Raw genomic sequence first — 144,179 nt, forward strand, 5'->3', positions numbered from 1 at the left:
TTAAGTTTTTTTTTTTGAGTGTGCAACCATTTCAAATATATAAAAAAGAGTTAGGTTTCACTAAAAAATGAGTCATTACAACGTAAAAGAACCAACTTGACTAAATTATATGTTTAACTATTAGCTAAATTACAAAGAATATAATACAAAGAGATATAAGCAAAGCCAATACAACCTGCTTTAATATTAAAAAAAAAGACCGTAAAATCTCCAAAATTTGGCCACCGATTTTGAGAAGAATGATAAATTCCAAGTAATCTGAGAAATATGTCAAGTGATTAATACTCGGCGATTTTGAAAAATGAAGCATTCAAAATAGAGAAAGAGGTTCCGTCATTAAACAAAAGAGACTGAGATATATGAGGAAGATTTTTGAAATAACATAGCATTTGATGGGTTTTAACAACCTGACATGAACCACAAAGGTAACAATTAGCTGATCAAGCAGCATCCAAATACATTCGGTAAGCCTCAAAACAAGGAGAAGAGACCAAAATCACTTGCCACAACGGGTTTTGTATGAGATCTTCCAGCTTTGAGTTCTAAATCTATTATCTTATACTAATAAAAGTTGAAGCTAAATGCTTCTCAGAGTGTCCACATAGGATTTAAAAGGATAATTTTATTGGTCTACATCAATATTCATAATCAAAAAAGTTTACAAATAATATTATTGCTAAACAAGAAATTTAAAAAAGTTTACAAATTCTAATGTTACTGCTAAATAAGGAAATTAACAAAGTTTACAAATTCTAATACTATTTCTGAATAAAGAAATTTTTGTATAAGTTTTGATTGGTCATTGGTGTTGTATAGTTTCATCATTCTGAAAAAAATGAACTGGTCTTTTGTGGTAGAAATTGAATGAAGAGGCATTAAACGGTCAAAGAACAGTTGGTTCTACCAAAAGTTGTAGCAGTAATGAAGGAAATATGTCTTTTAGGTCTATACCTTCCCGTTTAATGTTAGTTTTTTATTATTGCACTCGGCTACTGAGTAAAGAGGCTAAGTTTTATCCAATCATTGTATTTTGGGAAAACTAGTACCTTACTGGTAGCAATGAAGTCTGAAGAGAAACTTATCATTACTGATTTTGCTTCTCTTTATCTACATAGTCAAAATGCATCTTGTCGGGATAATCCGGAGTATCTGAAGGCCGAGCCTAGTCAAGAATCCAAAAGCAGACTGAGGAAGTGTCTGAACAACACTTTCCAAACAAGTTTCGGAGAAGTGGAAAAGGCAATGCCTTTAAGCATCAAAAGAGCAAGAAGGTTGACTGGAGTGTTCTGATGAAGCCGTTAAAAACTCAAACCCAAACCGGTTAATTAAGCTTATCTGTGATCTCTGTTAACATTTAGCGCACATGTGTTCTTATGTGCTGATCATCCTCTTACACTGTATGTATTACCATCACACACTCTGATTTGCTATTGGTTTGATCAATTATAGTAAAGTTATAAATTCTTTTTGTATACTTTCTTTAAAAAAAATTTGGATTCTTGTTTGTCATTTGTTCTTGCAAGAAAGAAAAGATGCATTCCATATATATGAGAGCAAAATACAACAGTTTCTACAAAGCATTGTCAAACAAAAAAAAAATTACAACAGTTAATTTTTAAGAACCTCTAATGAAGTTCAACCATTGGAGGAGAAAAAAATTAAGGGGTTCTAAACTTTTAATTAATCAAAATTTATGAATAAAAAATTGGTAAAAACCCCTTCAATTAATCAAAATTTATGAATAAAAAATTGGTAAGAACCCTGAGATGGTCTAAGGGCTGATATGTTCATGAAAATTATTAACAGTTTTGTATTGTTCATCTATGAATTATTGTTTTTTGGTTACCAAAGCAGTAAAATTTACGGATATTGTTGTGGTTGAACCCTGAACTTGATAAATTGTGAACTTGGATAATGATTGAATCGTGTACGAAACACTTTCCTTAAAGAGTATTTCGACCTTTATCAAAGCTTTGGGTTACACGAAATCCCTTGTAGGATAAGGCAATCAAAGTTTCTCTCTTGTTCTAGGCTAAGATACAAGAGATACACAAAGAGTTTTTCTGTGCTTTGTTATTATGTTGTTTTATGGTGGTAGTTTGCAAAAACATTTTTTATTTCATCTCTCCAAAGATTTCTCTACCTTTTATAGAGTTTCCAGGGGTACAAGGAATAGTTGCAATGGTTTAAAATAACCATAATCCCAACAGTTGTAATGGTTCAAAATAACCATAATCCCAACAGTTGCAATGGTTCAAAATAACCATAAAACTCAAAAGTTGTAATGTTTGGAGAATAGCCATATTCTCAAGAGTTGCAATGTTTGGAGAATAACCATATTCTCAAAAGTTGCAATTGTTGGAGGATAACCATATTCTCAAGAGTTACAATGTTTGGAGAATAACCATATTCTCAAGAGTTGTAATGGTTCACTAAAATATTTGTAACACTTAAATCTCCAACATTCCTCCCCCATTTAAGTGTAATCATAGATTCACTAAATAAACAACACGTATACCAAACTCATGCATAAATGAAAATGTCGTGACGATTGAATTTTCATTTTAGTGATATTACACATTCCAAATGCCCGAAAATCAGGATGTCCTATGGATTGAATCCTTTCAACTCATTTTGAGCACATGAAGATAATACACACACAAATTTCCACACTACTCTAAGTGTTTATACTTGACATTATTATTAACCATGTGTCCCTATCCATTCATGAGCGTATACAAAGCCAAGTCCTAGCTTCTTGAAGCGGCAACACTTCACACTCATATAAGTAGATACTTTTAATCTTGCACCTGCAAAAGCAATTTTTCAAAAGATCTATTAAGAAGAAATCTTTATCCTAACCCTTTCTTGCAGGTCCAAGCACTTACTTTGGGATGATATAAACTAGTGCTTTAATCTTTAAATGTAGGCTTTCCACATTGAATTCAGCCTCTAACGTTGTATTAGAGGGGAATTGGGTATCCCATCATTAAAGATTTCAAATGGACTTTAATCCCATCCTTTTAGCCGACTTGATTACCAAGTCCCTAGGTAATTCTTTTGTCAACTGATCCGCTAGATTTTGTTGAGACCGAACAAATCCAATGGTAATTATTCCATGAGTGACCAGCTCACGTACCGCGCTATGTCTAACGCCTAGGTGTCACGACTTACCATTATACACTTGGCTATAAGCCTTAGCCAAAGTAGTCTGACTATCACAATGGATAGAAATAGGTGATACCGGTTTTGGCCACAACGGAATCTCGTAGACTAGGTTTCTTAGCCATTTCGTCTCTCTACCAGCGGTTGTTAATGCTACGAATTCTGATTCCATAGTCAAACTTGTAATACAAGTTTGCTTCTTAGAGGCCCATGAGATGGCACCTCCCCCAAGCAAGAACACCCAACCACTTGTAGAAGAATGATCTTCTATGTTGGTGATCCAACTTGCATCTGAATACCCTTCTAGGACCGAAGGAAATCCGACATATGTCAAACCATAGTTTATGGTTCCTTTCAAATACTTAAGCACTTTTCTTAAAGCTTTCCAATGATGAGTACTAGGGTTACTAGTATATCTACTCAATCTTCCTACCGCATAAGCTATATCCGGTCTAGTGCTTGTCATGGCATACATTAAGCAGCCAATTACTTGTGAGTATTCGAGTTGTGATATCGCTTGTCCCGTGTTGGGCATAAGCTTAACACTCACATCCATGGGAGTGTTTATTGGAAAAAAATTCTCACAATTGAACCTCTTAAGCACTTTCTCAATGTAATGAGATTGTGTTAAAGATAGTCCTTTGTTTTCACGCTTGATTCTAATTCCAAGAATCACGTCCGCCTCCCCCATGTCTTTCATGGCAAAACTTGATGACAAAAATGCTTTGGTAAGCTCTACTTGTCTAAGGTCGGTGCCAAAGATCAACATGTCATCAACATATAAGCAAATGATTACTCCATTATTGGACTCATCAAATTTGCTATATAAACACTTGTCTGACTGATTTAACTTGAATCCATTCGACAAGACAACCTCATCAAATCTTTGATGCCACTGTTTAGGTGCTTGCTTTAGCCCATACAATGACTTTTTCAACTTACACACTTTATCCTCATTACCAGGCATGATAAACCCTTCAGGGTGTTTCATATATACATCTTCTTCTAATACACCATTTAAGAATGCTGTCTTGACATCCATTTATTGAATTACAAGATTATTAATAGCTGCCAAAGCAATCAATAATCTTATAGAAGAGATCCTAACAACAGGGGCATATGTATCAAAATAATCAATACTTTCCCTTTGTTTAAAGCCTTGGATAACCAATCGAGCTTTAAACTTATCAATTGTTCCATCGATTTTCATCTTCTTTTTGAAGATCCACTTGCAGCCCAAAGGCTTGCAACTGAGTGGGAGATCTGTTAAGACCCATGTGTTGTTTCCCATGATAGAGTCCATCTCATCATTTACCGCTTCTTTCCAAAATGCAACATCTTGAGACTTCATAGCCTCATCAAAAGTCCTAGGGTCCTCATCAAAAAAATAACAGTATGAGTATTGGAAACCAGTCTCATCTTTAGACCCTTCAACTAAATAAAGTTGAAAATCTGGACCAAATGATTTTTTGATTCTTCCTCGTTTGCTCTTACGGAGCACATGTGACTTGTTAACTGACACAACAGAACTTGAACTAGGAACTAAATCCTTTGGTCTAGGTATAGATGAAAAACGAGTCTCATCAAATATTGCATCTCTTGATTCAATTACCGTGTGAACCGGTATAGAATCATTATGTTCTATGACATAAAACCTATAAGCCTTGGAATGCTCCGCATATCCAATAAAAATGCAATCAATACCTCTTTCCCCTAAAGTTTTAATTTTGGGTTGGGGTAATCTAATGACCGCCCTACAACCCCAAACTCGGAGGTAGTTCAAGTTTGGTTTCTTTTTGTACCAAAGTTCATATGGAGTAACTTTATTCCTTTTATTAGGACTCCTATTTAATAAATAGCACGCCGTTAACATGGCTTCACCCCAAAATCCGTTACTTAATCCTGAGTAAGATAACATGGAATTAACCATTTCCTTTAGGATTCTATTTTCCTCTCAGATACACCATTTTGTTGTAGTGTATATGGAGCCGTAGTCTCATGTATAATGCCTACGGACTGGAAATACACAGGATCATAATATTCTCCACCTCTATCAGTGCGTAATATCTTAATCAAGTCATTTTGTTGCAATTCAACCTCAGTTTTATAAACCTTAAATTTATCTAGGGCCTCATCTTTAAAATGCAATATATATACATAACAAAACCGAGTATGATCATCAATGAATGTGATGAAATACTTCTTGTTTCCTAAAGATGGTGTAGCATGCAAATCACATAGATCACTATGTATAAGTCCAAGCACCACATAATTTCTTTCTATACTCTTAAATGGTTGTATAACTATCTTTGTCAACATGCAAGTACTACACTTCTCTATATTCATGTCAACAGTAGGAATCAAACCTTCTTTAGACATTTCAATCATACGTTATAATGTACATGACCTAATCTTGCATGCCATAGAGAAGTATCTACTTTGCTAGAATATGCCATATAAATAGAATTGATAACTTTATTAATATTAAGCATAAACATGCCATTACAGAAATATCCAAATTCAACAAATACACCACACTTCGATAAGATATACTTATCAGATTCATACACTTGTTTGTATCCACATTTATTTAGAACACTACCAGAGAATAAGTTTTTCCTAATTCCGGGTACATGAAGTACATCTTTAAGATCAAGAGTTTTCCCATAACTAAATTCTAACACCACTTTTCCACGGCCTAGGATAAGAGCGGTTGACTCGTTGCCCATATGAAGTATGGACCCATCTTGAACCGGTTCATATGACTTGAACCAGCCACGATCCTTGCAAACATGTGTTGTTGCACCCGAGTCAATCCACCATGACACTTCATCATCCTGCACATAAAATGCCTCAGAAATCTTTGATACATAATTCACTTTTGAATATGAATCAATAACAGAAATCTGACCTTGATGAGAAAATGGGCTTTGGTCCTTAGACACTTGGCCCAAATGGTTTTGTCCCATTTTATTCTTATCATTCGCTGTCCGACAGTCACGTTTGAAATGATACGGCTTGTTACAAATCCAACAAACGCTCTTAAGCCTTTTGTTAAAGCCACTGTTAGTGTTGTTGTTAAAGGAGCGTTTCTTCCCCTTATTTTTCTTAGAACTCCCACTTTCTTCCATCATATTAATGGAAGAATAACCAACCTCTTTATTAGGTTTTCCTCCCTCTTGCACTCTTAGAGATTCCTCTATACGCAAGTGGCTACCAAATTGTACAAGAGACAACTCTTCCTTTTTGTGTTTCAACATGTGTTTGAAATCTTTCTATGAAGGTGGTAACTTGTCGATAATACTCGACACCGAGATGGATCCATCCATCTTCATGTTGTGTTGGGTGAATTACCCTAGGATACAGAGTAGTTCATTATACTACTCCATAACAGGCCTAAAATCAAACATCTTGTAATTACTAAAATTACTTACGAGGAACTTCTTACTAGAAGCATCATCGGCCATGTACTTTGATTCTAATGAATCCCACAACTCTTTTGCGGACTCGACATTCTAATAGACATCAAAGAGTGAATCCGACATACCGTTGAGAATATGGCCACGGCATATGTAATCGTCGTTTTCCCATTTAAGTTGCTTCCTTGTATCCTCCAAAGACTTGTTCTCTGCATCTTTTGGTACAGTAGGCATTGGCATGCTCAGAACATATGCTACATTAAGCGTCGTGAGGAGAAAGTGCATCTTCTGAAATCTATTCCTTCAAATTTTTCTAACTTTCCAAACTTAGACGTCATCTCTCGCACAGATACACCAGCCATAGTTCACAAGTAAATACTCTTTAAGAATGTTGTGGTTGAACCCTGAACTTGATAAATTGTGAACTTGGATAATGATTGAATCATGTACGAAGCACTTTCCTTAAAGAGTATTTCGACCTTTATCAAAGCTTTGAGTTACACGAAATCCCTTGTAGGATAAGGCAATCAAAGCTTTCCTCTTGTTCTAGGCTAAGATACAAGAGATACACAAAAAGTTTTTATGTGCTTTGTTATTATGTTGTTTTATGATTGTAGTTTGCAAAAACATTTTTTATTTCATCTCTCCAAAGATTTTTCTACCTTTTATAGAGTTTCCAGGGGTACAAAGAATAGTTGCAATGGTTCAAAATAACCATAATCCCAACAGTTGCAATGGTTTAAAATAACCATAGTCCCAACAGTTGCAATGGTTCAAAATAACCAATAAAACTCAAGAGTAATGTTTGGAGAATAACCATATTCTTAAAAGTTGCAATGTTTGAAGAATAACCATATTCTCAAAAGTTGCAATGTTTGGAGAATAAATATATTCTCAAGAGTTACAATATTTGGAGAATAACCATATTCTCCAGAGTTATAATAATTCACTAAAATATTTGTAACACTTAAATCTCCAACAGATATCTCAATTATACGAATAATATCGCTTCGTTTACCTTGGGTGCAATCTGTAACTAAGCGCATAGCTATTTCATATAGCAAAATCCACTGTATTACCGTCATACTGCAAGACTAGGCTCGAAGAGCGGTTCTGTAACCTTAAGAACAATACGAATTTCATTTTTTATTTATTTATTTATTTTGTTTTGTAACCTATGAGTTTTTTTTTTTTTTCGGCGAAATAAAACTTATACTACTGACTATTGTAAGCAAATACATAATCGTTTTTGAGAAGAACAGACAACCATAAAGGCGGATTAGTACTACTTGAATAAAAAGATGAGCCAACAGGAAGAGCTTTGGTCAAGTGGTGAGCAGGTATATTGTGTTGACGCGGCACTGAATTATATCGTAAGCAGTTGAATTTGGATCCCCAGAGCTTGATCTCCATGCAGAGATTATGAATAGCATAGTCTTGACCTTGGTCCTTAAGAATATCGATTAAGTTTTGGCAATCCCCTTCAAAAATAACATCACGATATCCCCGCATGTATGTATTCTGCATAGCCGTCAATAAGGCCTTTCCTTCCGCTTCTAAAGCTGAGTTTGAAAGTCCAAGATGGATTGCTCCCCAATAAGAATGTTTGCCATAAGCGTCTCTAACTATCCAACCTCCTGAAGATATTTTTGAAGAAGGATCAAAAGCAGCATCAAAGTTGCACTTGTGGAAGCCGGTACAAGGGATACACCATCCTTGTGAATGTGAACGATTTTCTGAGGTGTCCGAAAGAGTAGGTGTAGAATCCTCTGTATTAGCAAGAAGCCATTCATTAACATCTGCCAAAGCAATAAAGACGTCTCTTGAGGGGTTTGGAATTTGTTTTCTGAAGAGGAGGTTGTTTCTTGATTTCCAGAGGCGCCACATCAGCCAGAAAGGTAAAAGTTTTTGTTGTTTTGTTAGCCCATTAGCCGATTGAAGATCTAGCAGAATTTTGAAATTGTCTTCCATGTTTGATGAAGGTTGAAAGAGACACGGAATCGGTAGACCACTCAGTCTCCACGTCATATGAGAGAAGGGGCATTCAAATAATAAATGGTTGATAGTTTCATCTGACAAACCACAGCGATGACAGGTTGGATCCACTTGAATACCCCGAGTAATGAGACGTGTTGAAGTACCCAATGCCTTAGAAAGTATCCTCCATAGGAAGTGTTTCAATTTGGGAACTAGTTTCAACTTCCAGATTCTGTTCTTTAAGAGAGGATCACCATGGGGTGGCAAGATGAGATTATTATCAGGATCCTCAAGTTTACGAGCCAAATAATACCCAGTTTTGACAGAATACTCTCCATCCTTCGTGTAGTGCCAAATAATCTTATCCCTTGCTTGTACTTGAGAGAGGAAAATGTTCTTGATCTGAACTTGATCTTGTAATGGCACGATTTGCAGACGATGATCATCCCATCTTTTATGACCATAAGTCATAGAAATAAGGTCCGATACCAGCATTTGATTATTTTGTAAACCGGTTGCAGGCTGAGGGGGATCGGATGGGATCCAGTTATCCTGAAACACTTTGATGTCTGTACCATTACCAACGTTGTATCGTATTCCTTTCTTGAGAAGCTCAAGCCCCACCAATATTGAAGACCACCCATAAGATTGGTATCGTTGAGGTTTAGCATCCAGCAGAGATCCATGGTTATAGTATTTTGCCTTAAACAATCTGGCGAAGAGTGTATCTGGGTACTTAAGTAGTCTCCAGGCCTGTTTTTCAAGAAGTGCATCATTAAACTTCTCTAGATCTTTGAAACCCAATCCTCCATCCTTCTTAGACTTCTGTAGTTTCTTCCAGGCAATCCATGAGATCCCACATTTATCTTGTTCTTTCTCCCACCAAAATTTAGAAATGAGACTTGAGATTTCTTTCACAACTCCTGATGGTACTTTAAAACATGACATAGAATACACTGGCATAGAGACTGCAACAGATTTAATCAGAACCTCTTTTCCAGCAGGGGATAGAAGCTTCGAACTCCAAGAAGACGTTCTTTTCTTAACTGCATCTGTAATGTACTTAAACATTTCAGATTTCTTTCTCCCAAACTGTTCTGGCAAACCTAGATATTTACCCCCTCCGCCTTGGTTTTGTATGTCTAAAATGTTTTTCAGACGTTGCTGTAAGTCTCCAGGGATTCTACTTCCAAAAGTTATCATGGATTTAGAGGTGTTAATCATTTGCCCTGAACTTCTTTCATAAACCGAGAAGATATCTCTGAGAGCCTTTGTATTCCGATTGTTTGCTTGACAGAAAAAGATAGAATCATCTGCAAACAATAAATGTGTGATCGGAGGAACCCCATTTCCAATCTTTATACCTCTGATATTACCCTGGCGAACACCTTGCTTGATGAGATGACTGAGTATATCTGCACAAAGTATAAAGAGATAAGGGGACAATGGATCCCCTTGTCTTAAGCCTCTTTCAGGGTGAATCATTCCTTTTGGATTGCCATTAATCAAAATAGAGTAACTGACGGTTCTGACTGTAGCCATAATCCATTGAACCCAGGTATTGCAAAATCCAAACGCCTGCAAAGTTCTTTCCAAGAAATTCCATTCAACACGATCATAAGCCTTGCTTATATCAGTCTTCACAGCCATATATGTCTTAGACACACGTTTCCTGGCCTTAAGAGAATGCATCAATTCATTTGCAACAAGAACATTATCAGAAACCATCCTGCCTGGGATAAACGCTGCTTGTTCCTCAGACACAATCCGATGCAGAAGCGTTTTTAGCCGTAACACCAAGAGTTTAGAGATTATTTTGTATAGAACATTGCAGAGTCCTATTGGCCGATAATCAGAGAGAGTATTGGGCTTTGTAATCTTGGGGATCATACATATATTAGTATGATTAACTCCAGGCCTCATAGAGCTTGTAGCAAAGAAACGACGTACCTCCATTATAACATCTGTGCCTACAATATCCCAACACTCTTGATAGAATCTGGCTGTAAAACCATCTGGACCAGGGCATTTATCCGATCCAATTGAACAAATGGCATCGAAAATCTCTTTATCAGTGAACTCCCGAGTGAGATGATCATTCATATCCGTAGTTACAGAAGCTTGGAAGTCATTAAACAAGACTTCATGAACTGGATTCTTGGAGGAGGTATAAATACTCTGGAAAAATTTCTCAGCATGTATTCCAATGTCCTTATCACCTCTATAGATACCCCCTGTAGCATCTTGAATTGAATGCAATCTGTTCCTTGCATATCTGGATTTAGTGCAAGCATGGAAGTATTTGGTGTTACTATCCCCAACTGATAACCAAGTATTACGGCTTTTGGCTTTCCAATACAATTCTTCTTCTCGGTAAGCAGCTGCAAGTTGCCTTTGCAGAGAAGGAATCAGAGAACGCCTATATCCCAAACTTTGTAAAGCAAAATCAAGATCTAGTTGCAAGGATTCAATCTTTTTTGCTGAATTTATTGATGAATTTCGACGACAAAGTGACAAAGATTTTCTGCACTCTCTGATCTGGTCTGTAATAGAACAGTTGGGAGACAGGTTGAGCGAATTCCAGCCATCAGCCACATAGTGCTTGAAATCTTTGTTTTGAATCAAGCGCTTGTCAAAATGAAAACGCTTAGGAGCTGATGAAGTTACAATTGCAATGCGAGTGAGGAGCGGTCTATGATCAGAACCCTAAAGGCCTAAAAACTCAGTCTCAGATGCAGGGAAACTAGCCAGCCACTCTGAGTTCACAGCAACTCTATCTAAGCATTCTTTGACTGTGTGTGTATGACGTTGTCCAACCCATGAGAACCGATCACCCGTATGTCTAAGATCCACCAAGTCACATGTGGTATACATGTTGCGGAGGTTCTGAAAAGTCCATTCTTCACGAGCAGGACCACCAATCTTTTCCTCGTTGGAAAGGATGTCATTAAAATCCCCCATTAACATCCAAGGCCCGTCTCGTGTTACCCCAATTCGTTCAATGCATTCCCAAAGCTCATGACGGTGTTTTTGAATAGGATGACCATAGATACACGATAAGTAGAAATCCATTCCATTAAAACTGACCAGAAGATCAACAAGCCTTACATCTTCATAAATACGACTAACTGACACATCTTGCTTCCATATGATAGCTAATCCTCCACTTCTACCAAGGGGAGGGACACAAAACACATTCTGATAACCTAATGACACGGCGACATCACGAACAACATCGGTAACATTCATAGTTTCAATAAGAAAAAACAAATCAGGACTGAACTTGCGACACAATTCTTTCAAACGAGGCTCCGACAGTGAGCCACACAACCCCTGTATGTTCCAGGAGCATATCTTCATATTGGGAACAATGAGGGTACCGGGCCCCCGCGCCTCTGTCTATTTCATCTGATCCTGGGTTTGAGCTTTGAGAAGGCTCACCACAGTCTCGTTTCTTGATCGGGCACACGTCCACCAGATCAAGAGCAGTCGGAGAAGAATGATCATCTCCTATCGTTAGACGCTTCCTCTTGTTAACGCCTACATCATCACCAAACATCTCCTGATATTCATCTTCTCTGACTTTCCCCCTTGCCATCGAAGTGCTCTCAGACGCATATCCTCCAGAGTTGCCGCTTCAGTGATATTGGAGATAAGAGGATCCACCACATCAGTAGAAAGAGGTGTTGTTGAGGGAATTGTGTTAAGTACTGTGGTGTTAGGAGGTGATGGGTTTGTAGAATTGTCCATCGCAAGACCTTGATCTGGATCATTCCCTCCATTATCATCACCATCACCATCGGAATCTGAGAAATCGCCATCTTCCAGGCGAAGAGGACAATCCTTTTTGTCGTGAGAGAGCAAACCACAACGTTTGCAGAAATTGCGGAGTCTCTCAAATTTGAAACGGAGGATGGTATTGATTCCATTCTCAAATTGAAAAATCCTCTGAAATCGCAGGGGAATATCAGAGTTCCACAGCACCCGAACACGAACAAAGTCAACACGCGTCGAATTTTCATCAAAATCGACACCAATAACTTGACCATACAAGTCGCCAATGAAGGTTATCGTCTGACGGGACAAGAACTGGATTGGTATACCACGGATCTGCATCCAGAATGGTAACATTTTACGAGAGGTCTCGGTTAAGTTTGGCATCCAACGATGAACTGTCACCATCCAATCGGCAAAGGACCATGGAGTACGTTGTAGCACCAGATTCATCATGTCTTCAGATCGGAAGAGAAATTGGAGTTGATTGTGTCCAATAATCCGACCAGAAGTTGCATCTTCAAGTCCCCAAACCCGAGGGAGTGCGGAAATCATTGCTCTTAGATTTTGCTTTTTGGGATTGAGAGGCACGACCACGAGAGAGAACTGGTTCGTTGTGGAGGCTTGATTGAGCAGCGTCGTAGGGAAGAGCACTGGTTCGTCATCAATTCCGAGATTAATATTCTGCATTCTCTGTCTAAGATTATCACCCATTGGAAATTTGGAGTGAATCTGAGAAGAAAACTGTAAAAGAACAGAGAATATATAAGATTTGCGCCATGGCGGTTTTCGAGATTCAAAACTCCGAACTCCCTGTTTGGATGAGAAACCGCAAGAGAACGTGGCTTGCAGATCGAAAAATCTGGAAGACGTGCACCACGGAGTGAAACCGGCACATGGATAACCCATTATCGTGGAGATCGTGGCCGGAAAAAGCCCCACAGAGGGGGAAATATGACCGTTATTGGAAATCGCTTTACGAGTCGCTTTTTTTCGCTTCATTTTTTCGTTATGTCAATTTCCCTTTGTCGCCACTTGTAACCTATGAGTTATGGACCTTAAAAAGTTAACAGTTAAAACCATAGTGTCATGGATCAGAGACCGTAACAAAGTAAACTAGTCTCATTCCAATTTGTGGTGGGACTTCAACCCAAAACATGATCATGATCACGTTTCCTTGCAAGGACAACCTAAGATCAACCGATAGAGCTACTCTTGTTCTTATATTTGATTAAAAGTATTACAAGAAATAACTTGCATTTGATCAAACTTAATTTTGTAAAAGAAAATAAGAGACAAATAAATAAATAAATAAAAGTGTCAGTTTGTATGAGGTGGACGCAGAAGTGGTAAAAAAAGAAGAAAATAACTAAAACTCACTTCACATTCATTCCAAGCAAATGGATTGAAGGTGTATTGGTTTATGGTCGGTTTGCGCCCATGATTTGGGAGCATACCAAACTGGTTTGATTAAACCAGTAGTTATGAGAAATTGGTTCTTATAACTTCCCTATATGCAGAGAGAATTTTGTGTCTGTTTACAACAGTTTGTGACTGTTGGTAAACAACGAAATTACAGAGGAGAGAGAAAACGTTTTAGAGAGAGAAAGCTTCCGCATAAAAATCTTACATTGGTAGCAGAGCATTAGGATTCGGTTCTGGAATGAACACGTTCATAGTAATCATGAATTAAAACGGTTATGTGTCAATCATACTTGTTCATGATGAATTGGAGAAAATGGTTAATGCTTAAATGATTGAAAATGGTGAATTCGTGAATAAATAATGAAATGGATTGAAACTTTGCATATATATTCTTCATATAGGCTTGAATGATTCTGGAAAATATCACTTTGAGAACCGCAATAGTTTACATGAATTTCGAAAATTAGTGAGAAAAACCAAAACTATTGTTTCGTCCATATCTCTCTATCTATAATTCGGAATTACGTGATTTTAGTTTCCGTGCATAGATATTGAAATTATCTTTCGACTGATATATAGAACGCATGATTTGGTTACGTATTTAGGGAGATATAAGGGTTGAAAGTTTCGAAATTATTTTTTGCTGTTTAACAATCTCTTTGAAGAAGATGATGAACAATACCCGCAAAAAAAAAAATTTGACAATTTTTTTTTATTTTTTTCTATTTTTTTTTTTGGATCAATTTTTTTTATACATATTTTATTTGTTAATTTCTGTATAAAATACTTTGATCAAGTGGGAGTTCTGATTAGTTTAGAACTTAAAATTTTGTATGGAACAAATTAATTTAGTATAACAAAGTTTTGATATGGGTGATGATTGGGAACATAGTGAACTCTCGATCTCATATCAAAATTGAGTTATTTTCTATTAGTTTGTGTTCATGGCAAAATTATATGTTATATGTTAAGAGTATGCAAAGAAATAATGTCTCTAAGATGTTCAAAGGTATGTCGTCTGCTTGTAAGAACATCATTGCTGAGCTCAACCGAGGAGACAAATTGGATGGTGACAATTACGATATTTGGTATCGGAAAGTCCAGTATGTCCTCGAGGAGCAAGAGGTTAAGGAGACTCTTTTCCATCACATGGAAGAGCCTGAGCAGGGTACTACGGCTCAACATGAGAAAGATCAGCAGACATATGTTGTCTGGAAAAGAAAGAATAGCATCGCTCGTATCACATTGTTGAGTTGTATGCAAGATGATCTCATGTGTGAGTTTGAAGAGTACGAAACTGCAAAAGGCATGTGGGAGGCCTTGAAAGATAAGTTTGGTGCCACATCGGCAACCAAACTTAGGAGACTTAATCAAAGGTTTAATGATTATAAGAAGCGCCCAAATCAATCGATGAGGCAGCATCTTAGAGTCATGTCAAACATGATTAGAGAGCTCAAAAATGCTGGTCAGATTATGTCTAATGAACAGTAAGTCCAAGCGGTTCTCCGCTCGTTGCCTGAAAGTTGGGACCATATGAAGGTTTAGATGACGCACAATGAAAATGTGAAAACATTTGAAGATATATCACGTCATCTTGAGTTAGAGGATGAACGCTTAGAGGCTTCTAAATCCTTTAGCGAGGCCAAATTTACGAATTCAAACTCAGGTTTGAAACGCAAGAAATGTAACATGGGACACAAGGCACCCTACCAGTCTGAACTTAAGAGACAAAAGAAAGATGCCAAGCGTGGCAAGCGTGGAGGCAAGAAGGATAAGACCAAAATGAAGTGCTACAACTGTAGCTCATTGGGTCACTTTGCTCGTGAATGCACTGAGGCAAAGAAGGTATTATCCTTAAACTCTACTTGCAAATATGCTTATGTTTCTAGTTGTGTAATGCTTACAGAATCTCATCCTTCGTGGATTGTAGACTCAGGAGCAACAGACCACGTAGCTAGAAGTCGAGAAGCATTTGTAGAGTACCGACGGGTGCCTAAAGGTACAAGATGGTTGTATGTGGGAAACAACTCCAAAGTTGCTGTTCAGGGTATCGGCACTTGCCAGCTACACATGCGTGGCGGAAAAACTCTCATATTACATGATGTCTTGTATGCTCCTGAAATCCGTCGGGACTTAGTCTCTGGCTCTACTTAAGTTAGGATTTGGTTTGAACTTCCATGACATGTGTTTGCACATTTCTCTAGGGTCTGTGTTCTTTGGTTCTGGTTACGCTTGTGATGGTTTTATTGTACTTGATTGTACTACAAATGTTACTACTAGAAGTAATGTTGATAATTGTTTTTCATATGTCACAAGTTCTGAAAATGTTGAAATGAATGTGTGGCATTCTAGACTTGGTCACATTGGAGTCAATCGAATGAATAGATTGGCTAGAGAAGGTCTTCTAGGTTCACTAGCCTGAATTGATCTTGACACATGTGAACCATGTTTGGCTGGAAAAGCAATAAGAAAACCATTTGGAAAAGCGACTAGAGCTGAATTTCCATTGCAATTAGTTCATTCAGACATATGTGGTCCGATGAATGTGAGGGCGAGGCATGGAGCTTCATATTTCATCACTTTTATAGATGATTTCACTCGATTCGGGTATGTGTTCCTAATTTCACATAAGTCAGAAGCACTAGAGTGCTTTAGACGATATATCATTTTGGTCGAGAATCAGTTGGAAAGGACGATCAAGTGTTTAAGAACGGATCGAGGTCGTGAATATCTATCTGAACAGTTCAAAAGACTGTGTGATGAAAAGGGTATTGTCAGACAATTGACTACCCCTTATACACCACAACAAAATGGTGTAGCGGAAAGAAGAAACCGAACTCTTCTTGAAATGGTTAGGTCTATGATGGCGCAGGCTAACCTTCCAATTTCATATTGGGGGGATGCATTACTGACTGCTGCCTATATACTTAACCTTGTGCCCTCCAAATCTGTTACTACTACTCCTTATGAATTATGGACGGGAAGAAAACCCGACCTAATGCATCTGAGACCTTGGGGGTCTGCAGCATTTGTTCGCGATATTTTTCATCCTCATGGAAAATTGGGTCCTAGAGGAAAGAAGTGTATCTTCATAAGATACTCTGAGCATTCTAAAGGTTATGTCCTTATCGGCGAACAATCAGATGGAAGTGTAACAGAAATCGAATCACGAGATGTGACGTTCTTGGAAAATGATTTTCCTAGAAGGGGAGAGGTTGATAAAGGGCTTCATCTCGAAGAGATAGTAGAGACAACTAGTGTTCCTTCTACTAACCAATTCATGGAAGTTGATGAAAGTTCACATGAACTATCACAACTTAGTAGGAGAGAGACATTGGTTGGTGATTCCTCTATGGAGGAAGCACAAGAGTCTGAGCTACGTAGAAGTAACCGTGGAAAAGTTCCTAGACGTCGTTTTGAGATTGAAGGGGAAGCTTTTATGGTTGCTCTACATGATAATCAAGAGCCTAGATCAGTTCAAGAGGCTCTCTCTTGCCCAAACTCAGTTGAATGGAATAGTGCAATAGGAGAAGAATTAGAATCTATGAAAGTTAACCATATCTGGGACTTGGTTGATCTTCCGCCTGAACGTCGAGCAATCGGAAACAAATGGGTTTTCAAGATCAAACGTAAGGCGGATGGATCCATAGATAGGTACAAGGCTCGCTTAGTAGCGAAAGGATATAACCAACAGGAGGGTATAGATTATGAGGAAACGTTTTCACCTGTGGTGAGGTTTGCCTCAATTTGCCTTATTCTAGCTATAGTTGCCGGACTAGACTTAGAATTGCATCAGATGGACGTTAAGACTGCGTTTCTTAACGGGGAACTAGAAGAAATATTTACATGCAACAACCTGCTGGGTTTGTTGTAAAAGGCCAGGAGCACAAAGTTTGTAAGCTCAGACGTTCAATATATGGCCTAAAACAATCTTCTAGGCAATGGTATCTTCGTTTTCATCAAGCTATAACATCTTATGAGTTTACGATGATTAGTGAAGACCATTGTGTCTACGTCAAGAGTACTGGACAATCCTTTGTAATTCTATCTCTTTATGTTGACGACATCTTATTAGCTGGAAATGATATGGAGTTTCTAATAACCGTTAAGCAATGGTTATCATCTCATTTCGAGATGAAGGATATGGGAGAACCTGATTACATACTTGGTGTTAAGATACACCGAGACCGTTCAAGGAAATTACTGGCTCTTTCACAAGAGTTTTACATTCTAACAATCCTTGAAAGGTTTAAGATGCTTGACTGTAATCCCATTGAAACCCCAATCGCAAAAGGTGAAGGCCTAAGCCGTAATATGTTCCCTAAGACCGATGATGAGAAAAGAGAGATGGAAGGAGTCCCATACTCTAGTGCTATAGGCAGTTTGATGTATGCCATGATGTGCACCCGGCCGGATATTTGTTATTCGGTTGGTTTGGTAAGTCGTTACCAATCAAATCCCGGGAAGAAACACTGGATGGCAGTGAAGAGGATCCTCAGATACTTGAAGGGGAAAATGGACTATTCCTTGTGTTATCAAGGAAGTGATTTTACGCTTGACGGGTTATACAGATGCCGATTGGGCTGGCGATCTGGATGAGCGTAGGTCAACTTCAGGATATGCTTTCTTACTCAGTGATGGTGCTATTACTTGGAGTAGCAAAAAGCAGTCTTGTACAGCATTATCCACGATGGAAGCTGAGTTCATTGCATGTTCAGCATCAGTTCAAGAGGCTGTATGGCTAAGGAGGTTCTTAGAGAGCTTACAAGTCACAAGAGAGGCTTCGTGTCCTGTGACTATCCATTGTGATAGTCAAGCTTGTATCGCTTACATGAAGGACTCCAAGTATCATGGAAGGACAAAACACATTGAAATTAAGAATAATTTCGTTAGAGACATTGTGGCAAAGAAAGAAGTGGTCCTTAAGTACATATCTACGCATAGGATGGTCGCTGATCCATTTACTAAGCCCATTCCTAGAGATGTGTTCCTTCGAGCGTTAGGTTTGCGTAGAGTTTGATGTATGTAATAATGGAGCTTTGTTATTTGACATTGTATTTATGTTTGATATTTAATACATATCTAAGGATATTTCAAACATTTTACAATGGTCTCTTTTAGTTTGCATACTTACATATAAATTTTGAGAAGTGTCCCCAAGTTAGAGATTGGTTCACTCACATGAACAATCGCCTTAGATTTCTTTGTGAAAGGCTAAGATGAGACGTGATGAGTTTGGCGCTAGTGGGAGCTTGCTTTATATAACTTATCAATGTCGCCTTAATAAGAAGTTAAGATGAGATATTTTTTTTCAAATATCGATCATGATTGTCCCAAAATCATGAATATTTGGCATAGCTGGATAAATACATAATCAGGCGCTAGAAAGCGAGCTGGTAGTAGCTTGATCCATATAGCGGTGCTTGGTTTATTCAAAAGGACAATACTCTTAAAAGAAGAGGTAATCGCTATAGCATGTGAGTCATACCACATGTGCTAATACGACCATATAGGAAGCAAGTGATATTTTTTTTTATAATCCCTATCTCTTGCAATGTGAATTCCTATTAACTTATTTATGGTTCCAAGGTTACCCTTGAACCTTCGGCTATGTTTTGAAGGGATGAGCTAATGTTTGCTACTTTAGTATGTTTTTCGACAGTGATGAAATAATTAGCCTTATGAAACATGCTAGGAAAGCAGTTAGTTCAGATCCGATAGACATGAGAAAGGAAGGGAAAACTGTTTGTTTTTATATTGACATATGTGTTTGCTGGCCAGCCACTATATCACTCAACTGGAGTTTGTATATAGTGAACAAATGATGTAAGAAAATGTCCAACATATGCTTTAGGGATAAGATATGTTATGGCTGATATAAAAGACAAATGAGTTTGGGAAACGGCGAGACATGCTGAAATTCAAATTTTTTTTTTCTTAGGGTTGTAGCTTGTATGTATCCCTAACAGGTGCATATTTTAGCTCCCAAGTGTAGGTGTATTCGCAAGGGTCGCACGGTTCATTTGCCATATGATTTCCAATTTACGATTCTCAAGCTTAGTCTCTAATATTTCTTCAATGCTTGTTATGCTCCCTATCATGTGCGAGTGGGAGATATTGGTTTATGGTCGGTTTGTGCCCATGATTTGGCAGCATACCAAACTGGTTTGATTAAACCAGTAGTTATGAGAAATTGGTTCTTATAACTTCCCTATATGAAGAGTTGTGACTCTTCAAATTGTATATCTTCAATATGTATATATATGAGACATTGCAGAGAGAATTTTGTGTCTGTTTACAACAGTTTGTGACTGTTGGTAAACAAAGAAATTACAGAAGAGAGAGAAAACGTTTTAGAGAGAGAAAACTTGGAGAGATCAATTAGAAAGGCATTTGAACGGTGATAAGTGGTTGATTTCCATCTGTGATCTCTTCCCCGATCTCTGCATCCGTTTTCAAATCATACCGAATCATATTTATCGCTAAACCGGACTAAGCTATGTTTTCGGTTTAAACGCTTCCGCATAAAACTCTTGATTAGATATTGACAGATTTTTTCTTCTTCGTTAAGCCGTCAGTGTTGATTATAATCGTATATGTGTCAACTTGGTTCTGTGATTGTCTATGTCATCATAAACAGCAACATTCCCAGTGCTCTCCATAGTTGATCCCTAGTGCTGGTCTTTATGGAATCACAATATATTCCGTAGGAAAGATCGACAAAGACCTAGAGAAGAGAGGGAGCCTGCCACGACTAAATTAGTCTGACATTACCATCCATGTTCCATGCTGATTGCAAAAATACACTTATTAGTATCTAATGACTACAAATCTCAGGATTTGGACATAAACTCGGTTCTATATAAACCGTATGCCTTAGAAAGATGGATTGTCGACAAAAAATATAAACCACATGCATATATAGAAGTTATATGTCTCATGTCTGTGTTTCTATTTAAAACGAAAGATCGATCTTTATGAGACAATCTCTTTTTCTAAGACATTTTATTTGGTTTACTTAGTTATAACTAAGGCCACACCGCGAAAAACAAGTGATTCTATAACGTCGAATTAAGTCAATGATCAAATGAAGCAAGAACAAAAAGTCAATATTGAAGATACAATTGAAGAAGGAAACTTCAACGAAAGCAAGTGAACATCAGAGTTTTATAACAATGAACCCAAGAAATCGATTTTGTATAGTTGGTCTGCAGAAATCGATTTAACCGACATATATTGGTTCAACGTGTGAGTCATTATAGTTTTCTGTTTTTGTTTTTTGTAATACTAATTCTCAATAATTTCGATCGTTTCTCGAATATCTGCTAACTGTTAGATTGATCAGTAACAAGGCTATAGACTTTTGAGCGTCTCAAAATTGAATTGTCAGGCTCGTATACAATTGGAGACAATCTATATAAACATTCCCAGCGTTACAGTTTACAAAGCCATTTTAAACCAACAAAAAGAAAAATGTTTCAGAGTCACAGCTATACAAAGCAACATAAGCATCAAATCTTTGTGCCAGCAAAGAGAATTCTAGCTTTTAATATTAGTTTAAGAATTTTCTATTTTTAAATGTAAATAATTCAAAACATATGATTCATGGCAGAATAAAAATTGCGACGTATAGTTGCTGCCTGCCGAGACATGAATGATAGGTGAAAACAATATACTATATAGTCTATAGTATATTTATGCTACAACAGTTGAAATAAATATATAAATATATATATATATATGTAAACAAAATACCATGCATGATGGGTTGGTGGTTTTATTATAATACAGTTCATATTAAAATGAAGACAACAACACACTCTACAACATATCATCACATAGATTTAGAGCTTAACATTCTCCACAATTTTACTCACATATACATATACAATAACAAATTCTAATATTAAATAATTTATGGTGGTACAATGGTAAATGGCTCGACTTCACAATAGAGTTAGGAAGTACAGATAGGGAATTAACATTCGAGTATTTTTCATAGTTTGCAACAATATAATATTCGATATTCTATAGATTTTGAATATTAATCTACTTGTTCCTGGGAACTATTTTTTTACCGAAACTTTATTTAAAAATGTGGGTGACCAAAATAAAGAAATAAAGAAAACCGCATACAAAAGGGGTTGTAACATATGATTAAGTTGATTTGAAGTTTTGAACTATATGAGAAAGAGATAATGTGTGTCCTTCTTGTTGTACGAGAAAAAAAACAAAGATTGAAGAGTATTCCCTCTTAGGCTTTTGAGATTTAAAAACTTTGAGGAAAAGGCTACAATGATTGAAGAGTATTTGGTATTTACAGATAGTACTATTGATATAATAAATCATGAAATTATTATAACTATAATGTAGTCTTTACTAAGCAAGTTGTTATAGTTGCTAGATAATTATGCGGTAGCCCAAGAATTTTTAAGTTCCATTTTTGCCCCTACGATTTAATGATTTCTCTAACTCTGTAGTCTGTACCCTATCAAATAAATTCGAAGCCCATCAAATAGGTAATAAACGATATTCCCCACAAAATAATGGAATGCATTATATATAAATACAAACAAAAATAATAAAATCTCTTGCAGAATCATGAAAGCATGGGTTCATAATTATTATTCCATTAACGTATAGTTGAAAGACACTCTAAAAATTTCAAATTTAAATTTTTTGCATGCCTTAATAAGCTCGCAATGATTCCAACTATTCCTACTTTTCTGGTTTCATTTTGTTTCTCACTATATTTTCTCCTAACAATTAATTCAATTCGATTTTTTCTGTATTTGTTGTATATAGAAAATAAATTTAATTTGACCAAAATTTTCCAATTTATTTCTACATCATTATTCATGAGTAAGACTTTTATTTTTAGTTTCAAATAAGAAACAAAATAAATTAACAGTTTGAACATATATTAGTCCAAACGTGGTCTGCTTAAGGAAATCTGAATATTCCTATATTGTATGTAAATCATCCAAATAATTAAATCTTCGACATCAATAATTATTAATACAATAATAATTAGAAACGCGTTTCATAAAAAGAAAAAAAAACCTAACTCTGTTTTGTGTTCCAAAGTCGTAACCTTTACCTGCTCCATTATCCATGGACAACACAACACACACACACACTCTCTCTCTATCTCTCTCGTTTTATATCATCCACTTCCGTACCTGTCGCCTTCAATTTAATCGCATTTAGTCTTACGCGTTTCGCGTCCGACATTGCGTCGGTGAAACTCTTCTTTGACTCAAAAGTCTCAACTGAAAAAAAACAAAAAGCTTCCATCTTTATCGTCTAAAATCGAAAAAACTGACCTTCACTCCGACGAATCTAATCTCCGGCAGATTTTTCACCGGGAAATGCAGATTCTTGCAGAGAGGTTTTTACTCTATACTCAAGCAAACGTTTTCGTGGAAACTTTAATTCTACTTTTTAATCAGTTGTTTTTTGCGAAATGTTCGGTGAAGAAAAGCTAAGACTTTTCCTGATTTTTTGCTCTTTTCCGATCTCTTTCCCTTTTTAACGTTCTCCGTGATAGTTCGCCTCTCTTTTTGCCTTTTTTCTTTCTTTCTCTCAGTTCTTAATTCTTGTGGTGTCGGTAGCGCAATTGCTACGTTTGCGTTTGTAAACGCTACTGGAAGTTAACTTCTTTATGATTTTTGATTCGAGGGTCCAAAGTTGGTGTCATTAATGCTTCTGATTCGACGAAATTTATTTGCTCTTAATTCTCTAGATTTTTTCTTTTATTTCCCAAGATTTTTGTTTTTTTTTTCCTTCATAATCTCTTTCAAACTCCAAGTCTTTTTGTAAGAACACAAAAATTCAGCAAAGGGTCTCTTTTCGATTCCCAAGCTTTCTCCTCTAAATAACTTATTGGTTTGTCTTGTGTACTTAAAACTATTCATTGGTTCTTCTTGGACTTGCTTAAGAAAGTTTATTTGTTTAACTTTGTTAACTTAATTGTTTGATGTTTCAGGCGTTGAAAAAATGAATCGGAACCGAAGAAGAAACGTTAATCAGCCTCACGGCGTTGGGAGACAGATTCCAGGATGTTTGGGTCGGATGGTTAATCTATTCGATTTTGGAACAGTTGGTAATGGAAAGAAATTGCTCACTGATAAACCCTACTTTGATGATGGTTAGGTTTCCTCTGTCGCTTAACCTTTTGGGGTTTTAAAGTTTTAGTCTTTAAGGCATGATGTTGAAATTGATGATGATGATGATACAGGGTCTATCAAGAGGAATCAATTTGATCAAATAGAGGATAACGTTGTGAGTTTCTTATACCTGTGAAGACAATTGCTTTCTCTTGATTGTTTTTGTTTTATCTAATAAGAACTTGTTCATCTCTTATGTTGATTGTGTGAGTGCAGGCTTTGAGGAATGATTGTACCTTTGGAGTCAATGGAACACCGATGAAGAAGCTTCTTGAAGAGGAAATGTCGAAAGAAATTGAATTTAAGCTCGGTTCGACGAATTTGGTTGCAAAGCTAATGGGTCTTGATTCCTTTCCTCAGACACCACAACCTAATGGAATTGCTCAGAGGAGTAACAGCTCAAAGTCTCGGCTAAAGAGATCTTTAAGCCAGGGGGAATATAAAGATGTCTATGAGATTTGGCAGAAACCTGGGGAAGATTTAAGCAAGAAGAAGATGGACTTGGTCCGTGAAAAGTTCTTGGAGGCCAAACGTTTGGTTACAGACGATAAACTTCGACATTCCAAGGAGTTTCAAGAAGCTATGGAGTATTTGAGTTCCAACAAGGAGTTGTTCCTCGAGTTTTTGCAGGAGTCGAATAACTTCTTCTCTCACCATCTCCAAAGTTTCAAGTCCAAAGCACCACCAACCCCAGAGAAGTCAAAGCGGATCACTATATTGAAGCCTTCAAAGTTCATTGATGATGCAAAGTTAGGAAATGAAGCAGCCATTGATTCTTTGGGAGACTGTATGAAGAGTGAAAATGGTCTTCATTTGTTCAATTGGCCTGTTGAAGAAGAACATCCGACAAAGCAATCAACTCGAATAGTTGTTCTGAAACCTAGTAGCCATGTCACAAGGGCTTCATCATGTCCAACATCTCCAAGAGGTTTACCTGTGGATGAGTCAAATGATGTGGCTAGGAGGGTGAATAGACAGATGCTTAGAGAAGAAGCTTTACATTCTTCTCTCTTCTCCAACGACGATAGTTCTCTTAACCGATTTGAAGATGACTATCCAGAATCTGAAATCATGTCACCTGTTTCTCGGCATTCATGGGATTATATCAACAAGTACGAGAGCCCTTTTTCTTCTTCTTCACCCTTTAGCAGAGCCTCGGGTTCTCCAGAGTCGTCATCAGTCTGCAGAGAGGCCAAGAAACGGCTTTCTGAAAGATGGGCATTGATGGCAACTTCCAGTGAGAATCTGCAGGAGGCCAAAGTTGTAGAGAAGAAAGGCGCTAATAGTACTTTAGGTGAAATGCTTGCACTTTCAGATCTTAGAAATGAAGAAGAAGAAGAAGAAGCAAACGATGGTAATGAACAACTGGATCCTAGAGTGTCTGCATCTTGCTTAGCTGGTAATGAACAAAGCAGGTTCAAGCCTCTTAAAAGCCTTACGAGGTCAAAATCTCTCCCTGAATCATCGACAAGTGTTGGTCACAAGGCCCTTCATGGCAAAACCAAAGCTCCTGAGGAGTTGACAAAGTCAAAGAGCTTGAAATGGTCTCTGAAAGGTAAAGTCTCAAACTTTCTGTTCTCAAGAAACAAGAAAGCCAGTAAGGATGAGGAATCCCAAGTAGTAAACTCTGAAATCCTGGATTCTCGTTCTAATGGTGAATTTGATGCATCCTTCTCTGCCAGAAGCATGAATTCTCAGGAGGTATTGTAATCATATATAACACATTTGCTGATTTTAATCCATTCATATGTTGGATTGTATTTACGAACAAAGATATATTTTTTTTCCTTATGTTGTGTCTCAACAGGGAGGCTTATCAATTGCAAAGTCGACAACTTTTGGAAACTCTAGCGAGTGGCGTGATGAGCCGAGTCCAATATCGGTCTTGGAAACTTCTTTTGATGAGGATGATGGAATCTTTTTTAATTCCTCTGTTTTGAATAGATCATCTGCTTCTCTTGGTAAGCTTTTTCATCTAAAAAGCTTCACTCTTTTTCCTTATCTCGTTTCATATGGATTCCTTATTAAACCGGAACATCTTGGAAAAACAGAACCGGAGATGATGTCCATGAGATCCAACTTACTAGGCAAATCGCCTCCGATAGGCTCCATTGGTCGGAACTTTTCATTCGAAGACTCAACAGTAGCTCGGTGCTACTCATCAAAACGCTCTCCTACTTTCACAAGAGACGAGGAAGAAGACTTGCGTCTCCTCATCAACACACTCTTATCAGCAGCTGATCTTGATGAAGAGTCAGAGTCATCGTCATCGTCAATCTTGGACAGTCTTTTGTCTAAATGGTATTCCGTAGAAAGCCCATTAGACCCATCTCTGAGAGACAGCTACGCAAACTCACATCAAAGACTAGGATCAAACGTGAAGAAGCTTGTGTTTGACCTCGTGAACTCACTGCTCTTGGAGCTAACACCTAGCTATCTCGGACCACGTAGTAGTCCCATGGCTCTCTCTGGTAAGACATTGCGGGTTTATATAGTAAACCGGATGCAAGAATGTTTAACCGGTAAAGGAAGAGTGGAGGATCGGTGGTGGGATGAAGATGGAGACTTGAGCAGTTTAGCAGTGAATAAAGTGGTGAGGATTGAAGTTGCAGGGATTGGTTCACCGGAGAGTTTGGGATTTGAAAAGGATTCCATGGGAGAGGAATTAGAGTTAAAGTTGCTGGAGGAATTAGTGGAAGAGGTTTTGATGGATTTGTCTGAAGAACCTAAATTACTCATTCCAAGTATTTGTTAATCATATGAAATGTAAATTATATGGTCTTATCGTGTGTATAAATATATGGTGAATCTCACATTGTATTTTTCTTTGTCTGGTTTCTGTTTTGGGTGAATGAGAATGGGAAGTAGTGTTATATTATGTAGATATCGCCTCTATATTTATACTAACTTCTCAAGATTGTTGCAATTTCAATTTTGATTTATTGCGTTTGGGTTATAAATAGGTATTTCTCTACCACTTCCTGGACGGTTTTTGTCTTTGTTACTTGCATCACTCTACTAAAATGGACCAATGTGTGAACAAATTTGAGTTTAAAAAAATAAAAGCATGTCTTTAATAAAGCTTGTAGATTATCATTCTGATCAATCATCAAACTTAATCAATAGAAGAATGTAAATGGAAACAACAATGCTTCTTCACATAATCTATCTTTCTCCGAATTAAGAGCAACAAAGTGGATAAGAAAGAAAATAACAAATTTCCTCTTATATAAACTCAAAAACCCTCTAAAAGAGTCAGATTTTTGCCTTCTCCTTGCCAGCTCAGTACGAAGTCAAATCTTTAGTTGACTTTCCATGTATCTTATAAATCGACGGTTAAATCGTTACTTGTGTTTGGTTATTAATACTTATCTTAGGCTTGTTATTTATAAAGGTTTTGGATCGATGTGAAACTAATATTATATTTAATTTAGTTTAACGATAATTGAGTGTTGTTCCGGTAATAAGGGATAAATCGGTGTTTATAAAGAGGGAGCTCAGAGATTTTTGTTAGGTAAAACTTATAGATCGCTTGCTTTAGAAACGATATTGATTAATGGTTTCAGATCGAAGTCATGATAAAACTTGATATCTGAAATTGTCGAACTGGCTTTATCTATTCTTTCAGAACCTTTACAATGATTTTCATATCTTTACACTAATGAAAATATTCTGCTATTTATAATGGCAATAAAGATGATAGATTAAGTAACAGATCAGGATAAGGCGTACGATCATATAGAGTGTGGGTAGAGTGTGTGTAGAGTGTTGAGAAAATGAGTATTGTGTATTGCATTATAAGAGAATAAGTACAACATATATATACAAGAGTAGATACGTGAGGAAGAGAAGAACCCTAGTAATACACGAGATTCTCTAAATATAGACAAGATATTCAAGTATCCATATTTATTTCTTATACGCCCCTCAAGATGAGCGACCGTTGGAGAGCCCAATCTTGCAATTCAAATCTTCAAGTCGTGGACGCAGTGGACGCAGTAGTAACTTAGTGAGTACATCAGCCAGTTGGTCTTTAGATGAGACATGAGCTACTTTAAGAAAGCGCGATTGGACCATTTGCCGAACAAAGTGATAGTCTGATGTCGTGTCAACTGCGTGAATGAACAAGTTTTACCCTTAACAAAACAAATGAAAGCCGCAAGTGCACAGCTAATCAGTTGTAGTATTTAGGGATCGAATCCACAGGGATTTGTGTGCCTGGTATTCTTCTACGGTTTCTAACTTTATGTCTAGACTAAATTGGTTTTAAAGGTTGGTTGTTTATCACGAATTAAACTAAAACAAAAGAAAGCAAATAAATCTATCTTAAAAAGCAAGTAGAAAAATTGAATAGAAAGCAAGTAAAGCAAGTAAATATCGAACTAAGGCAATTGAAAAGCAGATCTAAATGAGCAAGTAAAAATCGATTGGTTTGTAAACTATGACTAAAAACGCTGGGCTTTTGGGAACTCTAAGGGATCATAATCGGTTTTGACACTAGGGTGGATAGATTGGGATTGACGGATATCGATATATAGGTGGTTCTAGAGCTAGAGTACGGCGGTATGACTACATCACTGTCGTGATCATAACCAACTGTTTCTCGTAACCCTGACCAGTAGGTTTCCACTCTGGCCCTGGAAGGGAGAGAACGCAAGAGCTGCACAAGACTCGTCAATACTCACGATCTCACCGCAGGTAGGTTTCCACTCCTACGGAAAAACCGCCTGATACTTAATGAAAACTTTCGCAACACTAACTATCTAGATCAGATACTAGGTGATCAACCAAGCATACATGCAATAAGAACAAGAATAAACAGAGAACAGGTCGAAATCCCAGATCTATAAACCTAGATGTCTTAATCGATTATGAGAGCCCCTTTCGGGAACCCTAAGCCCAACTTGGGATCTACTCAGACATAGCTGATGTCGACATCATCATTGGTTTTAATAAAAGTAATGAAAAACAGTAAAGAAAAGAGATGAAGAAAGCTTCTCTATTGAAGAACTCGGACTTGAACAATTTTCTACAAAAATCGCATAAAAACGGCTAAAGGAAAAGGGTTTCTGTAAAGTATGAAGGGTTCTCCCTAAAAACGACCTAAATGACAAGTATTTATAGTCTTCAATACTCCATGGTCTCTAGGGTTCCAGAATTGAGGCTGAGAATGACTTTGGGCTTCAGAAATATGGGCTTTAATTCGGAGCTTGATGGCCGCGGTCGGGAGTGACGTGACCGCGGGGATTTGGTGGTTGGCCGCGGTTAGGAGGCTTCTGACCGCGGGAAATAGGCTGTTGGCCGCGGTCGCGTGACTTGCTGGCCGTCTTCAAATGGCTCTGGGGCTAATGGAATATCTTGAGATCCAACCGTTGGAATGTCTCCAAACCAAGTGCATTTGAAATCTGATTGATTCTTCCATAAGTTGTCCAATTTTGAGGGTGATCAGACGGTGAGAAGGTCTTCGTGTCTCCATGAGAGTTCTGACGATCTGCATTTATCCAAAAGAGTCTTTTTGTTCCATATGTGCCTCTTTATCCCAGATTACGTGAAAAGTCTTTTAAAATCCGGAAACATAGAAATCCTTTGAAAACCTTTGAAAATGGAGTAAAAACACCTGAAAAGATATTAAAGTGATCCATAAAAATGGTCAAAATCCGGTGTTATCAACTCCCCTAGACTTAGTCTTTTGTTTGTCCTCAAACAAAACAAATGTTAAATCTCGGCGAGAGGTTTGAAAACACAGGAACTAAAAAAAATCTCAGAGACCAAACTTCTAGACCAATATCAATCAGTATGCATCAATCGGGAATAGCATAGAAAATTCTCACTAGCAATACAGGCATAACTAGTCCGTTAATCCGTCATGCAGAAATCTATGCACTAATATCTAACTTCCAGTCAACTAGCTCTTAACATTCATTAAAAATCTCGGAGGTTCTCATCAAAGAAAGTCTAGGCAAGGCAATCTAGGCTAGGTGTCAAAAAGGATTATTCTAGGGGTAAGGCTTAAAGTGTTTACGGGTTACCTGAAGATCTGGAGGATGCAGGATTTTATGCAAAACCGCAAGAGAGAGTGAAGCTGTAGGTATCCACAGTTTTCAGTCACTTTCTTCTTGCCATAGATTCCTGGTCTTCTTCCTCAGGTTCTCTCCTAACTCCCCCAGACTTAGATTTTTGTAAATCTTTCAAAACCATAGCTCCTTAAACGAATAGTGGTTGCTTGTTGCTCCACAAATTTCGTCAATCTAAGACTCATTAGGCTTTTTATTTTCCTCTCTCTTTTCATTCGTTTTTTTTTTGAAGAGAGGGAACACCTTTAGATATAGAGTCTTAGAGAGCACGAAATTACCAGTTAATATCTGTCTTGTAAAGCTTTATGAGGTTTCTGATACTCTTTGTGAGTGACTGAAAACTGCGTCGCTCCTCTTCTCTCCGACGTTTTTGCACATATCTGCTGATATAAACTAAAGAGAGAATGCATGAGGATTGAAAACAAGGGTTTTGGGTTTAATGTATGGTACCAGATAAAGATAAACTAGTCATCTAGGACGACAAAGAGTGGTAAAAGTGAGGGTAAAAGACGTCCTAGATGTGTATGTCGATGCCTGCCTAAAATCAATGATGAGAAAATTAGATGTCAATATTAAGGTCAAATAAAATGAGCTAGTATATCCTGTCAGAAAGAATCTCCATGAATAGAAGTCCTCTGGTGGGAGTTCGTAGTGCAAGTACTCTAGCTACCGCCTAGTCTAGTGCTAACCACAAATGAGCTATCATGCATAGTGTAGAAGTGTGCAGGTCTAAATCATAATAGTTTTGCGTCAAACATTCCTGAAAAATACTTAATGTCGAATAGGTTACATATTAAAATTTAAAAAGTGCTTGAAATTTAAAAGCAAAAGCAAGAAAATGATTAGTACGGATAAACATCCTCCCCCAGACTTAAATCACATTGTCCCCAGTGTAAAAAAGTTGGTGAGAAGATGGTGAATAAAAACAAAATAAACTAAGATAAAAGAAAAGAAAATGATGATAGAACCGTGATGGTAGTGAAGTGCTGATCAATCACTCATCCTCCGATGTGTCGTCTGCGAACTGGTGCTGCTCCTGTAGGAAGTTGACAACGCGCTCAAAGCGTTGTCCCTGTCTCTCAACTCTGCGCTCCAGATCATAATGTGTGTGCGATGATGTAGATGATGAGGTGTGGCCGGTCGAAACAGATGGCTGAAAGTGAGCACGGGCCGCAGCTGCATCGCGTTTTGCCTTGGCCACTATGTATTGGCCAATGGTGAATGGTAGACGAGGTACAGATGGCAGAAAATTATCGGGTTCCGGAGTCCATCGCGGACGTCCTCCGTTACACAATCTCGGGACTGATGGTGAAGGCAAGCTGACTCGGTGCTCCTCAGTGCCAGTGCAATACTTGTAACCAAACCTGTCTGGATCGAAAGCGGCACGAGAGATAGTGTGATCGCGAGAGAGATAAAGTAGGTCATACCAGACATCGGGAAGTGGATCATCAGATGAGAAATCGAATCCTACAGCCTGTAGTATCGCTGTAATAGCACTCCCGTAAGCTGGAGTAGCGTCCTCGCAACCATGTAAATCATGCTTCACCTTGACCATGTTCTGTGCTATGATCCAGGCAAAGCAAGCAAGTCGTGGGTCGTCCATAAACGGAATCTGAAGTGTAATGAGCTCAGTCTTCAAAACACATCCCATGTTGGCTCTAGATAAAATCGTGTGTGCTAAGAGTTTGTGCACAACCCTCACTGCTGGATGAGTAAGAAGGGCTGACTTGGATCTCCCGCTATCATAGACTCCATGACCCATCTCTCTCCACAAGTTAAAATCCGGTTCATCTTCAAGGTAAATGCCATCAGTGTATGGAAGCTTAAGGGCTTCACAAAGCTCAGAAATGGTGAGAGAGTAAGGCTGTCCACGGATAAAGAATGACAGGATGCCATCTGATGCTCTGGGGTTCCTCCTCTTCGTGTGGTGGAGTGTAATAGTTGCTAAGAACTCGCGGACTAGCTCAGGATAAGTCGGAAGGTTCAGCTCCATGTAGGGTCTCAGCTTAAGTGCATCGATGTACCAGATCACATCCTCTCTGATTCCAAGCATCTCAAGTGTATGATAATCAATGCAAGGCGTGGGTTTGATGTTCAGCTTCTTGAAACGTCTTGCATAGTCCACTCTCGGGTTTGTCTCCCTGCCAATGTATCAAATCTGTGGTGGCTCGGGAGCTGCTCGTGTTTCTCTTGAGTGCTTGAGCAATCTCATCACATAGTTTCTTCTTCTCGGTCTGGCTTGGTTCAGCATGTACTCTCCTAGAGTAGCATCATCGGGAATGTCCTCAGAGCTGTCACCAGTGCGACGGCTTCTTCGAGATCTGCTTTGTTCCATTTTTCTGAAAAACGAAATGATTCTTGGAAAAAGAGTGAATATGGATGCTGATTTTAACACATTAAGATCAGTTATACTAACATTAGCATAAAGAGATTAATTAAAACCATGAGCAAGCATAATTGACATTAAATCAAAGAAATCAAGTAGTTCATGACTAGATTCGGATTTTTGATGTTCTTAACATAGAAATCTTCTAAAAATCGGTTTTTATGAGCAATTTCCATGTAAAATCTAAAGATTACCCAATACTCATCACTAATCACACAAGACTTAATCAGATTCATCAATTTTGCTGTTCCAAATTCGATTTTTGTAAAGCATGTAGAATCCAAATTTCAAAAATCTCAATTCCTCTTAAGCTATGTGTTAAAAACGATTTTTAGATAACCTAAAAAGATAATCTATTGTTCTTAATCTATTTCCACCATTAATAAACAGAGATTTGGGTTTTTTAAGAAAACCCTAAGTTCTAAAATCAATTAAAAATGGCGAGTTTGAGGTTCATACCTAGCGGAAAAGAGAGATTTGATGGCAGAATTGAAATCAGCTTTGAAAAAGAGTGAGGTTTGAGCCAAGAACCTCTTAAAAAGCTTAAGAATTGAAAAAGTGTTCTATCTCCTAAATCTCCAAGTCTTTTGGAAGAGAAGAGAAAAAGGAGTTTTGATCCAAAAAGTGTGTTTCTTTTCTTTAAAAGACGTTTTTGTGGCAAAAACGGAAAATTCCGGGAAAGTTTTAAGTTTACGGGAACTTACCTTTCTTGTCTTGCACATAAAGAAAGTTTAAAACTTACGGAGAATCTTTACCGGTTTTACCGAGAATACTCCGGGAATCACCGGGAATCACCGGGAAACACCAGGTAACACCAGGTAACACCGGGAAACGCTAGGTAACACCGGAAAACTTCGAAAAGCGGCGGAAATCCGCGTCGTCACCTCAACGACCAACGGCCGCGGTCAGAAGACGCGCGACCGCGGTGATTGAAGGCTCGGCCGCGGTCACGTTCACGGTGCCGAGGTCGATGCTTCCTTGGCCGCGGGTCGGTTGGTCGCGACCGTGGCTCTTTCTCCTGCGGCCTTTGTTCATCTTTCTGGTCTTTGCTGGGCCGAGCAGCTAAAAACCTACCCTTTTCTTCTTGGTTTTTCTAATTTTCTGATTTTTTTTTGTGTTTTTGTTTTATAAAATACCTGAAACTAAAAAGAAAAAAAACATAAATTGTAAAAAGGAAAAGGAAACTAAAAGAAAAAGTACCTAAATGGGTTGCCTCCCATTAAGCGCTTTTGTTTTAAGTCGTTTAGCTCGACATAGGCATGAAGAATCAGGCTGAATTGAATGGCACTCCACTTGATGTGCCCTTATCATATCCGGTCGCTGGAGGTTTGAATTTTTCTCCCTGATGAGCCGTCTTCTTTCCTTTACTCATCTTTCGGACTTTAACATTGTTTAAAACCCTTTTTGTGTTTTCGATCAGCTCCTGGATTTGGTCCTCACTAGTTTCTGTTGCATCCGGTGGAATGATGATCTTGATTTTTGCCAAAGCTTTCGGCTTCTCCTTTTCTTTCTCTTTTGGCCGGTTCTGGTGGTTTCTTGGAGGAACCTCATCCTCCTATCCATCTTGTCGAGCATGATCACCTCCTCTGTGATCATTCTCTTCATTTTCTCCATGTTCGGACCCGTCTTGGTCCATATTTAAAGCTCGGTTAATATGATCTCCAGGCTGGTCTTTGTTGGCCATTCCTTGTGTTCGTCTAAGTCTTCAAAATTCTCTTTCGTGTCTGTCTATCTCGTCTAGAATTGGAATGTTTTCTACAGGTCTGCACCTGGTATTCATGCAATTCAGAGAAAAACAAAAGAAGGGAAAGATAATTCAGCAAAACTTTAAGAAAGAACTAGAGATCAGGTGTCTAGAACAGAAGTTAAAACAAGAAAAATAACAAAAGGCAGCGAAACAAATCCCCGGCAACGGCGATAAAAACTTGATGTCGTGTCAACTGCGTGAGGGAACAAATTTTACCCTTAACAAAACAAATGAAAGCCGCAAGTGCACAGCTAATCAGTTGTAGTATTTAGGGATCGAATCCAAAGGGATATGTGTGCCTGGTATTCTTCTACGGTTTCTAACTTTATGTCTAGACTAAATTGGTTTTAAAGGTTGGCTGTTTATCACGAATTAAACTAAAACAAAAGAAAGCAAATAAATCTATCCTAAAAAGCAAGTAGAAAAATCGAATAGAAAGCAAGTAAAGCAAGTAAATATCGAACAAAGGCAATTAAAAACCAGATCTAAATGAGCAAGTAAAAATCGATTGGTTTGTAAACTATGGCTAAAAACGCTGAGCTTTTGGGAACTCTAAGGGATCATAATCGGTTTTAACACTAGGGTGGATAGATTGGGATTGACGGATATCGATATATAGGTGGTTCTAGAGCTAGAGTACGGCGGTATGACTACGTCACTGTCGTGATCATAACCAACTATTTCTCGCAACCCTGACCAGTAGGTCTCCACTCTGGCCCTGGAAGGGAGAGAACGCAAGAGCTGCACAAGACTCGTCAATACTCACGATCTCGCCGCAGGTAAGTTTCCACTCCTACGGAAAAATCGCCTATTTCATTCTAGGGCTGATACTTAATGAAAACTTTTGAAACACTAACTATCTAGATCAGATACTAGGTGATCAATCAAGCATACATGCAATAAGAACAAGAATAAACAGAGAACAGGTCGAAATCCCAGATCTATAAACCTAGATGTCTTAATAGATTATGAGAGCCCCTTTCGGGAACCCTAAGCCCAACTCGGGATCTACTCAGACATGGCTGAGGTCGACATCATCATTGGTTTTAATAAAAGTAATGAAAACAGTAAAGAAAATATATGAAGAAAGCTTCTCTATTGAAGAACTCGCACTTGAACAATCTTCTACAAAAATCGCATAAAAACGGCTAAAGGAAAATTGTTTCTGTAAAGTATGAAGGTTTCTCCCTAAAAACGACCTAAATGACTAGTATTTATAGTCTTCAATACTCCATGGTCTCTAGGGTTCCGGAATTGAGGCTGAGAATGACTTTGGGCTTCAGAAATATGGGCTTTAATTCGGAGCTTGATGGCCGCGGTCGGGAGTGACGTGACCGCGGGGATTTGGTGGTTGGTCGCGGTCAGGAGGCTTCTGACCGCAGGAAATAGGCTGTTGGCCGCGGTCGCGTGACTTGCTGGCCGTCTTCGAATTGTTCGGGGGCTAATGGAATATCTTGAGATCCAACCGTTGGAATGTCTCCAAACCAAGTGTATTTGAAAGTTGGTTGATTCTTCTATAGGTTGTCCAATTTTTAGGGTGATCAGACGGTGAGAAGGTCTTCGTCTCTCCAAGAGAGTTCTGACGGTTTACATTTATCCAAAAGAGTCTTTTTGTTCCAATTTGTGCCTTTTTATCCCAGATTACCTGAAAAGTCTTTTAAAATCTGGAAACATAGAAATCCTTTGAAAAACTTATAAAATGGAGTAAAAACACCGGTAAAAGATATTAAAGTGATCCATAAAAATGGTCAAAATCCGGTGTTATCATAGTCGAGAGCCACATGCTTCATTCGTGAATGAAAAACTGGATTTACAGAGAGATAAGTGGCACCAACATTGTCACAATAAATGACAGGTTGAGATGATGGTGATATGCCTATTTCACCCATTAGATGAACAACCCAGCGAATCTCAGCTGATGTATCTGCGACGGAGTGATACTCACCTTCTGTGGAAGACCAAGCAACTGTCTGCTGTTTCTTGGATGACCCGACAATGGGGTGAGAGCCAAGGTAAACGATGTTTGCACCAGTGGAGGAGTAATCATCCCGGTTTCCAGTCCAGTCAGCATCGGAAAAGATATGAAGTGTCAAGGAGTTATTGCGGCGAAGAAAGATACCTTGATCACGAGTGCCAGAGAGATACTTTAGGACACGTTTGGCGGCCTGCAGGTGAAGATCTGTAGGGCGATGCATAAATTGGGATAATTTATTTACTGCAAAGGCCACGTCCGGTTGTGTGAAATGAAGGTATTGGAGACTGCCCACCAGCGTGCGATACTCACGTCCATCAGCAAGAGGAGAACCAGAGGTGAGCTGCAAGGTGTGATTTGATGCCATTGGTGTAGACACGGGATTTGCTTCTAACATGTTCATGCGAGCCAGGAGATCTGTAATATATTTTTGCTGGGTTAAGAGAAGACCTTGATCTGTGCGATGTGCATCAATTCCAAGGAAATAGCTGAGAGCACCCATGTCTTTTAGCGAAAAACGATTACCTAGAAGCTGTATAAATGTCTCAACAGAGGTCGGTTCATTTCCCGTACTTATGATGTCATCAATGTATATCAACACAAGCAGCAAAATCCTAGGGTAAATTAATGTGAATAGAGAGGCATCAGATTGGGAATTGGTGAAACCTGATCCTTCAAGGAAATTGCAGAGTTCCATGTACCAGGTCCGTGGTGCCTGCTTGAATCCGTAAAGGGCCTTGTGAAGCTTGCAAACATGGTGTGGTTTGGCAGGATCGACGAAGCCGGGAGGTTGCGCAACATAAACATCTTCGTCCGACTTTCCCTGTAAAAAGGCAATGTTGATGTCAAGCTGACGGAGAACCGAGCCACGATCAACTGCTTGGCCAAGGACTAAACAGACTGTTGCTGCTGTAATAACTGGACTAAATGTTTTTTCATAGTCGATTCCTGGTCGTTGGTGGAATCCCTTTGCCACAAAACGAACTTTGTATTTATCAATTTTGCCGTTTGGAAATCGTTTGATGCGGAATACCCACTTCGAGCCAACCAGATTGTAGGATGGATCTGGTGGAACTAAATCCCAGATGTGATTCTTTGTTTGGGCACCGTATTCAGCATCCATGGCGTTGTGCCACCATTCATCCTTCAAGGCTTGTGCCACGGGAAGCAGCCGTAAGCATTGCAAATTTTTGATTTGGTTTGACAATATTATTTTTTGCTCTAGTGACCATCTGGTGTGTGTTTCGTCGAGAGGAAGAAGAAGCTGTATCAGAATTGGGTTCAGATATAGGCCCAGTTACAGCATCCAGATTTTCAATTATTGGTGAGGACACATTTGGACCAGGCCTAATATTTGTCTCCTTGTTGGTCCCAGTTGTACTTTGTTCTGATGGATCCCTTGGCCCAACAATGGAGTTGACAATTTCAGAAACAGCTTCGACAGATGAAGACGATGATGGTGAACCAGCAATAACCGGCGGCGGCGAGGTTTCCACGACCGGTGGTGAAGGATCCGAACCTAGGGGCGCTGCAGTTGCTGACGACGGTGAATTCAAATGGCCAGTTACCTGCAATAATGGTGGAATCCCTAGATTTATAGTGAAAGAAGGTGTTTGTGACGATGAAAAAGGGATTTTGCTAAGGGAAAAAATGGTTTTGTGAAATTGGACATGTCTGGAGATAAAGATTCGTTTGGTGGATAGGTCTAAGCAGAGGTAGGAACTTTGAGTTTGAGAATACTAAAGAAATATGCATGGGGTAGATTGAGGCTCAAGTTTATGTTTGGTGTATGGGCGAAGCCATGGATAGCAGAGGCAGCCGAATACACGAAGTTTGGTGTAGTTCGGTGGTGTTCCAAAAAGACATTCAAAGAGAGATGAATTAGAAAGAGTTGGGGTGAGAAGGCGATTTATTAGATATGTCACAGCCATAAGAGCATAGCTCCAATAGAGGAGAGGGATTAAGGCGTGCGACAAGAGAGCTAACCCAGTTTCAACGAGATGACGATGACGTCTCTCAGAGAATCCATTGTGCTTAGGTGTGTGAGGAGGAGAGGTAATGTGGGTAATCCCAATATCGGATAGAAAATTGGACATGGCAATATATACACCGCTGTTATCCGAATAAAGAGTGATGATGCGAGTGTTTAGTTCGTTTTCGACAAGCTTTTTGAATTTTGTGAAAATGGAAAGGGCATCAGATTCTTTTTGAAGAGGGTAAAGCCATATATAGTGGCTGAAATGATTGACGAAAATTATATAGTATTGAAATCCGTCTATGGAATGGACCGGGGAAGTCTATACATCAGAGTATATGAGTTCAAGAGGTTTTGTAGAGGTGAGGGTTGAGGAGGAGAAGGGAATTTTGTGGCTTTTGTTGATGGAACAAGCATTGCATAAAAAGGACGAATCTTTATTAGAAATTAGAAGTGAAAAATGAGAACCAACATATTGTAAAGTAGATGAAGAGGGATGCCCGAGACGGAAATGCCAAATAGGTAGCGGGCTTCTCATTGAAGCAGAAAGAGCAAAGTGTTGTGATTTGTCTGTTACTGGCCATTCTTATCCACCATTAGTCATCTTTCCGGTGGTCAATTGGGCCCCTGATTTGAGATCCTTCACCTGAAACCAATCGGGAAAAAATTTCACCAAAACAAAATTGTCAAAACAAAGTTTACGCACCGAAATCAGATTTCAAGCAATGTCAGGTACGCGTAAAACGTTGTTAAGTGACAATAAACGAGAGGAAGATGGAAAAGAGAGGGAACCAGTGTGTTTTATCGAGAGACCATCTCCGTTTCCAACCAATACTTCCTCAGATCCAGTATAAGGAGAATGAAGAGTAAGGTTCGCCAGATCAAATGTGATGTGGTGGGTTGCACTACTGTCTAGGAGCCATGATGGTGGATCAGGTGGTGTGAGAGAAGCATTGTATGCTCGTGGGGACAAGTTTTGACCACCTCTGGGACGCGGTGATGGTGTCGGTAACAACGCTGGTGAGGACTGTTGGACAAGGCGAAACATGGGACAGTACTTGGCGCTGTGTCCTTGTGTTCAACAAGCCTGACATTTGCCCAAGTAAGGGCGGCGGTTGGAGCTGCCTGGAGGCCGAGCGACTGTGTTCTACTGTTCTGGAGATGACGGAGGATGCCAGTTGCGACTGCGGTTCTGAATGTGATGAGCAGTCACTGGAAAAGAGGAGGTTTGCTGTGGCATGCTTGCAAGAGCAACTTCACGGTTTAGCAGCTTCTCATGTAGCTCGGAAAACAAGATCGGTGTATCACGGCTGTGAACTGACTCGATAACAGACTTGTACTCATCACCAAGACCATCGAGGATGATTTCAGTGAGGTCTTCGCTATCCTTTGGGCTACCAAGGAGTGCAAGTGCATCAGCCTTGGTTTTGATTAGTTACATGTAGCGATCAATGTCTTTTTCTCCTTTGACACAGAGTTTGAGTTGTTGTTTAAGCTGTTTGATATGACCTCGTGTTGGCTTGCCGTAGGTGGATCCGAGGGTATTCCAGGCTTCGACAGTGGATTTGGATGTGGCGATTAGTGGCTGCAAGGGAGTTTCAATTGTGCTGATGAGGACGCTGTAGAGGAGACTGTCTTGTCTCTGCCAGGATCTGAACGCCAGGTTCGTTTCATTTTTGCCATTGACGGTAACCGTTGATGATGGTGGTGTGGCATCATTGTCAATGAATTTGGTGAGATCATATCCCTTTAGAAGGGATTTGATCTGAACGCTCCAAGTGATGTAGTTGGTGGAGGAGAGTTTGGTGATATTCACCATGTTGATTGCAGTGATTGGATTTTGAGGGTCACTGGAATCAAGAAAGAAGAAGGAGCAGAGATGGTTTTTAGCGAGAGAGAAAAAAAAGGAAGAAGAAGGAGAGACGAGCAGGGGAGAGGAAGATCTGTTGTTTTAACAAGATCGCTCTGATACCATGTAGCTGTAGAGTGTTGAGGAAATGTGTATTGTGTATTGCATTATAATAGAATGAGTACAACACATATATATATACAAGAGTAGATACGTGAAGAAGAGGAAAACCCTAGTAATACACGGGATTCTCTAGATATACACAAGATATTCAAGTATCCATATTTATCTCCTATAGATCGGTCACGAGTATTGATGAGATCATGCCACCAAAACAGTCGAAGAACAGACCGACCGTTCTTTGGCTGTCTTGGGGGCATGATCTCATCAGTATTCGTGGAACGGTATGGTAAGATTGATTGGTTTCAATTGATTTAATGGACTTAGACAGCTTAATGGGTTATGTGGGCCTGATTGGCTGGATAGGCTTTATCTGATCTAATGAGCAGATTTGAACTTAAGAAGTGCTTTAGAAGGGGATGCGCAACTCACCTCCAACGGATGCGAAATGAGACTTGTTAGTGAACAAGAGTGCTTCAATACCTAGATAGTCTTTCTGAAAAACGATTTTTACACAGAATGTCTTGTGATGGGCATCCATGACTTAAACCAAACTTTATGAAGAACAATTTCCATGACAAGAAAGAAAGGTATTTGATAATATCTTTTATGCTGTTTCTCTTCTCCATTTCATCAAGTAAATGTTATAGGGCATATCATCATATGATCCTTACCTCTAAACAAAATGGGCAAATTTTGTACAAATCAATTTGTTTAGCACATGTAAACGGTGGATTATAATGACATGATTTCAGATCCACCTGAGGAACCATGTCCAGGATGTTCTTGTTGGAACTTCTTTTAAAGGTACTAGTATTTTCGGCATAAATTTGTATATCAATCACGTGACTATGTGGCCTTTATAACAATAAAACCATTAACACTCAAAACAAAAAGCAAATATGTGAATCTTGAAAATAGAGAGCATGTTTTCTTTCACAAAGAGTAGAGCAACCAAGATACTTGAAACCACTTTTGAAAGAGGTGTTGAAGTCTTGGTGGTGCTCCAATAAGATTAGATAAACCAAATTAATTTTTATATTGTGCTTAATCGGAACTAGCGCATAATAGGGAGAATCAATTTACCCACATAACTTTGATAGAATTTTGTTTGGCATTTAGTAGATAATTTGGTTTTAAAATAAGGAAATTTGACCACTATGTCCTAAGTTCAAATCTTTTTTTTCACCATATTTGATATTTTATTTTTGTTTAGTCATTTTTTGTGATATGTTATAGCATAATTCTAACGCTTTCTATTTTATTTTTCTTTTTAAAAATATTAAATTTCAATTTTTTATTTTGTATTAATTTTCTGTGTCTTTCACCTAAAAAAATCTAAGTTACACTTCTAAAAAATAAATATTTATAAATTATATCTATTTTTTCACGTATTTTCTCCTTAAAAAAATTATATAGTAACAAATCCACCTAAATTTTCAACCTCGTCCTATATATTCAAAAGATAAAATTCAAAAACTTATTTTTCCACCGAATAAAAGTTTAAAACTTATTTATCCATCAAATAAAAAATTAAAACCAAATTGCACACATACCGCAAATAATTTTGGTTTATTGTATACCAATCCAGCCTAACCAAATAAGCCCAAAATAAAACCAGCTTTAACCAAAAGTACAAATATCCTAAATTCTGTTCAATTTCATATGCCAATTTGATTAGTTTTATCGAGATTGCTAATCGGTGGAGGAGGGAGAAAGAGCTGGTGGTGGTGGACGTTGGTAATGGGGTAAACGGGTTAGATCGTCAAAGGACGATGACGATGAATTGGGCAGGATCGGGTGAATTCGAAACTCACCATGAAGGCTCCCTTCTGCTCTTGCTTTCCACATGGCGTGGTCGTCTTCTCTTGCCAATTGCCATGGTGGCTGATGAGGACGATAAAAAAACCTTACAAGGAGTCAAAAGATCTTTCACCAATGCTCACGCTCTTATATAATGAACTTCGCAAACACTACTGTCACATTCCTCTGTAATTTCGTGGGGATAGGGTTATCAATTTAAAAGTTGTTTGACGGAGGAAGTGATTCAAAAGTCTACAGTCTGTTCTGACTGAAGAAGAGCATAAGAAACGGGTCGGGTTTACGGTCTGATTTTAGTTTAATCGAGTTTTAATTTGGTCTGGGATTAATTTAACTGGTTTTGTATCTGGTTAAGCTTATAAACCACTAAAATCAACGTTTCAAATTTTGTAATTAGAGAGATAAATGTTTAGAACTTTCCTATCTAACTAATAGTAGATTTAAGACGAGGTCGAAATTTTAAATGAATCTGTTATTATATAATATTTTTAAGGTGAAAATACTCTATTTTTCTGATTTCTTTTTTTTAAAATTGAAAACAACTTTCATTTATGAGGTTTACAAAAAACAAAAAACATCATTGACCATTTTATTTGTTACAAATAACTATTACCAATAAATCATTTATCATATAAAAAAACTAATATTGATCCTCCTCTAAAAATATTTCTACCTCCATCAGTAATTGTGCTTATCCATAATCTTTAATTTAATTTGTTCTGGATGATACATTTTTCTCAATAGAGGATACTAATTAAAAAATTTTGGATTTTTAATCATATAACTATCTTTTATACAATAAGAAAAAAAATTATCAAACGAGAAAAAATGGACGATTTATTTATAGTTGTGATTGGTTTTGAATTTTTTTTATGTAAAGGTTCTTTTAGCCATTTAGGTTTCACTCTTGCTGAAATAACCATCACTTCACACAAAATGATGTCAGTAAAGATCCAAAGTGTAACCTAACATCGATTCATTTAACTCATGGTTGATTTTAGAATTTGATTCTCTCTTCTGATTCACTAGTGTGTCGAAGAACTTGTAAGAAATGAAAAATAAGACTATTTACCAAACTAAAATTCACATGAATGAACCCATACCTGAAATAATTCGAGCTAGAGAGATGAGCCTAAAAGCAATTCGAGAGATATAATTTTTATGAATAAAGCTATCATAGAGTGACTCATTCGGAGTTTTATGAGTTCAAGAGTTGGCGAATTAGCAACTGTCTACGTCTCGACCTGATCTTCTTGGAATACACTATGATTGAATGTTTACAATATACATAAACAAGAAAGCCCCTCTCTCTTTTTTTTTCTCTATCCAAATGAATTTTCTTCAAAGTCATGATTTCTCACTTACTATAAAGAATCAACACTCAGTTTTTTGTATTTCTTATCTCAAACACCATTACAGGTTATACACTAAGGACAGACTTCGCTTATGGGGGATCCCTTTATCTCCTTGCTGTCTTCTTTGTGATATGGACGACGAAACTCGACAGCATCTCTTTTTTTATTGCTCTTTCAGCAGGGAAATTTGGTCAGCCTTCTATTCTGCTGCTAATCTCACTCGTCGGAGCAACTTCGACCAATGTGTTCTCTGGCTTTTTGCCCCTTCCGCAGACCCGAACTTATGCACCATTATGAGGCTAGCATTCCAAGCAGTGCTATATGGTATGTGGCTGGAACGGAATGCTAGACTCCATTCTGGTGTCTCCTCTACTGCCTCTTTCGTTATTGCCGGGATTAAGAAGACTATTCGTTGCCGTCTTGATCCCTTGGCTCGTGCTCAGCCGTCAACTCCAACCTCCACTTCGATCCTTGCCACGTCGTTCAAGATCCTGCGCCAAACTTCAAGATCTTTTGGTAATGAAAATTTTTTTTATTGCTAATTTTGAGTTTTGACTATTGTTTCACTTTGTAATATCTTTTTGTTTACAGGAAGCAAACAATGAAGACTATTCATTTATTACTGTGATGAAGAAAGTGCATCAAAAGCCTGATGGGACTTATGTTGATCAGCGAGCAAAAATGGTTGAAGAAGTTTATGAGAAGTATATACAAGAGCGACTTGAACACTGCGACTTGAAGAGAATGTGACTGCTGAAAGTCTTGGCCAAACTGAAAAAAAATGAAATTTATGTCAAGGTAATATTTTTAAAGTTATACTATTTTGGAACTTTTTTTGAAAATGTGTTTGTGTTCAGCGTAATTGAAGCAGATGTAATCACAAATTCTTTTGGCTTGATTAGTGTGGTTGTCTTTAGTTAGGCATGTATTTGGTTTTATTTGGCTTGATTAAGGAATGCTTAAAAAAAAAGAGATTAATGAATCTTGTGGTTTTAGGTCGTTGGTTTGATAAGTTCTTTAGTTAGGCGTGTATTTGGCTGTCTTTAGTTAGGCGTGTATTTGGTTTTTTTGCTTGATTAAGGAATGCTTAAAAAAAAAGAGATTAATGACTTTGATGTGGTTTAGGTCGTTGGTTCGATAATTCTTTAGTTTCCATGTTGTGAGTATATCTAGTGCTTGTATCAGATGACTAAAGTAGTTTTTCATCATTTTTTTTTGTTTTCTATTCTAGGCTGCTGCATATGATCATGGGTCTTCTAAACAAAACCACATCTTTGGACTTGGAGCACTAAGTGGAGGTTTACCATCTATTGAAGCTTCTCCAAATCAACCATAGACTTTTGAAGAAACAGGGATGATAACTCAGATGCAGGAATTAGAAGACAGAGCCATGAAGAAAACCAGAAAATTCAGAAAAGGCTTGAAGCTATGGAAAAAATTCTTCAGTCTCTTGCAAATCAGAATGCATAGATCAAACTTTACCACTTCCACTACCAAGCAAATTCACTCCACTTCTACTACCAAGCAAGTCACGCAATGTTTAATCTTTTTAGTATTGTTTAGTCTGTTTTTTATCAAGTTCTTTCTACTTATCTTTAGGATTGTTTTTTTTTCATATTCTATTAGGACTATTTCCTTTAAGTTTCGTTTGTGTAACTTTGTTTATTAGGACTACTTTTTCCTTTAAGTTGGTTTGTGTAAGTTTGTTTCGGATGGTGGATGGTTAATTAATATTATCAGTTGCTTATTATATATTTTTTTAATATTGTATTGTATATTATTTATTATATAAAAAATATAGCAATAATTAAATTAAAAATATTTTATAATTTTGTGATAATAAACAAAAAACGTTATAATACAAGTACAATTTGTGACAATTATGTGTTTATTTTTTTTTTCACAATCTGTGGCGTAGTTGTGATAATATTAGTCACTAAATTATGATATTTTTGTGACTTTAATTTAGTCACTAATTGTAACGGTGTTTAAAAACTATTTTGGTCACAATTTATGATGATTTTGTGATTTAAATATAGTAATAATTTATTACAAATATGTGATAATTTTTTGTTACAATTTGTTACGTAATTGTAACAGTATTTTTCGACATGAATTGTGTTGTTTTTGTAACTGTTAAAATTATCACAAAATGTTACAAATTGTTACCATTCTTATTCGTTACAATTAGTTTCGTTTTTGTAATTGTTTCAAGATCATCACAAAATGTTACGAATTGTTACTATTCTTATTCGTCATAAACTGTTGTTACGTTTTTGTAATGGATATGAAATTGTGACGATTTTATTGTGATGTTTTGTAAATTGTAATATTTTCATCACAATAAAAAGTTGGTGACGAAATATATATCTATTGTTACATAAAAAATTATAACAATAATCATTTTTTTTGTAGTGTGAGATGTTAGCTTAGCTATATCTTCATTTTTATATCCGGGCCACTTGATCTCTGGCCTGTTGATTTGTGCTGTAACCCTGCGGGGAATCATCTGTCTTCGGTTTTTATTAATGAAAAGGAAGTTCAAGTAAAAAAAAAAAATTTATCGATCCCTACATTGAGTCTCTACTCTCTAGAGTACACAAACCCTAGATCTCGACCTCTCTAACAACCCCTACCTTTGTTAAGACTCAAGAAAACAAACATAAAATAAAACTCTAATGTAACGTGTTTTATAAGTTCTTTCATTTCCAAGCTCTTTTGGTCAAGTGAAAAATTGAGTTTATGTGACCTGTGCCGGCCTTGAAGGGAAGTGGACCAAGCATAGATTGCTGCCTTAAATATTTCAAAAATCTCAACAGCTGAATTAGTTGGTGTCCAATATATGTAGCTCCTAGAGGGTGGGACGTTCAAACATAAACTCTTTCAGTTTCATCCATTTTTCTATGGGATATGTATCTAGACAATCAATAATGTGTCTTTGCTCTATTTTATCAGGCTTTATCCAAGCCTCCTCTACTTGAATTTACGGCCTTAATTGCTTACGCGAAGAATGCAAATTACCTATGGATCTATAATATGTATAATTGTCCTATGCTCAGGTAATAGACTTTCTTATAGACTCCTCACATCACTAGCTTGACAACTATTAATGTCTCTTAGATTTGGCAAGATCCAAAAGGATCCAAGGTAGTGATGTCAAACATAGCATGCTATAAAATAACTAAAAATTTAAATCATTATTGAGAAATTCATAGTTGAGAAGCTAGTTTCTCAAATATTAAAAAATAGGTTATATATATTTGATTATTTTTTTAACCTTAAGATCAATTTGTTTATTAGACATTTTTTATTCATTTAACACTATGTGTCATCGATCGGAATATATATAAGCAGTATCCTATTTTGTTTAAAGACAAAATTGATGATGACAAGGATATCTACCAACACCCTCGTACATGGACACCTTCTCTTGTCTTTTATATCCTCTCATTACCTCAAATGAAGGGAACATGTTATTTGTGTATCCTTTACAAAAATAACAACAAAAATAAGTTAGATAACTTGGTACTGATTTTGGGGTCGCTACTTAATTATTGATGCTTATTTATTACTTAGGCAGATGTCACTTTTGTTATTATATCAAAACAAACTAACCAAGAGTGAAAAATTAACTCTCCAATATATTTTCACTTTTATCTATCAAATTTTCAAATAATTCTCTTTTATATCAACCAAAGATTCAAATAGTTCTCACCTCTACCTAATTTATCATATTTTTGTATTGTAATCACATGATTTATTTCGTATATATATAACTAATGTTTTCCTAAATATGTTAATGTTTAAACCCCAAAATCCGAACTTACAATTTTTGTTACAGTAGAAAGTTTTAAGTCATAGATAAATCCCTCTGTTATCTTCTTCATAGTAAAATATACTACAGATATTTTAACAGAATACATATGCTTAGTTTTATCATTTGAGACTCTGTTTTTTTGAAACTTTATAATTTGTGAATTTGTTGTTAAAAACATAAAAAATAAAAAAAATCTATGAGTTGATGTTGATTTCACATTTTGGCATGTACTTAAATTGTGATACTAATAAGTACCTCTTTTTGTTAAAAATAATAAGCACTTTTTGGTCAATTAAAAAATGTGATATACACCTATGAGTTGAAAGTTGAAACTTGAATGTGAACCCGCGTGTCGAAAAGGCTAAAGAGCTTTAGTTGGGTTTAGTAACCTTCGGCTGCAAACATTCTCATGGTTTGTCCACATTAATAAGTAATTATTTTGTGAGTATGACATATCTTCTTATAAAAATATTTATCTAATCTTTTCTTCAAGACCAAGACAGTGTTTATATTCTTCAAAGATATCAAAAAGTAAGAACTTCCCGTTACTAAACGCACGAGAAATTTTGTTGGGTGTGTCCCATGTAACAAGTAGAGGACGACTTACAAAACTAAAGTTCGATAGAAAGATGAAGTGATTCTACTATTTTTTTTTATATATCCTTACATATATTTATGTTGTTCAATGTATAAAGTCTTATCTATATATTACCTACATAAATCAAAATTTTGACGAATTAAAATGCAATATTAAGTTAATTTAGTTGCTTATCTATATGATATCTAAAAAAGTTTAATAGTGGAAGCTTCCTTGTATAGTAGTTTGAGCAACGATTAATTAATGTTTCTACATTATAAAGTGTAGGATTGTAATCTAACAAAACGTAAGATAATATAGTTTAATAAAAACATTTTGTTAAAAATCTGTTTTTCATGGTCCAGCATTGTGTATGTAGAGACATTTTTGTAGTTTATGTGTTAAAGTAGAACTATTAATCGTAGATTTAATGAATCGTTCGCTATTCTTCCAATTGCTAAGATGATTGATTAGTTCATTGTGAATATAGAATCATAATTTGCAATATTTTATAAATTAAGTAATACATTTTTCTAACGATGTAACGACAAAAGAAAAGTTTAAAATGTTCTTCCTCTCTATTACAAGGTTCATTAGATGAAACTCATTGAACCACCAACATCAAATTTGTATTTTTGTTTTCTTCTTTTTTTGGGTCCAAAACTCGTGTACGACATGATTAAAGCTCTAATGAATAACCTTAGGTTAATACAATACAATTCATAAAATATTGATAGAAGCCTACACTATGAAAAGTTTAAGTGTGCGATCAATTTAGAAATAGTCTCAAATGTTGGTCGTATAAATGAAAAAAAAAATGGAAAATAAAGAAGAGACAAAAAGCTGAAAGGAGAAGAAGGTGGTGAAGAGTGAAGTCTGAAGAGTGTTCTGACTTGTCACGGACACAACACAACCTTACAAACATTAGATTTGCGGTTTCATATGATGACGTGCCCAGTCACGCCTCCACGTGCACATTATTGGTTATTCCACTCCCCCACTATATATTATTAATTTTATGTAATTTTTTTTTGCTTCTTATCTCGAGTTTCAGATCCATGTAGGCTCCAAATCTGAACGTCGAAAAGCAAAAAAAAATAGGCTCGAGAGTATTTTCCTCTATGTTATACCACAATGTAGTAAGGCCTTACTCGGTTCGACCGATTAAATTGTGATCCGGTAACAAAAATGGTTCGAATACAATGATAAAATTTTCTAGATATATAACGGTAAAACTCGAAAATTTCGCTAATAACCGGTGATTTAGTTTTAGTGGTTGGCCCCTAATAGATTTAAATACATTGGTTCATACCAAGATTAGAGCTCGTGATCACATCATCATTCTTCCCATATGCAATAGTATTATGAACATGAATTTATATTGAAATGGTAATCCTAATCAGTAAAATTAATTATTGGGTCATAATTTTTCATGTTATATATATATATATATATATTGATCAAAACTATGAGAAGGTTTTAGCATATGCAGTTTAAGGTGTTGGAGAAATATGAATTTTGTCATGAATTTATATATTTTTTACTTTTAAATATCAAAATACCATTTAGTCTATCATATTTAAAAGGAATAAAACTTAAAAAGATATGGTTGGAAGAACAAAATAATTTAGAGGGATTTAGACTGTAGTCTACAACTAATTTATTAGCATGTCATTTAACTAGTTACTAACTAATTACTAATCCATTGATTTTTTGTTTTCCATTTTTAAGCCGAACTCGGAGTTAATTAAGAACCGCCGGAAAGTAGTACTGTAGTAGTCTGTAGGAACTGAAACTAAAGAACTTTAAACTCATCCAATAAGATAATTCCACGTTTTAATCTCACACAACAATCTAATCCAACCGTACGATTATTGCAGCTAAAATTTACCTCAAATATCTCGTGTCCGCTTTTAAATACCACGAAAGCTTCACTTAACTTCCCCATTCTCTTAAACTCTCTCTCTCCCTCTCTCTCTCTCTAAACATGGATAAAAGTAAAATGTATGGAGAAAAATGGAGGTTTAATCCGGCGTTTAAACCGCCTGAAACGCCGTTAGATTCCATGGAGTTTTTGTCACGCACGTGGAGCGCTTCCGCAACTGAAGTTTCCAGAGCCGTCGTCGCGTCTCCGACTTCTCAACCGCCCCAAATGCGTTTCTCCGATAACCAAAGCGTTTCTGACGTCACGTTGGTACCGCAGCAAGATGATGACGAAAACTGCGTCGTTTCTGGGAACGCATTCTCTTTCGCTTCCTCTGAGACCTCTTTAATGGTCATGGAACGTATCATGGCTCAGTCTGTAAGTATTCACTTCCAAAATGTCGCCATTATGAAGAAATAAATCAATTTGTTTCCTTTATTAATTACTTAATTGTTTGCTGTGAAAATCTAGAATTCTTGGTAACAAATACTACTATTCTATGTTATTTATTAAGATGGTATCAGAAATTTCATACATTTTCAAGCTTTTGTCTTTTAAAAAATAAGATTTTCTTTACTAAAAATAAGATTTTTTTTTTTTGGTGGCAGCCGGAGATTTCATCGCCACGGACCTCAGGGAGACTTTCACATAGCTCTTTCACCGACAGTCCTCCGATCTCTCCCTCCGACATTGACGACTTTAAGGTTAGTTAAATTCTTGAACCAGTTCTTGAAAAACTAAACCGGAATCCAAAATCTAATGGAAAGAGGATTTTCTTTGTCAAGAAAAATTATTCCTTAATCAGTGGGTCTGTTCTCGAACTTCTGAATCAATGATTTGTTAAATGTTGGACTAGTGTATGAAAAATAAGATAAAATGGGTTAAATCTGTGAGATGGGTCGAAAAACTGGGTCTATGCTGAAAATTAGTAAAACACGTTGACAAAACAAAAAGGCTAAAGTGTTAAGGAGAAGCAGTAGAGTAAGAAAAACAGAGGAACACAATGCTCAGGCTTTCTCTTCCTCCAAAGCATTTTCTCTGTCAAATCTCTAGAAGTTGAGCAGTACTAGTTTATCTGTCTTATCCTTTTTTAAAAAAAAAATTTTTATGTTACTAATATTGATAGAAAAAGTTGTTCAATTTTGTATTTATTTAGGAAAAATATAGGTAGTTGTAGTTTAGCATTTATGGTTTTGGACCCAAATATGGGGTGGCCTATATTCACAATGGTCGACTTTCCTCGACATCATATTTTTTTAACTTATGAAATACCAAATTACAAGCAGGAAAATGTTATTGAAAAAACGCGTTTGATTTATTTAATTAGGATAAAATAGTTGTTTAGCATTTACGATTTAGGACCAAATATAGGCTGGCTTATGTTCATACGGTCTTTTTTCGACAGCCTTTCATTATAGAAAATAATTTATATAAATTCTTGAAAATAGACAACAAAAAATATTAATCTACTCGTTTCAGCTTTCAACAATGAGATTCGGCAAAAAAAGAAATATTTTTTCATTTTCTTAAGAGCCCCTTTTTTAATTAAGAAAATCGTGTAATCCTTTGATCATAATCGTTTAGGACCATTAGGACCATTTTTGTTTAACGTGTACTAATTTTTAATATATTGGTCCAGCAATTCTACCGTGTAAGCCCATCATTTAATGGGCACATACGTGGTCCATCCACCGGCTCTGGCGTCGCCGGAGGATCCAAACCTGTTGGCCGGTGGCTGAAAGACCGGAGGGAAAAGAAAAGAGAGGAGACACGTGCACAAAATGCACAGCTCCACGCTGCTGTATCTGTAGCTGGCGTGGCCGCCGCAGTGGCTGCGATCGCTGTAGCCACCGCCTCTCAGTCGAGTTCAGGAAACGACGAGCAAGTGGCCAAAACTGACTCGGCGGTGGCTTCGGCCGCGACTTTGGTGGCGGCTCAGTGTGTTGAAGCCGCAGAGATTATGGGAGCCGATCGCGAGCACTTGGCCTCCGTTGTTAGTTCTGCGGTCAACGTTCGTTCCGCCGGAGACATCATGACGTTGACCGCCGCCGCAGCCACAGGTATTGTTCTAGTGTCATATGATCATATCATTTTTGTTGCACCGGAAGAAAAATATTAATCATACAAATTTTAAGGAAAGTGTATTAGTTTTCTTTTTATTTTTGTTAATGAAAATGTATTAGTTTTCTTTTTGATTAATCGGATGATTTTGAGCTGGATTCTAGACTAATCATTATTTTTGCTATTTGGAATATCATAATGGCTAGTTATGATCAAAATTGCACTAGAAATAGTCGAATATGAAACCAAGTTCTATAGCATCATGAGTTTGTGAAATGTATTAATTCTTGGTTAACCCTTTTTTTCTTGTTAATGTGCGTAGCGTTGAGAGGAGCTGCGACGTTGAAGGCGAGGGCATTGAAGGAGGTATGGAACATTGCGGCGGTGATTCCGGTGGAGAAGGGGATACCAAAAGGCGGTGGTTACCGAGGCGATTTAGCTCCGGAAGATAATTTCCTTGGAATTTGTAGTAGAGAGTTGCTAGCTAAAGGTTGCGAATTGCTTAAACGTACTCGCAAAGGTTTGTTAATATCTTTAAAATCCTTACAATTTAGTTCATGTTTAAGGAGTTCTTAAATACACCATGTTGTTATATCAATTTTTTTAATTTCGATTCTCATTTTTTATTTTCAGGCGATCTTCATTGGAAAGTTGTTTCTGTATACATAAATAGAACAAAACAGGTAAAAAATTGATATGGAATTATGAATTTTATTCACAGCCAATTAATGTTTTTATTTTAAAATTAAAATTAGAAATTTTTATTGTTTTTTATTTGTGCGTTTTATCTTCACTGCGCAGGTAATGTTGAAGATGAAAAGCAAACATGTTGCTGGGACCATTACAAAGAAGAAAAAGAGTAAGTGAAATAGTGATGCTTTGCTTATCTCTTACTCTTTCTTTAATTTTTTTTACGAACCCGACAGATCAAAAGGTCATAAAGGTACTAACTATGGCATAGTTTAAGAGACTATCGGATCGTAAAGTTAAAGAAAGATCCAAACTTTCATGAAAAGATTAATTAATCAGCTTAGAGTCATGAAAACAAAGTAATGGTAGTCTAGTGATAACTTTATTAGACATTGTCTTTTGGAGAATAATCTTAAATTTTGTCTGCAACTAAAAACATATTGTTTTCTAAGAATGTGTGATGTATTGATCTACTATAGATGTGGTGGTGGAACTGGTCAAGGGAGTACCGGCGTGGCCTGGCCGGGAATTGCTGGAGGGCGGAGAGAATTTAAGGTATTTTGGGCTAAAGACTGTTGAGAAAAGGGTGATTGAATTCGAATGCAAAAGCCAAAGGGAATATGATCTTTGGACACAAGGTGTTTCGATGCTTCTTTCTATTGCTTCTGATAGGAGACACAAATGTTGAATTAAGGTATAATCTTAGACTCTTGGGGGTAAAATCGAAATGAATTCAAAACTGGTGGGGCAAATTTGTATTCTCTTTTTCTGGGGGTGGTTTTTTCTGTTCTAGCATAGAACAGAGAATGGGGGTATAAAGTGTCTAATTTAAAACAAGTAAGATCTTGGTAGTAGAAGAATATGTAAATTACATAATATGTTCGTTTTGTAAGTTATGGTAAGGTCTAGATTGATGTTTTTGTTTCTTTTGTGGTGATTATAGTATAGAAAGAAAACTGCGTGGACATCTTTCAAGTTTCGATTGTTTAATTGCGAATGTGAACGGTTTAATTTCATGAGTCAAAAGAGGTCACTTAAGTAAAGAGTTTTACATTATAACTTCATAAGATACATTCAACAAAGAACAACTAATCTATAAAGAAAATAGGAAAAACCAACCCCTAAGGAAATTAGTTCCTACATTTTAACCTCAAACTCTTGAATTTCGATGGAAACACCATCGTGAGATCCATCTTTGATCTTAACCAACTCAGAATTATCTCCTTCCAAATAAGCCATCAAAAATGCCACAACAATTCCACCAACAAATCTCCTCATTGGTCTTCTCCCTTCACCATTCTTACACAAACAATAAGAACTCTTCCCTCTAATCCCCTTTGTATCATCATCAAGCATGTCCAAATGCCCGTAATCCTGTGCGACAAAATGCCAAGCCGGACCTTGACATTCCCGGAAGAAATCTCGATGGTTAACTCCAGGAGGCGCGCACGGAGGGAACAACGGGTTTCGCGCAGTTTCACCAAGCCCCGAACCAATCACTAGAATAGGCATTTTGTCTAGGTCAAATGAGTTTGGTTCATAGGTTAAAACGGGAGGAGGGGTTTGTTTCCCTTTCCCCATTCCATCCACTGGATCTATACCGATCAGTGTCGAGATCTTTAGATCCGAGGAGTATCCAAATTTCTTTAGAGCAGCTGCAAAAGCGGTTTTTCCTCCGCGGCTATGGCCAGAGAGTGCGAATTTGGTTAGGTTTGGTGTTACTTGTGGTGGAAGAAAGTGGTTAAGTCCGACGGATAACCAATCCATTGTCTCCGCCGTTGATTTGATCTCTTCCATCGTGTCCGGTCCAGCGATGCTATATAACTATTAAATTATCACAAAACCAAGAAATTGATTACAAATTTATATGATTCTTAGATAATTTGAGAGTTTAATGATTAGAGACAAAAAGAACAAAAAAACAGAATAACACATCAAGTGGACCCATCCATTTGCATCTTTTGTTCTTACTTTTCTTCTTGTCTAAGAACCAAATAATTTATTCAAATAAAAAAGTTCCAGAAACAAAAACATCAGTGAAACGTGGCAGCATGCATACCATAACCATTCAGGTGAGTTATAGATAACATTCACACAATGTAAATTGTAATCAATACTGAAAAGTAATCTTAATGGCTAGTTTGTTCGTTAATCAATGTAATTAGTTTAAAAATTAAATTGAACCTGAGGAGCGATGAGGATGAAGCCATGAGAAGAGACATGCAACATAAGCTGAGAATAAAAGGTGTTGTAGAGAAGGTAACCATGGAGGAGCATCACCACCGGATATTCTCCTTCCTCCACCGGCGTCGCTATCAACAGACCCTTCGGCGGAGCCGGAGAAGAAGAAGACGGCGTCGTTCTGAAGCAGTGAGATGATGAGTCCACGGTTAAGAGATCTGTTTTGTATTTGCCATCCTCAAATGCGTTTCTTGATGAAGAAGAGTACATTTTTTTTTCTTCTCTTTCTTTGTTATTTTTTACCCTTTTTTGTGGGTTCATGAAAGTGAGATGAGTTGGAGATATTATTATAAGCAGTGATCAGGCAGGAAAATAAAGTTTATGTGGGATTTGTTTCCACTTTTGAAGTGACTAAGAAGTCTGAAATCTAATTAGAAAAAAAGTAATAGGAGATTTCTCATTTATTAAAAAAAAAACAGAAATTTGGAGATTTTATTATTTTTGTTTGTTTAGAAAGTACTGTGTTTTTATATTAAACTCAATAGCTGTCAGGAAAAATATATGAAACTTAATAAGAAATGGTACACAAATATATGAAAAAATAATATAACATATTTTCATTTAAAATAAAGTAGAAAAAAAGAAATTTGCAATTGTTAAATTTAGAGAATAATTGTCACACATACACACACACAAAATAAAAACAAGAAAAGAAAGACGATATGTCGGTAAGCCTAAGGACTGAATTTTACAATTTACTGGACTTATTATGTTTATAATCTTTTTATATAGATTCAAGATCAAATGTCCCCAAACACAAAGATCACACATCACAAAAACCACCTGGTCCACCAAAAATAAAAGTTTGCCGCATTGAGCCAAAGTTATCAAGATAAATTACATCGTAACATTTACCAGCGTCCGCGTCCTCGGCGACTTTATTAGAATCAATCTCAACATTTTTATAATCCTGTGTTACATATTGCACATGATGCATGTAACAATTATACTTTAGATCCACTTCTTCCTCTTGTGGTTTATTCCCGTTCCCCATCGGCGGACTAACTATATCGAACGGTTGCAAATTTTCGGACTCTGCATTCGTGAATCCACCGTACCGAACCTCTTCTGCTCCATCATCCATAAACGGTAAAAGTTCTCCTGGCCAATACCCTATGTAGATTCTCCCGGACGTTAGAATCCAATTTCCTGTTTTTGGATCCTAATCATTTGTGCCAATCCCAAAAAAAATAAAAACACAAAATGTAAGTTTTTTTACTATTGATAACTTAGACTACGAGTCTACTAAGATGGGAGAGACGTCACAAGTTTTATAGGAGTGTTCTGGTTCGAGATTATCGGTTTAGGAATAATACTAACCAAATTGCAACTAAATCTTTGGTTGCATATAATCTTGATTTCGGTTTACATTATCAAATTTAACCTACATTTTCGTTAACAAAAATTTTTGACCTATATTTCAATAATTTAAACAAAATTATAAGTTTTTCGACTAAAAAAACAAGAAATTATAAGTTCGAACCCTTTTTTGTACAACTTTCTTTTGTGCTTCAAAATTCTGATTAGTTTTGGATCAATTCAGTTTATCCATTTCAAGTAACGAATATCCCTACTTTCGTTGAACACTGGCTCACAATGAACCAATGTCAAAGTGAGGATTTAGTTAAACCCAAAAAACATAATTGTTATACCTGATTGACTGAAAAAAAGGCGTTATATTGTTTGCCTCCCACCTCAGAGATGTTGGTAAAAGGGGTACCAAGAAAGAGTGTTGAGTCGATTTGAACGAAACCCGAACATAACATATTGTAGCATCCTTCGTCATCGTTATCTGGCTGGAAAATTAAAAGAATTTAAAATCATATAGATGCTAAAACGAATCAAAGAAATACCCTAATATTTGTAATTAAATTGTAATAATACTCACACTCCAATATGTAGTAAGTCTTGTACGATAATCGCCATATAATTGCGGAATTACCTAAAGTCGAGATTAACATTTTAATAATTACTATCCACCCTTTAATTACCAATAATAAATGTATATATATCAGAATCTTGAATCATTGATCTAATATATAGCATGATTTTGAAGGAAAAGAAAAAGAATTGAAATTCTAACCCCCCAACCAAGTTGGATGGTGTTGCGTATGCCATCATATTCGCTGTTGATCCAAATCAAAGCCATGCTTAATTGGTCCTTAGTCACTTTAGGCTGGTAAACACTAATCCATGCTGATGCTCCACGCCATGAGTTGCCTTCTGTTTTATGAATTAACGCAGCCTATATATATACGACATAGTATAATAAGTATACGCATCAAAATCGTTTGGATCATCTATTACAGATATAATTTTTTTTTAGTTACTCACATGTTGACCAATAGTTCCATAGCCATTAAGGTGGAAACGTTTCTTGGAGTAATTGGAGTTTCTTGGTTTATGGATTGGTACTTGTCCTTCGGGACATCCTTCTTCTGGCATATCAAATTCTGCAACCGCTTTATCGTTTGATAAGTTTTTTGATGAGTCCATCGATAACATGGCTAAGACTTCATCGCTTGGTCTCATCTATGTGGTCGCATGCAAAAAACAGGATATATGAAAATATTTAAGGATCATGAAAAAAAATTCGAGGTGCGAATTCGACACAAAGATGTAAGTATAGACATATACTTGGATATGATGATTTATAAGTCGAGGATGTTGTAGTGAAGGTTGTTTGTAGATATCAACGCATTCAAATTCTGGTTCTTGAGTCTGCGATATGTGACAATTTTTTAAAATTATATTTGTTTTATTTTATTAAGTTTACATGAAATTACCTAAAAAATTGTGACATACTTGAATAGATTGAGACCTTCCATGGAGGCAAAGTAGTGAAAGTAACCATAACCAAAGAGAAGCCATTAGCTTACTTTTCTTCTTCTCTATTAAGCAATTGTTGATACGTTTTTTCTGCAATAGAGCTTACTAACAGATATGTATTCATATATACTATTCAGTAAATTTCTTTATATTTAGAGAAATGTATTCCCTAGATTAGCAAAATATAATTAATAACTTTTGCTAAAAATTGAACGTCATAATCCTTTTTGCATGGGATAATACTTATTATAGTCGTTTTTGTAATATAAAAAATCTACTAGAGATTATTAAAATATAATTTTATAAAAAATCATTCAAAAAGAAAAAAATATATGTTCAGAGAAAGAAATATCTACATTGATTCTATATGTTATTAGTAAAATTAAATACTTTTTTATATAGGTATGTGAAGAGCATATCAACCGGCATTTAGTCATCCATTGCTAAAATTCACAAGCTTCAGGATTATGTTTTGTTTTCTTTTTGGAGAATAGTTATAAAATATAAAATTGCAAATGTTATTGAGATATCTTATAGAAAATCTGCAAAGACAATACATAACATCAATTTACATGGTAGAACTAAAATTTTGACTAGTGAGTATTGACTGTATGTTTAACTTATATAGCATTAGTGTAAAACTAACTTTTAAAGAATTTAGAGATATTATATTTTTGATTACAACCCTATCAAATGTTATAACTATCAAAAATTTGGAATATAAGTTCATAAAATTTTGAAAAAGGAAAACATATAAGTTCATAAAATATAAGCAAAAGTGCAAAACATAGGCAAAATATAAGCAAAATAAAGCAAAATAAAGCAAAATATAAGGAAAATATTAATTACTTAATATTTAAATCTTCGTTAATCAAATTAATTTGATTTAGTTACCATATAAAGCCTAAAAATGCATATGTATATATATATATATATATATATATATATACAGACTTAACTTTCTGGATTTTGATCAATGTTTAATTATATTGACTTTGAAAAAAAAATTGACTGTAAAAATGTTCAATATACCCCAAGATTTTGTGAACTCGTTTTGTTACTCAAATTGTATATTTAAATACTCATGTTTTTGAAAAGTGTAAGTCTAAATATTGATTAATCCATAAGGAACTATGACAGAGTCTGATAGTGTTATATAATGTTATCCATTGCATAAAGAAAGCAAATACTATTTTCGCTATGTATGAAGTTTATTGCAGTAATTATATCTCTTATTTTATGTCGATAGAAAGATAATTAAGATATATACATAACAAATTACAACATAATTTATATAATAATTTGTCTTCTACGGTCCATCAAACAAATCTACAGTAATAAAAATAACTGTTTGAGGCTTCTGCGAATGTCCAACTCAGTTTTCTAATTTTATATACGCCACATCAGCTAATCTCTATTATGTGATATTAATGCTATATTAAGGAAAACATTAGAACCAACTACCAATAAGCAAGTTTTATTCTATACCAATCTAAATCTTCCGTTCCAATGCTCTCGATGATAGATTGATCTTCCCTCTTCGAAAATATGTTCATGTGTTTCCATTACCGTTTCCTGATCATGTAGATCACTCGGAGTGACCTGAAGCTGATACTGTTATACAGAGGCTGGTGTGATCTAGCCGTCACTGCCGTCTTTCGTCACCTGCCAAGAATCAGAAGTCTCCTACAATGATCAGGGCAGAATCAAAGGAGGAGTCTAGAGATCGCATCCATCGAGACGAGAACCAAAGACAGAGGTAGGTAATCGGTTCGTAGATTCGATTCTTAATTTGTGATTTCTGTTTTAATGCAAAGGGCGTTGATAATATCATTGCTTTACGCCTTAAGCCATTTACCGGTAAGTATGACTGTTTTTATACCCTGTACAGCTGTACTGATATCTGCTTCTATAAGTTTGTGGAATAGATGTGTATTCTTCTCAATTTCTTATACCAAAAGAAAAAAGTTGAAACTGTTTATTAGTCAAAACATGGCGTAAGTTCAATGTCAATGTAGTTGGTGCCTTTGCTATTAAACTGTAGAGCAAATGGACAGTGAAAAACCATACAATTGGATCGGTTGGTGTATTGGTTGAGTCTTCTGATATGCAAATGCTTAGGCAGATCAATACAAATATATGTTCTATATTCATTTGTATTGTTTGGTTGTAGAATTCATTTCATCATTTGCATATGGGTGTAAACATACATGGGAAAAGACACTAAGAGAACAAGGATGTGTTGTTTCTAGCAAATGGATCAGGAGAATATGAGTCCAGGCTCTATCCTCACTCTCCCTTTGTCAGTATATTATAGTGGTTTTGTGTTATGAAGAAGAAGATGATTTCTTTTTAAAAGGAAAACAATTTCTTGGAATCTGCAACCCCGCCCCGTTCAGAAAGGAACAATGCTCTTAATCATGTATGTGTTAAACATAACAATCCTTAAAATAATATCATTCTTAAAATTGCAGGCCCTTGAAACAAGGGTTTCTTCAATTGCCTTCAACACAAACGTCTCTGCTTTGATATTTATAAGTTAAGCCTAGCTAGGATGATTTTTTGCGTACAAGATGGTGTGTGCACTACTAAAACTGATCATCAACGTTTTTCGAATTTCCATCACCCAAATAGATCTTCGAGGTGATCCTTCACCTTTGAAACTTTTGATTCACTAATTTTTGAACTTTTGATTAAACACTAATTTAGATTTAGGTTCCATCTATTTTTTTATGATAATGTCATGAATGGAGTGATAACCAAAAGTAACATGATACATGTGAGTCTGGTTATTTTTGAAAAGTTTGCACTACAGAGTTTATAAAATATCTTTTTATTGATAAGAATGAGAATACATGTGTGTATATATATACATAAAAATATAACAATGTATAATATAAAAAGATATAGAAATATTAGATAATGGAATATTAAGTTAGTAACATATTTTTTTGTTTGCTATAACATATCTCCTATATTGGTTTCCAAGATTTTAAAGATTCTCTTTCTTGTTAAAATCATTTTCAGTGTTCTGAAATATAGAACCCTTAATAAAACTGTAGATCATTCTAGTTGAAGTCAGATGGCAAAATATATGAACCTTAGAAAATATAATTTCCATTAAAACTAATTATTGTGGCGGGAAAACAATTGTTTTATGCATGATTTGATAAAAATTGGAACATTTGGAACCAGAATTAATAGAAAGTAAAAATCTAGTGGAAACAAGCCTAAAACGAATCAGCATACACCGTACACGTGGCTATCATCGACGGATAAAAGAAGCTCTTATATATCTGACCTTAAATCAATTATCCCTGATGTGTCTCTGAAATCGAAGCTTTCGCATTTGGCACGAGGATCAGTAATGGCTCTCGAGGTTAGCTAATTCTTCTTCACTGTATTGATTTGTTTTTAGTTTTTGATTATTAGGTTCTAAAGTCCGATTTCGATACTCGATTTCCTCGTTATAATCTGCGTTTTCTCGCTTTTTTTCTTCTTCTTCTACGGTGTTTAATGGTTATGGATTCGTGTGAATTGTGATACTAGTTTCTCTTTCGGATTTCGTGAAGATGATTCTTCTCGAATTTGATTCGTTAGATTCGATTTATTACAGAACAGAGAATCGTGATTATTTTTATCGGTCGAATTATAATCGAGTTTCCGAGAAAATCTCTGTCAGATTTGATTTCGACAGAGCAGAGAATCGTGATGATTTCGCCAAGATTTTCTGAGATAAGTGTTGATTTCAGGCATGGTTTATGGATGATAGCAATGAAGATCAGAGACTTCCTCATCATCGTAACCCGAAAGAGCTCCTCAATGTGAATTACTTGGCAGGTTTTTCAAATCTCTCGCTTGAATTTACTCTTTCTTTGCAACAATTTCTTCGACATTCACTTTCATATCGCCTCAATGTGGAACGTTCCATGAAAAAAAAGATTCTGTAAATAGTTATGTTTTCGTACTTAAACTGCAATCTGGCTTGTATATTTGTATATGATGTTTGTAGTTTATGTATGGTTTGGAGAATTTTGTTTTTGCTTTGTCTGTTCTTGTATTGAGTTGTAATTCTACAAGATGCACTTATGAGATCTATTACAAAGCTAAAGTAAACTGAACTTTTTATTAGTCTTAAACTAAGGAAATGATCACATATACACAAGAGGAGATCTAAGAGAATTCCCTCTAACTATAGTTGTGCTGTGTTTTGCAGAGCTGGGAGTGTTATACTGGAAGTTGAACCCTGAGAACTACGAGGATGATTTGGAACTGAGGAAGATTAGAGAAGCAAGGGGTTACGATTACATGGTACGCAGATTATGTCTCTCTGATCCCCTTTTTTTAACTCATGCTCACCATAAAAGTCCATTGATGTTTCAGTTAATCTCATGAGAAAAACGAATAGATAATCTTGCATAACCATGGGGTAGCACTGAAACAATGTAAGACCAGCTTATGAAGATAGAAAGCTTATGAGTAAATTAGTTATAAAGCTTCAGGCTGGCATCTAAATCCAATCCTATAGTGACTCAATATACCATTCGAGATTTATGTATATGTTAACATCACATATTGCCTTTTCTTCTATAGCTAGGCTAAGGGAAAGATTTTGTACGGTGTTTGTCTTTGAAACCAATGAGATAGATGCATATTGATTCTCATAAACTGATAAGCACAACTTTTATTTACCTGTAATCAATCTTTGTTTTAGGATTTGCTGGATCTGTGTCCAGAGAAAGTGACTAACTATGAGGAGAAGCTGAAGAATTTTTTCACAGAACACATCCACAAGGACGAAGAGATTCGTTACTGCCTAGCGGGAAGTGGCTACTTTGATGTTAGGGACAAGGATGACCGTTGGATTCGAATCTGGATGAAACCGGGAGATCTCATTGTCCTTCCTGCCGGTATCTACCACCGGTTCACACTCGACACAAGCAACTACATCAAGGTATCTAAAACGCAGATGAAAAATATATTACATCTTTTTTGTAAAAAGATTGGATTGTTGGATTGTGATGGATGGTGTGGTTTTGGTTTTGCAGCTAATGAGGCTGTTCGTGGGAGAACCGGTTTGGACACCATATAACCGGCCGCAGGAAGAACATCCGGTTAGGAAGGAGTATATAAAGAGCTTAGCACAGAAGTTTGGAGAAAGCATCGAAGCTCATTAAGAAGTTTTATGTAAATGCTTTTGTGGTGTATTTGTATGTAATGTTTATTCCTTACCAATAAAAACAGAGGCTGGGGCTCCTTCCGAATAGTTTGTGCTTGTAAGTTGTACTGCGAGATATGCTTTTTTTATTACCTAAAATAGAAAGTATATAGATAAAGTTTTAACTTTTGAATATAGTATCAAGTGTCAACATTTTAAAACAAAATTTCTGCAAGAAAAACAACAATTATATATGAACAAAACACAGCAGTCAAGCTACTCATTTATCTATATCGGTTTTTCGGTTTAGGAGTTCAAAATCAGGATTAATCGGTCAAATCAGCCAAATCAGTCGGTTTATGGTTTAATTTTTTCTTGGTTCTTTTGATACAACGTCAAATGACAAAAAAATTATGAAAACAAAAAATAATAAGGAATGCTTCATTATTCAAGTTATAAAATATGGTTTAATATTCCTTGTTTCCTTTTCTCTTTGAGATGTTGCTCCTTTAGTTCTCATCTAGCATGGATGTGAATATATAACAAGCTCGAATCGCTTACCAGTTTTCAGTTTTCGATATTAGAGGTTATGTAAGTAAATAATTTTTTAACGTCTAGCCTCCGATTAGCTGGTTTAGACGTTGTACACATACCAAACGCCTAATTACCGCTTAACAACTTTTTTGAATTGTTTTGTTATAAAAAAAAACTACTTGTGAATTTTGTTTTTTCTAGTTATTTGAAAGATAGTCCTTTAATTCCGGTTTGTTTCCAATTCAGGGTTAAACCAAAAAAACTTAATTACTAGAACGAGCTGATTTTTTTTTTTTTTTTGTATATGATTTTTAAGGAACATATGACATAAGCCTAATGGCAAACTCGGTTCATATCATAGAAAAATGAAGGCATGGCTTTGAATATCATATCTGTAAAGGCAAAAATTCAGACAAAAAATTGGGTTTTCTATATTAACAGGTAAAATACATGGCTTTCCAAAGGGTTCCACCAAAAATCCCATCATTCTGACTTTCAAATAAACAAACAAAACCTAATTATGCATTCACCACAACGTGTCAAGTGAGCTTCAATGCGAAAGCGAAGTCTATAAAAGTTTGAAGCATAGTCACTACATTTGTAAGAATATATCATTAATTAGTGGGTTCAGTAGAAAAAACTTTATTTTTGTAATTACAACTCATCGAGCTTGTTGTAATGACGATTCAAATATTTAGATCTTTGATTAGATTTTCATGATAACTCATCTGGAGAGATGACAAAAGTAGCATCCTCCAATAAATATATGCCACTAAAATCTCTCATTTCCATTTCTGGCAAATCCTCTTTGTCCACATCAAAGTAAACTAATCAACAGACTTATCCAAAACACTAAAAAAGCAAAACATTTTCTCTCTTTTTTACTAAAAAAAACCATAAAAACCCCAAAACAGAAGACAGCATAAAAGCATCGTCAAGCCTTAGCTACGATTCCTTCCATAAACTGTTTCTCTTCTCGCCTTCACTTCTTCAACATTTATAAACCGTAAAAATTTCTGTTTTGGGAAAGTTTTGAGAAAACCCTATATCTTCAATCCCTCCTTTTCTCCACTACTCAAATCTTTGTATGTAAAAAAAAACAACCTCAAGTTCTTCCTTCTCTAATCACACTGTCCTTGATTTTCTTTTGTTCAAAAAATGGGTTATAACCTTCCGACTCCATTAGAGGGTCTCAAAGAAACAGGACCAACACCTTTCTTAACGAAAACCTACAACATAGTGGAGGATTCAAGCACAAACAATATAGTTTCATGGAGCAGAGACAACAACAGTTTCATTGTCTGGGAACCAGATACTTTTGCCCTAATTTGCCTCCCCATATACTTTAAGCACAACAATTTCTCCAGCTTTGTTAGACAACTCAATACCTATGTGTGTAACTTTTCTTCATAATTTCTTCAATTATAGATGGATCAATTAATCATTGTATCTTAGGAAAAAGCTCGGATTTTGAGATCTTTGATTTTTCATTATAAATTTATATCTTTTGCTGATTTGTAGGGGTTTAAGAAGATTGATACAGAGAGATGGGAGTTTGCAAATGAGTACTTTCTGAGGGGACAGAGACATCTCCTCAAGAACATCAAGAGAAGAAATACATCATCTCAAACGCAAACGCAGTCGCTAGAAAACAATAGATTCAGACTAGAACGAGAGATCCAGGGGATGAGAAGAGACAAAGCCACTCTAGTAACAGAATTAGTGAGATTGAGACAAAAACAAGAAAGCGTCAAGACATATCTTCGTTTGATGGAGGAGAAACTGAAAATCACAGAGAGGAAGCAAGAAATGATGATGGAATTCTTGCTGAAGAAGATTCAGAAACCGAGTTTCTTGCAGAGCTTAAGGAAACGTAAGCAGCAAGAAATTGAAAATCGAGAGCAAAGGCAAGAGATGATCTCAAGCTATGATGGGGTTGAGGATCATGAAACGTTTGTTAAAGCTGAGCCTGAAGAGTATTGTGATCAACTTGGAGGTGTGTTTGGTTATGGCGATGAGCTTCACATAGCTTCAATGGAGGATCAAAGACAAGATGGGGTTGAAATGGAAATGGACAATGAAATGATTTGGAACGGTGTCATGTTGAGTGAGGAGATCTGTGTTTTAGAGGAACATTTGATATAGTTTTTTATTTTATTTAAATCAAGTACTTTGGGAGTTTTTATTTTAGTATACAATACAAACCATATGTTACACGCCCAAATCAATACTTCCTGAGTTTGTAACTGACACACACACACACTACTAGATTTGAAATCGGATTATGACACGGTACAACAGTATTATAAATGGTTCCACTGCAACAACAACAAAAAACATGGAAGCAAAAAACAAAATCGAATTCCATCCATTAACAAGGGATAATTAAGTTAATAACTAATTTTCAATAATCAATGATCATAATTAAGCAAGTAACACTTTGGATGTTGACATGTTGTTAGGACAAAAATGCTTTTATCAATATTCACGACAAACTATCATAGAATAGAGAGCGTTTTATACAAAATAGACCCAAACAAAATAGATGTTCTAATACAACTTTAAGAAGACGTTTTAATAACAAAGGAAAAATAGTTCAATTAGATTATACGTTGCAAAAAAAAAATAAACATTCTATACACAAAAATATTTTCTAATACTAAAACAAGAAATAAAGCATATAAAATAAGAGGAGAATGAAAAAAATAAAGCAAAGAAGAAAGAGAAAGATGAGAAAGAGAATATGATAAATGATTGTGATTGGTTAAAGGTAAACATTATCATATTATATAAGATATATAGAATAGTCTAACCATGCTTTTAATATGGTTATATAGTTAATTATAATTTGTTTGGTATTTATTAGATGCAATTTCTCCATTAACAAGCCAAAAGCTTCTCAGCTCACAATGTTAGGATAAACCATGAACCAATACTTTCTAAGTTTGTGAGATTATTTTAGTAATACTCATAAAGTAGAAATACAACTGTTTTGTTTTGTTGGTTTAGTTCTTAGATCGAATAAGGACAGCTTTTTTTTTGACCATCTACTATTATATCTAGTATGGGAAAATGTAATTATATACAGAGTTCTTAGATCGATTAAGGTTATCAACAAAGTCAAATAATTTGGGCCTGAAGTAAAAGCCCAACAAACTAGGGCCTGGATATTTATTAACATACAGATTCGGCCTTCACTCACTCGGTTTCAACATTTTATTTTCTTCCAAGTCCTATGGGAATATGTAAGGCTATCTCTATTCGACTATGCTGAAAAGAAAGAAAAAACTATCTATTCGAGTATATAATTACATTTTCCCATATGATGACTCCAGCAAAAATTTATGATGCAATAAATACGTAAAGTATATTTTAATTTAAAATCGGTTATACGTTTCGATCGAAAGCGTGACATATCCACCGTCAGATTGACTTTTTCTTAAGGACTGTTGCCTTTTCTGTTCTCCCATGTGGTTTTCCTCGATTTAATTTATTTTTTATAATTAAGAATATCGAGTGCACGTACTCGCCACGTCATTTTCATGACTTTATTATTAAAATCTTATCCTCTTTCTTGCCACGAGATTCTCCACAGATAAAGTATTTTTCTATACTGTAGTACGTTACTAATTAAATGATTCCGCTATGTTAGGAAAGTTTCACTAATTACGTGAGAACTCTGTAAATAATAAGTGGCATTATCTGTATCAACCTATAATAATTGTACAGAAAATGGAAAGAAATAATACGCTGGATAATCTTATCATTTGGCTATTTAATATAGTATCTATGTAATTAAGTCATATATACTGTTTACAACGGCTAATTAAAATTTTTATCCAAAAACAGATAATTACATTCCAGGATCATTAGTACCATTGCCATAAGCAGTTATCCAAACAATTAAGAAATCAGATAATTTTAGGTTCCTTTCACAAAATCTACTAATTTTGATAAAACGGAAACCAAATATCCAAACCAGTATCCTCTCGATTCATGACACGTGTCTATAAAGTCAAGGGTAAAATCGTAAACACAAACCACCTACAAGACTCCTTTATAGCCTTCCCGGTCTTTCTCTCTTTCTTCCTTTTTCTAATCAGTCTCTGCAATTTTTCTCTCGTCTTCTCCATTTTTTCTTTTTCTCAAATCCAAAAAAAAATCGAAATCTCTCGCTGAGAAAACAAAATGCTCGCTGTGTTCGAGAAGACGGTGGCGAATAGCCCTGAGGCATTACAGAGTCCACACTCTTCTGTGCCTGCTTACGCTTTGAAAGAAGGTTATCTAGCGAATCAATTCGTCTCCAAAAACCCAAACTCCGTCACGCTTAACCTCGGATCATCTGGATTGCTCGCTTACTCTCTTGATAACCATGATCCTCTTGTTCCAAGGTTCGATTACAAGTTTTCATCATCTCTGATCTCTGTGATTTTGATCTGTGTAGTGGTTAATGCTGTGTTTTTTCTTAGATTTCTGTTTCCTGGAATCGAATCGATTAGATTCGCGATAGTGATAAACTCATTTTCGCTTAAGATTTACTTGGATTGACTTTGCGATCTAGGATTTATCGTTAAGCTTGATGATGATGATTGTAGAATCTGGAACTGGAGATGAGATATAAACACTAGATTTAAGTAACCGTGGCTCTTGCTTTGTTTTTAGTTATCTTTTGGTAATGTTAATTTTTTAGGTTTTCTTCTTCCGATTTGACAGGTTATTTGCGGTGGTGGATGATATCTTCTGCATCTTCCAAGGACACATTGATAACCTTCCGTTTCTGAGACAACAGTATGGGCTGAGCAAGATCACAAACGAGGCCATCATGGTGATTGAAGCTTACAGGACTTTGCGTGATCGAGGCCCTTACCCTGTAGACAAAGTCGTCAGAGATTTCCATGGAAAGTTTTCCTTCATCCTCTTTGATGGCACCAAGAGCACCGTCTTCGCTGCTTCTGTAAGATATTTAAGCATATGCACATTTCTTGATCTTGATCTTCTTTGATCAAGCATCTGCACGTTTCTTCTTGATCTTCTAATTTATTCGTCTCGAATGTTAATTGGGATTTGTTTGTTTTGTTCGATGCGCAGGACGCTGATGGGAGTGTGCCGTTCTTCTGGGGAACCGATGCTGAAGGTCACCTTGTTCTTGCTGATGACACAGAGATGGTGAAGAAAGGTTGCTCCAAATCTTACAGTCCTTTCCCTAAAGGTAACCAAACTTTACTCCCAAATGTATAAGATTATATAAGTAGAATCATCCATTAGAACATGGGTACAAAAGCTTTTGATTATCAGATCAATCCATTAACAAAAAGAGCTAGACTTTGAACGCAAGAGTGAATTTTTCCAAGGCGTTTGGTTGTTTTGTGTGATTGGGACTCAGCCAAATACTTTTTTTTATGCTTCCACGAAATGAGTAGAGCTTAGAGCAATTTGCTAAAAACTTCTTAAGAGAAGAAGTAAGCTCTTAGATTGGTTTTGCGGCTAAATGGGTTATTATATATGTGGTTTGGTGTTGTGAAGGTTGCTTCTTTACATCATCGGGAGGATTGAGGAGCTACGAGCACCCGAAGAACGAGCTGAAGCCAGTGCCGAGGGTGGATAGTTCAGGAGATGTGTGTGGTGCGACTTTCAAGGTTGATGCTGAGACTAAGAGAGAGCCTACCAAAATGCCTAGAGTCGATAGCTCCCAAAACTGGGCCGGTCATATCTAACCGGAAATGAATTACAAGAAATCACTCACAAGTCACAAGCTCACACCCACTCCTCTTTGTCCCTTTCTCTTTTTTCATTTACATGTTTGAGTTACATTGAGATTAATAATTTTCACACCACAATGTTCTCTCTCACTCTTTCTCGTTCTCTGTTGCGTTTTATGTACATGTTTAAGGTCGGGATTTGGGAAGGATGTTGAGTTTTGTGAAAACTTTAAAAACGAGACGAAAGACTTTTGTTTCGTTAAATATATTGAGAATTTATGAATTAGTACTTACTTACCAATGTTCTTTTCTCTGTTTTCGTTTCTCGAATTCCATTGAATAAAAAAGACTTTTTTTTCATCAATTGTTTTTTAATGTTTTTGAGCATTCTAATTTAAGATTATATTTGTATTTCAATTACATCTAAAATCTAAAACAATTTTCTTAAACACAATACCATTATAAACTTTATTTAATCTCCCAGTCTTCCACTTTTAACATTTTTTTTTGGTCAAACCACTTGAATATCTATGAACATTTGCAGTGGGAGTTTCTTAGAGAATCTCTCACCATTAAATAAGATAAAAATTATTAAAAGAGAAGAGAGAAAATGAGATGAGTCTCTCATATGAAAGATTTTGAGAAATTCATGAGACTTTTGAATCTATGTGTCACTTTATTATTGGTTCAAAATTTTTTAAGAAAATAAATTTTAATCATAAAATCATATTCGATTAAAATATTAATTATTTTTTTGATGAAAGACCCAAAATGAGTCTCCTACATGGTCTAAACTTTTTCTACACCACTTGAATAGGAAGTTCAAGCTTGATGAAACCTGATTACGTACACACTACAATTAAGCGATGTAAAAGATTAATCTAACCATTGAAAGCCCAATAAAAAATAGTCCAATAAGACATTTTCAAGTGTCCAACCATGATTTAAATCACAGTAGAAAGGAAGAATTGAACCCTAATCCCTAACTAATAGCATAAATTCTCAATCAATAAATCACCATGAATTAGTTTCATAGTATCAACTTTTACTAAGGGGGTGTTATTCAAACATGAATTTAAAATGAAATTTCTAGGTTTTATAATCTTTTAGATTTAGAATTTGATATCAGTTTTATAGATTCATTTGTTTAGATTCTAAAATCTCTGTAATATACATTGGATTTTGATTCTGATAATTTACTCATAAAACTCTATTGGAATTGATTTGAAATGACATAATATACAAAGATTTTAAAAGTCATTTAGTTTTGAACAACACTAGATTTCTGTGAAAGATTTGAAATCTTCATTGAATAACACTAAACTTTAAAATCTCTTAAACATGATTTACAATGAAGAGATCCAATAACATTGGATTTTAAAACATCATTTAGAATCATTAGTTGAGTAACAATAGATTATGATTGAATTTAAATTCTATTAAAAAATCTGATTGAATAACACCCCTAAGCTTTTCTCCACTTGAATCTTTTTGATCTACTCTTGTTACATGACTTATATTTTATCATAGTAGTTGTAACATCCCTATCCCAGGCTCCTAAGAGAGCGGGGAACCGGGTATGTTAGATCGGCCATCGAACTGCGTCCGGTAGAATGTTCGATTTGGTGCACACAGGATTGCCAGGAAAACGCCCAGGTAACAATCAACAACACAGATTTAGGCTGATCTCTCTACTAAACCTGAAAGACAAGGGAAGAGGAGGGGTGAGTAATTGGGATTACTCAGTGAGGGTGGACCTTAAGGAGGCCCACAACATCATCAAACTAGCATAAATTGGTTTTAAGAGATCTAATCCTAAAGCAAGCCCAAGCAACACATATATAGATATATTTACTTATATATAGACAATTCATTCCTAGCAATCAATCACACAGCATTCAAGGGTAACTCTACAAACAACTACACAAGCAACGGGTCCCTGGACGCAGCAGTAGTGGGCTGCCACATGGGCCCCCCATGCCTCACCCGGAAAGGCAACCAGAATAATCCCATCCAATGGCTGGCCTATTACCATACCCATTAGTCAGATTCACTCTGCCAGTCACACAGACTGATCCACAGCAATCACCGAGACAGGCTATGACACTAACGGTCACTCAGACGGCTGCTCATAGCGGTCTCACCAGAAAGTTGTACCCAGCGGTCCCTTTGGACGGCTCAATAAACAGTGGATCGCTAATCCACTCCAGCGATGGCTCTAGCCGTGCCTCACACGACAGCGATAGCCAACAAACAACACTGACTCCTGCCTCCAGGAGCCAGGGGTCCTATCAGAGATCTATATGCACAATCATCCATTTCAAAGAATCATCCGTTTCTTAAAGGTCCTTCCATTATTAAGATGCACTTTCGGTGATACCAATTGTAACAAAAAGGAACATTAATCAGGTTAACATCACACAATCAATATTTTAAAGTCCAATAAGTTTAGATCCAAGTTCAGGTTAATTATCTCATTCCACCAGCAACCAGCAATCATCAACAAACAGGCAACACAGATCCAGGTCCTAAACAATTCTAACAGCCCTAACAAGCAGATCTAAGCCTGATCTAAGAAAAGACCACTTAAAAGTCAACCATGCATATGTAAGAGAGGATGAAGCCACAGAGCCCTCACCTTGGCTTAGAAGGCTGAGAGACTGGAGGAGGAGGCAAAGGAGAAGGAGATCTAAGAGGAGATCCATCAGAATCAGCTCCCATCTCACCCAAAGGAGAAGGAGGCGGCGCAGACATCACGGCTGGGCAAGGAAGCTTCGGCGGCGAGAGAGGCTTGGAGGATGGCGGCGGCCGCGGCAAGGAGAGAGAGAGACACGGCCAAGAGAGAGAAAGAAGAAGAAGAAAACGCAGAGAGAGAGAGGAAGGGAGCAACTCGGCGCAGGGAGGAGAGAAAGAGAGAAGAAAAAGGTGGTTAGGGTTGATTAGGAGCTTAATGAGGGTTTAGGGATTTAATTAGGTATTTATATAGAGGTAAAATAAGTGGGTTGGGTTTAATGGGCTTTTAGAGAGAAATTAGGAAAAACCCAAATAAAAAGAAAATAAAAAGAAAAAGAAATAGAGATGGTTTATTTAAATAAAACCGAAATTAGGAACTGGTAACATCCGATATTTGGTTAACCAAAAATCGGGCTGCTACAGTAATTCTGACCACTAAAAACTAACGTTTTGTTCGTACTGTACATGTTTTTTTAGTTCACCAATCAAAGTTGTCTAAAAAAAGCCAATCAAAGTTGGAGATCGATATAATATATATATATATATATGCATCAGCTATATATATTTATGTGTTCGCGTGTGTGTCTCATTGAAAAAGACAGATAATGCATATATATATATATATATATATAACTTTTGTGATGTTATATTTGTCATAGCTAGATGTTACATAAAGAATAATGCTGGTGTTTGTTGGCAAGTTAGGTAAGAGAGCATCAGAGCAAAGTGCCCGACAAATTGTTTTACATAAATTAAAATCCATATTTTAACATATCAATGATTCGTACATATTTTTGTTGGTGCAAAGATTGTATATAGCAATTCGGTAGAGATATGTATGTATAACTGGACTTTTTTTATTTTGTACGCGTATTGAAAGATAGTTTTTCGATTATAGGCTAAATCTCAGATTCTGCAAAAGAAATTAAACAGAAACCAGATTTATCTTCAAACCAAGGTATAAAACAAATATCGAGAAATTGGATTTGTATTGGTGAATTGAAAAGAGATATGTTTTAAAGATTACAGAATGAGCTCGAAGAGTATAGTAAAATTTAAGTGAAAAAGATGGATCCCTTCGCCAAATATTGCGTTCTCCTGTTGGTAAAAAAAAAAAAATATTGCGTTCTCCTGTAAATGTAGCTCTCATCGAGCTACATTGGTGTAGTGTTGGACGGACGTAAACCTTTTTTTATTCTTGACGACAATCTCCTGTGTCATATTTATAGGAACAATCAACAATTGTGTGCATGTGTTTATGATCTAGAGGTGGCAATAAAATGTTATAAATTTTATTAATGTATAACCAGCAAATATATTTCATATTGTATAACCATTGCAATGAATCTCCTAATAATTAAGTCTAGATTCGTCTGAATCAATCGGACTTTTTATTTATTTTTAAATGGAAGTTAATTCCACACACACAAGCACCCATGTAAACTAAGCGGTCGTATTTCAGTGGTTTGGGAATTCCAGTAGTATGGGTATATATCCTACTGCCCTGGGTTCGAATCCTCTTGGCCATCCTTCTACGATTAAATCAGCAAATTGCTGACGTGTACCCCGATTGTTAGGTCGCTAGTGATTAGTCTTGAACCTAGAAAACATTTGAATACACTAGTTTATCAAAAAAAAAAGCACCATATATATTAGAAAAATGTCATTTTATACAGTCGAATAGCTAGCATAGTTCAATTGGGGGTTTAAGTTCGGTTTAAAGTTTATTTTTTGGCTTTTAAAATTTTTGATTTCAGTATTAGTATCCAAAGTCAAACCTATTCGAAAATGGATGGCTTTTGATTGGTATTGTTTTGATTTTGAGTTTTGATCAAATAAATACTACTTAACTTTCAAAGAATTTAGGTTTTAACTCATTTTTTTGTTCCCTTTTGATGAAGATCTGGTTTTAAATAAATTTAGTAATCCGTTCATAATTTTTGAAATTTTAATGATATCAATTCAATAACCAAGTGGTGATCTCTCAATGGTTTGAGAAAATGTTGAGTATGTGCTTGTCCCCAGTTTTGGATTCAACTCTATTTGGCCACCAAATATACTTGAAAATATTTTGGTGCAGACGTCTGGGCCTAGAAAGCTTAGGATGACATCTATAATGGTTAATCAGGTTCTCCAAAGAATAATAATTACCTAGGGTAACATGAAACTAAATACAATGAACTGAGACAACTTCAAAATGATATAATGACTTAATGAGTTTAGTTTCTTAACTTTTTCCTTGATCACTTAAAGTGAAATTATAATCGCTCCTAAATTATGTCATATAATATGCACTAATCATAACCCCTATAAAGGTACCTAAACAATGTGCTAAAAACAAAGGCATCAATTAGTAGATTGAATAATGGCATAGATAAATAGTTAATATATTTGAATATGCAATTGTCTTTCACTTAGTTGTCCATATACGATGCCTCACAAGTCACAAGTCACAAGTCACAATCTTTATTGTAAACCCATATAATATTAGATTCTATCAAATATCAATTTGATGCAACCAATCTCATTATTTATTCATTAAATATTAAGGAATAAATTCAGTAGTTCTGATTTGCTTATCTTTGTTGCGCAATCTCAGTGACCTGTTTTGCCGATGAACTGTAATAGAATGATTTTCATCTCAGCGTCCGGCCATGACTTTCTTAGCGGATCCACAACTTTTTTTTTTTTTTTTTTTTTTGAACATTACTTTCATTATAATGTTAACATTACGTAGACGAGGAGAAGGCTAAAAAAATCACGACTTGAATACAAAAAAAAAAAAAACACTGAAAACAATTTTAGCAATGTATTTTTTCTTTTTATACTATCCTTTAAATTCTCTCAAATTGTATGCAAAAAAACTGAAAACGCAAAAACCATTTTACTAATCTATATATGTTTTACTTGATGTTAAATACAAAACGGATAATCAACCAATACGATTATGACTTATTGCCAAAACAGTTTTGTTGAATTATTTTTTGTATGGACAATTAAAAAAAATTATAGTTTATTGCTCGGGGCAAGGACCGTGTCCATCAAATGTTGGAAATGATAGAGCTTACGTGGTCTTGATTACTGAATTTCTTGATTATATTCTTTTAATTTGATGTATATTAACTAAAAAGAAAACAAAAAGTTCACTAAATAAGACAAGAAATGATCAAATCCTAAACGAATTAGTTCTTTATCAACTATATAGTTTACTTTAAATTTATATTATTAGTTTAGTTGTAGACGAAGTTATTGTAATTATCTGAAGTTGGCTCATCGATCTATATATACATCATAACCAGGGGCGGAGGCAGTAAGGACATGTTTATCGCTGGAAACCATTTGGGTTTCTTTAAGCATATTATATTAATTAATTTAAGATAAGAAACTCAATAAAAAATTCATGAATTTCGAAAGTATATTGGAAGAAACCCTATTAGATGTGTATTTGATCGGGGAAGAATTTGACGGGAAAGAGATAGACGAGAAAAGTGAAAGGTGAAGGACGAAGCTTCAAACAAAGTTTGGAAGACAAGAGCAGAAGTGTTTGATCAGAAGAATTTGACGAAATAATGGTGTGGTGAAGATCAGAGAAGAAGCGCTTTAACAGAGAAAATAAATATCAAAGAAGAAGAAGATCAGAGAAGAAGAAGATCGGAGAAGATGAAGATCGGAGAAGACGGAGAAGAAGAAGATCAGAGAAGGAGAAGAAGAATCGACAGAGATCGATGAGAAAAAGAAATTTTTTGACGGAGAAAACAAAGTATCGATGAAGTCCATTTTTTTCTCCAAATTTCAACAGTCTATCATAACGTGACACGTCCACAAGTAGAATCGATCCTTAAAAATCTAAAACAAGGATCGTTTCTCTTCATTAACCCGATTTTTGATTTATTTTTGGACTAAAATGCAACTAGAAACCCAATTAGATACCTACAATAAACATGGCCTAAGGTGAGAGAGGTCAGGTAACTCCAGTCATTTTTTAAATTTAGTTATATCTTTTATAGAAAAAATTTAGATACATAAGATAAAAAAAAACAAATACATGAAATAATATAGCTCAAACACTAGAGAGTTAGATTTCAGCTATAATTTTATTCATTTGGCAAAAATAAAGTAAGAAATATAGCCATCTAATATTAGTTATGTTTCTACAAAACACATTAATGATATATATTGAAATTTTAGTGTGTTAAATTTTATTGTATATTTTTTTTAAATTCGATAAATAAAATTTCTAACTCAGTCACTGATCATAACAATAATAAAAAAGTATATATATATATATATATATATATATATGTGAAAACTGATATCTCTAATTTAATATTTTCCCCCACAATCCCATGTATCTAACTCTAACTGACCTACATGCATACTCTCATATGATTCTTTTAGTTAACAATATATAATAATAACTGACCTACATGCCTATTTAAATCAGCTTCTTCATCATCGACCTCTTCTCATATCGCTCGACCTGTGCGAGAGGTGCACGGTGCACCAGCATCTGATGAAGCTGCCAGCATGATCTAAACTTCTCTCTCTCGCTCTAGATTTGATCAGGGAAGATCAGATCATGTGGTAGTTTCACCAGGTGATTATGGTCGCATCAATTAATTTAAACCCTAACCTTAATCCCATTAATTTGGCCATTTCTATATTTATAAAACTTAGATTTTACTAATTGGATTTTAATTGATCAAATCTCCAATCGAAAGTGTCGCCATATCAAGAAAGTGGATCTTGAATCAAGAAAAAGCCTCTCAAGATTTACAAGGTCCTCTTGTAAGTCACAAATTACTTGTTTTATGAGTTTATGTATATTTGTGTGTGTATAAGATTACTATTTGCCATCAGGAATTCAGGATCCAATTAGAGAACATTTTGTTTCATTAATGCTCATTTTTTTATTTTAAGGTTCAGATTGAATATAAGATCCGACCTTTAGTTTTACGCAGATGACTAATGGAGAAGTATCAAATGATTTTATAAAATTATTTTGGTTACCTAAAAACAAAAGTTGATGAATTATATTCACTTTAATATATATATATATATATATGAGATGTGGGTTGTTGAAGATTTATATTGATATTTGATCTTGTGGCTATAACATACGAGTTCGGATATATCTATAGATAGGAATTCACAATTGAAAATGATTGTGGTGTCGAGCATATTTACATATCAATCAGTTCAAAATTTTTGAGAGAAAAAAAGAAGTTAAAAATCAACCTACAATAGTTCGGACCTCGATATCTAAAGTATCGTGGACATTCAATTCTTCATAGTTCTTTTTAATATTTTGTTATGGAATTGGGATTGTATTTAGATTTACTGACTATTTTTGATGTATTGTAGATGTATCAATTTTTGTATACTACAGTATATAAAAGCTATTAATGAATCTGACATTAAACAAGACGAGCGTACTTTTGTGTGTACGTATATTTATACATGTAAGTATGTATAATTTGGTTATTTCGTTTTTTTTCTTAGACATCCGTTAGGGTTTTTTCTTCTAAAACCAACATATTTTAAAGCCGACATAAGTGTAATTGTATGTCTATTTTGTGGGTCTCGATGCTGCAAATTAAGCTTTTTTATTTTGTGGGTTTCAAGATAGTTATTGCAGATCCAAACCCCAAACCCCGACATAACTGTCTCTGCTTTTGTCTAATTCACATTTTCAGAATTTGAAACGATCCAATTTCTTTTGATTTTTTTTTTCCTCTCGATGTGACTCAAAACCCTACTTTGTGTTGGATAGGATTGAACCTCAGATTTTAAACTTGATTGACACAATTATCTCTTTTCTGTTGTATTTAGATTTGTTTCAACTTCGGTCTTAACTTTTTTTTTTTTTTTTTTTTTTTTTTTTTCCCTTCGGTCTTAACTTATAATAAAAAAAAATATAATTGCGACTTACTAGAGTGAATATTTGTATCAATCGGTCAACTTCCAACTTCCAGCACTCAACTCGGTCTATATAGTATATATACCATTCAACTATATATTCTTCATAAATTATTAAAATGTTCGAATTTTTTTCATTGCCAATTTTTTTGTTTTGATTTCCAACACAGTAAACAAAGCATTTTTTAAACTAACACGTCTCTATCTAACCAAGTTCGAACTTTATCGTTGGAAGAATGTCTGAAACCTTTAATCAAAAATACTTTATGTCAGTCGTTCATTAATGTTTTGTTTTAAATTTGGGAATGAAGTTGTAACAAAATTTTAAAAATAGATTTCCCATCAAAATTTATCTGTTTCTTAACCTAGTTTTTGCATCTTATGCAATTTCCCCCTCCCCGTTTTTCCGACTATTCTAAATGCAAATTTCTATCGAAATGAATGAAATGGTATGTTATGTAAGTGCTTTTTATGATCCAACTGATAATTTGATAAGTAATTTTCAATTTTAAAATTTCAATAAATTAATTTAAAATGTGGAAAAAGAGGTAAAGTGGAAACACAAATGATGATGCGTTTACAAAAATGATTTGCTCTTAACTAGTATAATACAAATATATTTATGTACGTTTCTTTGAAAACCTACGGACATCGTAGAACTACTATTGAACTTTTACCTTTAAACTATGTAAACTTAATGGAATCATAAACATGTCCAGTTTCAATAATTATTTGGAGATTACCAGGGTGTCTTTGGAGACAACATTTATCTCATAATAATAATTGTGATGACCTTCTTCGGAGCCTCATAGATCTACAAGCACCTCCCAATCTAAATGATTCACAAAAAGTTTTACCATTTTGGATATTATGGAGAATTTGGAAGTCTAGATGCAACCTAATCTTTCAGAAAATCCAAGTATGTCCTAAAAAGTTGTTAAAGATGCAGAAATAGATGTAGAACAATGGTTATCTGCTTCAACTTCCATACTACACCGACCATTTTCATCCACATAAACGAGTGCTTCAATAGTTTGGCAACCGCAGGAAACAAATATGCACAAATGCAACTTTGATGCAAGTTTCAACCAGATTAATAATCACTCTATGGCGGGATGGATTGTCAGAGATCACAATGGGATCCCTTCTTTCTGGGGTTCTTCATCTTTAGGAACATCAAGAACACCATTAGAAGCAGAATCGAAGACACTTTTGACAGCAATGCAACATACTTGGAGTTTAGGAATACAAAGATCATACTTTGAACGGGATTGCAAAGTTCTTATCGATATTCTAAATGGAAAGTTGGAAAACTATCACATTGAAAATATATTTTCCTACAACTTCCATTGGAAAGATATATAAATTTCTCAATACTGTTTCATTTATACTCAAAGAGCTCAGTGTCGGACAAATCAATTTAAATACTCTAATCTATAATTTAAAGTATATTTTTTTAATATTTTTTTTTAAATAAAAATAATACAAAAACAAGAAAAATAAATTAAAATTTATAAAATATTTCAACTCCATAAATAGTTTATAAAAAATACAAAAAACACAATAAAATTAATATTTATTGTTGACTGAAATATGATTTTTTTTTGCATTTTTGCCTACAAAATCGTTTATTAAAATCTCATAGTCGAGTTTTTCAACTATAGCTGTCTCAATAGATAACAAAGCTAGCTCATTTAACCGCTTTTGGTAGATCGCAAATAATTTTTTATCATTTTTAACTTCGAAAAACTTCTTTCAGGTAGCAACCGATACCAGAACTGTCAACAATATGCGATATGAAACTTCTATGTTTTGATAACAACCCTCCATTTGTTTCAAAAAATCAAGCACTTTATATTAAGCTTCCCAACTTCATTTGGTATTAATTCTCGGAGAATTTTCAATTCCATAAACAGATCATCACCAACTATGTCTGCATACCATTCGTTAAAAAAAACCTTCAAGTCTGCAAATTCTATTTTCTTTCTAAAATATAATTTGTTGCCCTTAACCAATATTTTTTAGAGAAAGTCCATAAACATTACAAAAAAACTTATAAATATTATTATCTTATAATAAAAAATCTTTTAAATTTTGTTTATTTATATATACTCTTTAGAAAAAAATTAATCAAAATATACCTCTGTAAATTGGATGTCCTAATCTATCGCCTACCTCGCCTATGCTATGGGCCGGCCCTGCAAGAGCTTCAAACTCTCCAGCAGATCTTCTTGCAAAACATGGACCTCCAAATACTAGTTTCTATTCCTCTAAATTGTACCCATCATTGTGGTTAGCTAATGCTCTTTTCAATGATTGTAGCCCCTATTTCTAATATATATAAAGTGATTTGTCGTAAAAAAATGGAATCATAAACATGAATTTTTTTTTATTTTGGGACAAAAATCAAAACCATGAAGTTTGCACATCATTAAGGTAAAAGTTCAATTGTTAATGATATATAAAACCAATTTTGAAAAGAAGTTGAAAAAAGGGAAACATTAATTAACAGAATAAGAAAAGAGCTACATATTTACAAATACAATTTACTAAATTTTACCGCATGCATCCACACAGGAACTATTTATAATTTATCAAATTTTGTAATATAATTTATGTTTTTGTTATTATTTAGATATAATTTTCTAGTAAGTATATATATATTTATATATTCTATTTATATAATTTGTTTCTATTGATTTTTTTTTAGCATATATATGACTGCGATTAGAAAAATATTATTCTAATTTGTCCGTTTATATTAATCTGAAAGTACAACTATTATAAAAACGGGCTTCTTGCACATATGACCTCAAAATTGAAGTCAAATGCAAATCTAACCTCTTTTTTCTCCCTCTTCAATATTCGCCAATTTCTCACCACTTTCTCCCTAAAGCCATATATAATAACATAAATGCCATTATATTTATAATTATCGATTTTTTTAGGTAATTCGAAAAAGACATAACCATCCTAAGATATTTCAAGTATTCACGAAAATGCCATCATCTTCAATTTCGCCAACTACCATTACCAACCAAAATGGAAGCTCTTAATGCTTACCCATCTGCACTTGAAGGTCTAAATGCTTATTTGGCCGCTCAAACTTCATTCTATCTTCAAATTTCTATCTGGTTTCATCTAAAAATCTCTTTCTTGGTCGACATTGATATGTTTGAATTCGCAAATCATATATTTTGTGAGATTCTTGGATAACCGAGTTCTGGGCTGGTTTCCTTTCCGTGCATCTCAAAAATTCTGAACTTCTGTCAAAGTTAATCGAGTTCAAATTGGAAGGAGGTAAACATCTAAATCTTTTCTTTAACATTGGGCTATGTTTCGCGAATGTAGACTTCTTTTACAGTCTGCTAGTCAACGTAAAAGGTTAGATTTGCAATTGACCTTTTGGTATTTTTTTGAAAGTAGACTTCTTTGTAAGTCTGCGAAATTTCATTTGAATACAAAAAAACAACGTTTAGACTTCTATTTCAGGCTGCCGAAAAGCGAGAATAGTTTTGCATTTGACCGGAAAATATTATACTCTGACCTTTTCTGCAGACTTCGTGGAGACGTCTGAAAAAGATAAGTTTGACCTGAAAGGTTATTTTTGCATTTAACCAAGATGTTGACCACCTTTGACTGTTCGAGCAGACTTCTAAAGAAGTCAGCTACGAATTAAATTTATAGCAGACTTATTTAGAAGTATGCTATTAATTTAATTTAGAATTGGTCAAATGCAAAAATAACCTCTCAGCAAAGAAGTCTGCTACGAAAGTCAAATTTTGGTCAATTGCAGAAATAACCTGCAGCAGACTTCGTTGGTAATGTAGACTTCTTCAGCAGACTTCGCATTAACAGAAGACTTCTTGCATCTTACAACAGACTTCTTTTGAAGTCTGCTGTAAAAGTCAAACGTTTGGTCAATTGCAGAAATAACCTTTTTCTTATGCAGACTTTATATAGAAGTCTACTACGAAAGTCAAACATTTGGTCAATTGCAAAAGTAACCCTGCCTTTTTGACAGACTTCTTCGTGAAAAAAACCGGGTGGACTTTTGCTGGAAGTCTGCTTTTTTTCGTTTTTAAAAAGCAATTTTTTTAAAACTTTTGTTTGATGAATTTTTTTTTTTAATTTTTATTCTTGTTTAGAAGGTATATTTTCTTTACCTGTATTAATTTTGTATGCTTATGTGTGTTATACATTGATAGTTATAATTTTGTAGATTTGAACGGTAATTGGCACATATTAGCAGACTTCATAAGAAGTCTGCCACTGAAGTCTGCCTTGACGAAGGAGAATAAGACAACAGACAACACTTGAAGTCTGCCTAATTATTTTAAGAAAATTCGTTTTCGAATTAATGGTATATGGTAAAATAAATATATTGTTTGGACATGTTGATCTGCCTTTTTTGGTTCCATATACGTGAGTTTCACGTTGATTGTTTAGACTTTTAGCCGATTATAATTAGAAAGAAGTCTGCTCTATGTTACTTGGAAAACACGGTTTATCTTATGTGGTTTACCTTTTTTGCAGATGGCGGCTCAGTTGCCTGTTGTATTTGGAGAATGGGTTATGGGTGCTCAGTCGTGGCATTTTGAGGTGGATAATCGCAAAGGAGGGAGGTTGTTCTTCTTGAATGATGGTTGTACACATGGAGAACTCGTAGCTATGGCTCTAGATGATTACATGCTGGATGGAAATACGGACAGCGTGTCTATCACTTATGCATTGCCAGATTCAATGTTAGCACACATGGCTCCGGATACCCCTCCTATGCATATTACTAATGATAGACAAGTACAGAGCTTGATTGGGTTGAGTAAGACGCATGTTATACGTCTTTGTGTATCTAGTCGCAAGGACAATGATGGACGTACTGGTGGTGTTGATGCTGCTGATGGGTGTTCTGTTGAAGGTGGGAATCAAACTATTGAGGAAGGTGAAGATGATAATGTCGATGAGTATGATGATGATGAGATAAACGAGGACATCAAAAACGATTCAGTAAAGGAGGAAGACGGTGCTGACTCTGAGGGTCAGGACTCTGAGGATCAGGACTACAACCAATATGGGAAAGTGAAGGATGAGGATTCAAATTCTGATTCAGAGGGTGAGCGGATTGAAGAACCGGTGAAGGCTCCTCAAAGAGGATATGAAAGAAATTGGGTTGACAAAATAAAAGTAAACGGGAGTTTTGCTACAAAAGACGAGCTGATTTCTGAGATCAGGTTGACGACTGTTATGTTGAAGTTTGCATTCAGAGTTGATAAGTCATCGAGACGTCTGTTTGTTGCTAAATGTGCTGTTAAAGGATGCCAATGGAGAGTTAGAGCAGCTGTAAAGAACGAAGCAAAGACATTTTGGGTCACTAAATATGTCAAAACTCATACCTGTTCTGTTTCAGATCGGTTGGCTCACCGAAAGCATACGACTCCAAGATACATTGGAAAGTTATTTATAGAGCGTGTGGGGATAATTGATGGGATTACTGCAGAACACATCAAAGATTCAATGCATGCGATGTTTCAATTGAAAATAGACTACACAACTTCGTATAGAGCTTTGATGTATGCACAAGAATGTGTGAGGGGAACCCCTGAGGATGGATATAGCCGACTGCCTTCTTATTTGCGTCTGATCGCTGAAGCAAATCCGGGTACTATAACTGCCCTTGAACGCGACAGTCAGAATAGGTTCAAGTACCTATTCTTAGCCTTCAGAGCCTCCATTGCTGGTTTTCAATATCTCAGACGGGTCATTGTTGTCGATGGGTGTCATCTGACTGGAAAGTATGAAGGGACTCTGCTAGTGGACACAGCACAAGATGGTAACTTCCAGATATTTCCACTAGCTTTCGGAATAGTGGACTCTGAGAATGATCACGCATGGGAATATCAGAACCTCGATTAGCAAGTGCTTCTTTCACTCTGTACCCTATGAACTCCTCGATCTCGCTAATGGTCTTCTCGGTTGCAGCAAGGCGATCCTCCAATGCATACAGCTGATTCTCATATGATTGCAGAAGGGCTGTTCGGTTGTCACGGAACATGCTTTCGCTCTGCTTGTCAATTCGTATTTGAAGAATGGTCAGCTGCTCTTCAATGGCTTCATCCCACCATTTGGAGATGTGACCCGGTTTATTCTACACATATGACCAACGAAAACTTCAGTTATATTCGATGAATAACATTAAAACTATACACATATTGAGAAAAACCTCATTAAAACTATACACATTCGCCTAATATTTCAGGGCAACTATAGAACTTCCTGCCAAACGTCTCTGGAGCTGTAGACTCTTCCAATCTACATCGAAGGCCGCAATAGCATCGTTCAGGTATCCCAAAGTCTCCATCAGCTTTGACACACCCGCTGTCATAGCTTGCTTTGGAAGATGAGCTGTTGGTGTAGCTTATCGGCATTACTCTGTAGAGATCAAGCAAACAAACTTGGCAGTTAACAAACAAAAAACTAAAACAGATACGACCACATAATAACTTTGCAGCTAAAAACAAAACTACAAAAACAAACTTTCCAAACAAATATTTCTTACTCGCTAAACAACAAAATAACAAAAAAGCTACATCTTGAAATAAAGAAAAAATCGAAATATTTTTACTTACTTGCTCACGGAATCTGTGAAAAAAGTATTTTTACTTAGATCTGTTAAAAAAACAGTAAAGCAAAAAGACAAAAGAACAAAAGAACAATTTTAAAGGACAAACCAGCAAACAATAAGATACGGACTAAACAGATAATGTAATGGCGAATAACTCACAGATCTGGAGAGATAACTAAGAACGATGAAGACGCCGGCTGAGATCTGCAGCAACAATATATGTAGTGATATATAAGAAACAACATATGCATCAGAAACAGAAAAGAAGAGATGGGGAGCACCAGGAAAGGCTTACTGCGAGAGAGAGTCGCGGCGAGAGAGACCAGAGTGCAGCGCCGTTTTATAGTGATCTAGGTTTTTTTTATTTATGGTAACGACTGGTAAGTTTCTTTATATACTATGTTAAAAAAAAATTCCGGTTAGGTTAATTATTCTGGTTTGACTAGACTTCGATACGTAGTCTACTGAGCAAACTGATAAAGAAGTCTGCTGAGCAGACTGATAAAGAAGTCTGCAACTCTATTTAAAACTTTTCACTTTTCTATGTTTATCTTAGATGGTTAAAAATGATTCATTTATAATTTTTATAGATCACACTTGTTGACATTTGATTTATATAAACAAATTTCAGTTTACATTATTTTTATATAATTTTTAAATTTAAAATTAATATTTAATATTATAGTAAACTTCTTTATCAGTCTACTCAGCAGACTGATAAAGAAGTCTGCAGCCCTAGTTTAAAACTTTTCACTTTTTATGTTTATCTTAGATGGTTAAAAATGATTTATTTTTGTTAAATTATAATTTTTATAGATCATACTTGTTGACATTTGATTTATAAAAACAAATTTCAGTTAACATTATTTTTATATAATTTTTAAATTTAAAAATAATATTTAATATTATAGTAGACTTCTTTATCAGTCTGCTGAGCAGACTTCATTAGTATTTGCAAAGTTCTAAGGGTTATAATCGTAATTGAGACATCCGTTTTATTGTTTACTCATGTAGGAGATAATGGTAATTTCTCTACCCCTCTGACCTATTTTTGCAATAAGTTGAATTTGGGGTATACTTTTGCATTTGGAATCAAATTGTGGCCTATTTTTAGCAATTCTCCCTATAAAAATGTCATTATAACATGTCCATTTATATTGATTCGAAAAAATCACAATCATTAAAACATAATTATAACCTGTTTATTCATATTATTTGTATATTTATATAGTTTTTTAAGTTTGATTATTAAAAATTTTAGATTTATTTAATAAAAATTTACAATAATATATTATTTTTATCTTTGTCATTAAAAATATTACTTAAATTTTAATATTTAAATTAAATCTAAATTAATATCAGATTTATCATTTTTGTAAAAATATAATAATAATTTATTTTTATGATTTTTGATAAATAATATAACCTATATTTAAGAAAATTTATAACAAATCTAAATTTAAATTTAAATTTAAATTTTCGAATATATTTTAAAATATAAATTTAAATATATTATTTTATTAATAATATAAAATTAAATCTAAATTATATTAGATTTATCATTTTGTCAAAATATAATAATAATTTATTTTTATGATTTTTTATCAATAATATAATATATATTTTAGGAAATTTATAATAAATCTAAATTTCAATTTAAAATTTTAATTTATTTGAAAAAAATAAATTAAAATAAATGATTTTATTAATATTATAGAAAATTGATTTATTTGATAACATAAATAAGAGTTATCCAAAAATAGATTAGTGAAAAACTAAAAATAAATCGGTTTGGACACAAAAATGCTTCTGTTTTAATTGTATAGATGTGTACACAACCATACCCTATCACACGTACATATTACAGTAAAACCTCTATAAATTAATAATGTCAGGATCATGATATTTTATTAATTTATCATGATATTAATTATTAATTTATAGAAAAAATTTGCTTTCCGCTTATAATTTTTTAAAAACGTTTTTGGAATAGTGTTATATTTTAAAATTTTAACAAATCTCGTAATATAAATTATGATTACTAATCATAACTATTGCAATAAATAGTTTTTCATATCATATTGAATTGTCCTTGTAAAAAAATATATGTTCATAAGTTTAAAATTTATAAAAAAAACTACGACTACTATCCGTATTATTGATGATAAAATTGAAGATAACACTACAATACATACAAAAACTTTTCCATGTAAGAAAATAAATTATTATATCAAAAATTATCATAAATTTTGAATGTATATAGTAAAACACTAATAAGAGCTACTTATATAATAATTAGAGAGATAAGATCCAATGAGATTTCAACCTTTAAGTCAAAGCAAACACATTAATCATATTTTAGAATATTTTAGAGATAAGATCCAACTTTAAATATTTTACACTATTTTATTGCAACGTTAAGTCAAAGCAAAAACATAAAAATATAAAAATATAATTATTAATTTATGTTTTTGCTGGGATCATATATTTATTAGGAGTTTCAAAAAAAAATATTATCTTATTATCTTATCGAATTTGATAGATTTTTACATTAGCCCGACTTGAAACCAGCAAAATTTATTAATTTATAGTAATTATTAATTTATAGAGGTTCTACTGTAATTGTGTTGTTTATGTCTTTAGAAGTAAGCATGAGTTTGACAAAAAAAAAAGGTAAGCATGAAAAAGTGTATTTATGCATTTATTATTACGTGTCTAGCTTTTTATTCGTTTTTCATTCTCTAAACGGACATGCATTAACATTAAACACATCTTTTGTAACAAACTATAAATAAAAAACATTTCCTCTTTGCATCATTTGATCTCTTCAGCGAATATGACATCGAAGATGTGTTGCACTGCACAATAGTTATTATAGATAAGCTAAAATCAACGAAATGTAACATTTTTTATTTCACAAAGCAAACATAACAAACGAAGAAGAAATGATATTACCTTCATTATTCGGTATATTTGGCTGATCAACCACTAGGTATTGTAACGCGTTTAAATCGCCAGGACTATACAAACAGTAAACAAAGAACATAAGACCAATTTTGAAACAAACTTGCCAAATTTTTGAACAAAGCTATATCCTCAGTACCTTGGTTTCAGGATAAGACATGAAAGTGCCGAAAAAATCGAAGTTTTAAGATGGTATCTGCAGGATTGTGTTAAACCACAAATCAGAGAATGGTGATTTTAAACTCAATAACTAAGCAGATTTCTGTTTGCTTACTCTGACTGATGCATGTCATAAAGAAGAGAAAGTCCCTCCAAGCAATCTGCGATGCAAGGTTTTACTCCTATTCGTTCCTCTGCTCGCTTCTTGCTCAGTTCCATTTTTAGTGTTTGTGAACCGTCTCGATGTAGCTTCTCAAACGTCAAAACACATCCTCTGAATTCCTCCCTTCCCATCATCACCACCAGGCACCAACCATCAAAGTTTACATGTCAAGAACTCTTACAAATTACTAGAAGAATTCTACAAACATTGTAAAAGAATACTTACAAAATGTTTCTCATGGAAAGCAGAAGAGTCTTTAGTTGATCCATCTCTTTCTGCAAAACCGCGTCTTCAATCCCCTTTACGCATCTCAAAGCTCCAAAGCTCCCATGATTTTGAATTACCTACTCTCAAGACCAAAAAAATCATACATAGGGTTTTGAAAATCGCAGACAATAAAAAGAGTATTAATTTTAGCTACCTGTAATCTCTGGATGATAGAAGAGGCGTTACTGAAACGAGAAACCCATCGAACTTGAAGTGCCTCCCACTTTTCCATCTCCTCTTTCGCTTTTCTCAGCTTCTGCTGCCATTTCTTAATTACTGCCTCCATTCAAAACACTATAAAAATTCCTCTTCTAGTAACCTCCCGGCAGCAACCTAGAAAGAGACAAGGTATGCTTTCGGGTTTCAGACAATAAAGGTACTGAATATAACTTTCAAGTGTTCTCTATTACAATTTATTACACTAAACTTGGAGAAGATGAGACCCCGAAAGCGAAGTTTTCACATATTAAGATCAATGTTCAAAAATGCCACCCATTTCTTCGCCAGAATCTACGAGCATTGTCTTTAAGACGAGCCTCTTTGATCTTAAGAAACAGCTTATAAGCCATTTCTGTTTTTCTTGAAGACATGAGTTTATTGCTAAGCCTACTATAAACAAACCGGTTCGGGCAAAACCCTTTCCGCATCGCTTCTTCCATCACAAGCACAGCATTCTCAAGATGTCCAATGTTACAGAGCCCATCAACGATATACTCGTAGACTTCCACATCCGAAGAATATTCACACTCTTGCATTTCGTCCCACACGTTCAACAACATCCCACATTTTCCAAACCCTGATAGCCGTTTAAGCAACAGCTTATACGCGCTCTGCGATATCCTACACCCGGCTTTTCTCGCTTTCTGATATATAACCATCGCAGCGTGTGGTGGGCCGTAGCAGCAAAGCGGCTTGAGAAAAGAGGTAACAAGCCCTGTGGTGGGAACAATCCCTCTTGATAACATCTCTTCGTATATCTCAAGCGCGTCTGCAATTTTACGGCCTTTGATTAAACCAGAAACAAGCTTGGAATAGGTCTCCCAGTTTGGTTCGCATCCTTTATCAAGCATTCTCCGGTAATACCTTACGGATTCATCGAAATCTCGAGCAAATATGAAATTACAGATCATAGCGTTGTAAACATTTGCGTCGGGAACATCCATGTTATCAAAGATCTTAACAGAGTCATTAACACGACCAGCTCTTCCCAAACCTTCGATAAGGTAACTGAAAGACAAACCGTTTGGGACGAATCCACTCTCGACCATCTCCTTCAACACCTTCTCCATTTCTCCAACTTCACCGAGCTTCGACCACCCACTGATCATAATGTTGTAAGTACATACATCAAAAGGTATCTTCCCTTTCTTCGCATTAAACACCGAGCTTGCAGCAGAAACATGCGAACGCTCGCAGAGACACTGCAACAGTGCGTTGAATGACTCAGTACAACATTTCACTCCAAAATCTTCGCTTTCTTCGAACAATTGTATCGCTCTACGCACATAACGAGCTTTGGCAAAGCTATCCATGGCGATAATCAAGCACTTCAGATCAGGGTTAACCATTTCCCGTAACACATCCGTCATGAAAGAGAAGAACTTTCTTCTTCCTAGCGCTCTTAATATCACATAGTAGCTTTCAACGTCTTTAGACACGCCCGGCTCGCGAATCGCCCAATCGAAGAACGTAACCATTGCTTCGCCGCTTAAATTCCCTCGATCGACAACATTTGACACAGTTTCGATACTCAAATCGATACCGAGACTAGTTAAAGCCTTTCGTGTAGCAGTTTCTCCCTTTAGTTTCTGAAGAAACACGCCTCTGAGTTTTTCCTCCGGCGACAAAAACGAATCAACGGCTAATTGATTCCTCGAACTAACGTCGTCCTTCGCCGTCGAGGTTTTTGATGAAATCGGAAGCAGTGAAGATAATTCAGCTAGAACATAACTCTCATCCACAACAGCATGATTCGGTGATGACAAAAGATCCTTTGAGGCTGTGCAAACTTTGCGATTGCATAGAGAACCCGAAATTAGGGTTCTTATATCACCGAGATGAATGCGACGAAACGAGTCTGTAACTAGGTTCCATCTCCTATACATAATCTCTCGATTCCAAAATCTAACAGTTTGCGATTAGAGCGGATTTTTATTAATCTCTTAACTAAATCTCTGCTAAGAAGAAATTCACTGGAGAGGTAAAGAGATGTAATAAGGGATTAGAGAGAACTTACGAGGAAGATCGAAGAAACTTGCTTGAGAAGATTCAGTAGGAGAAGAAGAAGAAGAAGAAGAAGAAGAAGAGTGACTGAGAATCGGATTTTTCATCAAAGGCATCCCGGTTGAGTTAGGGTTTAATGCCTTACTGTTTCAATTAACAGTGAGATCTTCGGTTTACGATTAATGTTCGGTTCAATAGATAACCAGAAGAGATAATGTACCAAAGTGATTGTCTAGACGAATTACTTCGAACCGACCAGAACCCAACCGAACCGAATTAGAATGAACTTAACCGAACTGATAATTATGAATCGTTTTATTAAATTAATTTTTGTATACCAGACTTTACAATAAACAATGCTAACAAATTCGTACCGGTGCAATTCCAGACTTTACACTAAACAGTGCTAACAAATGAAGCGTAAAGAAGACGAAAAGAAAACCTCCACACCGTTGTAAACAGAGCAGTTACCAAAAAAAGTCGCAACCCTTCAAAAACATATAAATAGATAACAAATCAACACTCTGCTTTCTATCGCCAAATCTTCTTCGAATCCTTTGTTTTTATTTCTTTCCCAAAAATCACCAACAATGGATTCAAGAAGAAACCGAGTCAGATTATCCAGTTTACCGGATACTGTTTTGGTTCGGATCATCTCTAACTTGCCCTTCAAGTTAGCTGTGAAGACGAGTGTTCTAGCGAAACGATGGAAGAATCTACACCGTGAAACAACTAACGTCGCTTTTGTAGAATCAGACTTCGTGAAGAAACGTTCTGTCTCCTACGACGAAGAAACCAGAAACAAAGCTAGGGTTTCGTTCGTACGCTTCATGGTTAATTGGGTCTCAAAATTCTCCGGTGAAGGCGTCCAGAATTTCAAAATCATTCTCTCCAAAACGGTGGGCTTCGAAGCAGAGATCACGTCGCTGATACAATTCGCCGTCTCAAAACAAGTCAAGAACCTAGTTCTTGATTTCTCCGACCCTTATTTGTCCCCAAGAAAACAAGCAGAAGCAGCATCAGGAGCGAGCGTGTTTCACTTTCCGGAATGCGTTTACAATCTCGAGTCGTTGAAGCTAGTCGCTTGTGGGTTTGATCCTTCAAGGCTTGCGCATCCTGGGTCGTTGAAAAGTCTCTGTTTTGATTGGATCCAACTCGGAAATATCACGGCTTTGTTATCAAGGTCTCCTCTTCTCGAGTCTCTAACCATTAAAAACTGCTGGAACGTTGGTCTCGAAGCGATAACCGAATACAATAGCCGGTTAAGGGAGTTGGTATTCCAGAATTCCGGTTTCGCCACAAAGAACTCTACTCTAGACCTCCCCAATATCAAGTTCTTCAAGTACACTGGAGAAGTTCATTACTTTCAGTTCTTGAAAGTAAGCAAGATAATGGAGGAAGCAATCTTGGATTTTGGTGCAGAGACAGAACACGATGAAGCGGCCGGAACAGCTCTCTGCGGTCTACTTTACGGTCTCTCATCGGTTAAGAAGTTAACGGTTTGTCCTTTCTTGATCAAGATGATCAAAGACAGTGAAGATCCGGTTCAGTTACGAGCACCGATGGAAACAAGACATTTGGTGATCAAAACCAATCTTGTACCGGATGAGTTCATCGGGATTACACTCATGATCAATAGTTGTCCTGTTTTGGAAACTCTGACTTTCCAAATGCTTTCTCCCATACCTGAACCAACGACCAATCCTGGATTCGATCCGGAAACGTATTGGACGTATGTACTTAGCCATGAGTGCTTGAAGAAGACCTTAAAGGTTGTTGAAGTGAGGAACTTCACTGGAGGCACGTACCAGTTGCATATTCTGAGGGTTTTGATTCGGTGGGGTCTTGTATTGGAGAAGGTGGACTTGTATTTGCCGTGGAGATTGCCGGAGGTTTACAAGAACATGGCTCGTAGTATAGTGAGGAATCTTAGGGATACATCTGAGGCATCTTCGGATCTTTTATGGATTCGTGTACTCGACCCAGCAAGACCTAGTTATTGAGTGTGTTTTAATTTCCAGTTATCTTTTCGAATTAGAAAGATTGAAGAAAATGTGGTTACGGTGTTTTGTATCCCTACATCTGCAAAACCTTTGTTTGGTTTTAATATTTAGTGGGTTTCTTTTTTTTATTAGAGCATGTATATTTGGGGTTGGAGAAAGGTTCGGCTCGACTTCATAGGCAGTTTTGATTAAAAAAAAGAAATAATATTTATATGGGAATGATCGGTTCATCAGGATAACCCTGAAGACTCCAAGTTCGTCCAGATTCATCCAAATAACAAAATATCATTGGGCGAAAGTTTTTTTTTTAATTTTCGAATTAAAAAAAAAATTTAATATCTGATGAACCTTTAAGAGAGGTTTACCAATAGACATGCTCTTAGTTACTTTATGACTGTGTCGCTTCTTTTATATATCCCTCCAAGAAAAAGAGGAAATGGAGTAACAAACATTCAAAAGAGACGAAGAACCAAAAAAACATAAAGTAACCAACAAAACTTAAAAGTTGTAACACACACACTGATAAAACTTAATTCCGCAGAAATTGACATAACCGCGATTTTGTTTACTAATAGTGCCACGTACAGGATCTTGCCATGTTTTTAATACAAATCTTGTACAAGTTATTGTCTGTGACTCTGTGAGTACAAACCAAATCCGCATATTTTGTGACTTCAGGCCAGTCTTGAGAAGCAACAAGCTAACAAAAAACAAAACCGAGTTTTAATGAAATTCGAACAAGCATGAAGCCGTTAAATGCACCGAAAAAGCTTTGCCGGAGAAGATAATCATCGAAAGAACATTGTTTTATTGATTCACAAGTGAAAGATGCAGAGACTTTATCTAATATTTTTTTTATAGACTTTTTCTACGGCACCGAGTATATTTGTAAAATTAATACAATAAGAAAAGGTGGAAGCAACATAGCTTAAACAAATTAGGGTTTTGGCCAAAGATCAAAAACAAATTAAGGTGGAGCACTCGAAATCAACTTCTTCTTCCTTTCCTATCGATCTAACCTCAGAGATACTCTTACGTCTGCCTGAGAAATCAGTGGCGAGGTTTCGTTGCGTGTTTAAGCTTTGGTCATCAATCACCACCGATCAATATTTCATCAACTCGTTCGAAACTCAAACTCGGTCCCCACCGTTGAGTCTTCTACTCTGCTTCCAAAAAGATGACAGCTTGTTTGTTTCCACGATTCCGCAACATACTCTTATTTCGAATAGGTCTTGCTCTTCTTCTCAGCCTATTGATCGTTATCATAGTAAAATTCCAGGAAACTATAGTCACTACCACTCTATGGAATCTGTCAATGGCTTGATCTGCTTTGAAGAATCAGGAGAAACAGGGCATCTGATAGTTTGGAACCCTAGCAAAAAACAGTTCTTAACCATACCCAAACCTAGAAAGATCTGGAGGGAGAGAATAGTCGTTTTAGGATACGATCCCATCGATGGTAAACACAAAGTAGTGTGCATTCCCTTTTGTAACTACTTTTCTGATGTGTGCGAAGTTTTAACACTTGGGTCTGCTCAAGAATCATGGAGAACGGTCAGAACTACCTATAATCATTCTGCTTACAGGCTTAGTTCTGTAAAATGCATCAAGAGGATTATATATTATCTAGCCTATAGTGATCGTAGACATGGTTTTGTCTTGATGAGCTTTGATGTCAGATCTGAAAAACTCGACTTGAGAGTACTAACATCCGATATTCATTATGGAACACGACTGATAAATTATGGGGGGGAGGTTAGCTTGTCTTGACAAAAACAATGTTAGAAGATTGTGGATTTTGGAGGATGTAGAGAAAGACAAGTGGTCGAGTCAAGACTTTCATGTACCTTTCCGTCACCATGATCTGAGCTTGCGTACCTATTTCAGTCTAAAAGGTATTACTCATGCTGGTGAGTTTATTTATGTACCAGACACATTTCATATATCGTTTTATATTTTGTTTTTTGATCCGGTAAGAAACAGTCGTAGAAGATTAGAATTTAATAGACTCCTAGACGACGAATCTGGTCTCGATAATGGAGATCAAGACAAACCGTATCTCCATGTTTTCCCGAATCACATTGAGAGTCAAATGTCATTGTAACAATTTGTTGCTTCTTTTTATTTTGGTTTAGAGTTTAAAATTTTTTAAGTTGGTGAGGTTTTGATAAGTGGTTTTGGAGGAAACAGTTAGGGCTTTACGGGTTTGAGGGTTTTAGGCAGTCAACCGAAATTTTGATGATTTTAGAGTTTTAGAGTGGAAGACAGATGTTGAATCAGTGTCAAAATACATCATGCTTATATCTCTGTTTTAAAAACACAGAATTTGAAAAGGCAAGAAACGTGAATAAGAAGTAAGCATTACTGCTTACGTATTTTGCTAAGTTTTATTTGCTAAGCTATTGATTTTCTCCTTCAGGCTTCAGCTGACAGATTTGTGAGGTGATTTTATCGTTTAGCTGCCTGAGAAAATAGTTGGGAATTCATAAATAACGTTCTCTCTAGGCAAACAGTGGAAGTGGACAAATATATAAGTGCAATCAATTTGTCTACGTACAACATATTTTTTTCTTCATCAAACACATGTGAAAATATAACATAACCCATCAAATGAATATCATCGCCATATGCATCTGATCTCTATATAAACTGATATGATCGTGACCAGCTCAGAGGAGGAGGAATCAGAGGTAGCTGGCAGGATCACTCGTTCCAGAGCTAGAGAGATGGCTAAGGAGGCACACACACTCATGACCGCAGAGGACATCAATTAACTGGAGGCTGGAGCTCACATCTTCAACATCTCTATCTTGAAGAATGAAGAATCCAGTAACAATGACTAGGTAACTTAGGTGATGATTCTGTACTCTTTTCCTTGGTGAGGATTTTGGAAGGCAAGGAGGTTCTTCTCCAAGGTTTTTAACGAGATAGAAATCATTGCTACGTCGAGTTACTTAGAAGTTGTTACTAATGGGTAATAACGTGCAAAGTCACAATGACTTGTGCACTAGTTGTTTTAGGCGCACCACTTAGGATTTAAAAGGGACGCTTCGCTGTTTTATTTTTAATCAAACTTCTTGTTGTTTTTATTTCAAACTTCATGTAGTTTATTTCTTAGGGCTGCGATTTCTCTCTAAGTCTATTTAAGAGAGAAAATCGCCTAAATATTATTCAGTGAAGAATTTTGATCAAACTTTTAACGTGTTCTTCTCTCTTTGATTTCTGAGAACTAAAAACTCTGAAATTCGAATCTCTTAAAAACTAATCTGTTTACAAGAGATTCTTCTATCTCTCCATTCCATCGATTCAACCATCATACTACCATCACCATTCCATCGGTTCTATCTCTTCCACCATACCATCGATTCGAGCCACCAGACCATCATCGTCATCCACTCGATCCGTTCTCCACCATCGTCCTCATCGCCGCGTTCATCACCACCACCATCATAAGTCCATAGAATCCTCTCTAGCCTTTATTCTTCAGAGTAGATCACCTTGGATCATATCACGTGGTATCAGAGCCAACTCTGAACCAAAGGCTGAGCAATCTCTAACCCTAATCGCCATACTTGATTTGATTCATTGTTTGATTTCGTTGCTTAGATCATTAGGGTTTATCGAATTCTGGTGATTGTTTGCATCGAGTTTCTTATATTTAATTGAATCATCATATCGCTATTAGTTTAATTCGTTGTCTCACTCCTGCGTTCTCGTTATATTGCATCGATCTGTTTCCTTTTGAATATTGTATCGTTATTGCTTCGTATCGTTAGCGAGTTCGTTTGCTATTGTTAGGGTTAGTCAAGTTTCGCATCGTTCGTTGTTAGTCCTGCTAGTCATCGATCATTTGCTATTGTTAGGGTTAGTCGGTTTGCTATTGTGTTTGTTTCAAGTTTGTTTGTGTCGAGTCTTATCGCATCATATCGAATTTGGTAGATCGAGTTTAGGGCTCTGATTGTCTCGTTTTCGTTAAATTTGATATTTAGTTGCTTCGTTTCGTTTAAGTTTTATTAAGAGAGTCTTCGTGTTTAGTTTTCGTCTAGGTCGATCTCGTTTTCGTTAGGATTTGTTAAGAGTTTGTGTATTTGGTACTTAGCAAAGGAGCAAGAATTACAATGGAAATAATCAGAGGAGTACCTTCACAGGTAATCAGAACTCTTCTGGTTACACTTTCAAACCTCAGTACCAGAACTCCTACACTAACATCAGTTTTTTCAAAGAGCTATGGTCCTCCTCCTCAAACTCCAGATAATGAGATAAAGTCTATACTTGAACAAATCTTGGAAGGTCAGGAGAAAATCACTGTGAATTTTAATGGGAATATTGGTGCTCTTTATCTGGACCTGAATGGAAAAATGAAAGCTTTAAACACTCATATCAAGAAACTTGACATTCAAGTTGCTCAGACTGCAGGGTCTGTATTCCTTCCTAGAAAGACTGACACTAATCCTAGGCATCATTGTAGTGTCATCTCATTGAGAAGTGGTAAAAATCTAACTCTTGCGCTGAAAAAGGGTGCTACTAAGGATGAAATCATGGAGTTAGATGAATTTGAAGAGGATTTGAAAGTGCAGAACCAGTGCCGGTCGACACCACTGCTGCAGTCAGGTAAATTCTCTGTTTTTTTAGTAACTTCTCTGTTTTTAATGCTTCCATTTAGTTCGTTTTATTTTTCTTAACAACTTCAGACTTGGTAATACTAGAGACAGTGTTGTTTAAGTCTGGGGGAGGCGGTTGCTGACATTGTGTTTGTTTTTCTTAGAGTCAGTTATGTCAGTTGTTTTTGATACAAAACTTATTAAAAATTATGATACTTTTCTTGAATATATACTGCAAAATCAGTTTAGATCCTATTAATGAAAAATCCAAAGGTTGACCAGTTAACTAAAGGCGTCCATATTTATGACAGAATATATCCATTAACCTGAGCTAATATTTGAACTCCTTTTTTTACCTCATTGATGTGACTGGTGTTCATAGAGCTTGACTACTCATTTATACTTGACAAATGAAAGAATATGTGAGATCTAAAAATGGTGTTCATAGAAGTTGATCTTAAGTTTAATTGGAGCCACAAGAATGATGTATCGGATTACGTGACCTAGAATTGATACGAGCGAAATCGCTATATGAGACGAAAGCTACCTATAGAGATTCATGAGCATAAATAAAATGGGTTTAGTGATATGATCATGTGTCTGGAGGAAGATAATGAGGTTCCGGAAGAACCTTTGGTCATTCCGGAAGGCCCAATGATGCGGTTCAAGGCCCCGAGGCTTGCGCGAGCTGTCCGGAATCTTCTCCACAAAGTCTGAAACATAGAGGTTCAAGTCCGGATCGACGAGGAACAACTTACACAGCCAATCCTAACTTCAATTCAAGCTGAGACATCTATTTTAGGTTTGACCGATGGTGTAAGTTTGTTGTACTCTTTTTCCTACCCTCGGTTTTGTCCCAATGGATTTTCCGGGTGGAGGTTTTAACGAGACAATGGGCTTATATCTCATTCTCGTAAAATCAAGTGGAATTTCAAGGGTCAACGTGGACAGGAAGCTCAAGGGTCATCTTTGACAAAGGAGTTCAAGAGACATTCAACAAAGAAGTCAAAGAGTTATTCAACTTTATTTATTTCTGTCTTTAATTATTTTTACATTTTCAAGAATGAGTCTTAGCCTACTTCCTTCTCTATATAAACTCATGTAAGATTATTTGATCAGACATCTTTCTTCTTAATAAAATCGTTTTCTTTGAGAGAAACTTTGTCTTTTGCTCTTTGCGAACTTTTTGATTTCTTGGTGGATTTTAGCCAACAAATCTTTCGGTTTATCAAGTGTTCTTCATCCACTTGACACAATCATTCCTTAGTTGTCTCATGGAAGCGTTCTAAGTCGAGATTGGGGCTCAGGAATTTTTGAGAACTAATTTCTCACGCCTTGACATCCTTCTCCACAAATTCCATCAGCCAGCATTGCCAAAGCGTTGTTTCATTGCTCGTTGTGAGTTTGGAGCCTAAGGATTTTCAAGACTGGTCTCACGCCTTAGCATCCGGCTGCGCGATCCACTTGAGTCAAAGGTTATCCGACTACTACCAATTATAGAGCGCGATTTCCTTGGGAAGATCATATCATTTAGTTAATACATGATATATATCGCAGCAAGAGATGAAAGCTATTTGTTGAGTTTAAGTGATTAGTTGATTAGGGTGACGACAGTTGGCTAGTCATCCCTGTGTTTATTCATGTTTTGGAACCTCCCTAGTTGATTACCTTTATTGATTTGTTTATCTATCATTAGATCAATTCATGAACCCCTGCGAATACCCTTAAGCTCAGTGTTTAGTTTTTATTGCTTTACACCCTTTTATTTTCGATTGCTAGTTAAATTTTGTGATACCAAAACCAAACCAAACCCCTTATTTTGTTTGTTCTAATAGTCTTAAGTCCTTGATTGATTCGCACTGAAACCTCAAAATCTCTATGGTTCGACCCCTAAGTACTACAACACACATCTGTGCACTTGCAGATATTTAGGGTTATAAATTGAAAACGTGAAGCTAGAATTAATTCTTGTATCTAGTAGCATCACATATCTTTTCATAGTTCCTTCCGGTCTTCTAAAAGTTTGATGCATACAAACAGGAGCAGAAAAATTCCTCATCCAAACCATCCATCATAACCGAACAAGTTATCAATTGACTGCTCTTAAATAGCGGAGTCAGCCTATCATTGTCTCTCCATACAACCCAAATGCGTCCCAAGCGATTGTGTTCATAGTTTGTGAGCACCCGACCAATCTTTAAATATTGAATCTACTATATGATTCATCTTGCTTTCCTTCACTCTCGTTTCTAACATACAAAAAAACTGAAAATCTCCTCCATTTATCCAATTCTTCATAATAGAATGTTTAGATGTTTTGTTTAAATCGCAAGACATTTTAGAAGAATCCTGACATACTTAATTTTTCTTGGGGGTGGGGTTCTTCTTTTGCCTGTTGCACTTGGAGTAATCTCCTTTGTGCTCTGGACGAAAGAATTTGAATCATTTTTGTTTGTCCTTCTAGATGATCGAGGCGGAAGCACCCGTGATGCCTTCTCATCTTGCTTCTCCAAAGGGCCCTCTTCCTTCTCTTTTATCTCACCATCTTCTTTTTCCTCGGTTTCAAATTTAGTCAAAAGCTCCAGCTCGACCTCATCTGATCCATCTCATTCCCATTTTTTCCTTGCAAAATTGCATAACTGATGGGAAAAATATTGGAGTGTCCTCTGCTTCCTTCCGTTCAGCTTGTCTGCCAGCCTTCACTGGAGAGACCTTTGACCAGCTAAGATCGACCTCATCATTTTGTTGCTTGTCTGTCACAATATCAGTGTCTCTCCCCACCACAACAAGAGACAGAGCTTCATCCCTCAAATATACTGCTTTCATAGCACTCTGCTTCTCCTCTGTTTTCTTATCTATTTCTCCAACTGATTTCTCTGGGGATTGCTCTTTCCCGCTTTCTGTTTTTTCCTTATCTGCTTTATCAGAAGATTCCTTCATCAGGGAAGATTGTGATGTCAGAATCTTTATTGGTTGACCTCTTTTTTGTGCACTTACATTTGCTAACTTTCCCCACTTTGCGCAAGTTGTGCATCTTGATGGCAACCATGGATATAGATAAACTCTACCTCTGTGCATCAATTCCTTTTTCCGATTTAAAGCGATAGAATTTTGCATGTTTGCCTCAACAAAGACCTTTGCTTCTTTAAACTTCGTGCAAAACACTGCCTATGGGTGAAGTCGCACTGGTTTCCCAACATCACTCGCTATAAAACTTATGCCCTCCCATGAAAACAATTTGTGAGGGACGTTTTTAAGCTTGACCCACATCGGAATCACTTTTATCTTAGGTTCCTGTTCTTTATCCTCGATTAGAGACCATTTCGAAACAACCATTGGAATTCCTGCAATGTTCCACATTCCTCTTCTCCGTACCCTCGGTCTGGTTGCTGCATTGTTTATACAAAACTTCACCGTGGTGCGGTTTACCACATACACATCCACGCGAATACTTCTATCTCCTAGAGTCCATATCTTATTAACGATCACATAGATATTTGCCACATGAGGCGCTGCTGATAGAAAACGTCCTTCCAGTAAATCATCCCATAGAGGAACCGAGTTTTGATGATTTCATCCGGAATCACCACCAGGTTTTACCTCATGAGATGAAACAGATGGCTTAACAACATTAAGCCAAGAAGATTGAGAAACCTCTCGCAGAGATGACTCTGCACTTTGCCTGCCGTCAGTCAGAAGCTGAGGCTCTAATCCCGTCTCCATCCTCAGCTGTTGACGTACAGTGTAAGATGGAAACCCTAATCACTTTTGGTGTCGCCCTCAAAATCATGTATGCTGACGTGTCCTCTAGTGAAAATATCTTTTCAACGCCTATTAATTTTCTTTTGTTTCCACTTCGTTTCGTTTTACACAAACTAATCAGTTTATGTTTTATTTATTAAATGGTAGTTTATGTTTGGTTAAACTAATTTGTCCATTTCTAATCTTATTCTTACTTGACAAAAAAAAACAAAAAAACCCAATAAACACATATAGTGGAGTCATTCTTTTTATTTATTTATCTATTTTATTTTATTGAACATTAGAAAAATTGGCTCTCAATTTAGAAGGGGTTCCAAATTAGGACGGAAAAAAGGCTAAAACCAACCCGAACTAAAAAAAAATACGGTGTCAATAACTATCAGAACTCCAAAATAATTCAAATTTTCTACTCGATACCTTGACTAGTTTTGATGTTAGTCACTGTTAAAAGATGCTGACGAAGTATGATGGAATATGACTTGGCATGACACATTGTCACTTTACTAAAACGACGTCGTTTTTATAATAGAAAAAATCTAATTTTTTTCCTCTTTCCTGGACTTGAACCCAAAACATTTCAAACAATAGTCGAACGTGAGACATCCTTGATATATATCTTACAAACATATTTATATATTACTGATATGCTTTTCTTAAGATTGTAAGACGCTCAATTCTTTCTCCATCAAACATGTTAAAACCTCGACATGGATCTAAGAGTCACGAAATCTTTCACCAACACCAGAATTGCTCTCTCCGATCTGGATCGGAAACATAGTTTCTCTGATGCAGTAATTCTCCGAACGCAAAATCGAACTCAGTTCCCTCTTATTTGCAGCCTCTGAATGCTCCGACAACGTAACTCGATGAAGAAGAAGTGTCTAATCCTAATTGAATACGCCATCGTTTTATTCAAATTAAAATATACATATCAATTATTCATAAATGTATTTGTATAAGAAAAGCAATAATGTCTCATGGATCAATTGGTCTGCATGCTTGAAGATGGTTTATAGTGTCTTGGGTTCGAGTCTAAGAAAGAAAAAAAATTTCAATTTTTTTTATTTCAAAAACGACGTCGTTTTAGTAAGGTGACAACGTGTCATGCCAAGTCATATTCCGTCATGCCTCGCCAACGTCTTTTAACAGTTGACTAACATCAAAATTAGTCAAGGTAGATTTTAACACATATATTAGAGTTTGGGTACGAAATTTGAATTATTTTGGAATTCGGGTAGTTATTGGCACCATATTTTAGTTTGGATTTTTTCCGGCTCACTAAATTTAGTTCAGATTGGTTTTGGCCATTTTCCAGGAGATTAAAGAGGCTATAAGCGGAACTAATGTAACTAAGGTAATAAGCCTGGAGTCGTACTTTTTTCTTAGACTCAAAAGTGAAAAGTGAAAGCGGAAAGTGGAGAGTCCTCTCTGTTAGTTCGAGAAAACGGTTAATACCTGTCTGAACTCTTCTAAATAGTGTGAATTCGTGCCTGAGAAGTTTAAATGTCCAATTCCATACCCAAACTCTTAATTACTTGAGATAATTGATATCCAGAACTCTTTTATTTCCGGCTGGTCCCAACATCTACCATTATCCCGCTAGTCAGCCGTTAATAGAGATGAATTCCATGTCACGTCTGCGCCCAGTTGTCACGAAGTTATGAAACGACACCGTTTTAAAAGGATTAAAAATTTGAAACAAATGAGCTTTGTCTGTTTTTTTTTAAAGACCCAATCTCAAAACAACGTCTTTTGATAACAAAACTAAAAATTAAACAAAAATAAATTGTCTTGACAGTTCCAAAGAGCTTTGTCACAATGGTGAAATAGAGAGAATAATGGGTTTTAGTGATTCTTCGAAAATCTGACTGAAATTGATGCAAATCGATTGCTTTAGCAGAAAGAGAAGGCGATTTCGAGTTTGGAGATACAATTCGATTTCTAGGTTTGTTTAAATTCAAAGATTTAGGGTTTGGATTTTGGTGTAAATGTTTGAATTAATGATGGTGGATTATTTAATTCTAATTAATATAAAATTAGTGTTTATCAGCAATAATTTTATAATCGGTTTTCAGTGATGATTCGGATTTGCATGTTTCCCCAATTTGAGCTGGGGTTGACCTGTAATTTTAACGATGAAGATGATGAAAACTGTTTTGTTTTTTTTTTTTTTTCAATATGTTCTCAAAACGACGTCCTTTTGAGATTAAGCCTTTTAAAAAAAAATCAGACAAAGCTCATTTGTTTAGAATTTTTAATCTCTTTAAAACGACATCGTTTTTAACTTCGTGACAACTGGGCAACAAACGTGGCGTGGGACTTATCTCCGTTAACGGGATTAACATAATAATGGTCAATGTTGGGATTGACAAAAATAAAAAAATTGGGATATGAATTTTCAAATAATTAAGAGTTCGGATATAGATTTGAGCACTTCAATTTTTTAGACATGAATATGCACCATTTGGAAGAGTTCGGGCAGGTATTATTTACCGTTTTCCCTGTTAGTTCAAGAAACGTTTATTAGACTTTTGACTATTTCTCAAAAAAAGATTGAAACTAATTTCTCAAACTGGAGAGTCCTCTCTCTTATACGAGGAAGCCATTATAGTCCAAGAAACGTTTATTAAAATTTTGACTATTTCTAAGAAGAAAAAAAGATTGAAACTAATTTGACCATTCCATTAGTTTTGTTTACTGTTAAATACTTAGAGCCTAGCTTATTAAATGTTAGACTGACTTTGATTTTACATGATCCATCATCAATAAGATATTCCATTTTAAGATTTCCAGTTCCTGTTTCTATACATTGCTTTTACATGTTTAAAAGTCGTATCTGCAAAGACTGTAATGACATATATTTGAATCTCATTTTAATTTTTCTTATTCGTTTATTTTCAGCGAATTTGAATATGGGCTGGCATTCAGAATGGGTTTGAAATGAGATTCATTTTCTAGCGGCCCGCTATGAGTTTCATAAAACAAAACCGTGTTCAAAATCATGATCAGACCGAACCAAGCAATCAAACCAGATATTTACGCATACCCGAAGTCGTTAATTCGATAACAGATGTAGTTTCTCTCCACTCCAACGGAGAAATCCAAATGCTCGATGAGCTCCAGTGTCGGAAATCGAATCAGAGTCCTGAGTTTCGGGAAGCTTCCACACATTTCTGATTTACTGTTGAGAACCCATAATCCTCGTAGCCTCTCTGTTCTCCTTCATCATCAGAATCACACTCTTCTTCCGTTTCGCCGTAGTTGCATCTCCGTCGTTCATCGTGGTTCTAGTTATTTTCTTTGGCTTCGCTCATCTCCTCCTCTGTCCTGCATGTCATCTCAGGCTGAATCTGGGTTTCCCCAGCACTCCGATTCTTCTAAAACGGTGACTTCTTTTCGCTGAAATTGTTACTAAAGTTGAGATTTTTTTAAAGTGGTTTAGGGCATAGAGTCCGTCTGATTCCTGTTTGTTGATGATGGATCTTCTTCATTTTATTCAGTGATCCATAGGTTGCAAGTAATGGGTTTAGTTTTTATTAGTGGAGATTATTACTTGTGATCGGTTCACGTTGATGACCTAAATATCTAAAGGAAGATTAATGGTTTAAATGAAACTGTGCTGTTTGTTCAGATTCTAGACTCTTCATTTGATCAAATGTTAAAGTTTCATACTTGTTTGAGACCATCAAAAGATAAGGCAGAGAAGCAAAGATCACATGCTAATTTCTGTAACCACAATACATCTACATATTCTTGGTTCTGGATCTAATGCGTGGAAGTTATTATGTTTTTGATCTGTTTATTTAAAATGAATACGGTTTCAGTTCATTGGTATCTGGATGCTGGTTTGACATTCTTTGAATCACCATGGCGATCGGATAGATATCTAGTAAATACCCAAAAAAACTTGATTGAACCATCGGATTATATTGGTTCTGTGGTAAAATGGACTGATAAATGTCAATATGTTGGTGCAGGTGAGGATGGTGATAAAGGGAAGAGTACAAGGAGTGTGTTACCGGAACTGGACTGTTGAGAACGCAGAGCAGCTCGGGATAAAAGGATGGGTCAGGAACCGCAGAGACGGTTCAGTGGAAGCACTCTTCTCTGGACCATCTGAAGCTGTCGATGAGATGCAGCAAAGATGTCGTCGTGGTCCTCCTGCAGCCATGGTAACTGGATTGGAGGCTTTCCCATCCAGTGAAGAACCAGGGATAAGTTTTGAATACAGATCAACCGTCTGATTGTTTCTCTTTTAGCAGAGATGAGAGAGAGGGTTCTTGAATGTTTGTCATGTATGTTAAGTTGTTAACATAATAAGAATGTGTATTTGATCATTTCCACTTATACATTTATAGCAAGTTGATATTAGTATTCATCATTATCAAGCTGTAGAACCAGTAGAAGTACAGGAGATTTCAACTTGATATCGCCATCACTGCAGCTTCAATGTTTGCATCTTCTCCCTGGTTTCAAGACATTGTAAACAGTTAAAGACTTATGAAAAAGTGTTATTGTCCCTTCTTGCCTTTTCTTTCCAGGAAAACATGTTGCCGTATTTCCCTGCCAATCGACTCCAGCAACTACGAGGTATGTCTAAATCAACCGTAGCTCCAACATTGAAAATTCAGTATGTTCCCTGTTTCAATTCCGCTCATCAAAATCGGTTTCCCTCTGGATACTTGAAGAAGTTAACAATGAGTTTTGGGATGTTACCAAAAGTCTTGTCAGCCACAACTCAATTGTGCTATCATCCACCTGCCAGAAATATTTGATTGCTAGTCCTGTTTCAAGCATAGAGTAATGTCATCGAGTAAACCTATGGAGATCAAGTATGTTGCAAAACTATACTTGATGACATTTCTAACGGGATAGTTTTGAGCCAAGACTTTCAACTTGAACCCTGTATCTTTCTCTAGATCAGCAATTTCTTTAGCAATCCTTTTCTCCTGTAATTCTCAGAGAGCATAAAAGTTAAAAGCATTAAGAAACCCAAAATGGAGCGTAAATTCAGATCAGAAATATACTGCACAAGAAAACATATCTAAATGAGATTAGCAAGAACAGTGCAAAACTACTTCGTGTGCCGCGATCAAAACCCGAAAAATGGAAGCTGATAGGAGCATGACTAGGCCATTAGTCAGGAAACCAGTATCCACTGATTCACCACTGATGCAAAGCAAAATACTTGTTTGACTAAACTTTCCATGGTAATATATCATAACAATATTGGACATATCGGTGTTGATTAATGAATATAACAAAATACAAACTCAACAATATTATTTCTTAATCACAACAAGAGCAATGACCATTAAGCTATTCGAGCTTTTTACAAAATCTGGAGCAAAATTTTAATCGACTATCCTCCAAAAGTATTTTGTATGGACATCGCTTCCTACAGCCGAAGCAAAATGGTCGAGACATATGATTGTTGCGCAGAACAGCTATCTTTATTCCACCTATGTCGAAACACGAACCGGGCTTCATGTAAAAGTCCTTCCCAATCAAACATTCAATGTGTAAGGTGTTACAACAGTACTCATCACACTTATAAAACCGCTCCTTTCGATTTATTTTTCTCTCGCAAGCTTCACACCAATACGTCATGGTACTTGTATCCTCCCCAAAAGAAAGAGTGAGCGTGTGCTTATCATGCTTATATCTCACTTTCTGAGGTAAAGTAGCACATCCAAAACACAAAGAAAATTCACATTCGATGCAATTGAATGTTTCGTTTGTGAATTCAAGTCTTGCCTCTCTGCAAACTGAACATGCTCTCTGCTCTCCTGGTTTAGATGTAAGGAATAAAGGATCCTTATGACTTTCTTGGACTAGTGGCTCAGAAACTGTGGCGCACTGCACATGCAGCTTAAAACTACATCCTTCTTTACTGCATTCATAAAAGAAACCAGCTACGCACGGCCAAGGACAAGCTGAGCAGTTATCCAACTTATCCTCGTACTTGATAACACCATCACATCCTTCTACTAGAGTGAGCAGGTGTGGATGAATCGGGTGATGTATTTTGCGAGAAAGATTCGCACAAGCTTCGTGTAGAATGAAATCACATTGCAAACAAGAGTAGAATTTACCAAAATAGATTGGCATGATGCATGCTTGACACTCAATATTGTCATCATAATCTCCGCCAGTGTTCTCATCAAGTCTCAGATGATGTTGTTGATGACTGAAATGCTGTATGATTCCATCGCTTATCTGCAAAAACGGTTCAACAACTTCTTCTTCAACGTCTTCGGGCACTCCATCAAGTTCTTCACCATCCCAGACGTTGCTCTGTGTGGCACATCTTAAGTGAGACGCATACGAACAACCGTTTTTGATGCAAGAATAACCTCCGTAATCATTGTCGATCTCTCTTCGACAAATGCCACAAGACCAATCTCCTTGGTTGCCAAAAAAAGAAGGGGTAAAAGACATACGATGGGGATGTCGAGATATCCTTAGGACACGTGGTAAGTTGATACATCTTAGATGGACCACAAAATCACAAGGGGGACACATGTAGATAGGGGAGCGTGCGTCGGACAAGGCGCAGACGTTGCAAGTTAAGAAAGCCCGCCTTGGAAACAGAGAAAGAGTATGCTCGTGCCACTTGGGATGGTCTATCGATAAGACTGGTTGTATGTCGGTACAAACTATGTTCATAGCAAAATCGCAGGCCTCGCAATAATAAAAGATCTTCTCGAGATCATCATCGCAACAGAAGCATTTCCTGGCTTGAATTATCCATGACTTCCTCCTGTGGGAGACGAGTTGAAGAGAATGTTTTGGATGGAGAGGGTGTTTGACCTCAACAAGAGTCTTTTGGCATTGTTCATGGTCCTCGCCATTGCAATCTTTGCAGAGAAAATGGGTAGCTTCTTCTTCTCCTCCTCCTCCTCTTACAAAGCAGGCTCTCTGCTGGTTCCTGCGTTGACATTCGCCCTTTCCTTTGCTTTTCCGCTCAACTTTTGACGTCACGTGGAACTTTCCTTGAACAAGCTCTACTTTTAACTGAGGGGACTAAGAAATAAGCTGATCCAGCTCCCATTCTTCCTCCTCCCGCTCCGAGTCCTCAGGGTCTAGGAGATCTAATAGTTGAGCAAGGATTGAACAGAGCTCCGAATCGGGATCCAGAGTGTATAAATGAGAACCCACATTTTTCATGAGTAAGAAAAAGCTGCGGCGGTGGCGGCGGGGAGTAGATGAGTTGAGTCGTGAGTGTTATCAACTCCCACTCGGGCTCCGAATCTGATATTGAGTTTACGACAGATATTATCTGAGCAACGAGTGACATGACCTTTGTCTGCGGCGAATCCAAATCCAAGGATTGGATGAGAGAGACTATTTGACCAAAAACGGGAGATATATCTAAAAGATCCGAGACCTCATCCGATCTAGTGAGAGACCGTAACTGAGAAAGTAATGAAAGTAATGAAATCAACTTCGACTCTGGCTCCGGATCCATACTATTGGGAAGAGGGAGACTATCTGCGAGATGATTGATATCAGCTCCGGCCTAGGATCAAGCTTGGATGTTTCATAGTAGAGTGACAGAAACTCCGAATCCACCACAGATATTTTCCGAGTAATGATTGATATGAGCTTGGACAGCTGCTCCGGCTGGGAATCCAAATCCATGGATTGGAACACAGAGATGGCTTGAGTAACGAGTGACATGAGCTGGGACTCCGGCTTCGCCTTACACTTCAAATCCATTGACCTCACCACAGAGATTACTTGAATCATGAGCGATATGATCGAAGATCCCGAATCTGCGGTGTCATCTTTCAAAGAGATTACTAGTTCAGAGATGAGTGATATGAGCTTAGGCTCCGATTCTGAATCCATACTGTTTTTGTTGTTCTGTGTTTGCTGAGAGAGGTTATTTTCCATATATATATATATATATATATATACTAGGTATCTGTCTGCGGCGCGCAGACATAATAAACACATAAATTTTATTATAATTTGAATTTAGAAATTTTTGTAACATAAATGTCATATTTTTATTTTCAATAATTGAGATTAAAATATTATATAAACATAAATCTTAAAAATACTAAATATCTATTATTATTATTCTAAATCGATTAATATTAATCGTATATTAGAGTTATTTAAGATCGTATGTAGCTATTAAGTAATATTATAATAAACGATTATCAAATATAATTAGTAATAATAATAAAACTAATTAAATGGTAGATAAAAATATAATAAAAAGAAATATCAAAATAAATAATAAGATCCAACACGCAAGTTTTAAGTTATATAAATACTTATATATAATTACTATACAAATTTTGTTATAATTTGATTATATCAAATTCTTTATTTAACATATTTTGCAATTCTTTTACCAGATTTAGGAAGTTTTTCTAACATATACGTGACATTCTCCATTCTGAATAGTTGGAACTAAAATATTATATATCCATAGATCACAAAAATTTATTGGATTGTTTATTATTCTAAATTGATTTATTTAGCCCACATATTAACGTTATTTAACAATCGTCTACATTTATAAATGGATATATATATAACGTAATATAAGAAGTACTATATTAAATGTCGATACTGTATAACTTTAGTGAATATATATATATAACGTAATATAAGAAGTACTATATTAAACGATAACCAAGGAAAATATAATAAAAGAAATACCAAATAAAATAGAAAGATTCGACATAACATAAGATAGAAAGTCTTAGCATGAGAAAAAAAATGTAGCTTATACAATGATATTATGAGGACATAAATCCATTAAGTCTTGTTGCATGGAATTTAAAGAGATAAAAATTAAAACTCCATCATAATCAAACTTTCAGGAGTCCTTTTTCGTGCTTGTTCCAACTTGCGTCTCTATCATGTTAAACTTGTTTTGAATCCTGAAAGTTTAAGAGACACAGACATATTTAAAGGTTATTGTATATATATATTTATCATTTTCGGATTACTTACTTTCTCTTGAAAATCAGGACATCATCAGTATTATGAGCAAAGAGGAGACAGGAAAAACTAATTGCTTCATGAGCATGGATAGTTATTTCATCTATATACATAAAACGATCAGTAAAAACTATACATGCAAAATAAAATATTTATGAAATTAATAAGATAATAATGGCATATGCTTAATGACCCATACCTTCTTTTTTCTTTACGCTCCAATCGGTTAAAACACAAACTTCAAGAGGACCAGTGAATCTTTTGCTTCTTTCTTTGATGTCAGCAGCAAATTCCCCGTGTGCGATACATTTCAATTTCAAATCCCTTCAATTTAAACAATAAAAGTTACAAACTTTATTACCAAGTCATAGTGATCATGAAAGAAAATATTACTTACTCGAGGTGAAAGTTATTTCTTAACAGTATCTCCATCAGGATTGTCTTCAGTTACGATGTCGCTAACATCTTCCATCAAACCAATGAGATCTAAAAATCAATCATGATAAATTTCATAGTTATTATATATAGATTTCATAAATGAAATTCACATAATTTTTTTTATATATATGTACAATTATAAAAACGAAAACTTTAAAAGGAATAACTAAAGATAATCTTACCAACATGGTATATATAACTGACCATAAGGAACTCTGTAGATCTCACTAAAAGGGATAAATTTTATGAAAGGATCCATTGTCAATGGTCGTAGACATGATATCTTTGTCTCGGTAGTGAGAATGATCTGATAATTGTGTCTTGTGGTCCTTCCCTCGTTCTTCCGCTCAGATGGTATCAAGCCGAATCTAGACAATTAGAGCCACTGTCCTTCAGACCCAACACGACTAAAATATGGGAGGGAGAGGTTACCACATGAAGCATTGATTCTGCAACCCTATATACAGTGAAATTCGAAGAGAGATCAAACAAACAATAAATATAAATAAAAGATTTATATGTTTATATTAGATAATACTTACATTTTCGTCGACGAAAATGAAGTTCATGCCTGGTAAGCCTTGTCGATCAGGTTTGTTCCATCTTTTCAAAACTTTGACACGGATTTTCCAATCTCGTCTCCATCCATGCAACTCATCAACAAAGTGATATGCACCCATAGAGAAAGTGTTTTTAAAAAGGAAAAGAAAGGGTTGCGGAAAAAGATTGCTTTGTTGTTAGTTTTTATAGAGGAAGAAGATTTGCATGTATAGAAATGAAGATAAATATATATATATATATATATATATATATAACGTCTAGTCAATAGTTAAGCGGTTGTAGATTTTAAGGGAGATGGTTCGGTGAATCGATGCCTTTTACATCTTTTCATAATTTATAAATGTTCAATATTTGAAAAGTTGCAACTTATGATGAAGATTGTAAAGCTTTTATTGGTTATTGCGGTTTATATGTTAGTAAATGAATTGTCGAAAGTTGTTTTAACATGAAATAACGTTGTTTTATTGGGCCCATATGGTGTATATAATTTTGCTGCAACATAATTAACCGTTTATATCAAACCGATTCAGGTTTTCTATTATATTAACTGGTTAAAATTATTTTATTAACATTTTGGATCCTTATCGTAATACTTGTAATTGAATTTAAAATTGTGAAAGACTATACCCTTTAAAAATTTCGCTATAACTTGCTAAAATAAATTGGTCTTTGATATGTTGTTAAACGACATATCACATTTGAAATAACACAAAACATAAAATAAAAATAGGAAAAAAATAATACTAAATCCTTAATGAAAGAAACTATAATTTATAAGTTTCCATTTGGAAAGAAATTTATAATATATTAAGACTTGACAGATACACATATATTTGACTAATATAAATCAAATATATTTATAAGCTTAGTGATATGTGTCATTTTTAAAAAATTATTTGATATGTGTTAATTAAATGCATCATTATAAATAACATTTAATTTTATATGACCGTTAAATAGTGAACCTAATTATTAATAGTCATCATACAACTATTGGTATTTTTAAAGGTGGAATTAAGTGGTGCCTTAATGATACACTTGTACGTTATCATCTATAAAATGACGAAACGATAAAATTTTTTATTAAACAGAGAAAATATTTTTTAAACTCAAAACTTCACAATAAAACCGTCTTCTCGTTTTTGATCAACTAAAAAAATACCCCCATGCGAACGTATCTGTGAACTGGATTTAACTTTGGAGAGTTCTTGCATATGCATTCAGGTTATCAAAATTATCATTTAATACATCGGTTCCAATGCATAAAAAAAATGCTTCTCTTGGTAGATGAACATGTAAGTACATAATTGCAATACCATATATTTTAACGAAACGGTTATCTAACTTGTTAATATATTTTGGTCAAAGGGTGATAGAATTGTAGCAACAATGCCCATTGATTTAGTGGATCAGTACAGTGACCGAATTTCTGAAGGGAATTAGTATTTTATTCGTAATTTTAGTGTCATACATGATCTATGTTCATCAGTTGCGGTCTTCAACAAATATCAATTGTGTTTCAACGAACATACTCGCATCCCAAGAAACATCATCAGTTCTCAAAGATCATCTATATTCATTCATATCGTTTAGTGAAATATTCAACACTCCATCTACACGCTCAAGGATTGGTATGTTTTGTATACAATTAGATTGTGTTGTTTTAGAATTATTTATTATTTAGATCTAACCATAGTGATAAATTTTAATTTTGAAGTTGGCTTGATCGGAAGAACTATCAAAGTTCATAAATTAAGCGAGCATGCTGTGACAAAATATGGAAGATGCCATGTTGATTCACAGAAATGCATCAACTTTACTCTTTGAAGTTTTGAGTAAGTAAACATGTCAGGTTTTTCATTTTTTTAAATACACGAAATTAATTTTTTGTATTAGGAAATATTAGTTAAATTTTTTGAGTGACCATTTGTTTATGTTCATAGATGTGTCGATATCAAATGTGTAGTATTTGGAAAAGATGCTACAGATTTTGAAGCATTCTGGCTAAATATTGAGATGCGGCGTGCTGGCATAAATATTTTAGAATTTTATACAAAATAACAAACTGCATTTATAGATAATTAGCTTGTTCAATTATTCATTTTTTAAATTCATTACTCTTTATATTTTTATTGAATTATTTTGAAATTAAAAATTCTAAAAGACTTCTATAAACATTCGTTATAAATCACTTATATAAAATTTATTTTAACCGGTGTTCAATTGACATCATTTAATTAAATATAACATAAAACATAAAGTAAAAATAGAAAAAAATAAACAGTATTAGGTCCTTAATGAAAAAAAATATTAATAAGTTTTTCTTTTTAGTATACTCTCTAAGCCTAAGCATCCATAATAAGCTTCTTGAGGCGGTGAACTTCAAGGAATGGAGGGTTCAACAAAACTTTACTGCATTTGAAGGGTGTTGTAATAATCCAAACGTCATGTATTTGGATGACTTTCACAAACCTCAACACACAGATGATCACAAGTTTATTGGTTGATATAAATATAAGTGGTTTTTCAACTTCATATATCACCTTTTTAAAAAATAATAAACATTTTGAATCTATATTAATCTATTGAATTTTTAAAAATTAAATTTATAGAGAAGATTAGAGAATATGTCTTCAATTGTTGGTCACTTCTCTGCAACATCTCCACACACCTTGGACTTGAAATATTGGAAGAAAATACTAGAATATGGGTAATACGTTGATACACAAAATAAATAATTATTTGGGTTAAAATAAGAATAATATTAGAACTACATCATTAAATAATAAACTCAATTTATTGGAATCAATGAATACCAACAAAAAAAGTGTTGATCAAAAACTCTTTTAAGAAAATCAAAATCAAGTAAAAAAAGAATTTATAGAAAAAATGACATGAAAATGCATAATATTGCCATAAAGAAACTTCTTTAGAATATGATTTAGATCCATTTATGTATTAATTTTGATTGTATAACAGACATACAAATTTGATATATCTATATATATATTTAATATTTTATGACCAGTAAAAAGCTAATCTAAATCTTTATAATTCTCATATAATGATTGGTACTCTTAAAAGTAGAATTAACTGGAGTCTTAGTGATATATTTGTAAGTTATCATCTATAAAATAGTGAAATGATACAATTTTACACTAAATAGAGAAAATTTAGAACTCATAATTTCTCAACATACAACCGTCTTTTCGTATCTGATCAACAGAAAAATGTCGCCTATGAACGAATTTCCGAACTGGATTTGACATCCGAAAGATCGTGCATATGCATTCAAGTTATTAAAGATATCATTGAAGACATTGGTTCTAGTGTCTCTTCAAAAAAGTTTATTTTGGCTGATGAACATGTAAGTATAAAAAAAGAAAACTATATTACTTATTTTTAAATTCACTATCTAACTTGATCATATATTTTGGTTAAAGGGCGACATAATTGTTGCTACGATTCCTAGTAGTTTGGTGGATCAGTACGATAGCTAGTTTTTTGAGAGAAACTGATATTTAGTTCATAATTTTAGCATCATTCCTCAACTAAGATCATCAAATGCAATATTCAATAAATATCACGTATGTATAAACGAAGATACTCATATCCAAGTAATATCATCAAAGTCTGAAGACCGTGTCTATTCACTAATGTGAATTTATTAATAATTTTTGAAAAAATTATTAATGTGATTTTTTTTATGTGAGAAATACGAAATTGTAATTATCTATTGAATTTTCAAATAATTATTTTATACATAATCATTAAAAAAGAAGTTAGAAAGATAAACTTAAAATTTTATAAGATTATAAAAACTATTTAATTTATTTTACCGAATGTTTACATTGTCTTCTTACACTTCTTCCAACTTTGTCATCTTCTTATTCTTATTTCTTTTCGTTTTTCGTGATATCCTTATTTCCTTCTGTTTTCCTTTTGTTTTCCTTTTGTTTATATTGTTTTCTTACACAAATACTATAATAAATTACAAAATGTTATTAAACGCAGATACTATTTCCATATTCACGTACAAATCAGCATCTCCTATAACATTTCACCTGATTCTTGGCTTATCTAGTAAAGCCCTCCTATTTTCCTTCATCGTCCTCACTCGCCTTTATTGTCTTCTGTTTTTTTTTCTTTAACTTTAAAAAATGAAATTCAAACGTAAACAATGAATTTAAAAGCATGGACCCCCCCCCCCCTTGTCTATGAAAACAACAATGAAATTAGTATTAAAACCCACTAAAAACATCTTCAATCTTCTTGTGTTGTATCCACAGGTTATGTTCAATCAGATCAACGAACTCAAGAAGATCAAACATTGAGTTCACTTCGAGTGTCTCTTTTTGTCATTATCGGTAGTTCCTTGTAACCAAAGTTTTCTATTTGTTCTCTGCAGCTAAGCAGTCTACCAATAACTTTATGAAAGAAATCCCAGTAAATTAAACAAAACCAAAGCCAGATAATGTATGCATTAGTTGTGTTATTCCGACAAAAAAAAAAGATTACTGAATTAAAAACTGCTTGAATTTTATTAACGTTTGGACATGATTTTATTCATCTATATGTAAAACACACACTATACGTCTCTCAAAATCAGAAAAAGCCAAAACCAATAATCTAAAGAAAAACCTATATTTATGGCTGCTGTTTGTTTTGAAACTGGTATGGCATTTGATAATCTAATAACTCAAGTCTAAAGATATTTCCTGTTTGAACAAAAAGAAAAAAAAAGAAAAATTTAATAGATAAACAAAGAAAGAGAAACAAATAAATCTTCTGGCCATATAAAGAAAGAGATCGAGATCATCTCCTTTAAAATTCTTATGACCTGATATTTATCTCTTTTATAATTAAATTTGGTTAGTGAAATAGATGTCTCTATCTATATTGGTTTGTGTAACTGTAAAGTGTTTCTAAGGAACATTATAGAAAATGGAGTCTGAGAGAATAGAGTAAGTCATAGATATGAACACAAGGTTCAAAGAGTGAACTATCGATTGATCAAAAAAATTCCAAAACTCTTAAAAAGGACTCTCTTTTTTAATCTAATTATTAGAATTTCTCAGAGCACAAAATATAACATAAAAACCTAAACCATATATAGATCACAAAAATATAGCAAATCAAAGTGTGCGCAAATCAAGAACAAAGTAAATCTGGTACATAGGTCATAACCTCTCTTTCGTATATAATCATCAAGATCACAACAATACTCCTCCTTATCATCTTCTTGTTCTTATTTTCATTCTCATTCTTTGGTTGTGTAGATTAGACCACAAAATTGGAAAGCTAAACAAAAAATCAGATAACAATGACGATTTATTTAAAACAAAATAACAAACACTACTCAGAGGACAATAAACAAATTGAAAAAACACTTAGATGACTTAAGAATTACCTTCAGCTTAATAATTGTATCCTTATCCTTTCTTGTCCTCTTTTTGCTCTTCTTTGCCTTATACTTTAAAGATTTTTTTAAAATGTAGATAACTACAATGAACCTAAAGATCTCGCACGCTCTTACTACGTATTCTTCTTCTTCTTGAAATAAAAAGAGAAATAATTACATGATGCTTATGATTTATTTAGCTAAAGCTAGTATTGAATGTACACATACTACATTGATGCCCTTCGTTGTGGAACTTCATCTCGAAAACCATCTCTTGGTTTTTCTGGCTTGTTTTCGTTTTTACTTCTGGCCAAAAAGAATAGCCAATCATCAAAAAAAACCACTTCAAAACTTATGATCCAACGTTTTTTGGTTAGAAGAAATAAATTTAAATCAGCACAATTAAAATAAAGAATCAACCTCTGCTGTCTTGATTATAGTTATTGCCATATCCGGTATCTATCACGTTGTTTTGCCACCGACCATTTTCTATTTCATGTATATGTGTCAGTATAATAAAATCCATATTACAATAGGAGATATCAAACTGAACACAAAAACCTAAAGCATATATCTGACCATCTTGATCTCGATCAAAATCGATTTCAAACTCTCCTAGTACCTGAAGTAGATCAGCTTATATTTGAAAAAATTTTATAAATAAATTATCAACCAAAAAGGCATAACAAAACACAAAATATATGAAAATATGATAATGAAAAAAAGAGATACCCATATGTTTTGAATTGAGATGGTGTAGATTACGCAACTCCGTCTTCCTCCAAATCTTTCCTAGGCATAACAAAACACAAAATATATGAAAATATGATAATGAAAAAAAGAGATACCCATTTGTTTTGAATTAAGATGATGCATATTATGCAACTCCGTCTTCCTCAAATTCTTTCCTAAGAATATTACCTTCATCTGATGTACAAACAAAATACAACAAAAAGAACATAGAAGTAGACCAAACGATTGTATGACAAAGGAATTACCTTCTATTCTTCGAGTTCTCTTCACCGTCTTCCTTTCTTTGAGGGTATAACATGCTTTTGAAAATTATAACAAACAATTAGATGAGATGAGGAATTATTTATCTATAATGATTTATAGAACATAAATAAAAGAACTGAACAACTTAAAAAAACATATCGAATAATCAAATAGACAACACAATAAGAACACAACAACAGTAAAAAAACACCGATTAAATATTCAAATAACACCAAACCAAACGAAAACTTACCTAACAATATGCTGCAAAACCCAAAATTGTGATCATACTTTTCAATGGATTCAAAATACCATATCTAGAAGAACACATAGTTAGATTAATCTGTAAGCAAAGGAACATATCGAAAATCGCACAAAAAAATAAAAACTAAAAAAAACCACGTAGAGTAACCAATCGCCAAAACCCTAGAACAAACCGTAAAAAAAAAATAGTATATGAATATGAGCGGAGGCAGAAAATATTTATTTTTATAGAAAATGATTTAGGGTTTATGTGTTTCCTTATTTATTTGTCCATTATTAATGTGATCAACTATTTCTTTATAATTATCACAAATATAGGCTTGGGCTCACTTCTTTCTAGATCTGATCCATGATTGGTTAAAAAAAACTGATTTAGAAAGAGAGAAATTTAGAAAAAAAAAACACAATTAAATTAGTCTAAGGTTCAAACTTACTACCTATGAGATAAGAATTCAGGTCACTAACCATTGTAGTTTGTGTTATTTTTTTGTTAATCAATCAGCAGTTAAAATATATATTTTATTGTCGACAAAAAAATGGTATGATGCCATTTCTTTTCTGTCATGAGCTCTATTCTATATTTTATTGTGTATTAATTATGGAATATTTCCTTTTAATCATATTTTCTTTTTAATTGTAAAATAATCAACTGACCAATCAGAATATAGTATTGTCATTCATGGCATAACTGTAATTTAACACCTTCTACCAAAACGACAGAAAATAATAATAATTAATTAACACCAACCAATCAGAACATAACATCAGCTGACCAATCAGAACATAAGGATTTCATCAAAACGACACAAAAATCTGTGCGTTAAACCACAGCTCAATTCACTTCCTAAATACTATAATAGATATGTATGAGAGATTTTCGAGTATGAACTTTAAAAGTCTTTGTTGGAAGAGTTCACCTTCAAACCTTTATTTTGAGGGTCAGCTCCCTTTAAAATAAGGGGCCTTGTTGGAGATGCTCTAAGAGACTCATGGTTTTTTGTTCTCCATTAGTGAACCCCTTATTAATATTTATTTTAAAAAATATTATTATTTTAGCAAACATCCGAGGTTTCGATTCTTGTGGAAGACGAATGGATTGTATGTACAAACAATGTAAACTCATTTACAAGATCATTATCAAACATACATTAAAATTCAACAAAGAAACCATTACAAACGCAAATCATATATCAACCGATGTGATGATCAAACTCAAGAGCAAACTCAAGATCAAACTCATTCATGATTCCAATTAACCATATGATAATAAAACCTAAATCATATATCAACCGATTCTCATGACACAAACAGAGGATGAACATAATCAAACAATTCGGCTTCAACCAAACGAACCCTAATTTGAGCTAAACCCTATGATCTAAACCCAAAAAGAACTAAGACACACATAGATTGTAATTCGAACAACCCTAATCTGAACTAGAACAAAGTTGAAAAAAAATTTCCCAATTTGAGAAACCCTAAGTTACCAATTCGATTCACCAATATAGCCTTAAATCGACTTAAATGAATGTTTTGAACTCACGCACACACATTTTGTCAATGAATTTACCCAAATTTTCATCATTTCAACCCCACAAAAAATTTTCCCAAATTTCGACGAACACTAATTTACCCTAACTCAACTAAACAACCGTCAATCGGATAAATCATCGGACTCTTACTTGGAAATGTCGATTGAAGTGGATATCCGCCGAGATAGAGAACACCAGAGCCTGTTCGAACCTCCGATTTGAACTCTGCCGAGTGAAATCGCCGTTTCGATAAAGAGAAAAAAGAGAGAGAGTCGGGTTTCTTTTTCCCTGATAACAAAGAAATAAATTTTCAACAAAAAAACTCAATCTCATTAAAATTGAACGACCAATAGCCTTCCTCCACGTCGCCAACGAGACCGTGTCCTGCACCCCTTAGCTAAGGATCGATCCGTTCCTTTTTTTGGGCTTTCAATTTATTTTTAATCAACTTTGCCTAGGATACTGGACCGAAAAATGGGCAAGAGACGCTGATAGAGCTGGTCTAAGTTTAGCTTGGCCTATGCAGCCTTCACATTTTCTCATGATGCCACATCATCTCTTTAAATTCTAAAATTGTGACACATCATCAACTCATTTGTTAATTTTAAGTTGTTTATATGATTTGTTATATTTTGAGTTATTATTATACTTTAATTCTCATAGTAACTATCATCCTTTAATTTAACAAGAATTTGAAAAGATATTTCTTTATAAATAATAATTTATATATTGATTTATTTCTTCATTATTATTAAAAATGATATACTTTATTTATATGATTAGATAAATATGGATAATAAATCATAAAATTTTAAGATAACCGGATTTGGTAACAAATTCTCGGATCCGAGGTTTTTAATATCCACTAATATCAAATTGTGATATATGTGACGACTCGAATGACAACTCTGATCTTTTTAATGGATATGTGAGAATGCATATTATGTGATGCAAATTATGGTATAAAAAAATGTTAATATGTTTAATCTAATCTTCGAAACAGAGAATGGGTGAAGTCCCTCCAAAAAAATTATACATAGCACAAGTTAGAGAGATGACATTGAGAGTGGCTAGAAAAAAGAGAAACATAAGAAGATAGAAATTTAAACCGGTCTAATATGTTGTATATGGTTCAACATGTTATATTGACGAGAGAGAGGGAAAGGGGTGTAGAAAAAGAGGAAGAGATAGAGAAAAAAATTTAACTTACCTGATGATTAATGTTATGATAATTTTAGTCTGTACTTAGAACCTATTAACTAAAAAATAATTTTCCTTTTGATTGGGTTAACAACACAAAACACTTTATTTGACACTGGTGTGATGTATCAAGGTACATTTAAGTTCAATTTAATCATGAACTATATAATTCAAAAACAAGATATACTATAAAAAACTGAATAGTTATTATATCAAAATAAAACAAAATGACAAAATGGAATATGCTCATTACAGAAATTTAAGTTTTCAAGATTATGGATGAGTGATTCAAATTTGAAGAGGCAACGAACTTACAAATATCTATGCTCGAAAATAAGCATGTATGCATGCCAGCAATATGATTAAGGAATGCATACGAGGGCTTTCAAAAGATAGGTTAATGACCACAGCTGTTTATGGATATGTGAAAATGGTTGTTATAAGAGGTAGATTAAGCTATCTTAAAAAGATAACAAGTTCATGATATCCTAAGGACAATAAAAAGGAAAAATCTTCTAAAATATTACATAGCGCTCAAATCATACAAAAAACCACATAACTAGCCAGAAAAATGAGAAGCGAGAGAAAGAAAATGGATGTTAGATTTAAACCAAGCAAAAAAGTGGATTATATTTCAATATGTCGTGTTAATGAAACTAAAAGGAGATAAAATAATAAAGACATGTTGGGAAAAGGCTAAATGCTTTGAGAAGTATATAATGTTAAGTAAATGGACATCTAACCCATACAAGTATATGCTTTGTTTCCTAATTAGTATTGGGAGTTTTATAAGAGTTAACTGAGATCTTAACCTCACATACTCCTCTCCCTTATATCGAATTCTCATATACTCTCATTATATCCATCATTTCTTTTTGATTTTCTTTTTAATACAAAAGGGCATAAAAAGACAAAAAACCCTTAATTAATAACCATAATTACATATTTAATCCAGAGTAAATCGAATTATCCAGACTCAAACCCGGATCCAATTTAAATTACCAATTTAACTGAAATTGTTAAACTAAACCGGTCTAAGTGTTTTAAACCATCCAATTTAATTAAACCATCGACCAAACCCTAAAACTCTATTTCCCGATCCCAAATCTTCTTCCTCTTCATTTCCATCATCTTCTTCCATCCTCCATCATCTTCTTCCTCTTCGATTCCATCATCTTTTTCCTCTTCCATCATCTTCTTCCTCTTCAATTAAATCTCCACATATTCTCTTCGTTCACCGCCGCTCACTCTCCACTCTTCACTCTTCTGTTTTAGGCTCACCACCACCACCGTTTTAGCCTCGCCACCGCCGCCGTTTCACACTTCCGTCGTCGCCGAACATGTATCTTCTAGGCTTAAGAGTAATTAGAACCCTAATTTATGATTTCCTTCCCTCAACCCTGAATACCAACTGATTTCTGATTTTTGTTTCAGAATTTTTGGAGGATGTCGACTAGGGGTTCACCTTCTTAACCAGAGAGATCTGAGGCTGAGTATGCTACGACATCAGAAGAAGGATTGGGTTCAAACTCAAATGTTGATCATACAACCAGGATGTAGTTTAGTACAACTGGAATTATCGCGTACAACTGATTTTTGCTTGTGGTTGAACCAAGAATACTAGTTGTACCAATACACTATTATTCACTTATCATATGCGTTTTGATTGCAGCAAGAGGAGGTCTCAATATCAATGGAACCTTGAGATTTATTCTTCAAGCAAAGTGAGTATCTGTTATACCTGAAGCTTCAATCAAGGTGTGAAACCTTTAATTTCATGGGAGTCTTCAAGAGGCTTGATATCTCAGAGAGGAACTGGTCTGAAAATCACCCACAATTCAAGCATATTGTCCCCATGTTTATCTAGAAGAATAGAATGTTAATGGGAATGTGGATATCGCTTCTCCGAACAGCAGTGACAGACAAGCAGCGGCAGTGTTGGTTTGTTGTGAATGGTGTACCTATTCGGTATTGAATCAGAGAACACGGCCTTATTTCAGGATTATTCTGCCACCATTATCCAGCCGACTATGATCAGTTAAGGAGTATGTATTCTGTGGAGGAGCAGTTTGGAAAGACTAATATAGAGGTGAAAGAGGTGCGTGAGAAGCTGGAATCAATGGATTTCATTGAAGGTGGTACTGATAGGTTGAAGATGGTTGTACTTTTCTTCTTAGCAACTGTCATCAAAGGAAAGTTCAAGATATTTCACAGACCCATTCATTCTCCGAGTGGTGGATGATCTGAATCTGTGTGAAATGTTTCCCTGGGGTCGTTTCACTTTTGATGACGTCTTAGCTGAGGTTGCACATCTGATGGATCATTTTCGAGGATCTGTTCGAGGGAACTGGACTTTTCCGAGGTTCATATTGCCTTTAGAGGTAATGTTATATGTTTTAAATTCAGTATAACTTGTACAACTAGAAATCGTAGTATTAATACAACTAGGATTCTTGGTTCAACTAGATATAGTGTATAACTAGTAGTATTGGTACAACTAGTATTCTTGGTTCAACTAGAGATAGTGTATAACTGGTATTATTGGTACAACTCGTGTTTAGGGTACAACTAGTGTAACTGGTATTATTGGTAGAACTGACATAACTAGTACGATTATATGTGCAGATTTTGGCGTTTGAATCTATCCCGGTTCTGAAAAAAGCGTTACAAGAAAAAGTTCGGAATGCAGATGGTGATTGTCCAAGAATGTGCAAGTGAAAGTTAAGAGAACAGGCAAAACATAATTTTCTTTAACTGATATTTTTGAAGTACTTGGAGATACAAATGTTTATGATTCTCCTTTAATTTTATATTTTTACATACAATATTAGAGATTTAGTTTAATTTAATTTTTGTTTTTTGTTAAAAAAGACATAATTAGTATCTTGGTACCTGAAGATGGAGAAGACATGCTCTTGCTTAACATCCTAGACGAGCATGTATGGGATGACTTCGAAGTAGGAGAGGATGATGCTATTCCTGACCCTGTTGTTGATAGTTGGCACATGATTTTAGTCCGACTACAGAAGAAGATACACTTGAAGGATCTGTACCAATTAGATGTTAAATCCCGAGAAGACCAGCCATCACCCAAATCGACAGATACTGAAGCTGTAAGAAGTGAGGATGTGTTGAAGAAGATGGAAGAATGGTTTATAAAGATTAACGAGAAGATGGAAGAAGGGTTTAGGAAGATTAATGAGAAGGTTCATGAGATGGACACAAGACTGAAGTCTGTGGAAATGAAAAATAGCTGATCAAAGGAGAGATTCTGATTATATGGATTTTCAGTATGAAGATGTGGGGAGAGCGTATGAAACTGGTGGAGGGTCAAATGCAAGAGGTAAAAAAAAAGTTATTTATTTGTTTTATTAAGTGTATGTTCAAAATTTTTTTTTACATTTTTTTATGCAATGTAGGTGATGCGGGTATGGAGACCACAGACGCACACGCACATGCAGAGGAGACAACGAACACACCTGTAGAGGAGACCACATATGCACCTGCAATGAACACAGACGCACCTGCACCTGTAGAGGAGACCACAGACGCACCTGTACCTGCAGAGGAGATCACAGACGCACCTGCACCTGCAGAGGAGACCACAGACGCACCTGCAGAGGAGACCACAGACGGACCTGTACCTGCAGTGGAGACCACAAACATACCTACACCTGTACTGGAGACTCCTAAACCACCACGAAAGAAACCAGGCTACAAAGTAATCCAGCAGAAGAGTGCTGAGGCTAAAAGGATGGCTGAGATCATTAGGAGTAGGAGAAAGGGTAAACCATCAAGGCATATATCCACTCCTTTCGAAAATGATGCACCAGTAGAATGGAAGAAACGAGAGGCTGCAGAAAAGAAGTAGAAGAAACAAGTTTGTTTTGGTTTTTGTTGAAACTAGTTGATGGTTTTTGGTGAAATTAGTAGATGGTTCAAGTTGAAACTAGTAGAAGGTTTTTGTTGAAACTAGTAGAAGGTTTATTGTTTTATGTTTAGTGAAACAGGATTCAGAAGGTTGAAAATTAGTAGAAAGTTTATTATTTGATTTATGTTTTTGGACTTTTTTTTGTTAGTACAACTGGTATTATCACGTACAACTGATGTTGTTACAACTAGAATAATAAGTAAAAAGAAAAAGAAACATATATTGTAAAAAAAATTAAAAAAATAAAAGTCACATGTGCGCTGTCAAACTGCAAGCGCCGTTCATAAATAATTATAAAAATAATAATTACTTTTGTAGCGCCGTCAAATAATACACAAAGTTGTACCCAAATAGGTAAGTTGTACTCTATTTTGTTCTATTATACAGAGTTGTACTTTCATAGTTAAAACGATTTTATTAGTTATACCATACTATAAATTATTTTTTTATAGTTATACTTTTGAAAATAGGTAATGATAAGACATTTAAAAAAGATATATATGATAAAATGTATACAATTTTGTTTATTTATTAATTTCTTATAACTATCTAGCATTAGTTGTAATAGTTGCCATAAAAGTATAAGGTAGATGTTATGAAAATATGATTTTTATGTTCTCAATATTCAAAAATGCATCAAGTTGGGTTTATTTCATCAAAATAGATATGAAATAGAGTTCTTAAACACATACTGCATTCCGAAATGCAGTATTTTAAATAATACAAAAAAAATGAAAAAAAACATCAAGTACACACTAGTTGTCCACGGTAGTTATACTAGTTGCACCAAAACATCACAATCGGTTCATATTCCTCTTCCTCTTGTTCTGCTACGTTAGGATCATTATACAACCATGCTCCTATTCCTCTTCCTCTTACTCCTCTTCTTCCTCTTCCTCCTCTTCTTCCTCTTCCTCTCCCTTGATGTTCTCCAACTGATGGATACCTAGTTATGTTGATGCGTCCTTTTTTCTTTACTATTTTTGGAGGAAATACACATTTGCTTGGATATGGTCAGAAACAATCCAGTCATATTTATGGGAGACTGGATAGATCGTTCTGCAGTAAGCCAACAACCAATGCTCCATCCAATAATAGTGGGAGCAAAATTCACGTAGATGGAGCTCCCTCTCCCTGCTCATAAAGATAGCAGCTGCTATTGCATGCACACACGGGTACTTGTCGATATCAAACATCTTGCAACGGTAACTTTTATTTCTCATATCAACCAGATAGACCTTGCTATCACGCCCAATCACATTGTACTCAAGGTGGAAGCTGTTTAACTAATGCACCGTCAATAGATTTGCTTCCACACATCTCACATGCATTTCATTCTCCATATATGGAACACGCTTATGTGCCGTAGAAACTTCATTAGACGCCTTCCTATACTTGTTAAACCATTCAGCCAATTTTGCAACAATCACATCAATCATTGGTAACAGCGAGTACTTCTTTGCTTCTACAAAAACGCCATTGATAGATTCTGCACAATTGGTGGTGTCAATCTTATACCTGTCTCCGGGAAAATAGCATCTTGCCCATTTCTCCTCACCAACAGTCCTATCCAGATATTTGGCTGCATCTGGATACGTTCTCCTAAAAGCACTGTAAAGTGTCAAGAATTCATTCTCGGTATAAGCATGAGCACAAGCTCTGAACTTCTTCGCACAAGTCACTCTGTTGACTCCTGAGACATTTCCTTTCACGTTTTCAGACAAATGATATATACAAACTCCATGCTGAGACAATGGAAAGACCTCACGTATTGACTTAAGGAGACTTTGGTTTCTATCAGAAAGAAACACCAATTCAGGAACATCTGGTACAACTGATCTCAACATGTTCATAAACCACATCCAGCTTGCCTCTTTCTCACCATCAAGTACACCAAAAGCAATTGGATAATGGTGATGGTCAGGATCTTGAGCTGTAGCACCAATTAAAACGCCACCATATGCATTCTTAAGGTGGGTGGCATCCAGAGCAATCACTTTTCTCATGACTTGGAAACCCTCAAAGCAAGCTCCCAAGGCAAATAATAGATACTTAAACCTGTTTCCCTCATCCATTTCCACATAAGTGCGTGTACCAGGGTTCATGTACTCTAGCATATACAAATAAGAGTGCAACAACTGATAACTCTCCTCTGGACTTCCCCGCACATCATTAGAAGCTGCTCTTTTTCTCTCCATGCAGTGGAGTATGATACTTGCGTTTTGAACCAAAACAATCAGTTCTTGTGGTGCTGGAGTTTTGAGTTTGCCTGGATAATCAGAATGACAAATAGACCTGACCAACTCTGGTGTGCCTTTCCTTCGATTTTTTCTTGTAACTGTAGTAGCTCGAGAACATATATGATTCTTGATGTACGTTCTAACTGTGAAAAGATCTGAATTCTTCGTCTTTGCAGCTCGTAAATACCACTTACACCCATCTTTTGCTCCATGATATTTTAACACATATCGGCGTGTATCTGACTGGATGATATCAAACTCGAAACTATTTTTACGGGAGGCTACAAACACTAACTCTTGCAATGACTCCTTTTGCCAAATTCTTGTCCTACAGCTAAATCAATACCATCTTCCCATGTATGATTCACGTACACATCTTCTTCTACAACAGTTGCCACCTCAATATCGTCATACATACCAAAGTCTTCATGCACATTATTTCCAACATCTTCACCATCTTCAGCATCTTCACTAACAACATCTTCTTTTTGCGGCTCTGATGTTTCGCCTTTGTAAAAAGTATCCATACCATCATTAACATCATCACCATCATTATGCTGCCCAGGAGAAAGAGAAACAGAAGGAGAAGGTAAGTGTTATACCGTCTGATCCTCCGATGTGCTTTCGGTTAATGAAAACTTGTGGTACTGTTCGCCTTCCAACAATCGCTCCAATTGCACTTTGGATGCTCCAACCATCTTCTGCAAGACCCAATTTTTGCTATATTTTGATTCTCGAATCTCTCAATCATTAGTCACAAATGAATCTTCTATATACATATATTGATCCCTTGAAAGTTTCGAATGATAGAAATGTCTGAGAATCAAGATGTCAAGAGAAGAAAGAGGTAAGAAACATAGTTGGATGAAATGATTTACTTTGATCTTAAAACGCACCTCTTTCGTCAAGCTCTACAACATGAGGAACCTGATCAAGCTCCATGAACACAGATTTTGCTCTCTTGCAATACCTGTTCACCAACCAAGGATTCATAGTCATATATAGGTACGTGAACAAAATCCAACTTGATCACATCTTAGCTCAACATCAAGTTCAAACAAAGTTGTCTCACATAAAACCCAATCCACCGAATACTAAAGAGCTAAGCAAAAAGCTGGAAGATATCGATTTTTTTATTCAAGATCGAGATTACAAGAGTCTTAGCATCGTTTATATAGAGTTGAACTGAGGAAACAATGAAAACCCTAAAGCGAGAACAATGAAGCAACGAGTGCCACTTGTCATCAGCTGCCATCATCGACGCATGATCCAAGGAGCGTGTAACGGTTCTGCAGATGAACGTTGTGAGCTGTGAAAGCCGTACGAGAACTACAGTTTTGGCATCCTCTGATTTTGTCTTAAAGCAGAGGAGAGTGAAAACAGAGTGATGTGGGCATCTCAGGTTTTGGATTTGGAGTGTGGGCTTTTGTCGAAGGCCCAGTTATCTTTAACCTAACAGATGTGTCACAGTGAAAAGCCTCTAAATCGACAAGAGGATATGCCTTTGCCTTAATACTCCCCCTCAAACTGATGGCCGGCGGTGAGTCGACATCCAGTTTGTACTGGAGATCATCGAAAGACTTCTGAGGAAGTAATTTGGTGAATGCATCTGCAAGGTGAAGAGTCGCTGGAATTTGTTTGACAATCAGAGTCCCTAAAGCGACTCTTTCCCTGACATAATGGAAATCAGTATCAAAGTGCTTGGTTCTGTTGTGCATCGCCGGATTAGCAGGGAGGTAAACTGCCGAAAGATTGTCGTAGTACATCTCAGGAGTTGTGAGCTGTGGGATTCTCATTTCACCAACAGGGAAGCTATCCATTTTAACTCAGTTGCAGCAATAGATAATTACCTGTACTTAGCCTCCGTCGATGAACGTGAGACTGTAGGATGACATTTAGCTGACCAGGAGATGATATTGGACCCGAGAAATGTACAAAAACCACCAGTTGATCGTCGCGTCTCGTGACAACCTGCCCAGTCGCTGTCGCTATACTCGCGCTGAGTAAAATCCGAATGATGAGTTAAATTGATTCCTATATGAATGGTACCTTTCAGATAACAAAGTATCCGTTTGAGATTGGTAAAATCAGCCACTGAAGGTGTGTGCATCTTCTGACAAACGTAATTGACTGCAAACTGTATATCAGGACAAGTCAGAGTGAGATACTGAAGCTTCTCAGCCAGACTTCAAAAGTATGAAGGCTCGGAGAAGAGATCTTGATGTCCTTGCACTTTGCAGAGGTGTTGCCATCGGAGCACAGTCTTTCATTCCAGCAAGACCAATGAAATCTGCTGTGTACTTTTCTTGACAGAGGAACAAACCATTCGAATGAAATGTAGCTTGGATCCCCAGAAAATAATGAAGTGGCCCCATGTCCTTCATTCGAAACTTGGAACCAAGATCAGACAAGAGTTTCGACATAAGCTCCGAGTTGCTTCCCGTAAGCACCATGTCGTCAACACTAAGAAGAAGATACATAGTATCACCACCATGTAAATAAACGAAGAGAAAAAGATCCCCATATGTGCATTTGAAACCAAAGTCAAGCAAAAAAGAACTCATTTTGTCAAACCAGGCTCTGGGAACCTGCTTTAGGCCACATATTGCTTTTAGTTTGAATTGAGCTTAGTTTTAAACACCCATCTGCATCCCAATGGTTGAATAGCATTACTCGGAGGAATCAAATCCCAAGTGTCGATTTCGTGAAGAGTATCATAATCTTCTTTCATTGCAGAAGTCCACCCTGAATCCTTTAGAGCTGATTTTACTGTATTAGGTTCGGGATAAACCGTTTTGATAGAAGACAAAACATACTTGGGATTGGGTTTAATGATAGCCGCTTTTCCTCTGGTGATCATCGAATGAGAAGATGAGATAAGTTGTACAGGATTCTGTAAAGGTGAAGAGTTTGCAGAAACTGCAGGTAAAGATGTTGCAGGCGAGGAGGAAACAGAGAGACTTCTCACGGTCTGAACAGTTGCAGGAGACACTGTAGTTGAAGTAGATTCAGATGAAGCAACATTGTTGTTAACTGAACTATCTGACCTGAATGCTGATAATGGTGAGCTGTTGCCAATAGGATTGGGATCTATGCCCACCGTACACTCAGAACTCATCCTATCAGCACCAGTAGATAGATCAGAAACTGGTGTTACGTTTATTAAAATAGGAGTTTGAAGATCAGGAACTGATGAGTGTAGAACATGAGAAGTCTGAACCGGTGTGATTGGAGAGCATATTCCTTTTTGCCAAGCTGACAGTAAAGAAGTATGAGCTGTAGAGTAGAATGAGCTATATTCTGCGTCAAAAGGAAACCGTTTTTCTTCAAACAGAACATGACGAGAGATGAATACACGCCCTGTGGGAGGATGATAGCATCGATAACCTTTGTATTTGTCGTTGTATCCCAAGTATACACAGAGGATGGACTTAAGATCAAACTTGTTTTTAGCATAAGGTCTCAGAAATGGGAAGCATGCACAGCCAAAGACACGTAAAAATCTGTATTCAGGAGCCTTTCCCGTAAAAATTTCAAAGGGAAATTTGTTATTCAGAGCAGATGATGGCAAGAGATTTCCAAGAATTTTTCAGTGAAGAAACCTCCCACCCACAAGTGATGAGGTATTTTACCCTGATAGATCATAGATACTCCTAATTCAATAATGTATCGATGCCTCCTTTCAACTAAACCATTTTGATGAGGAGTGTGTGGACAAGAGATCAAATGTTTTATACCACATTGAGCAAGATGAGTGATGAATTTTGAGCTTGTGAACTCCCCACCACCATCACTCTGAAACATAGCTATCTTGTGTTGAAGTTGGTTTTCTAGCATTTTTTGAAACTGTAGAAAGACTTGATAGAAATCTGATTTCAGTTTAAGAGGGAAGAACCAACAATATCTGGAAAAATTGTCAATAAAGATGGCATAAAATCTGAAACCCTGAGTTGAAATGACAGGGGAGGGACCCCAAAGATTACAATGAACTCTTTCCACAGGTCTAGAAGAAACAAAGTCTGAAGATAAAAAGGGAAGTCTGCAACTCTTTCCCATTTGACAAGCAGTACACAAATTATTTGAGTTTCCCTTAGTAACTAAGATAGAATTGGATCTTGACAGGAGCTGGAGAATGTCTTCATGTGGATGTCCCAATCTCATGTGCCACACCTCATCATCTGCGGACTGTTGTCTGAAAGAATAATGAGCCATGAACTGAGGATTCTCCAACACGTAAAGATCCTGGTGTCTAGTTCCTCTGGTTAGCAGCTGTTTGCTCTGCTTGTCCTTTACAACAACCCCATCAGAATCAAACTCAAAGGAGCATGGATAATCAGCAGTTAACTTAGATACTGAAAGCAAAGGTTTAGCAATGCCTGGATAAACAAGAGCATCGTTTAAAGGTAGATTACCTTGAATAGAAGGCAGAGCAGCTGAACCGACGTGCGTGATAGGAAAAAAGTCACCATTGCAAGTCATGATGGCATTAGAACCATCATAAGGCTGTGACGACTGAAGCTGAGTGGCGGAGTTGGTGATGTGGGCTGTGGCACCGGTATCTGGATACCATTCTTGGCCAGAGGCTGAAGATGGAGTAGTGATTTTCATGGCTATCATGGCTTTGTTGAAATCATCCCCCTGGTAAGAATGGTGGAAACGCTTGTAGAATTTGAGAACAGTATGACCACAACGGCCACACAGCTAACAGGTTGGTCTGGTAGACTCGGAAGAAGACCCAGTGTTGATCTGCTGATTAAATCCCCTTCCAAGAGTAGAGAACTGCTGACCACGACCATGAGAGGTGCCAAAGTGACCACCAGACTGACCACCACCACAATTGTCATTGGTATATCCCCGGCCAGAGTTGAACGCAAGATGAGGCGTAACAGTAGACTGAGCTGCGTACTTCTGGAGCTTATTATCAAAGTTGATAAGCTTGACCTCAATATCCTCAAAAGTAGGACCAGGATATGTGTCCATAGAGTTCTCAACAACAGCAGTAATAGCCTCATATTCCTGACCCAAACCATGAATAACACTATAGATCTTTTCATTCTCAGCAACAGGACAACCTATAGCATCTAACTGGTCGCAGAGAGGTAACTTCGTTCAGATATTCAGACGTAGTTTTACCTAACTTAGACACCGTTAGAAGTTTCCTTTGAAGATCAAACCTTCTAGAGATAGAGATGCGTTTATACTTTATAGCAAGTGCAAGCCATACTTCATGAGATGTCTGCAAACCATAGACAGCACGAAAAGCTTCCTCCATTACAAGAAAGATCGGTTTTTACGTCGGCAAATATCGACGTAAAATCGACGTAAATGTCTATTTACGTCGAATTAGCGACGAATGAAAAATCGTCGTAAAACAATAGTCGTAAAATAGAATTCGTCGTAAAATCGTCGTAAATTTACCAACCGAATAAAATCGTCGTAAAATCGTCGGAAATTATTCGTCGTAATTTCGACGTAAATTTTCCAATGAAAGTAAAACAAAATATGTCACTCATAACAACGACGTAAAATCGATGTAAAATTACGTCGATTAAACAACGACTAGGAGACGACATATTTCAATTAAGGGAAATTAATTTTTTAGTTATCGTTGTTAATTCGTCGTAAAATTTCGACGTAAATTCGACGTAAATCTTTTCGACGTAAATTCGTTGGAACTGATTTAACGGTAGTTCGACGTTAATTTACGACGAATGTACGTCGATTTAGAAATTAATTAGTTATTATTTTAATTAATGAATTTTTAAAATAATATAATTATTGAAAATTAAAAAAACATTTTAAATTAAAATTTATAATCAAAAATAATTTACAAATAAAAGAAAAAATTTAATACATTAATTTGTTTTTTACAAAAATAAACCTACTATAACATGATATCGTAATCGTCGAGGTTGAGATCGACGTCTCGAGGAGGCTCTCCGTCTTGCCCGGCCGTGGCTGCTAGACCGTCGTTCCCCGTCTGCACTATCGGATCCTGCGTCTGCTTACCGGAAGTACCACCGGCCTCAAATATTCCCCGTGCTCGCCGTTGCCTCTCTTGGATAGCGGTGGCCAACTGCGGAACCGCTTCCGCAATGATGTCGAAGAGGCCGTGCATCTCGGTGAGCTCCTGCTTCTGGGCCACTTGCTTATGTCTGAGAGTGGTGATCTCAGCATTGGCTGTGGCAAGCTCCTGACGAAGCTGACTCGGATCCTCCTGCGTGCGGAATCCGGATGCCGAGGCGGCGGGACAGTCTCTAATAGAGCCCATCCCTAAAGTTCGGCTCTTCTTCTTCGGAGCAACCTACAAATGAAAATTAAAATGTTAATTAATTATTACGTAATAAAAATAATAAAATTTTAAAAATTTGAAATAGAGCATACCTCCTCGAAAATCTGGTCTTGCTCAGCGACGGTCAACGGTACTTGGATAGTACCGTCAGGTGTGGCCTGGGTTTCCCGCTCGGCGATCCGCTGAATAGTGGCATTGTAGATCTCCTCTGACCGAGCGTCGACAAAGCTCTCGTCCCTCTTCCGGTGAGTGGTCTCGAAAAGCTTCGTCATTGGAAGAAGTTCTCCTCCGTTCTCCTCGGCCTACGAATTTAAAAACATTAGTTATAAATATTTAATAAATAGAAATAATTAAAAATAAAATAATAACACAATAATTTATATTTAATTACTTACCATCATGAGACGTCAGTCCGCAAATGATATTTGGCCAAAGGTGTGCAGGGTCACTAACTTCTGACCGTCAAGACCGACTCGGTTGCGGACGGCCGAACACTTAGACGCAACGGTCTGGGCATGCGGGTCCAGCCAGTACGCCTTCAACCCGTTCCAATAGAAAGTGGACATGGCGCTTGGCTTTGCGTCGTCGCCGTCGGTCTCCCACTTCCGCTTCCAATCAGAAACGGTGTTGACTAGGCGTTTCTGTGCCTTCAGCCGGAAAGCTTCGCGGACCGTCTCGTTGATCCCGATGTCCCAGTTCCACCGTTGCTGCAAAATAAAACAAATAATTATATAAAAAAATAAAACAAAAATTAAATTTAAATTAATTTGAAAGAATATAAAGAAAATTTAAAAAACATTACCGCGAAGCACTTGTACCAAGTGTCGAACGTCTCTTGCGACACCTTGCTCCAATTGTAGTGCGGCTCAACGAAATGACTCTTAATTATGTCGGAAACTCTCCGACCGACACAATTATCCAAGTTAAACATTTGAAAAAAAAAAACAGATTACATTAATATTTAAGTGAATTAAAGCATTAATTAAACAAAAATAAAAAAATGAAAAGTTTACTTACCAATAAGAACCTGGTTCCGCTTTTCCGGGAACCAGACGTTGTAAAGCCCTCCGTCCCGGGAGGGCTAGTAAGTCCTCAACCGTAAATTGAGCATACAGTTGAGGAGGGAGGGGTACTGCCGGTTCGGCAGCTGGTAGTGGAGGTGGTGGTGGAGGCGGTGGTGGAGACTGCTCTGCAACGGTATTCGGAACCTGGGAGGCTTCGGAAGATGAAAGGACATCGATCCAGGTATTTCCCGAGGCAGACGCCCGGGAAGAGTGTCCGTCTGCCATGAAATTGATGTAGTGCGTCCTCCGTCGAGTCATCATCTGCAAAACCAGAAAAATATTATTTTTCAAATTACATATAAATTTATAATTATAATCCTAAATCTAACATATTCCGATCCTAAATCTAACAAATTCCGAGCCTAAACTAATTCCCGACCTAAACCGTTTGAATTTCTAAACTTAATAAAATAAATTAGATATTAATTAAAAAAAATAAAAAATTACCTTAAAGGGTGTAGAGGTTGCGTCTATGGAAGGAGGAAGCAGAGAGAGGAATAAGAGACATGAGCGACGAAATGAGGAAGGGATGCGTCCATATATATAGAATTTATATTCGTCGTAAAGTCGACATAATTTTACGACGACTTTACGACGAATTCGTCGTAAATTCGTTGTAGAGGTCCCACCGTACCACAAAGCGAATAAGACAAACACACGTGGCTGTATCTGGGCTTTGCGACAAATTTATGACGATCAGGGTTAGTCGTCGTAAAATCGTCGTAATTTTACGACGATTTTACGACAAATCTGTATAAATCATAAAAATTATAACGGCTGTGTATTTACATATCGTCGTAAAATTATCGTAATATTATGACAATTTTACGATAGTTTAGACCAAAACTGATGAAATTCAAAAATTGAAACATCAATAAGCACATACAAGCATGTCTATACATGATAAATGTGATCTGTATAACTTTTTAGCATGTTTACATAACTTAATGAAGAATTTGGTAAGATCTAAGATAAATCCTTACATCTTCCCTAAATGTATATGACACCTTAAGATTACTTGATAAACACATATATGTCAAATTTTGAAATATTTTTTTTTTTTGTTTAGAAAGTTGTTTTACCTAATGAGATGGTAAGCCATATCATTCTCTTCATCTAAATCCCCCCTGAACCCCAGAAAAGATTGATTATAAGATTTAGGGGTTACATTTCGTCGTAAACTCGATGGTATGTTACGACGATTTTACGACGAATCACACCCATTCATCGTAACATAAACCACATATCTACAAGATTTCCCGTCAGACGGGTGAGTCATTTTGCCATCTATTTGTGAATGTTCTGCATGCCATCTCATCGACGCAGCTGTCCGTTCGTACTCCAACATGCCACAACTGGTTTAACTCATGTATGAGTGGTTGCAAAAACACATCAAGGGTCCGCTTCGGGTGATTTAGACCAGGGACTAATACACTTAGAAGCGTGTGATGCGTTAGGATTGTTAGATGATGACAAAGAATATATCGAATGCATCAAAGAAGCTAGCATCTGGGCTTCAGGATGGTATCTCAGGCTTTTTTCAGTATAATGTTACTAGGTGATTGTTTAACACAAGTTGGCGTAGTTTGAGAAGCAACGTGGGTGTATTTGACAGATGATATACTTTACAGACGTCGTTTTGAAAGCGTAAATGAAGGTATGCAACAGTTGTAATTATTGTATACATGAAGCTTGCTCTACAAGTTATAATTATCAACTTGGTCATCATTTTTTAAATATCTCTTTGTGTTTTTTTATTTTATTTTTTCAGGTTTGAATCTATCGACCAAGCAGATTAAAAATATTGCATTGCAAGAGATTCAAGATTTCTTAGAAAGCAGAGGACGTTCACTAAATAAATGAGACTGTATGCCAAAACCAGATAATTTCATGGAGTACAACGACAACCGATTGATTGATGATGAACTCAATTACAATGATGATGAACTCAATTACAATGATGATGAGCAAAAAAAGATAATGAGAGACTTCTTGCCATGATAACAGATGAGCAGAAAGGTGTTTACGGAGAGATTTTGGATGATGTTTTGAACAACAAAGTTGGTGTTTTCTTTTTATATGGTTTTGGAGGTACTGGTAAAACATTTCTTTGGAGTTGCCTTTCAACCACTATTCAATCTAGAGGTAAGATAGTAATCAACACTGCATTGAGTGGGATTGCTTCTCTGTTGTTAGAAGGTGGTTGAACAGCTCATTTGGGTTCAGAATCCCAATAAATCCAGATGATTTTACACAATGCAATATGCCTCCTGGATCAGATCTTGCCAATTTGATGAAAAGGGTTGACTTTATTGTATGGGATGAGGCTCTGATGATGAGCAAGTATTGTTTCGAAAACTTAGATAGAAGTATAAATGATATCATCAGATTACCTGTGAGAAAACCATTTGGTGGGAAGGTGGTTGTTTTTGGAGGTAATTTCTGTCAGATACTTTTGGTAATTCCTCATGCTCGCGGATCATAAACAGTTATGGCAACAATCAATTCTTCAGAACTATGGGATGATTGCAAAGTTTCACCATTGATGTCGTTGCCGCTGAACATAAGACATTCTCTGAATGAATATTAGCTGTTTTAAAATCAATACTGTAAATGATGGAGTTGTGGATATTGACATTTCCAGAAGATTTTTTGATCAAAGATTGTGGCGATCCAATGAAAACTATAGTTAAAGAAGTGTGTGGAAACTTAATAGATAGTCAACATGCTGAAGATTTTTATCAACATCGTGCTATTATGAGTCCCACAAACGAAGATGTTGATCAAATTAATGATTATATGTTGTCATTGCTGCCAGAAAACACATTATATTGATTATACGTAGCATGTATATATATTATTGAATCCCAGTCAATTGCTGAACGTACTGAATTTCCTATCATGTTTATTTATAGGTGAAGAACATACCTGAGCGCTGAGAGCATTGCAACCAGTGACAAAGACCCATCTAATAAGATAACATATCCTACAGAGTTTTTGAATGGAATCAAATGGAATCAAAGTTTCTGGATTGCCCATACATTTTTTGAAACTTAAGATATGTGCACCAATTTTGTGTTTGTGTAACATTGATCCTAAGGGAGGTCTATGTAACGACACTAGGTTGATTGTTACATAATTGGCTCGCCATGTTATAGAGGGTAGAATCATAACAGGAACCGATAAGGTTGGAGATAAGGTTCTCATTCCTAGAATGTTTGTTACACCTCCGGAAATGAGTTTTCCTTTTAGAATGCGTCGAAGAAAATTTCCTGTGACATTGGCATTTGCAGTGACAATCAACAAAAGTCATTGACAATCTCTTCAAAATGTTGGTTTATTCCGACATAGACCAATGTTCTCACATGGACAGCTATATGTTGCATTATCAAGGGTGAATTCTAGGTCTTGTTTGAAGATTTTGATTACTGATAAAAGTGGTAACGTCCAGAACAAGACAACTAATGTTGTGTACAAAGATGTGTTCAGTAAGATTTTTAAACGCTTGATAACACCGTATTTGTACTTATTTTCACCATTGATTTCAAATGCTTTTTCAAAGGTTTTAATAAGTTTTAGGAACTTTTATTATGATTTCTATATATTTGTAGTTTCAAGGCTCTTTTCAGGAAATTTTGGGAAAAAGATGGCAAAATGGAAAAAATCCACATTTTTAGCTCGGAGTCAGACCGTCAGAAGTTCAGCCTCAAATGAATACTTTCTCACCGTCTGATCCAGCTCAAATGTGGAGACATTCAAGAGGAGACAATCAGATTTCCATAACACTTTACCTCAAGAAAATCAAACGGTGCAATCATAAGATACATGGAGAACAAATTGACCAAATTCACCAGTCCCAGAAGACTCTCACCCGCGACAAACATGCATTTTACCTGCCCCGAAAGACTTCCCCCCCCCCTCCCCAGTGGACCATATCCGAGCCACAAGGCCCAACATCGAAGCTTATTTTGCCATTCCTCTTCAAAGAAGCCCTAAATGAGACCTGGAAGACCTTAGGACCTATAAATACATTTCTTAGCAGCCCTAAACGGGTGTGTACTCCTGTAATGAGATTTTGAGCCATCCAACTTTGTTTTTCTAGTGTTAGGCGATGGAGAAGGGGGTTCTTCCCTGGATCCATTGTTCTTTCTCTTTTTTATCTAATTAACTTTTCTGTTTCATCTTTTGCATTCTTTCATGTCTATTATCATTCCTTGCATCATGTAGATATGTCATATACACTCAAGTTGTTTAAGAGTTATCGATAGGCATATATGTTCGATTAGGATTTCTATGTTTCTAAACCATATTCTTGATTTCATCTCTTCTAAGTTGTTCATATTGCATGAGAGTAGATTCATGACCTATTCTTTGAGTCTAGGATTGATTAGAGCCACGAGAGTGCTGTATCAGATCATCCATACATAGCTTCAGAAGAACATAGTCGCTATAGGAGTCGAGAGCTACCTGTAGAGAACATGTGAGCAAACGAATTCAATAGTTAATGCATGATCTTATTTTTGGCATGAGAGCGAGAGTTAATTGTCAGATTTGAGTGATTAGTTGATTAAGATGGCGAGAGTTGGTTAATCATACACATGTCTATTCTCGTTCCATGCAGATCCCAGAAATAGATGAAGATAAATCACCTGGAGGCTAATTGGAAATGCTTTGACATTATAGAGTAAACCGGAGAAGTCTAAATCGCCACCTATGAGGTTAGGTCTATAGTTTGAGTCGACATCCTTGAGATATTCTTTTAACAGCTCATTTGCATTGCATTTTATTTCCCGTAAATATAAATTTATGTTAAGTTTAGGAACCTTAACCAAAAACCTCAAATCCCCATGAGTTTATGACTTTGCAGATTAGACATCTTCCCTGTGGATCGACACCCTAGGACCTACAACGTACATCTGTGCACTTGTAGACATTATGATTTTATAAATTTAAAACTGTTTTTAGGACAAATGGGCTTGTAAACAAAACACAACCCTAGGCCCGTACCCATCAAGTTTTTAGTCGCTGGAGGTCTAAACCCAAGAGGTTGAAGCCGCAGAAGACTATATATATGTCGAGTTTCTGCCAAAACACTATAGGAAGTAAACCAAACTCATAAACACCCAACTTTTTTTTTTTGCTTATTCTTTCTTCTGCTTGTCCTAGTTTCAGAATCTTTGAAGCATGGATCATCCGAGAAGAAACCCTAATACCAAGCGAAGGTTTTGCAACCTGTGTAAAGCTCCCTGCGCATGTGAATCACCATCCAGGCGTGATTCTGATTATCTTGTTCGGCCGAATCATCTGAACCACTACCATGGAGACTCGCGAACTCCACACCACCGAGATGAGCCCTATTGGCCACACCTGGTGAACCGTCGACCATCTCATCCCTTACCTCATCAGGTTCTATACCAGAACTCTGAGAACAATCGATTTAATATCTTGCTTAATCAATTGGAAGCCAAGCTGAATCAGTTCCTTGCCTCCCAAGCAGTCATCAAAGCTGCCCTACGAACAAGGCTATATGCCATCACCATCGACCTTAACAAGAGGTTTGATGACCTCTCTGAGCACGTGAAGACACTGGAGGATCAGAGAACTAAAGACAATGAAATGCTGAATCAGAGAATGGAGTCTGTCGAAGAAGAGCAAGGGAAGAACAAGTTTAACATTTGACAAAGTGAAAGGGAGCTGCAAACCCTAACTTTCAAGATTGATGACTTGGATAAGGAGCTGAAAGAAACCAAAAACTAGATCTACGACTACACATTGGAGCTGTGGTAAGGTGTACCTAAGGTTGAAAACAAGACAGAAGAGCTTGATGCTACTTTAGATAAAGTTATCTATGCTTTAGATGAAGTAGAAGAGGAAGTTAAAAAACTTTCTAAAGATCATAAGGAGTATGATCTGAACACTGAAACCAATGATTTGGATGCCCAAGACATGCCTGATGACCACTGGAAGCAAGAGAACAACAATGGAGAAGACGAGATTGAAGAACGAAGCATGGTGAGCCGGGAGGAACTGACCATGGTTGCGAGCACTTCACCCGTGGCCAGGACCACTTCCACCGCGGCCCAGAGAATCCCACCCGCGGCCAAGCCTGATTTTTCAGATTGGGAGTCCTTTCAACCTCTTTCTGAAACCAGTTCAACTGAATACCGACCCCTTGTGACCGGATCTAGGTTGTTTGATAAAGTTGTCTTCTCAATCACTGCACAAGCATCAAAAAAAAAAGAGGAATCCAACACTTATGCATCTTGCAACATGGTTTACACTTGTGACAATGATCTTCAAGAGCAATTTTCAGAAGATGAAGAGTATGGTTTGTTTGTTGAAGATCCAAACCCTGGAGAAAATTCATTTGATGACAACTCAGAACCAATAATCAAGAGCATATCTAGAGAGAGACTGATAAAATTCAACAAATTTGTGAAGTATATTCCTCTCTACCATGGATTCGATGACATATGGAAGCAAGGCTGCCTTCAAGTTTTCTTCAGATACAGCAAGGTGACTAAGGAGAACATCTCTACATATTTCAGAAGAGCCAGGTATCTATCTTTTTTTAGATCATCACCTGATGCAGCTGTTTACAGGATCCATCTCAAAGACACCCAAGAAGCCAGTGACTACACAAACAAGATCAGCAAAGAAGCACTTGAAGAGTTCAATCAAGTAGTTCAGACTCTTCCCAAAAGAATTTCGTTTGCCAAAGCATGTAGGGACTACATGATCGGCCACTTCTTCTATGATAGCAAAGAATCTATAGAAGAGACGAAAGACTTGTTCACATACGCCCAAGAAGGTAGACTAGTTTGAACTCTGCACAAAGTTCAAGACAAAGATCAATTTCTATTAGAGGTGAAAGATTCTTCAATATTCTCTGTGATTATGGAGCTCGCATTAAAATGATGTCCAAAGCCACTGCTTTGAGACTTGGCATTAAGCACATTTCAAGTACCAGGACAAAGATTAGCTTAGCAGATGATTCAAGTGCAACTCCAAAAGGGATAGCCTGAGACATTCCTCTAAGGATTGGAGATTGCATATCACCTGTCGATCTATACATAGTGAAGACCAAAGATGACTCATATCCAGTTATCCTTGGATGGCCTTTCTTAGCAACTGTTGGAGCCATCATGGATTGGCCCAACCAGAAAGTTTCTTTTGCAAATATTGACAAGGACATCTTCTATGAAGCTACACCACTTAAGAGCAAAGAAGGAAAGCATAAAGCCCAGACATTTGAACCAGAAGAGCTCTAGAGTGATGAAGAACCTGCAAGAGAGAACAGCAAGATTTCGAAAAGAACTTGTCTTAGGACAAGATCTTATTTGAACTAAGTCTTTTTCTTTGCAAAGTCTAGCTAAAAACTATAAACCAAAGCGCTTGATGGGAGGCAACCCGTTTAGGTACTTATTTGTTTTAGTTTAACTTTTTTTTTCTATTGAAATTTATTTTTCTTATTTTATACAGGCCTTAGTATGGATTTAAATAATAAATAACAAAAGGGAGCTGACCGCGGCTAAAGGAGGTTCAGCCGCGGCCAGCAAGTGTTCCACCTTGACCCGCGGCCAACACCAATCCGGCCTCCCTTGGCCACTTCCACTTCTACCTTGATTCAAATATAATCAATCCAAATTTGATCAAGCACCACTCAACATCAAGCACCACTCAACATCAACCACCATCCACCATTCAACATCCTACCACCTCCACAACCACCTCACAATCCATCACCAACACCAGGTAAGTTTTCTTTTCCCTCATCTTTTAAAATTTTCACATTCTCTATTTCTCATCCTTACCTGATTTATTTCACACTGGGGGTATTGTGATTTAAGTCTGGGGGAGGATTTCATCCCTTACTGGCCACCTTTCTTGCATGAGCCCTTGCATTATGCATTTTCCTTTAAAATTTTACATTTTTTTCAGTTTTCTAAAAACTTTTCAAAAGTCTTTTAAGTTTCAAAAACTGTTTTCAAAGGTCAAATACATTTTGAGGAAATAATAAGAAAATCAATGATTATAACCAACCTGTCTGCTTCTACACCATCAGTTCATAAAAAACTCGTTCAAGGTTTAGTACTAGACTAGGCGGTAGCTAGAGTACTTTGATAACACCTGATTTTGACCACTTTTCACCATTGATTTCAAATGTTTTTTCAAAGGTTTTACTTAGTTTTAGGAACTTTTATTTTGATTTCCATGTATTTGTAGTTTCAAGGCTCTTTTCAGGAAAATTAGGGAATATGATGGCAAAATGGAAGAAATCCACATTTTTAGCTCAGAGTCAGACCATCAGAAGTTCAGCCTCAAATGAAGACTTTCTCACCGTCCGATCCAGCTCAAATTTGGAGACAATCAAGAAGAGACAACTGATGCGTGCTCGTGTCAACTACGTGAGGGAACAAGTTATACCCTTAACAAAACAAATGAAAGCCGCAAGTGCACAGCTAATCAGTTGTAGTATTTAGGGATCAAATCCACAGAGATTTGTGTGCCTGGTATTCTTCTACGGTTTTTAACTTTATGTCTAGACTAAATTGGTTTTAAAGGTTGGTTGTTTTTCTTGCGAATTAAACTAAAACAAAAGAAAGCAAATCAATCTATCCTAAAAAGCAGGTAAAGAAAATCGAATGAAATGCAAATGGAATAAGTAAAATATCGAACTAAACAAAAATAAGGCAAGTAAAATACCGCATGAAAGGTAAATAAAGCAAGTAAATAACGAACTAAGGAAATTGAAATGCAGGTCTAAGAAAGCAAGTAAAAATCGATGGAATTGTAAATTATGGCTAAAAACGCTGAGCTTTCGGGAACTCTAAGGGATCATAATCGGTTTTAACATTAGTGTAGATAGATTGGGATTGACGGATAACAATATATGGGTTCTAGAGCTAGAGTACGGCGGTATGACTACGTCACTGTCGTGATCATAACCAACTGTTTCTCGCAACCCTGACCAGTAGGTTTCCACTCTGGCCCTGGAAGGGAGAAAACGCAAGAGCTGCACAAGACTCGTTAATACTCACGATCTCGCCGCAGGTAGGTTTCCACTCCTACGGAAAAATCGCCTGTTTCATTCTAGGGCTGATACTTAATGAAAACTTTCGCAACACTAACTATCTAGATCAGATACTAGGTGATCAATCAAGCATACATGCAATAAGAACAAGAATAAACAGAGAACAGGTCGAAATCCCAGATCTATAAACCTAGATGTCTTAATCGATTATGAGAGCCCCTTTCGGGAACCCTAAGCCCACTCGGGATCTACTCAGACATGGCTGAGTTCGACATCATCATTGGTTTTAATAAAAGTAATGAAAAACAGTAAAGAAAATAGATAAAGAAAGCTTCTCTATTGAAGAACTCGGACTTGAACAATCTTCTACAAAAATCTCATAAAAACGGCTAAAGGAAAAGGGTTTTTGTAAAGTATGAAAAGCTCTCCCTAAAAACGACCTAAATGACATGTATTTATAGTCTCCAATACTCCATGGTCTCTAGGGTTCCGGAATTGAGGCTGGGAATGACTTTGGGCTTCAGATAAGTGGGCTTTAAGTCGGAGGTTGAATGCCGCGGTCGGGAGTGTTGTGACCGCGGCAATTGGCTTGTTGGCCGCGGTCGGGAAGCTTCTGACCGCGGCAAATAGCTTGTTGGCCGCGGTCGCATGAGTTGCTGGCCGACTCCGCGTGGCTCCGGGGCTAATGGAATATCTTGAGATCCAACCGTTGGAATGTCTCCAAACCAAGTGCATTTGAAAGCTGGTTGATTCTTCTATAAGTTGTCCAATTTTGAGGGTGATCAGACGGTGAGAAGGCCTTCGTCTCTCCATGAGAGTTCTGACGGTCTGCATTTATCCAAAAGAGTCTTTTTGTTCCATTTTGTGCCTCTTTATCCCAAATTACCTGAAAAGTCTTTTAAAATCCGGAAACATAGAAATTCTTTGAAAACCTTTGAAAATGGAGTAAAAACACCTGTAAAAGATATTAAAATGATCCATAAAAATAGTCAAAATCCGGTGTTATCAACTCCCCCAGACTTAGCCTTTTGTTTGTCCTCATACAAAACAAAGGCTAAATCTCGGCGAGAGGTTTGAAAACGCAGGAACTAAACAAAATTTCCGAGACCAAACTTCTAGACCAATATCAATCAGTATGCATCAATCGAGAATAGCCTAGAAAATTCTCACTAGCAATACAGGCATAACTAGTCCGTTAATCCGTCATGCAGAAATCTATGCACTAAGATCTAACTTCCAGTCAACTAGCTCTTAATATTCATTAAAAATCTCGGTGGTTCTCATCAAAGAAAATCTAGGCAAGGCAATCTAGGCTAGGTGTAAAGAAGGATTATTTTAGGGGTATGACTTTTTGTGTTTAAGGGTTACCTGAAGATCTGGAGGATGCAGGACATTATGCAAAACCGCAAGAGAGAGTGAAGCTGTTGGTATCCACAGTTTTCAGTCACTTTCTTGTTGACATAGATTCATGGTCTTCTTCCTCAAGTTCTCTCCAAACTCCCCCAGACTTAGATTTTTGTAAATCTTTCAAAACAATAGCTCCTTAAACGAATAGTGGTTGCTCATTGCTCCATAAATTTCGACAATCTAAAACTCATTAGGCTTTTTGTTTCCCTTTCTCTTTTCACGTTTTTTTTTTTTTTTTTTTAAAGAAAGGGAACACCTTTAGATATAGAGTCTTAGAGAGCACGAATTTACCAGTTAATATCTGTCTTGTAAAGCTTTATTATGTTTCTGATACTCTTCCTTCCCAATTCCATTCAGTCTCTTTTGCGAGTGATTGAAAACTGTGTCGCTCCTCTTCTCTCCGACGTTTTTGCACATATCTGCTGATATAAACTAAAGATAGAATGCATGAGGATTGAAAATAAAGGTTTTGGGTTTAGGGTATGGTACCAGATAAAGATAAACTGGTCATCTAGGACGACAAAGAGTGGTAAAAGTGACGGTAAAAGACGTCCTAGATGTGTATGTCGATGCCTGCCTAAAATCAATGATGAGAAAATTAGATATCAATATTAAGTCCAAATAAAGTGAGCTAGTATATCCTGTCAGAAAGAATCTCCATGAATAAGTCCTCTGGTGGGA

General features: G+C 35.9%; 13 protein-coding genes and 2 pseudogenes across 14 annotated transcripts; 8 read left to right on the forward strand and 7 right to left on the reverse strand.

Moving 5' to 3' along the window:
- Positions 1–12,101: 12,101 nt before the first annotated feature.
- LOC112087593 lies at positions 12,102–13,337 on the reverse strand. Its single transcript, XM_024157537.1, has one exon. The coding sequence runs from the start codon at positions 13,335–13,337 to the stop codon at positions 12,102–12,104; it is 1,236 nt and encodes a 411-aa protein (XP_024013305.1).
- Positions 13,338–22,888: 9,551 nt separating this feature from the next.
- LOC18020448 lies at positions 22,889–26,807 on the forward strand. Of its 2 annotated transcripts, none has more exons than XM_024157490.1 (6): positions 22,889–23,151; positions 23,749–23,910; positions 24,001–24,044; positions 24,146–25,630; positions 25,737–25,890; positions 25,981–26,807. In XM_024157490.1, the coding sequence occupies exons 2-6, from the start codon at positions 23,760–23,762 to the stop codon at positions 26,682–26,684; spliced, it is 2,538 nt and encodes an 845-aa protein (XP_024013258.1). In that variant the 5' UTR covers positions 22,889–23,151; positions 23,749–23,759; the 3' UTR covers positions 26,685–26,807. The 2 variants fall into 2 exon arrangements, with proteins under 2 accessions (XP_024013258.1, XP_006403169.1); XM_006403106.2 differs by lacking the exon at positions 22,889–23,151 and adding an exon at positions 23,370–23,648.
- Positions 26,808–49,607: 22,800 nt separating this feature from the next.
- Positions 49,608–53,262, forward strand: LOC18020449 (VAN3-binding protein). The gene is made up of 7 exons (XM_006403107.2): positions 49,608–49,924; positions 50,155–50,250; positions 51,186–51,606; positions 51,930–52,127; positions 52,241–52,290; positions 52,409–52,466; positions 52,777–53,262. Exons 1-7 carry the CDS (start codon positions 49,610–49,612, stop codon positions 52,983–52,985), a joined length of 1,347 nt encoding a protein of 448 aa, XP_006403170.1. The 5' UTR covers positions 49,608–49,609; the 3' UTR covers positions 52,986–53,262.
- Positions 53,263–53,314: 52 nt separating this feature from the next.
- On the reverse strand, positions 53,315–54,837 carry LOC18020450 (chlorophyllase-2, chloroplastic). Its single transcript, XM_006403108.2, has 2 exons — positions 54,482–54,837; positions 53,315–54,121 (listed from the first exon to the last, which is right to left on the reverse strand). Exons 1-2 carry the CDS (start codon positions 54,797–54,799, stop codon positions 53,435–53,437), a joined length of 1,005 nt encoding a protein of 334 aa, XP_006403171.2. The 5' UTR covers positions 54,800–54,837; the 3' UTR covers positions 53,315–53,434.
- Positions 54,838–55,301: 464 nt separating this feature from the next.
- Positions 55,302–57,392, reverse strand: LOC18020451. The gene is made up of 7 exons (XM_006403109.2): positions 57,360–57,392; positions 57,176–57,259; positions 56,873–57,070; positions 56,622–56,783; positions 56,427–56,480; positions 56,191–56,334; positions 55,302–55,700 (listed from the first exon to the last, which is right to left on the reverse strand). Exons 1-7 carry the CDS (start codon positions 57,390–57,392, stop codon positions 55,302–55,304), a joined length of 1,074 nt encoding a protein of 357 aa, XP_006403172.2.
- A 3,294-nt stretch (positions 57,393–60,686) lies between these two features.
- Positions 60,687–62,718, forward strand: LOC18020452 (1,2-dihydroxy-3-keto-5-methylthiopentene dioxygenase 4). Its single transcript, XM_024157486.1, has 5 exons — positions 60,687–60,746; positions 61,120–61,207; positions 61,584–61,678; positions 62,082–62,321; positions 62,416–62,718. The coding sequence occupies exons 1-5, from the start codon at positions 60,735–60,737 to the stop codon at positions 62,542–62,544; spliced, it is 564 nt and encodes a 187-aa protein (XP_024013254.1). The 5' UTR covers positions 60,687–60,734; the 3' UTR covers positions 62,545–62,718.
- Positions 62,719–64,010: 1,292 nt separating this feature from the next.
- LOC18020453 (heat stress transcription factor A-6a) lies at positions 64,011–65,311 on the forward strand. The gene is made up of 2 exons (XM_006403111.2): positions 64,011–64,451; positions 64,581–65,311. Exons 1-2 carry the CDS (start codon positions 64,218–64,220, stop codon positions 65,202–65,204), a joined length of 858 nt encoding a protein of 285 aa, XP_006403174.1. The 5' UTR covers positions 64,011–64,217; the 3' UTR covers positions 65,205–65,311.
- A 1,842-nt stretch (positions 65,312–67,153) lies between these two features.
- LOC18020454 (stem-specific protein TSJT1) lies at positions 67,154–69,059 on the forward strand. Its single transcript, XM_006403112.2, has 4 exons — positions 67,154–67,450; positions 67,773–68,013; positions 68,148–68,268; positions 68,583–69,059. The coding sequence occupies exons 1-4, from the start codon at positions 67,248–67,250 to the stop codon at positions 68,771–68,773; spliced, it is 756 nt and encodes a 251-aa protein (XP_006403175.1). The 5' UTR covers positions 67,154–67,247; the 3' UTR covers positions 68,774–69,059.
- A 17,660-nt stretch (positions 69,060–86,719) lies between these two features.
- On the reverse strand, positions 86,720–87,904 carry LOC18020455 (uncharacterized protein At5g43822). Its single transcript, XM_006403113.2, has 6 exons — positions 87,740–87,904; positions 87,544–87,662; positions 87,271–87,441; positions 87,136–87,192; positions 86,988–87,052; positions 86,720–86,890 (listed from the first exon to the last, which is right to left on the reverse strand). Exons 1-6 carry the CDS (start codon positions 87,869–87,871, stop codon positions 86,847–86,849), a joined length of 588 nt encoding a protein of 195 aa, XP_006403176.1. The 5' UTR covers positions 87,872–87,904; the 3' UTR covers positions 86,720–86,846.
- A 129-nt stretch (positions 87,905–88,033) lies between these two features.
- LOC18020456 (putative pentatricopeptide repeat-containing protein At5g43820) lies at positions 88,034–89,886 on the reverse strand. Its single transcript, XM_006403114.2, has 2 exons — positions 89,822–89,886; positions 88,034–89,709 (listed from the first exon to the last, which is right to left on the reverse strand). The coding sequence occupies exon 2, from the start codon at positions 89,688–89,690 to the stop codon at positions 88,065–88,067; it is 1,626 nt and encodes a 541-aa protein (XP_006403177.1). The 5' UTR covers positions 89,691–89,709; positions 89,822–89,886; the 3' UTR covers positions 88,034–88,064.
- A 512-nt stretch (positions 89,887–90,398) lies between these two features.
- Positions 90,399–91,879, forward strand: LOC18020457 (F-box protein At3g62230). The gene has a single exon (XM_024157519.1). The coding sequence runs from the start codon at positions 90,399–90,401 to the stop codon at positions 91,809–91,811; it is 1,413 nt and encodes a 470-aa protein (XP_024013287.1). The 3' UTR covers positions 91,812–91,879.
- Positions 91,880–92,247: 368 nt separating this feature from the next.
- Positions 92,248–93,915, forward strand: LOC18020458 (annotated as a pseudogene).
- A 9,267-nt stretch (positions 93,916–103,182) lies between these two features.
- Positions 103,183–104,558, forward strand: LOC18020459 (acylphosphatase-2). The gene is made up of 2 exons (XM_024157503.1): positions 103,183–103,559; positions 104,152–104,558. Exons 1-2 carry the CDS (start codon positions 103,287–103,289, stop codon positions 104,416–104,418), a joined length of 540 nt encoding a protein of 179 aa, XP_024013271.1. The 5' UTR covers positions 103,183–103,286; the 3' UTR covers positions 104,419–104,558.
- A 903-nt stretch (positions 104,559–105,461) lies between these two features.
- LOC18020460 lies at positions 105,462–108,046 on the reverse strand (annotated as a pseudogene).
- Positions 108,047–124,747: 16,701 nt separating this feature from the next.
- LOC112087594 lies at positions 124,748–126,228 on the reverse strand. The gene is made up of 2 exons (XM_024157538.1): positions 125,997–126,228; positions 124,748–125,730 (listed from the first exon to the last, which is right to left on the reverse strand). The coding sequence occupies exons 1-2, from the start codon at positions 126,226–126,228 to the stop codon at positions 124,748–124,750; spliced, it is 1,215 nt and encodes a 404-aa protein (XP_024013306.1).
- Positions 126,229–144,179: the final 17,951 nt, after the last annotated feature.

Source organism: Eutrema salsugineum, unplaced genomic scaffold (assembly GCF_000478725.1).
Source record: "Eutrema salsugineum unplaced genomic scaffold, Eutsalg1_0 scaffold_17, whole genome shotgun sequence".
Classification (NCBI taxonomy): Eukaryota; Viridiplantae; Streptophyta; class Magnoliopsida; order Brassicales; family Brassicaceae; genus Eutrema; species Eutrema salsugineum.

Bases quoted from the DNA above. Each gene is read 5' to 3' on its own strand.
- LOC112087593 (XM_024157537.1), bottom strand. From the start codon at position 13,337: ATGAAGCGAAAAAAAGCGACTCGTAAAGCGATTTCCAATAACGGTCAT.
- LOC18020448 (XM_024157490.1), top strand. From the start codon at position 23,760: ATGAATCGGAACCGAAGAAGAAACGTTAATCAGCCTCACGGCGTTGGG. The intron at 25,631-25,736 runs GTATTGTAATCA...GTGTCTCAACAG, and splicing joins GAAGCATGAATTCTCAGGAG to GGAGGCTTATCAATTGCAAA. The intron at 25,891-25,980 runs GTAAGCTTTTTC...TTGGAAAAACAG, and splicing joins TAGATCATCTGCTTCTCTTG to AACCGGAGATGATGTCCATG.
- LOC18020449 (XM_006403107.2), top strand. From the start codon at position 49,610: ATGGATAAAAGTAAAATGTATGGAGAAAAATGGAGGTTTAATCCGGCG. The intron at 50,251-51,185 runs GTTAGTTAAATT...ATATTGGTCCAG, and splicing joins CCGACATTGACGACTTTAAG to CAATTCTACCGTGTAAGCCC. The intron at 51,607-51,929 runs GTATTGTTCTAG...TAATGTGCGTAG, and splicing joins GACCGCCGCCGCAGCCACAG to CGTTGAGAGGAGCTGCGACG.
- LOC18020450 (XM_006403108.2), bottom strand. From the start codon at position 54,799: ATGAACCCACAAAAAAGGGTAAAAAATAACAAAGAAAGAGAAGAAAAA. The intron at 54,122-54,481 runs GTTCAATTTAAT...ATAATTTAATAG, and splicing joins TCATCCTCATCGCTCCTCAG to TTATATAGCATCGCTGGACC.
- LOC18020451 (XM_006403109.2), bottom strand. From the start codon at position 57,392: ATGGTTACTTTCACTACTTTGCCTCCATGGAAG. The intron at 57,071-57,175 runs GTATATGTCTAT...GCGACCACATAG, and splicing joins TTATAAATCATCATATCCAA to ATGAGACCAAGCGATGAAGT. The intron at 56,784-56,872 runs GTGAGTAACTAA...GTATATATATAG, and splicing joins ATGGAACTATTGGTCAACAT to GCTGCGTTAATTCATAAAAC.
- LOC18020452 (XM_024157486.1), top strand. The intron at 61,208-61,583 runs GTTTTTCAAATC...TGTGTTTTGCAG, and splicing joins CAATGTGAATTACTTGGCAG to AGCTGGGAGTGTTATACTGG. The intron at 62,322-62,415 runs GTATCTAAAACG...TTGGTTTTGCAG, and splicing joins ACACAAGCAACTACATCAAG to CTAATGAGGCTGTTCGTGGG.
- LOC18020453 (XM_006403111.2), top strand. From the start codon at position 64,218: ATGGGTTATAACCTTCCGACTCCATTAGAGGGTCTCAAAGAAACAGGA. The intron at 64,452-64,580 runs GTGTGTAACTTT...GCTGATTTGTAG, and splicing joins TTAGACAACTCAATACCTAT to GGGTTTAAGAAGATTGATAC.
- LOC18020454 (XM_006403112.2), top strand. From the start codon at position 67,248: ATGCTCGCTGTGTTCGAGAAGACGGTGGCGAATAGCCCTGAGGCATTA. The intron at 68,014-68,147 runs GTAAGATATTTA...TTCGATGCGCAG, and splicing joins GCACCGTCTTCGCTGCTTCT to GACGCTGATGGGAGTGTGCC. The intron at 68,269-68,582 runs GTAACCAAACTT...GGTGTTGTGAAG, and splicing joins TTACAGTCCTTTCCCTAAAG to GTTGCTTCTTTACATCATCG.
- LOC18020455 (XM_006403113.2), bottom strand. From the start codon at position 87,871: ATGGAGGCAGTAATTAAGAAATGGCAGCAGAAGCTGAGAAAAGCGAAA. The intron at 87,193-87,270 runs GTAAGCAAACAG...ACAATCCTGCAG, and splicing joins TATGACATGCATCAGTCAGA to ATACCATCTTAAAACTTCGA. The intron at 86,891-86,987 runs GTAATATCATTT...ACTATTGTGCAG, and splicing joins AAATATACCGAATAATGAAG to TGCAACACATCTTCGATGTC.
- LOC18020456 (XM_006403114.2), bottom strand. From the start codon at position 89,690: ATGTATAGGAGATGGAACCTAGTTACAGACTCGTTTCGTCGCATTCAT.
- LOC18020457 (XM_024157519.1), top strand. From the start codon at position 90,399: ATGGATTCAAGAAGAAACCGAGTCAGATTATCCAGTTTACCGGATACT.
- LOC18020459 (XM_024157503.1), top strand. From the start codon at position 103,287: ATGAGCTCCAGTGTCGGAAATCGAATCAGAGTCCTGAGTTTCGGGAAG. The intron at 103,560-104,151 runs GTGACTTCTTTT...ATGTTGGTGCAG, and splicing joins ACTCCGATTCTTCTAAAACG to GTGAGGATGGTGATAAAGGG.
- LOC112087594 (XM_024157538.1), bottom strand. From the start codon at position 126,228: ATGGATACTTTTTACAAAGGCGAAACATCAGAGCCGCAAAAAGAAGAT. The intron at 125,731-125,996 runs GTTAGTGTTTGT...CTGATTATCCAG, and splicing joins CAAAAGGAGTCATTGCAAGA to GCAAACTCAAAACTCCAGCA.